Source organism: Scyliorhinus canicula, chromosome 2 (genome assembly GCF_902713615.1).
Source record: "Scyliorhinus canicula chromosome 2, sScyCan1.1, whole genome shotgun sequence".
Taxonomy (NCBI): Eukaryota; Metazoa; Chordata; class Chondrichthyes; order Carcharhiniformes; family Scyliorhinidae; genus Scyliorhinus; species Scyliorhinus canicula.
The window spans coordinates 108,083,729-108,220,505 of NC_052147.1; the positions used below are offsets into that span (position 1 = coordinate 108,083,729).

The 136,777-nt window shown below is 48.3% G+C and overlaps 2 protein-coding genes across 3 annotated transcripts in view; one reads left to right on the forward strand and one right to left on the reverse strand.

Annotated features, from left to right (window-relative positions):
- Positions 1-8,061: 8,061 nt before the first annotated feature.
- LOC119956986 (peroxisomal N(1)-acetyl-spermine/spermidine oxidase-like) lies at positions 8,062-61,902 on the reverse strand. 2 transcript variants are annotated; one of them, XM_038784566.1, is made up of 8 exons: positions 61,733-61,902; positions 58,591-58,757; positions 44,701-45,157; positions 20,190-20,383; positions 17,633-17,882; positions 16,021-16,133; positions 11,941-12,104; positions 8,062-8,413 (listed from the first exon to the last, which is right to left on the reverse strand). In XM_038784566.1, the coding sequence occupies exons 1-8, from the start codon at positions 61,813-61,815 to the stop codon at positions 8,243-8,245; spliced, it is 1,599 nt and encodes a 532-aa protein (XP_038640494.1). In that variant the 5' UTR covers positions 61,816-61,902; the 3' UTR covers positions 8,062-8,242. The 2 variants fall into 2 exon arrangements, with proteins under 2 accessions (XP_038640494.1, XP_038640503.1); XM_038784575.1 differs by lacking the exon at positions 61,733-61,902 and having other exon boundaries at positions 44,701-45,155; positions 58,590-58,757.
- Positions 61,903-136,342: 74,440 nt separating this feature from the next.
- Positions 136,343-136,777, forward strand: part of LOC119956999 (synaptojanin 2 binding protein) — a 41,344-nt gene continuing 40,909 nt past the window's right edge. Inside the window, exon 1 of the mRNA XM_038784585.1 lies at positions 136,343-136,527. Coding sequence (XP_038640513.1) covers positions 136,467-136,527 — 61 coding nt within the window. The 5' untranslated portion in view covers positions 136,343-136,466. The remainder of the gene's footprint in view (positions 136,528-136,777) is intronic.

Genomic DNA, 136,777 nt, shown 5'->3' on the forward strand with positions numbered 1-136,777 from the left:
CCCTGAAGTTAAGTATATTTTAGGTTATTGTAGCTGATAGGTATTATTTAACCCGTAGTAGATATTGTGTTTGCATGTCGAGGTAACTCCTGTGTATGTAAATAAACCATCTTTTCAACTAACTAACTGGTTGTGTGGTCATTTGATCGATATAAGGGAAGGCTTGTGGTTCACCAACATTATTAATAGAGCAACACAAGGTGAACAATGGATTTTGACCAGAGACATAGAAACGTATTGTTAACCAGAAACTGACTCACCAATGGGCAACACCGCATGACCTAAGTTCCTTTGGTCTTTGAAAAGTTTTAATGTTAGGTTCCTGGACTCCCAGAGCAGTCTGCTGTTAACATCCAGCCTGTCAAAATCAAAGCAGTACTCAGGCTGACAACAAAGCCTGCCTCAAGTCTAAACCTCCCCGAACCTCCCTGGTTCTCCAGAAGAATCCTGTCCTCACCTGTAGGGCAGACCAGATCTCTTCATCACCAACCTCATCTTGCTCCATCATTGCCAACTTTGAAGAAATTCAACAACTCCTGCTTTTAGCTAATTGGACCTGTTTGAACTTTAACTCATATGCAAAGGAACTCCCTCTGGATTTTGACATTCTGTCACTAATATTCAGGTGAATTCATATCCGTATGTACGGTTCTTTTTCTGTTTTAAGGTATTCATTGCAGTTTTAATGTAAGCCTATTTGTGACACGAATAAAGATTATGGGCGAGATTCTCCGCAAATGCAAATGCGGAGAATCGTAAAGGCTGCCGTGGCACAGGCCGTGACCCACGGCAGCCTTCATGCCCACTTTCAGGGCCGATTCTCCCCTGCGGGCGGGGCTAGGAGCGCGGCCCCGTGCGTCACGGCCGCACGTCAAGCGTCACGCCGGCTGACGCAGCCGATGACGTCGGCCACATATGCGCAGGTTGGACAACGCCAACCCACGCATGCGCAGTTGGCGTCTTTTCCCTCAGCCGCCCCATCCCAGTGCTAACCACTGCGCCACATGATGCCCTGTCACTTTAAAATTCACTACACAAACAGTGGGTTTGGGTGAACACACCACAATGCATTTCAAAAATTAAAACACTTCTGCTTATGGACAGATGGTGAGAAAAATGACAGAGTTCAATTTGCCTCTTTCCCCTATCTGTAAAAACTCTATTCAAAGGTCTTCATGCGTCAGAGTCACATCAGAGCGTCCTGAGGAACCATGGCATCCTGTAGATCAACATCAAGATGCAGCCTCAGAATTAATCAGATATGACAGCTGGCATTTGGAGAGATGCTTCTGTGCAGATTTAACTGTCTTTAGATGCACATGTAGTAACTATTAACTGATAACTGAATTCCTACATCTGCCAAATTAAGCTTCTATCATATTTCCATGGGTGCAGAGATATTTGCTTTCATGTTTTTGCCCATGAAGGCTACCTTGACCAGTAATATTGTTGCATCATGGTAGAAAAGACTGTACAAAGTTTTTTTATTTATAAATGTTTTTTATTGGATTTTTTAACAGAGTATATTTTGCCGTTATTTACACAGGATATGATATATCTGTATATATATATATATATATAAGTAGGCAACCATTTGTGCCGGCGAGGCACTTCCGGAGGGCAATTCTCGAGTGGGTCTGGTGCCAGTGTTGCACCTCGCTTCTTCTGGCCGGATTTCGCCGCCGTTGTCTTGTCTTCTCGTGCCGCTGCAGCTTCAGCCGGCCCTCCCGTCCTCCGCCTGTATTCTCCTTTTTCTCGGTTCCTGTAGATGTCAAGTTGGTTAACGTTTCCCTGCCTCCCCCCCCCCCCCCCCCCCCCCCACCCCGCCTACCTCCCTGGCACTTCTCTAGTGTTTCCTGTATTTTCCCTCCTCCCCCCCCCCAGCGGTTCGCCTTTCCTCCCCCCCCCCCCCCCACCCCGTGGTTCACCTTTCCTTCTTCTTAGACTGAGATATGTCCCCCCCACCCCCTCCTGGTCTACCTCCCCCTCTCATGCTTTAGCTGCTTTCCCCTGGTTCCTGGCTACCTGGCTATTCTTCTGCTTGTTCGTTGGCCACAAACAGGTCCCGGAACAATTGCATGAATGGCTCCCACGTTCTGTGGAAGCCGTCGTCTGACCCTCGGATTGTGAATTTAATTTTCTCCATTTGGAGAGATTCCGAGAGGTCGGACAGCCAGTCTGCAGCTTTGGGTGGTGCCGCTGACCTCCAGCCGAACAGGATTCTACGTCGGGCGATCAGGGCGGCGAAGGCAAGGGCGTCCGCCCTCCTCTCCAGGAATAGATCTGGCTGGTCTGAAACCCCGAAGTCCGCCATTTTCAGGCACGGCTCCACCCTCACCCCCACCACTTTGGACATTGCCTCGAAGAAGGCAGTCCAGTTCTCCATAAGTCTGGGGCAAGACCAGAACATGTGGACGTGGTTGGCCGGGCCTCGTTGGCACTGCTCACATCTATCCTCTACCTCCGGGAAGAACCTACTCATACGGGTTCTTGTTAAGTGGGCTCTATGTACCACTTTTAGTTGCGTCAGGCTGAGCCTTGCGCAGGTGGAGGTGGAGTTGACCCTATGCAGTGCTTCGCTCCAGAGTCCCCACCCTATCTCGATCCCCAGGTCCTCATCCCATTTCATTCTTGTTGCATCCAGTACCGTGTCGGCCCCTTCTACCAGTCAGTCATACATGTCGCTACAGTTTCCTCTCTCTAATATGCTTGCGCCCAGTAACTCTTCCAGTAATGTCAGTCGTGGCGATTGTGGGTAAGTCCTTGTCTCCTTTCGTAGGAAGTTTCTGAGTTGCAGGTACCTTAGCTAAGTCTGTACAAAGTTTAGTTTCTTCAGAAAGAGTGCTGGTGGAGTGCTTATCCCATAGAACAATGGCTACATGCTCTCTAGGATGTTTAACCTTCCAACAAGGAGTCAGTCATTAGCCTTGAAGGTTTCTATTCATTGGGAGATTCATGACCTTGACTGAGCTGTTTATGATGGCACAAAAAGGTCTTGATGCCTTCCTTGCCTCTAAGGAACAGGTGAGCTGCACTCGTACCGGCTTGTCTTCACCTTACTCCTCCTAAAACCTTGTCGCTATGAGGGCTTAATGTCTTCTGCGTCATGCCCATGAAATGCCAACCTCAAGTGGTGGCGTATCTACATCCTCGCCCTCTTCAGGCTCATCCTGCTCCACACTCTGTGGAGAGCACTGGAGAGCTCCACCTGATCGGTCCAAACATCTGTTGTGCAGCTTCACGATGCCAATAGTCTGCTCTATTAAAGACTTGATAGCTAAGTGTGCTGCATTTTATCTCTAATCTGATGCAATTTGTAGAGGAGCAACTTTGGTAAAAACTAACCTCACTGTCAATTTAGCTAAGTGTGAGTATGACAAGTAACATACTTTGGGAACATTAAAAAAAAATTAAATTAAGGGCCAATCCTCCCTTACACATCTTTGGGTTGTGCACGTGAGACACAGGCAGAATGTGTAAACTCCACACGGACAGTGACCCGGGGCTGGGACCGAACCCAGGTCCTCAGTGTTGTGAGGCAGCAGTGCTAACCACTGCGCCACCATGCCACCCGTACCTTGGAAACATTGTGGATCAAGGCAAGGTTCACTGTACGTGAGCTAAAGTAGAAGTTACTGATCAGTTTCCTGTTCCGCAGTTGGAACTGTTTGAAGAATTTCCTTGGAATGGCCAGATATTACAGGAGTATCTGTCAGAACCTTTCCAATGTGGTTGCACCATTGAGAGACTTGGTTCTGAGGTTGAACAAGTTAAAGCAATTCTTAGCAGTGCCCCTGTGCTCTCTGCCCCTAAGTTTGACCAGCTCTTTAAATGCCAGTAATATGGGTGCTGGTATGATTCCTATACAGGAGGATGGGAAGAAGTTCGATAAGCACCAGCGAAACTACTCAACTATTGAAAAAACAAACCTTGCATTTGTTCTTGCCTTACAACATTTAGAGGTGTACATAGTTTTTGCTGCTCATCACATGGTAGTTTTTACTGACCACAATCCACGTATGTTCTTCCACGGGAAGAGATATGAACCAGAGTTAAATACATTGGAGATATTTCTCCAAGTATGTGATCTGCAGATCAAGCATATCTGGGATAAGGTTAATGTTATAGTGGGTGTCCTGACGTGAAGTTAAGAGTAGAGAGACTGGAGGTTGCCAATAAATAGGTTTTGTGTTTTCCTTATTTATTATCTTCAGGGAGAGGGTGTTGTGACAAACATGTGATCACCGCTGGCTCTGTTCCTCCCCAGGCAACCATTGGCTCAATTACTCAACTACACTCGTTTGTTTCTTCCCTGCTCCTTGCAGCCCGCATTGTGCATGCTCCATTCACAGCCAAAAGCTCCCGCAGTTTGGATAGGATGCTTCCTATCCCATGGTGAATGCTGGGTAAGGTCCCCCCCGCACTGAAAGTTGGCATCATTGAACAGAAAATTATGATTTGCAATTCGATTAACGTGATGTAAACATGACTGGGAAGCGGAAAAGTGGTCATTATAAAGCTGCCTAGAGTGTGGGGGTAGGAGAGAGGACGAGGAAGTGGTACAAGTGTAGAAAAAGCAGCAGGTGTGCTGCCCAGCCTATTGCCACTGACCACCATTGGCATGTCTGTCCTCTCAACCTGCGTGTTTTCATCCACTCATTTATGTTTATATTCTGTTGTTGGAGAACCCTCATCACTATTGAGGCAGGGGCACAAATTTTCCGGATTATTTTTGCTTTGTTGTTGTTTTGCCAGGTGTACCCAAATCTGACGGCATCGTAGAAGTTGGTTTGATGCACCCGGGGATTTTTCTTTGTTTTTTGCAACCTGTCCCTGTTTGATTGTTTTCTAAACTTTACCAAGGTTTTGCCTCCATAAGTTCCTCAATCTCTCTCTGGCTTCCTGTCCTATCGTTTTCCTCTCTCGACTTTCTTGACCAGCAAAACTTTGATCAACTGACAGACTGGCTTCCTTTAACTATTCACTGGGCGTAGATGCTGTGCAAAAGCAGCGGATGTTGCTGCATGGGAGTCTCTCTATAAAATAACGTGGGTACATCTGTTTTGTTTCCTTTTGTTATGGTTGCGGATGGTAATAGCTTCAGGATTGTCTGTTTCTGCCTGTGGCAAGTTGCTGAAAGTTTAGGGGCCGTAACACAGGATTGTCTGAACTTTCAACTTCACTTGAACTGTTGATTCCCTTAACAACTTTCAGACTGTTCGAGACACAGAGAAATGTTTAGGCAAACCAATGTTTTGTTGGCACGTTACTGTTGGTGTTTGAGTTTATTCCATGGCTTGCATCGACCTCAGATTCTGCAGACCATTTTTGTCTGGTTCGAATATGTGATCCATGGAGCGAAATATAAGAGAAGACAATCTATCTCAATGGTTTAAATTATTCCAAGGAGAATAATGATCTTGTGGTAATGCTCAAAACATTTGACAAGCATTAGTTTTAATGCAAAAATCATTTTTCTTCAGGCCCAATGATTAAAGGTTGGGCCAAACCGAGTGGTTCTTCTGGTGGAAAACTGTCCAAAATTAAAATGGAAGTGATGAATAGTTAACTTAATTTGCTACATTAATGAATGAAATAACTAATGTTTCGGCATATTATTACATGGATACATTTAAGCCATGATGCACATCAAGTACCACGAAGATGAGAGTAGTGGAATAATCGAGGCTTTATTGAGCAAAGATGTTGGGCGCGATTCTCCGATGCCGCCCAGCATCGGGAAAGCCGTTGTGAACTCGGCCGAGTTCCACGACGGCGCGAAATGGCCCCGGTCACGAACGATTCTGCCCCCAGAAATGGGCTAGGAGCGGGGCCGCGGGAAACACGGGGAGGGGTGACGTCTGAAGGCCACGACGCCCGAATGACGCCCGATTGACGGCCGAATGACGCCGCTCCGCGTCGTAAAATGGCACGAGCGACGGCAACAAGGGAGGGGGTGAAAATGACGGAGCCACGGAAGGCCGCCCCGAGGTTCGGAGAGACTGACGGCGAGACCCTCCTCGATGAGGTGGAGCAGCGGAGGGGCATCATCTGCCCAAGACGAGGGCATCACCACCCTTCCAGCGTTGTGCGATGGGCCTGGCGTGAGGTGGGCACGGCAGTCAGTGCTGTGGGGCAGATCCCTCGGTCTGGGGAGCAGTGCTGCAAGAAGCTCCACGACCTCACCAGGGCTGCCAGGGTAAGTGCCACAAGTGTCAACAGACTCACCTGACGGAGAACCAGACATGGCACGCGTGCGCCCTGCGCTGGGATATGACTGGGACGAGGACACTGCTGATTTTATGACAGACGAGGACCTAGAGCTTGCGGCACTGCTGTCTCCCACACCATCCACCATCCCAGAGACACTCACCTCGGTTGGCCAATTAAGTGATGAGGCTCCTGGGTCACGGTCTGGTGTGCATCACACAGCTGAGCCGGTACAGCAGGTGGAGGTCGGAGCAGCCGAGGGGCTGGACGGTCGGAGGGCAGCCCAGGCCCAGCATTCAGCTGGCTCCCAGGCGTTTCCCGGGTTCCTGGATTTACTCGACCCACCTAGACAGCCGATGCATTTTGAAACCCAGGGACACAATGGCGGGGATGAGGGCCATCTTCCAGCAGCTGCAGACGCAGTTAGAGGAGTCAAACCGCGTCCAGGAGCAGGGAGTGGTGCTGCTCATGGCAGCCACCCAGGCCGACACCGCACGGGTGGCGTCCGCAGTCGAGGCAATGGGTGAAACGGTATCGGCCATGGGTCAGATTCTGCAAGGCGTTGGGCTTAATGTGCACGCGTCATCCATGGCCCTGGAGAGGGTTGCCCTCTCACAGACAGCAATGCGCCAGAGCCAACATGACATTGCCGGCGCGCTATGGGCCCTGGCCGAGTCTCATCAGGTCATGGCCCAGTCCCAGCAGTCAGTCGCAGAGAGCATCGACCGCTTGACGCACGTGCTGGATGGCGTCGCGCACTCACAGGTTGAGGTCGCACAGTCCCTGGCGGGAATGTCTCACTCCCTGGACTCCGTCTCAGCGAACCTGTGGACCTGGTCGATACAGTTGCAGGCCTCCAGGACTTCCAGGCGAGCAGGGGTCCTGAGGCGCTGTCCAAAATGACGCCAAAGATGGCGGCACCCACGGGGCGCACATGGCGGGTGGCATCAAAGTGGCTTGCGAAGGGGAAAATGGCGGCGCCCCTGGGTCGCACGTGGGGGGTGTAGGAACGCTGGGCCTGGAAACAGCGGCGACCGACCGGGCCTGACAAACGGAAATAAAGTGTCCTTTCTTGCCACACCCGTTGCAGTTCGCACTCCGTGCCGGGAAGCGCTGTCTGGGGTGGTTGTTTTGCCCACAAAAATAACATTTGGGCCTCCCAGAGTTGGCTGGCTGTCGCGCGGCGCAGGCTTGTGGTGAGCTGGAGTCGACATCTGGTGGGGCCCACGGTGCCCACAAGGGTGCCGCACAGTCGGGGGCGTAGGACTGAACGTTACGGGAGGCCACTTCTAACGAATTAGCAAGCTGCCTAGTTCCCGCAAGGTCAAGCGTACCCCCTTGCAGTATCCGCTGGTGGACGTATGCAGACTTCATGCCCGTGACGTGAGCGTCTCTAATTAAAGGTTCTGTGTGCTGTTCTGCCGAAACTGCCTGACAGTTACAGTTCCTACCTCGGATGTGCAGGGCACGCCAGAAATCGTCCAGAGACTCCCCAGGGAGTTGCTGTCTCGTGGCCAGGAGGTGCCTGGCGTCTACTTGATTGATTGGTCGAACGTAATGTCCCTTCAGGAGCTCCATCGCTTCGGAGTAGGTGAGCGCATCCTGGATGAGAGGAAAAATGTCAGGGCTCACCTGTGAATAGAGGACTTGGAGCTTCTGCGAGTCCCAGGGTACTTCATTGGCTGTTCTGAGGTAGCTTTCGAAGCAGGTTAGCCAGTGGTCAAAGGTGGATGTAGCATTGGCTGCTTGAGGGCTCAGCTGCAGGCGATCAGGCTTGCTGCAGAGATCCATCCTTTTAAAAAAATCTTGCTCAATAAATTGATGCACCGTCAATTACCACAAAGACGAGAGTAGTGGAATAATCGAGGCTTTATTGAGCAAAGATGTTGTGCCTCCTGTAGCTGGAACCAGAATGGCTGCAGCACAGGAGAGCACACATATTTACATGCTGCCTACGGGGTGGAACCGCAGGCAGGGATTTACCTATGTACCTCTAATATACGGGCAGTGCCGTAGTACATGTAATATACTACTAGTGGTGACTACCACAAGCCACTTGTTTGGTTTGAAGCTGTTGTCCCTCAAAGATGGAGTAATGATTAATCAATCGATCTGCTTCTCTCCACCCGGACAGCAGTGCTCCATGGGTGGTGCTGTGGTAGCGCCGCTGTGTTGCTTCCCCAGCAAATAAAACCTGCAACTTCTGGAATCAGGGAAATGATTATAGTAATCTGCAGGTAACTGCACAGACTAAACAGTTCTTAAAAGTGTGTAATGATCGTGCGCCAAATCATGGGAGACTATGGGCGTGATCTATCGTCCACATCGGGCCGGGTGAGAGAACAAGTGGGACGGTTAGATAGTGGAAGAGGCTGAAATCGGGAACCATGTCAATCATTGATCGGATTCCGATCTAACAGTCCGCTCCTGTTGGCAAGATGCTGATCCCACCGTGGGGTGGCAAGAAACCAATCACCAATTAAGACCAATCTCAATTAATGGGAAGGAACTCCGATCGAATGGCCTCCCACCGTCCAACCGTCTCCCCAGTGAGCAGTCACACAGGCGCCATTTAGTACACCTATTTAATGGGTGGCATGGTGGCGCAGTGGTTAGCACTGCAGCCTCACGACATCGACAGCCCGGGTTCGGTCTCGGTCCCCGGTCACTGTCCGTGTGGAGTTTGCACATTCTCCCTGTGGCTGCGTAGGTCTCACACCCAGAACCCGAAGATGTGCAGGTTAGGTGGATTGGTCACACTAAATTGCCCCTTAATTGGAAAAGAAATAATTGGGTACTCTAAATTTATTATAAGAAAGTACACTTGTGTAAAAAATGTGAAGCTAGCGAGCTGGCTGCTTTGGGGATTTGAGGAGGTGAGTTGTCATCTTCAAAATTGGGCAGTGAGTCGGGGGCACTAGGGCCGCTGCCTCAGTTCATGGGGGCTGGGGGGGGGGGGGGGGGCCTCGGGGAGGGGTGGGGTGGTAACAGGCTCGGCTGGCAGGTGGGCCGCCATCATTTGGGGTGGTTACCCCTGGGCTGGGGTGGGGGGGCACTGCGTCCCCGTGTCCGGCATGCCACCCCAGATCATTTATACCCATGATGGGGGCAGCTCCAGCTGCTGCCTGTCCGTCCCATCGAACACATCCTGGGCAGAGCCCTACCCTATCCGCTGTAATATAGTGATGGTCACTTTAATTGTCAATGATGATGGTGGCTGCTGTCCAGACAGCTGAAGGCTATTGTTAGTGAGGAATTGGGCGGCAAGGTAGCGCAGTGGTCAGCACTGCTGAGGACCCAGTTTTGATACCGGCCCCGGGTAACTGTCCGTGTGGAATTTGCACATTCCCCCCGTGTCTGCATGGGTCTCTCCCCCAATAACTCAAAGATATGGGGGTTAGGTGGATTGGCCACTTTAAAATTGCCCTTTAATTGGAAAGAAAATTAATTGGGTACCCTAAATTTGAAAAAAAAGGTTAATGAGGATTTGGCAGTTCAAGTAATGCAAGCACCTCACAGCTCCCAAGTGGATCCCTGTGGGTAAACGTGCCATGTTGCGGGCGGTTGTTACTGCCCAGCATCCCAATCCAACTGAGAGTTCTGGACACTTCACCTGAACTCTGAAAGCATCAACACCACAGCAGCAGCAGACAGCATTCCAACACCCAGGAGCTGGGTGTCAGCACTGGGGACATCCCCATGACCAGAAGGTGGGTATGTGGACCGGGGAATGAACCATTGCCTGGTCCAAATAACCTTCCGAGTGGGTGCATGGGTCCGGCGTCTGTGGTCCGGTGCCCAGAGAACTCTGCTGCAGCCTGGGGTATGTGTTCAGGGTGGGTTGGTCTCTTGTTCAAAGATGTGCGGGTTAGGTGGGGTTAGGGCGCACGGTGGCGCAGTGGGAGCACTGCAGTCTCACAACGCCGAGGTCCCAGGTTCGATCCTGGCTCTGGGTCACTGTCCATGTGGAGTTTGCACATTCTCCCCATGTTTGCGTGGGTTTCGCCCCCACAACCCAAAGATGTGCAAGGAAGGTGGATTAGCCTGCTAAATTGTGCCTTAATTGGAAAAAATGAATTGGGTACTCTAAATTTATAAAACATAAAGGTTAGGTGGGGTTGCGGAGGTGAGGCGGGGCAGTGGGCCTGGGTGGGGTGCTCTTTCAGAGGGTTGGTACAGACTCGTTGGGCGGAATGGCCTCCTTCGGCACTGTAGGAATTCTGTGCTTCTGTCCAATGTCCTGTTGATTGTCCACCAAAGTCACATAACTGATTGTGAAAATCCCAGAGGTCATTCCCAGTGAGAGAAACTAATTATTTTGGCTCCAACATGCAGAAGCCAACTTCTGAATCACACTTAACTTATTTATCTAAAACCATAGATAATCTAATACCAACATTTTCTTTATTCGATGAACAATGAATAATTAGCTTTCATGAAAACCTACTCATTAAATTCCTATCTGCTGCATTTTGGTGAGTTATTAACCTGTTTATTTAAATAAATTAACAACAGTATGAAATCCGCAGAATGTGAATTTAATGTAATTTAATTAACCAATTCATGAGGTGAAATGTTTTGAGTTCATTAAGTCGTAACCATACGATTTCATTCGATTTTTCCATTGTCGGCCTCTCGCCCGTGTCGTTTTTGCAGCGGGCGGGGTGGAAGAATCCAGCCCAATGTTTTGCCACAGGAAACTTTGCTACTATTCTGTTGCTTTCAAACTGCCCAAGGGCCTAAGAGTTGCAGCATTAACTGAACATTGCAAAATATGCACTCAACCCTAAACCAGCTTTTCTGTTGTTTAAACCTTGTCATTTTAATATTGGTTGGTCTAGTTAAAGGCATCACTAGTGTACAAAAAACACTAGAACCATTCACCTTGTCAAATGACCTCCCAAGTACAGTTCCTGTCCTGATGGTGGCATTAAAATATATAATTGAATGTGACTACCCCGCTCCGGTTACAAAATGGGAATAAAATCCATGGAATCCTTACAGTGCAGAAGGGGCCGTTCGGCCCACTGAGTCTGCACCAACATTCCGAGAAAGCACTCTACCAAGACCCACTCGCTCCCCCACCTCCTCCCCCCCCCCCCCCCCCCACTCCCCAGTCACCCCCTCGTAACCCCACATGTTAATCATGGCAGCACGGTAGCATGGTGGTTAGCATAAATGCTTCACAGCTCCAGGGTCCCAGGTTCGATTCCCAGCTGGGTCACTGTCTGTGCGGAGTCTGCACATCCTCCCCGTGTGTGCGTGGGTTTCATCCGGGTGCTCCGGTTTCCTTCCACAGTCCAAAGATGTGCGGGTTAGGTGGATTGGCCATGCTAAATTGCCCTTAGTGTCCTAAAAAGTAAGGTTAAGGGGGGGGGGGGGGTTGTTGGGTTACGGGTATAGGGTGGATACGTGGGTTTGGGTAGGGTGATCATTGCTCGGCACAACATCGAGGGCCGAAGGGCCTGTTCTGTGCTGTACTGTTCTATGTTCTATGGCCAATCCACCTAATCTGCATATCTTTGAACTGTGGGAGGAAACCGGAGCACCCGGAGGAAACCCAGGCACACACGGGACAGATGTGAAAACTTCACTCAGACAGTTACCCAAGGCCATAATTGAACCAGCTCCATGGCAATGTGAGGCAGCAGTTGTAATCACTGTGCCACCGTATGACATGGAGCCTGTCCTTTGATACTGCATGTTATAATACTGGTTGCCTTCACTTACCTCGCTAAGATGTCCATCCCCTTTTTCCTGTGGTAAGGGTTCAGCCAGTGTGTCAAACATATCTCCAGTTGAATTGATGGACACATGAGAGTAAGAGCCCCTTATGTAAGGGTTACTGAACCATTTTGACATAAAGACATGTTTAGGCCGTGGCACAGGTCTCCCTAGAAACAAAACCAGGAGTCCAATCGGAATGGGAGGCTATACAACTGTTAATTGTTTTACAATAAAAGTTGATAAAAGTATAGAATTATATTGTATACAGTTCTGAACACTGCACCAGAGGAAGGATGTGAACACATTGGAGATAGTGCAGAAGAGATTTACAAAAATGGCTGCCTGGATGAGAAACTTCAGTCATGAGGATTGGAGGGATTAGATTGTTCTCCTTGGAGAGAAGAAGGCTAAGAGGAGACTTGATAGAGATGTTCAAAATCATGAGGGCATTGGGCAGAGCAGATCGAGGGAAACATAAAAGGATCAAGAACGAGAGGGCACAGATGTAAGGTGATTTGCAAAAGAAGCAAATGTGATGCGAAAACAAAACGGGCGGGATTCTCCCAACGGGAGTCTAAGTGCCGACGCCGGAGTTAAAACCGGAATGTTTTACTCTGGCGTTAGCGCCGTTCCCAGACCCCTATTCTCCGCCCTCCGTGGGGCTAGCAGGGGCGTTGGGTGATTTACAGGGGCGGGGTCTCAGCGTGATGTCAGAGACCCGGCGCAACGTAAAAGATAGAGATAGAGAAATACAGCACAGAACAGGCCCTTCGGCCCACGATGTTGCGCCAAACTTTTGTCCTAGGTTAATCATAGCATTTTGGACAATTTTTCATGGCCAATCCACCGCCGCCTTGGGTCCCGCGCATGCACTAGTTGGGCTGGCGCCAACTAGCGCATGCGCAGTGGCGCCGGTGCCAACCAACGTATGCGTGGTAACCTAGCGGAGTGCTCCGGCCCCTCACCAACATGGCGCCGGTGTTCTGGTGCCGGCCGCACAAGGAAGTAGGCCGGGGGGGGGGGGGCCCGGCCCGCCGATCGGTGAGCCCCGATCACGGGCCAGACCCCATCGGAGGCCCCCCCCGGGAATGGAGCCCCCCTTCCCACCCCCCCACATGCCGCCCCCCCCCCCAAGCCTTTGCGATGAGTACCCGCCGGCAGCGACCAGGTGTGGACGGCACCGGCGGGACTAGGCTGTTTGCGCGTGGTCACGCGGCCAATCCGGCCGGAGAATCACCGCTCGCCATTTGCAGCGATTCTCCGAGCGGTCCGCCGCGTTTCACATGGCGCTGGTTTTGGGGGGGGGGGGGGTGGGAGAATCGTGTGCGGGTGTCGAGGCGGCGTGGCGCTATTTGCACGTTACTCCCACCCGGCGGGGGGGGGGGGGGTTGGGGGGGGGGGTGGGGGGGGGTGGGGGGGGGGGAGAATCCCGCACAACATTTTCACACATCTTGTGGTTTGGGTCTGGAATTCACGGCCTGGAAGTGTGATGGAGGAAGCTTCAATCGCAGAATTCAAGAGGGAATTAGATGATTACTTGAATAGAAACATAGATGACTGCTTGAATAGAAACAATGGGCAGGCGGGGATACGGGGAATGGCACCACGTCATGATGCTCATTTGGAGAGCTAGTGCAAACACAATGGGCCGAATGGTCTCTTTCTGCACTGTAACAATTCTGTAATTCTGTGAGACATTTATCATTTTCAGTCTTGCCATATGTTTTGATCTTGTCCATAACTGGAGAGGTATTGGAGGGAGGTTTTCAGTATCATCTCCGGAGTACTACACGTGTACTTGGTACCAGGGCCCCTACAAGCCATTTCTGGGGTGTCGGACCACCCCGAGCTGTAGCTGGGTGCGGGGGCAGATGTTTTCATCTTCGCCTTACTGATTACCCAGAGGCAGGTCCTGTTGGGGTGGAGATCAGCTTCTCTATCCTGTGCCTCGACTTGGCTGGGCGACCTACTTGGATTTCTGACTCTCGAGAAGGTGAAATTTGAGCTGAGGGGGATAAAGGAAGGGTTCTACAATTCATGGGGACTGTTTATTATGCACTTTTGAGAATTGGTTGCCATTAAACATTGTGGGTGGGTAAGTGGGGGCTTGGGGTTATTGTTGTTTTTGATTACACTGTTTACTGATTGGCTGTAAATCATTTACCTGGAACACATGAACGGATGCTTTGGTCGGTATATTGAGGGATTGATATTGTATTTGTTTTTGTTTGTTTTTTCTTTTGTTGTTAATTTGATAAAAATGTTGAAAATGAGGTGAATAAAAAGATTTTTAAAAACTAATATATATTTAAAAAAAGAAAGTCTCGGGAAGTATTTGATATTCAATGCACTTTAATTTTCAGGTCGAATCCGATAAAAAAATATTTTTTGATCTATTAGAGAAGATGTTTTCCATTGCAGCATATCTTCTTTAAAGATGCTGGTGGTAATTGGACGCTCTTCATTATAATGACGAATAGATTATACATACGGCATACAAAGGGATGCATTTTGATCAGCTCTCATTTTACAGCATTCCACGTGCGGAATAAAGTCTCAAAGCATTTTAGTTTGGAGAACAAAATAAATTACCTTGAGCAGGTTGGAAAAATGGAAAAGGCAGAGATGGTGCCTGGGCAGGGATTGGTGGAAATAGCTTCGAAGACTTTCTAAAGCCAGAGAATTTTTTAGGAGGGCTGATGATGGTGGATTTGCAGAGGAGAGGATAGAGACACGTTAATAATGCTGGTGAGCTTATGGCTAAAAGGTTGAAGACAATCAGGAGCTGAGATGGGATTGTTGCTAGGATGAAATTGTGGAACTCCCTTCATAACAACATTTTGGGTTTAACTTCGCCAACTGCAATGGTTCAAGAAGGTGGCTCATTACCATCTTTTCAAGGTCAATTGGGGATTGGAAATAGTTACTGGCCTTGCCAGTGACATTCACATCATCTGAACAAATGAAAACAAATGGTGCTGTGATTCATGAATAAAATGAACGTAACCAGAGCAGGACGAGACAGGGAAGAAGCTGATAAGCATGAAAATAGATGAAGGGCTATAACAAGGTCAGTATGAGGGACTGTAAGTTGGGCTAAGTGGAAAGGGAGATAGAAGCAACTCTGTGGATAATTGAATCAGATTATGATTTTCTCACACTTTGTTTCTGAAATGAATACGGTGTGAAGAAATTGATGCACGATCAATTGCACAAAGACGAGAGTTGAATACAACTGAGGCTTTATTACACTAAGATGTGTGGCCTCTGACAGCAGCTGGCGAAATGGATGCTGTACGGGAAGCACACATATTTATACTCCGCCTACTGGGCGGAGCCAGCAGGCAGGGACTATCCCTGTACCTGTAGTACAGGGCCTTACCATACATACCCTAATATATACAGCAGTGGTTACTACCACATAAATAAGGTGAGAAGAGAAGTCTGGAGTTACTTCTGCTCCTCTGGGTGTTACAGGACGAAGAATAAGATATGGCAGTGGAAAAGAAGTGACAGCAAAGCTTGAGGTGCTTCAGCTGATCTGGTCATGGACAGTTATTTCCAGTTGCTCAACATGTTTAACATTAAGCTAAGGATGTAGAGGGAGTGAACAAAGATATTAACAGTGGGCATAAGACAGTTGTCCAGCAGATCAACTAAGGTAGAATTGTTGTGTGGCTGCAGGGAGAGGGAGTTGATGGTAATATTGTCCATGGTGAAAATTGCAGAATGTAGATTTCATATTTGGAGCAGACAGAGGGCATGTAAGAGAGATAAGAAATTATTGGAAATAGCTCAGTCACAGATAAAGACCGTGACAATATCGAGACCATGTTTGATATTGAGATCAAGAGAGTGCTTGTGTGTGTGTGACTGTACAACATATACATCCCATAATATCATTGCAAGACAAAGGAAGGGAGATTCACCAATCTTATGCTTCTGGTAAGTAGATGTGGTCAAAATGGACAATGGGCAAAGAATTAATGTTCAGTGTTGTAATGTTATTCCTCACCCTAATTATCTTCACACCCAGTACAGCGGTGAGCACAGAATCAGTAGGCTTAACCTAAGAATCCTTACCCATGAATTGCCTTAGAAGGCTGGTGATGTTTGATGCTATTTCCTCTTCACTGAGTGTCTCCATAAACTCTGCTTCTCTCCCTGAGCTCCAGGTCAAAAGCATGTGCCCAAATCTACCAAACAGATCAAACCTTCAGTCACTACCCTTTCAAAGCAAATAAATAATAAACGTCGGACATCTGCCATACTTGCCAAAGATAGGCTAATAATAGTTATGGTTCAAGATCTAACTTAGAGATATTGATCTAATTTTATCACCTCAGTAGTTCTTCACTGTGCACCATGTTTAACAGGCAGGAATCATACTTTCTGCTGTGATTCAGTATAATTTGCCAGGAGGGGTAAAATTTGATTGTGAACTGGACTCTCCGGTCTCCCAGTCGTGTGTTTCTCGGCAGCGCGCCGTCCGCTGGCAGCGGGATTCTCTACTCTCGCCGCTTGTCAATGGGGTTTCCCATCGAAGCCACCCTACGCCACCAGGAAACCCACGGGTGGGCGTGCGCTGCCAGTGGGAACATAGAATTCCCAATGGTCAGATCGTTCTAGCCGGTGTTTCTATTGTGGAGTTCCAATCTACGCTTCCTCATTTTCCTTACATTCACATCTTCTTTAGAGTTCTGAAGAAGAGTCAGAATGGACTCAAAATGTTAACTCAGATTTTGTCTTTACAAATGTTACCAGAGGTTTTTCAGCACTTTCTGTTTTAATTCACATCTATTTGCTCAACTGCAGTCCTTCGACCATCATCTTCACTCCCAGAGGAAAACAAAATTACCTCTTCAATTTTTTACTGAAAAGCCCCTCTACTTTCCAACTTCCAATGTTTTGGCCCTCAATTCTTACAAAGTTATCAAATGGGTCAGGAGCACTAGCTGCACCCTTGCTTTTAAATTAAAAACTTGTCCCATCCAAGCCCCTCGGTCCACAGCCTCGTCCCACCCTCACTACTATTTTGCCCACAACAGTGAGAGGCCCAGGCCAGGCCAACAGGTGGCCAAGCACGCAAGTTGGTATTGGGTCAGAAGTAGGGAGAGGGAGTACCTTCTTTGTTGTGGAGGTATCCCTGGGTCCATCCAAGGGGAAACCCCCTCTCAAGGTTACCTCTCTTCAGTCCTCCCCATTGGACTCTCAACCTTACTCCCCGCCTTGACCATATTTAAGAAACCGAATACACAACAACAATAACTCATTTATATGATGCGCTTGCACCATACACAAAGATACAATTCCTACTTCTGAATCCTTAAATCTGTGACCTGCAAACTTGACTGCATGATCCGGCTTATGACTGGACTGGTTATTCCCCGCCAGCTTTGGCCTGGATCACTTTAAACAATAACTCCATCTGTGAGAAGGTAAGGATAATTCCAAAGTCCTCAGAGATAAACCCAACTCCTCTCACCCTTCTCTCTGCTCTTCCTATCCTTATTTTGGTATCTTGTGTGAGGACCTGGTGGATTACGTCTTCTCAATGGTTGAGACTATTTTTCATCTGTGTTAGCCTCCACCTCCTTTGCAGGCTTACTCTGTCACTATCACCAGATAAATAGAGAGAACCAACATTTATATAGATGCTTATTATATTTTCAATTGGTTCCTTACTATCCAATACCTTGCTTGGTTGAGCATATAAAATGAATAAATGCGTTGCCACCACTCAGCGATGTTCGGTTTCAGACCAGAAAATGGAGTTTCGTTTTCCCAAAGTAATCCAATCCAATCTTGTGAATTCTCCCAAAATGGCACCTCATACTCCAGGAAAACCTTATTTACCGTACCAAAGCCAAGGCTTTTGATTGCATTCAACTTCTCCGCTGGGAGTGTCGGATGAAACATTGTCTCTGCTTCTCCTTTCAGATACCCTTGTGAACAGATTTAAAGTTTAATGCACTCTTTGTAACTTAAGAAGCTAGCGTTTTTAAAAAAAAGAATCAGAATTCTTTCAGATCTTCTACCAATAATAATTCTCTTCCCTTCAATCGAATGCAAAAATTAGAACTGTAAATTAAGGGGCCTTACCTTATTTATAGCCTGCATTTCAGACAACAGCAAACTGCACTTTGTCTCAAATAGTTATGGCATAAACATGTTTCCACACTTCACCATTCTTTAATGAGCAAAAACTTTAAAAATTATATATTTTGTCGATCATATTTAAGAAACATATGAAATTAAATGAATGAAAATGGCTTATTGTCACGAGTAGGCTTATTGTGGAAAGACCCTAGTCGCCACATTCCGGCGCCTGTTCGGGGAGACTGGTACGGGAATTGAACCATGGCTGGCCTGCCTTGGTAGCCAGCAATTTAGCCCAGTGTGCTAAACCAGCCCCTGCACTACGACAACAATTTGCATTTATCTTAGGCCTTAAAAGAAGAAAAACGCTCCAAGGTACTTTGCAGAAGCGTGATTGGAACAGGAAACTGGACACCAATCAAAGAAGATGTTAGAAGAGGTGGCTATAAGCTTGGTAAAAGGGAGGGACTTTAAGTATCATTTTAAAGTGGGACAACACTGGTGGTGGTTACAGAACGAGGAAGGAATTTAAGCGTGAAGATGGGAATTGAAAATTCGATGCACTGGGGCCTCGAAGCCTATGAAGGCCAATGAGCACAAAGGTGATGGTGGATATGATTGGTGCAGGATAAGTCACATGCAGCAGAGTCTGAGGTCAGCAGAACTCTATGCAGGATGGAAGGTGACAGCCCCGTCTTGAAGAGCTGCCAGTCAATCTGATTGGTCAGCGGCTTGGTAGTCCCAGGATGGCATGGTGGCACAGTGGTTAGCGCTGCTGCCTATCGTGCTGAGGACCTGGTTTCAATCCGGGTCACTGTCCGTGTGGTGTTTGCACATCCTCCCCGTGTCTGCGTGGGTTTCACCCCCATAACCCAATGATGTGCAGGTTAGGTGGATTGGCCACATTAAATTGCCCCTCAATTGGCAAAAAAATAAAAATTGGATACTCTAAAATTATATTTTTTTAAAAAGCTTGGTAGTCCCAGCAGTGCAGGGTTGAAGCCGTGGGAACTACTGGGTCTCTGGACAGAATCGGAAGAGGAGGTTATGAAATCGGACTCAAGGTAGGTCCATGGCATCGACAGGTGGCTGGGTATCAGGCCTCAGTGAGGGGGGGGGGAGGGGGGTGAGGGACTTGGAGAGTGAGGTTTGAGGGGCCCATGGGTAGGATTAAAGAAGGGTTATGACCGTGTGAGGGGTTTGCCTTCACATGGGCACACCAAAGAAGGAACTCACCTAGTTCGCCCTGTAAAACCTGCTGTGTCACACACTTGGTCTGGGATTTCCCCTCCTGCGAGTAAAATAGTACTTAAATTACCTGAGGGCCTCAATAGGGGCGAGAGTGAGCAAGCTACCTAAAGTCTTGACTGTCCCCTGTAATGTCGGGAACAAATCAGGGTTGGCAGGAAAGCAGTGGGCAGACCATGTGCTGTATCTTACGAGTCACAAACTGTGGTGAACACCGCTAGTGGTTCATTATATGTATTACGGCACTGCCCCTATATTAGAGGTACAATGATATATCCCTGCCTGCTGGCTCTGCCCAGCAGGCGGCATATAAATGTGTGTGCTCTCCTTTGCTGCAGCCATTCTGGTTCCAGCTACAGGAGGCACAACATCTTGTTCAATAAAGCCTCGATTGTTCCACCATTCTCGTCTCGTGGTAATTGACAGTACATCACAAACATAAAATCCAACTCCTGGAGTTTCTAATTAAGCTACTGCACTCTAGGGGCTGGTTTAGTTCACTGGGCTATATCGCTGGCTTTTGAAGCAAACCAAGCAGGCCAGCAGCACGGTTCAATTCCCGTACCAGCCTCCCCGAACAGGCGCTGGAATGTGGTGACTAGGGGCTTTTCACAGTAACTTCATTGAAGCCTACTCGTGACAATAAGCGATTTTCATTCATTTCATTTTTCATTTTCTAAGTGATGTTTATCATAAAGCATTCAATACTTCCCAACTCAAAAATGATCTGTTTTCAAACTCCTTTAATTTCAAAGTTAGCGATGTGATAAGGATAGGAACTAATCCTGCTATCACATCTGTTTCATTTTAAGAATATCATGACATACGGTAATTAGATTGCCTTTTCAATATTTAGAAACGTCTCACTTAAAGCAATTACTGAAAGGAAGTGTTTCTATTCCTACCCAATGAAACTGTCACAATGACATGGTCGGCTAGAAAGGAATCTCCATCTTCACACACCACTCGGATTGGGTGCGTTGAGCCGTCATATGATTCAAAATTTCCATTCCACTGGATTTGTTTAACAGGTTTCTCCAGCAGCAATTTCTCCCTTGGGATATCTTCCTTCAGACTTGAGATTAATTTGGGGAAAAATCTGGAATAGCACAAGTTTCACTTGTTAACAAAGCCTTAACTAAGATCATGCCATGTGATTGACCCTGAATCAGTTCAATGTGATTCGAACTATTCACGAATACCTTTGTCAAGTATAATGTGCCAATTTAAATACCAGTCAGTAAATATGAAGATTACTTACTGAGTATCATAAAATGCATTCAACACTATCCATTACCTTTCCTAAAAAATAATGAATGTTGTCTAACGAATATTACCTACTGCAGGTTTTCTCAAACTTTTCTGGTCATGGAACCTTTTTGACCCTCCAAGATTACTGAAGGAATGCCTGAGAAACACTCTTATTGCGTTGAAGCCCCAAACCAGAAAAAAAAAGTTACAAATACACAAAAACCTAAGGCGGGATTCGCCGTTTCTGAGACTAAGTGTTGACGCGAATGGAGAATTCGTGGACTTGCATGACAGAAAAACTAGCGCTGCATCTGGACCGATTCCACTGCCGTCGAGGGCCTCAAACCAGTGTTACGTTTAATACAATCGATTCTAATGAGAAACGGTGCTGGATTTGCCAGTTTTGCGATTGACAATCAGGAGGCTGACAGACTGCAGTTGCATATAAACACTGCACTCCCCACACACACCATCCCAGCCAACAAGATGGCAGTGAGGAGAGCAGCCTTGAGATTTACAAATACCGAGCTGGAGACACTCTTGGACGCAGTGGAGGAGAAGTGGATGACCCTGTACCCCAGCCCTGAAAGGAGGCAGCCAGCTGCCGCCATTTGCCGTGCTTTAGCGCAGGTGGCAGAGGCGATCAGCGCCACCAGCAACACCGTCCGAACCGGCCAGTAGAGCCGGAAGAAACTGCATGACCTCCTCAGATTGGCCAGGGTGAGTAGGCAGCACCGTCCTGCTGGCAATAACCGTCCCACACATCCGTAACCCTACCCCGCCCAACCCGGTGTTTGACCAAACCCCTACCCTGCACCACATGCTGGCACCCATACCGGCCATCATGGCCGGGTGCCACTGAGCCCACCAGCGACCCAACCCCTTGGCTCCATAAGTCGGATTGTCTAACACTGTTGTATTCTGTCTCCCCCCCCCCCCCCCCCCCCCCCCCCCCCAGGAGAAGGCTGTACATAACTGCCGGGGGTGAGAGAAGACAGGAGGGGGACCTCCGGACCAATCAGAGGGGCCTGGACGTGGTCGGTGGGCCAGAGGAAACGGAGGTCGCCAAAGTGGAGCTCGGCTGCGGGGGAGGAAGTGAGACCCTGTTGAGTTGCACTTCTACGTGACACGTGTGCCAATGCTCCAACCTCCCCACCACCCTCACTCGCATACCTCCCTCACCCAAACACACACACACACACACACAATGAAGAGGCTCCTGGGACATTCTCTGATGTGTACCACACATCTGGTGCGGACCACGCATACTCACTCTCATCTTTCACACACACACACTCACCCCCAACTCTCACACACACACACTCATCCCCATCTCTCCACACTCACCCTCATCTCTCTCTCACACACACACACACACACACTCACCCTCACACACATTCACCCACATCTCTCACACACACACATACTCACCCTCATCTCTCTCTCACACACACACACCCTCATCTCTTACACAGACACTCACCCTCATCTCTCACACACACACACCCTCATCTCTCACACACACACACACCCTCATCTCTCACACACACCCTCATCTCTCACACACACACACTCATCCTTATTTCTCACACACACACACACCCTCATCTCTCACACACACACACTCATCCTCATCTCTCACACACACACACCCTCATCTCTCACAAACACACACCCTCATCTCTCACACACACACACACTCACCCTCGTCTCTCACACAGACTGATGTGCCATCAATTGTACGAGAGACGAGTTGCTTTACAAAAGTCAGGCTTTAATAAACTAGAACATAGCTATGCGATCGTCTGCAATGAAATGGACGACCGCCGGGCGTTTGTCGATTTATACCTCGGCAATGGAGGCATGGTTAACTCAGCCTCTCGGCCAATCGGTCGAGAGGCACATGACCGACCAGGGCCAATGGTAAGCCGGTGTTCTGCCCCAATGGCAGACAGGTATGCAAATCATATCACCACATTCACCCCTTGCGGAGAAGGAAGCCGGGGGGGGGGGGGGGTATGAACGAGAGCCGGGGTGGGGGCGGGGGAGTGAGGGGGGGGGGAGAACTGGTGATATGAGTAGCAGCCGGGAGGATAACATTTTCTCTCCTTTCTTGTATCGAATTTGGGGGCTTCCCACTGGCCCAGACAAGAAGCGATATGGACACAAAAGTCCATGGAGCTGTCGAAATTTAGAACGATTCGATCAGTCTTTTTGTGGCCCGTGACATTCTGGCAGACCGCCGCAGTGGAGGAGTTGACGTCGGGTCGGCCGATGGTGGTGGTTCCGCTGACGTCCTGGAGTCCGGGAGCGATGGTCCTTGAACAGTCTCCGTCACCCGAGCTGGCTGTGGAGACGCCATGGATGGGGAAGGGGGAACCTGAGTGGGGTGCTGGGGGGAACAAAACAGAGGGGGGGTCGGGGGGAGGGGAAGGCCGCACGCCGGCGGGTGCCAGGTCCCGGAGGGAGACCGTGTCCTGTCGACCGTCGGGGTACTCCACATACGCATACTGCGGGTTAGCGTGGAGTAACTGGACTTGTTTCACTAACGGGTCGGACTTGTGCACCCGCACATGCTACCGGAACAAGATGGGTCCGGGGGTGACCAGCCACGTCAGGAGAGGGGATCCGGAGGACGACTTCCTGGGGAAAACAAGAAGACGTTCATGGGGTGTCTGATTAGTTGCGGGACAGAGGAGTGAGCGGATAGAATGTAGGGCATCGGGGATAACCTCTTGCCATCGGGAAATAGGGAGATCTCTGGACTGGAGGGCCAGTAGTATGGTCTTCCCGATGGTACCATTCTCCCGCTCGACCTGTCCATTACCCCGGGGGTTATAGCTGGTCGTCCTGCTAGAGGCAATGCCCCTGTCGAGCAGGAATTGACGCAACTCGTCGCTCATAAATGAGGACCCCCGATCGCTATTTATGTACGTGGGGTAGCCGAACAGGGAGAAGATGGAGAGGAGGGCCTTAATGACAGTCAATGTGGTCATGTCAGGGCAGGGAATGGCGAAGGGAAAGCGGGAGAATTCGTCAATTACCGCCAGGAAGTAAATGTTGCGGTTGTTAGAGGGAAGGGGCCCCTTGAAGTCAATGCTGAGACGTTCGAAGGGGCGGGATGCTTTGATCAGGTGTGAGTGCTCGGGGCGGTAGAAGTGCGGTTTGCACTCAGTGCAGATGTGGCAGTCACGGGTTACTGACCTGACTTCCGCGATGGAGAAAGGCAGGTTGTGGGCCTTAATGAAATGGTAGAGGCGGGTCACCCCTGGATGGCAGAGGTCCGCGTGGAGGGAGCGGAGGCGGTCTATCTGTGCGCTGGCGCAGGTACCGCGGGACAGGGCATCAGGAGGCTCATTGAGCTTCCCAGGACGATACAAGATCTCATAGTTGTACGTGGACAACTCGATCCGCCACCGTAAGATCTTGTCATTCTTGATCTTGCCCCTGTGTGCATTATCAAACATGAAGGCTACTGACCATTGGTCTGTGAGGAGGGTAAACCTCCTGCCGGCCAAATAGTGCCTCCAATGTCGCACCGCTTCGACTATGGCCTGGGCTTCCTTTTCCACAGAGGGGTGGCAGAGTTCGGAAGCCTGGAGGGTTCTGGAGAAGAAGGCCACGTGTCTGCCCGCTTGGTTCAGGGTGGCCGCCAGAGCAACTTCTGATGCGTCACTCTCGACCTGGAAGGGGAGGGACTCGTCGATGGCGCGCATCGTGGCCTTTGCGATGTCCGCTTTGATGCGGCTAAAGGCCTGGCAGGCCTCTGTCGACGGCGGGAAGGTCGTGGTTTGAATGAGGGGACGGGCCTTGTCAGCGTAGTTGGGAACCCATTGGGCGTAGTATGCGAAGAACCCCAGGCAGCGTTTAAGGGATTTGAGGGTATTGGGGAGAGGGAGTTCCATCAGGGGGCACATGCGTTCGGGGTCGGGGCCTATCACTCCTTTCCGCACTACGTAGCCGAGGATGGCTAGACGGTCAGTGCTAAATACGCACTTATCCTTATTGTATGTGTGGTTAAGGAGTGTAGCGGTCCGAAGGAATTGCTGGAGGTTGGCGTCATGGTCCTGCTGGTCGTGGCCGCAGATGGTGACATTATCAAGATATGGGAAGGTAGCCTGCAATCCGTACTTGTCGCCCATTCGGTCCATCTCCCGTTGGAAGACCGAGACCCCATTTGTGACACCAAATGGAACCCGAAGGAAGTGGTAGAGGCGCCCATCAGCCTCGAACGCGGTGTACATGCGGTCACTCGCGCGGAGGGGAAGCTGGTGGTAAGCGGACTTAAGGTCCACAGTGGAGAAGACCTTGTATTTTGCGATATCGTTTACCACGGTGGAAATACGGGGGAGAGGATACGCGTCCAGTTGCGTAACCCGGTTGATGGTCTGGCTATAGTCGATGACCATCCGGTTTTTCTTCCCAGTCCGGACCACCAACACTTGGGCTCGCCAGGGACTGTTGCTGGCCTCGATGACCCCTTCCGTCAGCAGCCTCAGGACCTCAGACCTGATGAAGGACCGGTCCTGGGCGCTGTACCGTCTGCTCCGTGTCGCGACGGGTTTGCAATCGGGGGTGAGATTAGCAAACAAGGAGGGGGGGGTCCATTTTGAGGGACGCGAGGCTGCATACAGTGAGGGGGGGTATAGGGCCACCGAATTGGAAGGTCAAGCTCTGCAGGTTGCACTGGAAGTCCAGTCCTAGGAGTGCCGGTGCGCAAAGGTCAGGGAGGACAAGGAATTTATAAGTGAGGTCCGCAATGCAGCACCCGGTGATGTGGATGGAGTGCGAACCTGAGGCTAACCCGATTTTGTGTGTAACCGGATGGACAGGGAGCGCGCAGCGTCTTACCGTGTCAGGGTGAATGAAGCTTTCCGTGCTCCCGGACTCCAGCAGGCAGCCCGTCTCGTGGCCGTTGAGGTGGATCAGCGTTATCATTTTGGCGATCGTGCGTGGACGTGACTGGTCGAGCTGAATGGCCGCGAGCCGTGGAGAAAATCCGTGTCCGTCGTCGCCGTCCGAGTCGATGCTGGAAGAACTTTGCGTGCCAGTCCCGGAAGGTGGTGCCCAGGATCCGCACGTGGAGTCGGGATCCCAAGATGGCGGCGCCCAGGACCCGCACGTGGAGTCGGGGCCCCAAGATGGCAGCGCCCAGGACCCGCACGTGGAGTCGGCGCCCCAAGATGGCAGCGCCCAGGACCCGCACGTGGAGGCGGCGCCCCAAGATTGCGGTGCCCAGGACCCGCACGTGGAGTCGGCGCCCCAAGATGGCGGCGCCCGTGGGGCCCTCGTGGTCGCTGGGGGCGGGGCTAGCGGTGCCGGCGAGCCGAGTGGAGCGGCTGTGAGCGGGGGAGGTGAGGCGCGCAGGCCAGGCAGGCGCGGGGGCGGGGGGGCGGGGGGGAAGACTCGCGCGGCGGGCAGGCAGGAACCGGGAGGGCCCGGAGAGGCGCGCTGGTCGGGTGCCGGGGGCGGGGGGGAAGACTCGCGCGGCGGGCAGGTAGGGACCGGGAGGGCCCGGAGAGGCCCGCTGGTCGGGTGCCGGGGCGTGAGCTGGGAGGAGCTCGGTGCGCTGGAGCGGCCCCGGAGGAGAGAGAGAGGCGAGCAGGCCAGGCACGGGGGCCTCCGGGGGGGGGGGGGGGGGGGGGGGGGGGAGAGAGTGTTGCGCGGTGGCTAGGAGGGGACCAGGAGGGCCCGGAGGAGAGAGAGAGGCGCACCGGCCGGTCACAGGGGCATGGGGGCCGGGGGAGAGTGTTGCGTGGCGTCCAGAAGCGCCGCAGCCACCGTTTTGGCCTGGCAGACCGTGGATTAGTGACCCTTCTTCCCGCAGCTCTTACAGAGGGCGGAGCGGGCTGGGCAGCGCACGCGAGGGTGTTTCGCGAACCCGCAAAAGTAGCAGCGGGGCCCCGTGGACTTGTCGGGGCGTCCCACGGCGCAGGCCTGAGGGAGGTGGGAGCGGCGGATGGCGGTTGGGAAGCATGCCAGGAGGCCTGGCTGGGGTCATAGAAGCGGGCGTTTTGATCGGCGACCTCCAGAGAGGAGGAGAGAGTCAGTGTCTCAGTTAAGCTGAGGTCATCTCTCTCCAGCATCCGCTGGCGGATAGTGGGGGACTGCATCCCAGCCACATAAGCGTCTCTGATCAGTAGCTCCATGTGCTCCGTAGCTGAGACTGCGATGCAGGAGCAATTCCTCCCCAGGGTATGGAGGGCCCGGTAAAATTGGTTTAGTGACTCACCAGGGAGCTGCCGTCTGGTGGCCAGCAGATGTCGGGCGAATACCCTGTTGACTGGTTTGATGAATTGTCCCTTTAGCTTTAGTATTGCTTCATCAAAAGTCGTTTCGTCTTTGATTATTGCGTAAACGTTGATACCCACGCTGGAGTGGAGGACGTGCAGCTTCTGTACCCCGGTGGGGGGGGGGGGGGGGGGGGGGGTGGTTGTTGATGCCAGGAACCCTTCGAGGCATGTCAGCCAGAGTTGGAAAAGTTCTGCAGAGTTCGGAGTTTGCGGGCTGATGCGGAGGCATTCGGGCTTGATCCGGAACTCCATCTTCAAAGTCGTAGTTTATTAAATTGATGTGCCATCAATTGTACGAGAGACGAGTGCTTTACAAAAGTCAGGCTTTAATAAACTAGAACATAGCCCTGCGATCGTCTACAATGAAATGGACGACCGCCGGGCGTTTGTCGATTTATACCTCGGCAATGGAGGCATGGTTAACTCAGCCTCTCGGCCAATCGGTCGAGAGGCAAATGGCCGACCAGGGCCAATGGGAAGCCGGTGTTCTGCCCGAACGGCAGACAGGTATGCAAATCATATCACCACACAGAAACTCACCCTCATCTCTCTCACAAAAACTCATCTCTCACACACACACTCACACTCACCCTCATCTCTCACACAGACACTCACCCTCATCTCTCTCACAAAAACTCATCTCTCACACACACACTCACACTCACCCTCATCTCTCACACAGACACTCACCCTCATCTCTCACACACACACCCTCATCTCTCACACAGACACTCACCCTCATCTCTCACACACACACTCATCTCTCACACACTCATCTCACACACACACACACTCACCCTCATCTCTCACACACACCCTCATCTCTTACACAGACACTCACCCTCATCTCTCACACACACACTCACCCTCATCTCTCACACACACACTCACCCTCATCTCTCACACACACTCACCCTCATCTCTCACACACTCACCCTCATCTCTCACACACACACTCACCCTCATCTCTCACACACACACTCACCCTCATCTCTCACACACACACTCACCCTCATCTCTCACACACACACACTCACCCTCATCTCTCACACACACACTCACCCTCATCTCTCTCTCACACACACACTCACCCTCATCTCTCACACACACTCACCCTCATCTCTCTCTCTCACACACACTCACCCTCATCTCTCACACACACTCACCCTCATCTCTCACACACACACTCACCCTCATCTCTCACACACACACACACTCACCCTCATCTCTCACACACACACCCTCATCTCTCACACACACACACCCTCATCTCTCACACACACACTCACCATCATCTCTCACACACACACACTCACCCTCATCTCTCACACAGACACTCACCCTCATCTCTCACACACACACCCTCATCTCTCACACACACACACCCTCATCTCTCACACACACACTCACCCTCATCTCTCTCACACACACACTCACCCTCATCTCTCACACACACTCACCCACATCTCTCTCTCACACACACACTCACCCTCATCTCTCACACACTCACCCTCATCTCTCTCTCACACACACACTCACCCTCATCTCTCACACACTCACCCTCATCTCTCTCTCACACACACTCACCCTCATCTCTCTCACATACACTCACCCTCATCTCTCTCTCTCACACACACACTCACCCTCATCTCTCTCTCTCACACACACTCACCCTCATCTCTCTCACATACACTCACCCTCATCTCTCTCTCTCACACACACACTCACCCTCATCTCTCACACACTCACCCTCATCTCTCTCTCACACACACACTCACCCTCATCTCTCACACACTCACCCTCATCTCTCTCTCACACACACACTCACCCTCATCTCTCATATACACACTCACCCTCATCTCTCACACACACACTCACCCTCATCTCTCATATACACACTCACCCTCATCTCTCACACACTCACACCCTCATCTCTCACACACACACTCACACTCACCCTCATCTCTCACACACACACACTCATCTCTCACACACACACACACTCATCTCTCACACACACACTCACCCTCATCTCTCACACACACACTCATCCTCATCTCTCACACAGACACTCACCCTCATCTCTCATATACACACACCCTCATCTCTCTCTCACACACACACACTCACCCTCATCTCTCACACAGACACTCACCCTCATCTCTCACACACACACACTCATCCTCATCTCTCACACACACACACTCATCTCTCACACACACACTCACCCTCATCTCTCACACACACACACTCATCTCTCACACACACACTCATCTCTCACACACACACTCACCCTCATCTCTCACACAGTCCCTCACCCTCATCTCTCACACACACAAACTCACCCTCATCTCTCACACACACACTCATCCTCATCTCTCACACACACACCCTCATCTCTCATACACACTCACCCTCATCTCTCACACATACACCCCCCCATCTCTCACACACACACACCCTGATCTCTCACACACACACACCCTGATCTCTCACACACACACACCCTGATCTCTCACACACACAAACTCACCCTCATCTCTCACACACACACTCATCCTCATCTCTCACACACACACCCTCATCTCTCATACACACACACCCTTATCTCTCTCTCTCACACACACACTCACCCTCATCTCTCACACACTCACCCTCACCTCTCAAATACACACACATGCACCCCCATCTCTCTCACACACACACACTCACCCTCATCTCTCACACACACTCATCCTCATCTCTCACGCACACACACACTCATCTCTCACACAGACACTCACCCTCATCTCTCATATACACACACCCTCTTCTCTCTCTCACACACACACACACTCACCCTCATCTCTCACACACTCACCCTCATCTCTCACATACACACTCACCCTCATCTCTCACACAGTCCCTCACCCTCATCTCTCACACACACAAACTCACCCTCATCTCTCACACACACACACTCATCCTCATCTCTCACACAGACACTCACCCTGATCTCTCACACACACAAACTCACCCTCATCTCTCACACACACACTCATCCTCATCTCTCACACATACACACCCCCATCTCTCACACACACACACCCTCATCTCTCACACACACACACACACCCTGATCTCTCACACACACAAACTCACCCTCATCTCTCACACACACACTCATCCTCATCTCTCACACACACACCCTCATCTCTCACACACACACTCATCCTCATCTCTCACACACTCACCCTCATCTCTCAAACACACACACATGCACCCCCATCTCTCACACACACTCACCCCCATCTCTCACACACACACTCACTCTCATCTCTGATCTTTCTCCATTCTTTCTCATCTCTTGCACTCATCTCTCACACACGCGCTCGCTCACTCTCATCACACACACACATACTCAATTTTATCTCTCACTCACTCACTCTCACCTCTCTCACAAACACGTACATTCACTCACACATACACAATTACTCACTCGCTCACTCTCATTTCTCACACACGCACTCATCTCCCTCTCGGGGCCTCACTCACCCCATTGCAGATGCTGTTCCTCCCAGTTTCATCATTGCTCCCTTTTGCAGACTCCGCCCCCCCCACTACTTCCCCCAGGCCGCATTCTCACCATCGCTCCGCTGTCCATGCTCACCCTAATCTTGAAATTTGAGTTTTGAGCTGTATCCAGCTCATCTAATCAGAGGCTGGATTCTGGAGAAGCCAGCATCTATTGGACAAGCTGGAAAGAGCATGAACCACAAATTGTATAGATCAAACTAATCTGCTGCGGAAACCCTGGAAGGCTCTCCACGCCATCCAGATTGGGTTCCCTGGTCGCCCGAATACATAGGACATATTAACGGCTATCGCAACAAGGTTATATCATGAAAGTGAATCTATTACCAGTGACACCAGAATCACCTTCTCATGGACAATTGGAGACGAACAATGAATGTTGGCCGAGCCACAGCTACCCACAGCCCATGAACGAATAATGAAAGAAAAAAACTGGTGAGATACTGTACATGCCATAAAAATGACATTTGTCTGGCTACATTGGCTCTACCAAAGTATCTCCGAATGAACATTATCGTAAAAATAACGACATACCTAAAATAATGTCAATTTTCATGTCGTATATTTATCATGCAAAAATCATCTCTATCACATCATCTCTAAGGGGCTGGTTTAGCTCACTGGGCTAAATCGCTGGCTTTTAAAGCAGACCAAGCAGGCCAGCAGCACGGTTCGATTCCCGTACCAGCCTCCCCGGACAAGCGCCGGAATGTGGCGACTAGGGGCTTTTCACAGTAACTTCATTGAAGCCTACTCGTGACAATAAGCGATTTTCATTTCATTTCATTTCACATACATATCTTTTACCCAAAATGTTGGAATGATTGTGTTGCATTATGTAGTATTATCTATCAGTTTCTGTGAGGTGCAGTTTCACAACTCAGCACCTCACAGCATCCATACAGTGCAGAAGGAGGCCATTCAGCCCATAAGGTCTGCACCAACACTCTGAAGGAGCACCCTGTTTAGGCACACTCTTCCACTCTGACCCGTAACCCCACATAAACTGCACATCCCTGGGCAATATGGCGCAATTTAGCATGGTCAATCCATCTAGCCCGCACATCTTTGGACTGTGGGAGGAAACTGGAGCACCCGGAGGAAACCCACGCAGACACAGGGAGAATGTGCAGACGCCTCACAGACAATGACCCAAGCTGGTAATCGAACCTGGGACCCTGGCACTCTGATTTGATTTGATTTGATTTATTGTCACGTGGACGTAGGTGAAAAGTATTGTTCTACGAACAGTGAGGCAACAGTGCTAACCATTGTGCCACTGTGTCACCCCAACCGATAGAAATAAATATTACAGACAAAATGTTTCTAAGTGTGGTAGCGAGCAGGAACTGCCACAGGCTTTCCGGTACTCAGCCTTGTGTGACTGTCAAAGCAATACAACGCTAATTGGTCCATTTAAGGAGGCCCCACACGCTTCACGCCACAAATGAAGCCGATTCACCAGGAGAGCACTCGCCAGCCCACTGCCAACAAGGTCAATTAGCACTTAAACTGCACTTGCACAGTCAACACCATACAGCTCGCAGCCACGGTGCCGAGACAACCGGCCCCATGATTCAGAGATTCGGAGCTGCGGAAGCTCTTAGAGGCAGTCGAGGACAGGAGGGATATCCTGTTCGCCCGAGGTTCCCTGAGGGTGAGCCACATGGCAGCCAGTGCTGTCTGGAATGAAGTGGCAGCAGCTGTCAGTTCGAGAAGCAAGACCAGGAGCACCAGCACCTAGTGCCGTACGAACGTCAACAACTTACACTGGGCTGTATGGGTGAGTTGGCACCGGCTGTCTCTCTCTTACCCCCCTCCATGAGCATGCGCCTGGAACCCACCCCCGCCCAGGACCACGCCTTGCCCTGGTCTGACTATCCTGCCCCATCTCCAAATCCCTCCCCGAAACTAGGCCAACACTCCTCAGACGGGGACGGCAGTGGAAAGCCTGGTGCATGACATCAGGAGCATTAGTGGAGGTGTCCAAGGCATGGTGCAGTCAGTGACCACCATGGCTTAGAGCCTCGGTAGACTGTCGGACTCAATGGGGGTCGTGACCCACGACCAGGCTGACCTTGACATGTGCCGGGCTCAGGTGGGAATGGTCAAGGCATTGTGGAGCTTGTCCCTGTTGCAGGCGGGCATTGCCAAGGCGCTGCAGAGCATGTCCCAATCACTGAGGAGCATCGCCGAAGGCTTCAACACAATAGTGCAGACATTGGGGTACCGCCAGGATGGAGAGAGTCAGATAACCTGGGGTAGCCAGGCTGAACCAGCTGCACCTGCGTCCCGAAGTGAACCCCAGGGCCCTATGGGCACTAATCAGAAAGAAGGGGTGCTGGGCGCCACCCTAGACCCATCCCATGGAGTGTGGATGGTAGCCATCAGCTCCCCAAAGTTCCACCCCTCTGAGGATGTACGTCTCGCAGTCAGCGCCCAGAACAGGTGTGGAACCTGGGGAAGCCGCTGGCAAGTGCGCCAGAGCCCTCTGCCCCGGAGCCCCCAGGGGATGCCTGCCAGGGGCATCGAAGGCCATGGAATATGGTAAGCTGCTGACTGCCTCCACCTCTGATGTGCATCCTGGGGGGACACCGAGATGTAGCGGTAGAGCAAGGAAGGCTAAGCAGGTCAAGGATCACTGAGGACGCTGGGGGAGATAGATAGAGGGGGTAGGTAGGGGGTTGGGGGGTGAGAGGCTGGTGGGGACAGTGGGGTGGCACCATTGGGAGAGTAGTACAGTGTTGTACACTTGTGTAACATTAAAAACCCTTCACCAGAACCAGCAGGATACATCTGTCACGTTCTTCGGCAATATGAAACTTTGCCCATCACCCCACCTTGGACAGACCATGTGCAGGCAATGGGTGTGAGCGAGCACTCAGCAGACAGGCAGGGGTCAGAATATGGCATGGATTGAGGAGCACCAGCGCTCAGCTCTCTGCAGGTTATCATCTCCCTCCCTGCCCTCAACAGTGACCTGCGGACAGTGCCGACACAGTCCCAGTTCCCTGGAGTGGTGTAACAAGACCCTGGGAGGTGTCCAAATGGTCAAATCACTTCATTGTCTGAGGTGGACCCTTTTTTTTCTGCTTGTGGTAGCAATTCTTGATGACATCTTTCCTGAAAGCCGGTCTGCTTGTCCGTAGTGTAGCAAACATGAATTGGTAAGATGCATTGACATGCCATGGTACGTTTGCAGTCTCACCATTGTTCAGAGCTGAGCAGTAACATTGTCCTTCATGGGCAGAGTTATACCATGTCGTACCAGTTGTTCTGTTGTTGTTGTCATTGTTGTTGTTGTGTTTGTTGTGCTCAATGACCACACCGAGTGGAGAATTCGGGTCCTTTACAAAGTTACTTGTGTCAGTGTCCTTTGTAGCAACTGCTGTTTCATTGAGCGTGCCGCCTCTGATTCCTCGGCGCTCCCCGTCTGGAGTCATGTCCGGTTCACTTGAAAAGATACTCCAGACTTTGAAGTAAGTTCAATGTGATTTATTGAACCATTAGCACAGTTCTCTATGAGTTCGACTCTCCTGCTAATCTTGCTATAGTAACTCAGCCTAACTAACCAGTCTGCTCTAAGCCAGTGGCTGTGATGTTCCTGATCTGTCCCTGCCCTACTCTCGCTTGTGGAAAGAAACAGACCATGTGTGCCCTATCCTTATATATGGGTTGTGTAATGCCCCCTTGTGGTAGTGTCACCTCTGGGTGTCTTGACTGCCCATTGGTCGTGTTCTATTCTATCTGTTCATCAGCTGTATGTCTACATGTCATGGCATCTCTGGTGCTCCCTCTAGTGTTTACTTAGTAGTAGTGTATTTACATTAACCCCTTGTGTATTTACAGTGATGCATATCACTACAGTGACCAAGCATCAGGTTTTGATTGGGATGCTGGGCAATAATTCCCACATGCAACATGGCGCCGCCCCCCTTCCCCCCTCCCACCCCCACTGCCGAACAGGAGTCCACTTGGGATGTGTGACATGCTCACTTACTATGATTGCCAATTCCCTATTAGTAAGGGCCTCAGCTGCATGGCCAGAGGCCTCCGCGGTAAATGGCAGTTATGGGTGGTTGGTGGGGCAGGCAGGCAGGGACAAAGGTTGCGCCCAGAACGTGTGCACATGGTCCAGGGGTTGGCATGGAGGAGCGGTGCGTGGTTGGCCCCCAGCGGGGTACTCTCTCCCAACCCCCAACTCCGACCCCCTCCCATGGCAAACCACCCAACTAAGGGAGCTCCCATCCCGAGTTACCCCCCTCCCCACCACCACCACTCCGTGTACAGGGCTGGCAAGCCCAGTACCCCCGGTCTCACTGTCTGTGAGCGAAGATGGTTATTCACCTCATTCGAGCGAAACAAGGCCACTGAATCGCGGCAACATAATTTGACTTTTCTTGTTCATAATAGTTCAAGTTGCTTGTATCACCAATTGATAAATTATTTCAATAGATAATAAATGATAGGAACAAATACATGTGATGGAACCTACTGATTCTGAAAGGACCAATTAAACATCATATGCTTCACAAAATGGTGTCAACTGAATATAATAGAAATGATGAATTTGATACATTGAATTTATCATTAGAATAAATCTGATGGCACCAAAAATCTGATTTCTGATCAGTTACATTCTATTCTCATATTTTATGCAGTGTGGAATATCGCAGAACAAATTCATCTCCCGAGCTTCTGAACGGTTGGATATTTATTGTTGCCTTCTCCAGGGGAGTCCACAGTTCACAAGAACATAATAACACTTGAGTCAGACTGTTCCGTAATTCAGCACAATTATGGCTGATCTTGGGCTTCAGTACCACATTCCCGCCCACTCACAATATCTAATCCTCTGCTTCCCCGAGAGCCCAAAGACCTGTCTGTTCCTGCCTTAAATATGTTCAGTGGAGCATTCGTAACCCTCTGGGATACAAAATTCTAAAGATTCACAACCCTTTGGAGTGAAGAAATTTCTCCTCATCTCAGTCCTAAATGCTCAACCTGTATCCTGAGACTGTGCCACCTTGTTTCAGTTTTCAGCAGGGGGGAGCAGCCACTCAGTGTCTATCCTGTCAAGTCCCTTCTGAATCCTGAACGTTTCAATGAGATCGCTTCTCATTCTTCTCAACTACAGAAAATATAGACCCAACTTACTCAGCCTCTCATCATGGGATGCCATTCTCTTCCCAAGGACTAATCAATCTTCACTGTATTTCCTGTAATGAAATAATATCCTTCCAATACTGCACACAGTATTCCAAATATGATCTTATTAAAGCCCTGTACCATTGTGGCAAGACTGTATACAAGTCGCCTTGCAGTAAAGGCCAACATGCCATTTGCCTCCCTAATCGCTTGCTGCGCCTGCTTGTTAACTTTCTGTGTTCCTTGCACGGGCACACCCAAATCTCTCTGGATACCAACATTAACACATTTCCTGCTTTTTAAAAAATATTCAGCTTTTCTGTTCTTACAGCCGAAGTGAATAAACTCACCCATATTATATTGCATCTGCTATCCTGTTGCCCACTCATTCAGCGGCTAAGTAGATGTGGGCTTTCCAGGATTTTGACTCAGCGACAGTGAAGGACGTACTGATCTGCACATTTGATGTATAAGGGATTAATGTAAATACACTACAACTAAGTGATCACCAGAGGCAGCACTAGAGAGGTATAAAATAGACGGACGGGAACGGCAGCTAGTGAGCAGGACACAGACAGACAGCTCAGATGTAACACCTAGTATAAGCTCTGGAGAGAGAACAAACTTACTCAATAAAGCACTTACTTCAACAGGAAGACTACGAGCTTTATTCAGATTTAAGAAATAATATAAAGGAATGGCTTGCTAAGACAGTATGTGGCTTGGAGAGGAACCTGCAGGTGATGATGTCTGCACACATCGACTGCCCTTGTCCCTCTAGGTGAGAGAGGTCAAGGTTTAAAGGTGCTGCCGCAGAGCATTGGTCCATATCTGGCTTTCTTAGTTCCTTAGAACCCATAGAACCCCTACAATGCAGAAGGAGGCCATTTGGCCCATTGATTCTGCACAGACCCTCCAGAAGAGCACTCTACCTAGGCCCACTCAACACTCTAGACCCTCTCCTAACCTGCACATATTTGGACAGTGGGAGGAAACCAGAGCAACCAGAGGAACCTCAGGCAGACATAGGGATAACATGCAAATTCAACGCAGTCACCCAAGGCTGGAATCAAACCTAGGTCCCCGGCACTCTGAAGCAGCAGTGCTAACCACTGTGCCAGCGTTAACTTTAATTCGACTACATTCTCACTTCTCAGTGTCACATTTAATTTGTTGCTTGCATTTCTTAAAAAGTGTTTTATTGATTTTCTTATTTTGTGCTGCATAGTTCCGTCATTGCTGACAAAGTCAAAGTTTGTACATTTACATAGTTCTTTTTGGGGAGGGGGTGGTCGAGAGCCCCCTGAATGGAATGAGATGGATGTACATTTATATATGTTCTGACCTGGAACACTGACTGTCTACCTTTTCTTTCCCCCCCCCCTCTCCTGTGGCTGTGGGCCTTATCTGTCAATCCGTCCTGTTTGAGCACTTTGTATTGGCCCTGGCGCGTGTCATCTAACTTGCTGTTCTTGACTTTGCTCCCTCCCTCTTGTTTTCAGGCCCCTCCAACCCAGCTCTGCGCCTGCGTTCTGTGGTCTGCCCTGCGGGTTTCTTGCCACCCCTTCCGTCCCCCCCTCCTCCTCCCTCCTTTCCGTTACGTTTTAGTGGCGTGCCTGTGCCTACTCTTCGCTCCCACCCCCGCCCCCCCATCCCTGCTGCTTACCCTGTGTAGTGCTTCGATCCAGAGCCAGAGTCACCCCCACTACTTCTATCCCTAATTCCCATTTTTATCTTGTCTCGGTTAGGGGGGAACGTACCTCCTCCATCAGTCGCCCACACAGATCCCCACAGTTCTATTTCCCTAGGTCGCCCATGCACAACAGTTCCTCTACCAGTCAGTGTCTTGGCATCCATGGGTATGTCGTTGTTTCCCTACGGAGGAAGTTGTTAAATTGTATATTTCTTAATTAATTTCCTTTTGGCCGTTGAAACCTCTCCATAAGTTCTTCTAGTGTCGCTGGTCCATCATTTGTGTATAAGTCGCTACCTGTCAACGTTCCCCCGACCTGTCTCTACCTTTTAAAGGTGGCATCCATTGTTGCGAGCATGAACCTGTGGCTGTTGCAAGTGGGGGCCATGGTGGACATTTTGGTCAGGCTGAAGTGTTGCCTCAATACAATGTCTGGAGCGTGGCTACCACCACTGGGCCTTTTGAGTGTTTGGTTGGGGGGAATGAGAGTGCTGTCATAACTAGGGCCGGAGGGATGTCCCCGTGCAGCAACTCTCCTCCATCTTTACGCACTCTGCTTCCAGCTCCAACACCCATCCCCTCACTCTTACTTCTTGGCCGCACAGTGGTAGAATTGTCGGTTTGGGAGGGCCAGGCCTCCCATGCTTCTTTTCCTTTGTAGGACCCTTTTTGGGATCCTTGGGTTCTTCTCCCCCACACAGAAGTGCCATGATTAGTTTGTCCACCCTATTGAAGAAGACCTTGGGAATGCAGACCGGTAGGGATCTGAACAGAAAGAGGAACGTGGTCAGTAGGTCGGAATTTGTGCCATTCGTGTCCCTCAATGGGATCTGTCAGTTGAGGACCGACGTATACCGCCCAGCTTTGAATGGTTTGCTGAGCAAGCAGTGCAAACATTTAAGCTCGGAATGAAAAAAGTAAACATCGGGTTCCTGGGAGTCCCATTTAGTCAGGTTCTTGATCTGTTACCGCATGCCACGAAGAGATAGTCGTACCAGCCGAGCTGTTGATGGGTCGTCGCCTCCGCACTTGTTTCCCGGATATTGACGGGAATGTCCAATTTTCTCAGGACTGAACCAAGGCGGACACAGGCGGCCACAGTCCACTGCGTAGGTTCACCCCAGGAGACGTGGTACACATCTGGAACTTTGGGGATGGGGCCACTTGGATACCATGCGTCATGTTGGCAAAAATGCATCTGGTTTCCTACCAAATATGGACACAGGACCGCGATCTAAGCAGCACGTGGACCATCTGCGAAGCCACGTGTTGGATACTCCAGCCGTAACGGCCATTGATTTGGGCTTTCCAGCTCCAGTTTTCACAGCATCCCCGCCGCCCCTTTTCCCTCCGCCACCCCTGGCCCTGCCGGTTGTCGAGGATCCAGAGGTCATTTTTGAGGACGCCGAGATGCTGGAAGAAGAACCGCCTAAGCTCCCACTCAGAAACTGAGATGGACGTTCTGCCATCACCGGAGGCGCCCATGCTTGATCTTATTGTGGCACCAGCAATGGCGGCACCAGCAATGCCGCCACCGCCCATGCAAATGACACTTCCCGGTCCGCTATACGCCTCCTGATGCCGCGAGATTTGCGTCTGAATGCTGCCCAGAGGCGAAATGGTTGAAAGGCCCAATGTACTTATCAATGGATGTGGACGTTGCTCCAGATTCAAGGGGGGAGGGGAGTGTTATAACCCCAATGGACGTACCGGGATCAGGACCATATGGTTTCCCATGACCTACCCGGATTATGAACTTCCCCTTTAAGGGGGCGGGAATTCCCCTTAACAAGCATTAACGCCCGGCCTGGTTGCATTCCCCTTAGGGGAGTGAAGGAGCATAAGGAATTGTATTGAAATAAACCTCGGTCGGTATTTTCTCCTATCGTCTATGCTTACCACAGATTCAACACATACCTTTGGGAGTATGCCCTGGAGTTCAAATCTGAGAAATCTTCCTTTTATTCGGCCATCAAGCAGCAGCTTTTGTGTATCATTCCATTGGGTTGGCAACAAACTTTGTTTTGGTCTTGCACTTTGAATCTACCTTCATTTCATTTTTGTTAGCTGTTACTTCATCTCGTACTCTCTTGGTTGAAAAGCTTTGGCTAGGGCTACTAAATATTAGAAGTACATTTTAAACATTTTAAATTCCCAGAAGGAAATTAACAGTAAAAATGGGGAAATGAGAATGCTGATCTGAACCGGCCAGTTCACCTTAGAACATAGAACATAGAACATAGAACACTACAGCGCAGTACGGGCCCTTCGGCCCTCGATGTTGCGCCGACCTGTGAAACCATCTGAAGCCTATCTGACCTAAACTATTCCATTTTCATCCATATGTCTATCCAGTGACCACTTAAATGCCCTTAAAGTTGGCGAGTCTACTACTGTTGCAGGCAGGGCGTTCCACACCCCGACTACTCTCTGAGTAAAGAAACTGCTTCTGATATCTGTCCTATATCTATCACCCCTCAATTTAAAGCTATGTCCCCTCGTGTTGGTCATCACCATCCGAGGAAAAAGACTCTCACTGTCCACCCTATCTAACCCTCTGACTATCTTATATGTCTCTATTAAGTCACCTCTCAGCCTTCTCCTCTCTAACGAAAACAACCTCAATTCCCTGAGCCTTTCCTCGTAAGACCTTCCCTCCATACCAGGCAACATCCTAGTAAATCTCCTCTGAACCCTTTCCAAAGCTTCCACATCCTTCCTATAATGTGGTGACCAGAACTGCACGCAGTACTCCAGGTGCGGCCGCACCAGAGTTATGTACAGCTGCAGCATGACCTTGTGGTTCCGAAACTCAATCCCCCTGCTTATAAAGGCTAGCACACCATATGCCTTCTTAACAGCCCTATTAACCTGGGTGGCAACTTTCAGGGATTTATGTACCTGGATGCCGAGATCTCTCTGTTCATCTACACTACCAAGAATCTTGCATTAGCCCAGTACTCTGCATTCCTGTTACTCCTTCCAAAGTGAACCACCTCACACTTTTCCGCATTAAACTCCATCTGCCACCTCTCAGCCCAGCTCTGCAGCTTATCTATGTCCCTCTGTATCCTATAACATCCTTCAGCACTATCCACAACTCCACCGACCTTCGTGTCATCTGCAAATTTACTAACCCATCCTTCTACACCCTCTTCCAGGTTATTTATAAAAATGACAAACAGCAGTGGCCCCAAAACAGATCCTTGCGGTACACCACTAGTAACTGAACTCCAGGATGAACATTTGCCATCAACCAACACCCTCTGTCTTCTTTCAGCTAGCCAATTACTGATCCAAACCGCTAAATCACCTTCAATTCCATACTTCCTTATTTTCTGCAATAGCCTACCGTGGGGAACCTTATCAAATGCCTTACTGAAATCCCTATACACCACATCAACAGCTTTACCCTGATCCACCTTAAAATGGGACACCAGTAAAAATTTGGAAATAAGAATATTGATCTGAACAGTTTTCTCCTTCTGGGTTTGTGGAATCTTAATAGAACATAGAACATACAGTGCAGAAGGAGGCCATTCAGTCCATTGAGTCTGCACCGACCCAGTTAAACTCTCAGTTCCACACTATCCCCGTAACCCAATAACCCCTCATTGATGGTGATGAGGTGATGATGCAGCTGTACAAAACCTTGGTCAGGCCACATTTGGAGTACTGTGTGCAGTTCTGGTCACTTCATTTTAGGAAGGATGTGGAAGCTTTGGAAAAGGTGCAAAGGAGATTTACCAGGATGTTGCCTGGAATGGAGAGTAGGTCTTACGAGGAAAGGTTGAGGGTCCTAGGCCTTTTCTCATTAGAACGGAGAAGGATGAGGGGCGACTTGATAGAGGTTTTTAAGATGATCTGGGGAATAGATAGAGTAGACAGTCAGAGACTTTTTCCCTGGGTGGAACAAACCATTACAAGGGGACATAAATTTAAGGTGAATGGTGGAAGATATAGGGGGAATGTCAGAGGTAGGTTCTTTACCCAGAGAGTAGCGGGGGCATGGAATGCACTGCCTGTGAAAGTAGTTGAGTCGGAAACGTTAGGGACCTTCAAGCGGCTATTGGATAGGTACATGGATTAGCGTATAATAATGGAGTGTAGATTAATTTCTTCTTAAGGGCAGCGCGGTAGCATTGTGGATAGCACAATTGCTTCACAGCTCCAGGGTGCCAGGTTCGATTTTGACTTGGGTCACTGTCTGTGTGGTGTCTGCACATCCTCCCCGTGTGTGAGTGGGTTTCCTCCGGGTGCTCCGGTTTCCTCCCACAGTCCAAAGATGTGCAGGTTGGGCGGATTGGCCATGATAAATTGCCCTTAGTGACCAAATTTCTATGATTAACCTAGGACAAAAGTTCGGCACAACATCATGGGCCGAAGGGCCTGTTCTGTGCTGTATTCTCTATCTCTATTCTCTATCTATCTAACTCTTTTTGGTCACTAAGGGCAATTTATAATGGCCAATCCACCTAACCTGCATATCTTTGGACTGTGGGAGGAATCCTGTTGAATCTAAGAGTGGGAGAGACTCTGGTCAGCTGCATTTCATGTGGAGTGGCGCCTCTCAGGCTATAATCATACATTCATAGAATTTACAGTGCAGAAGGAGGCCATTCAGCCCATCGAGTCTGCACCAGCCCCTGGAAAGAACACCCCGCCTAACTTTTTCTGGACAATAAGGGGCAATTTATCATGACCAATCCACCTAACCTGCACATCTTTGGACTGTGGGAGGAAACCAGAGCACCCGGATGAAACCCACCCAGACACGGGAGAACGTGTAGAATCCGCACGGACCCAAGCCAGGAACCTGGGACCCTGGAGCTGTGAAACAACTGTGCTAACCACTGTGTTACCATGCTGCTTCAGGCGACAGAATAGCGGTCTATTCTGGGAATGACTAGTTATGGAAACGGATAAAAGTCTGCCTCAGTGCACCACTAGGTGTGGGAAGAGAATTGGAATAGCGTAATTCAACCCTGTGGGGGTGGTGTGTTTCAGTTAACTCAGGGAGTTTTAGTTGTTATAGCAATGGGCACTATTACATGTAGTTTTTACATCTGCATCATGAAGGTAGAGGCTATAGTGCTTTTCTCCATAGAGTGCTGACCAGAAAACTCTTCCACTCTTACAGCCTGCTTTGATGAGTGTTGGAAGGGTTTGCAGGTCGCTAATCAACCTGTTTGGCTGGGCTATGAATGCACCTTCTGGAAGCGCTGCATAAGGTCAACTCCACCTCCACGTGCGTGAGATTCAATCTAAAGCAACTAAAGGTGGTACATAGAGCCCACTTGACCAGAACCCTAATAAGTAGGTTCTTCCCAGAGGTGGAGGACAGATATGAACGGTGCCAAGGAGGCCTGGCCAACCACGCCCACATGTTCCGGACTTGCCCCAGACTTGCAGGGTACTGGACAGCCTTCTTTGAGGCAATGTCCAAAGTGGTAGGGGTGAGGGTGGAGCCGTGCCCGAAAGTGGCGGTCTTTGGGGTATCAAACCAGCCAGATCTCTTCATGGAGCGGAGGAGGGCGGATGCCATTGCCTTTGCCTCCCTGATCGCCGACTGTAGAGTCCTACTTGGCTGGCGGTGAGCAGCATCACCTAAAACTGCAGACTGGCTGTCCGACCTATCAGAATCTCTCCAAATGGAGAAAATCAAATTCCCCATCCAAGGGTCGGATGATGGCTTCTTCAGAACATGGGAGCCATTCACCCAACTGTTCCGGGACCTGTTTGTGGCCAATGAATGAACAAGCTGATGAATAATCAAGTAGCCAAGAGCTAGGGGAAAGTCGCCAAAGCAGGAGAAAAGAGGAAAGAAGGAAAGACCTGGTGGGAATGGGGAACAGTGCAAGAGGGGATAGCCAAATACAATAGAAAAGAAAGGTGAACTGCAAGGAGGGAAGGGGGGGGAGAATGGCAGGGAGGGGGGAAGAAGGAAAGACAGGGGCAAAGAACAATAGAGGAAAACCGGGGGGTGGAGGGAGGGAAGACGAAGGAGCACAAACTGGGAGGCGAGCACAGGAAATGACAATGACCATGACGAACACTGCGACAAAGAGCAAAAAAGTGCAGGAGGAAGAAACGACAAATGGCCGAAGCAGAGGCGAACTGCTTCGGGAGAAGCAAGCAACATCGGGGCGCCACCCGACCCCCCCCCCCCCCCCCCCACACCCCCCCCCCCCCCCCCCCCCCCGCCCCCCCAACTCTGTTTAAAAAAAACATTAGAAAGGAAAGGGGGGGGCTTCTCCCCCCCCCCCTCAAGACATGAATACAGATATCATATAATTGTCTCTCCAGTACCTTGATGTGTACACACTTCCCCAGTTTTTACCTCCCCACACCCTGGTTTTTTACTGTTTATTTACGTGATCTTGCTAATTATATAGCATGTTGTTTTTACCTGCAAGGAGGGAAGGAGGGGAGGATAGCAGGGAGGGGGGAAGAAGGAAAGACAGGGGGCAAAGAACAATAGAGGAAAACCAGGGGTGGGGGGAGGGAAGGCGGAGGAGCACAAACTGTATTACGTTCACTCGTTTTTTCCACTCCCTCTGCTTTGTGTACACTTGTAAATATACCGGCCGGGATTCTCTGATCCTGAGGTTAAGTGTTGACGCCGTCGTAAATGCCATCATGTTTTATGACGGCGTCGACAGGCACCCAGGAGCAGTGATTCTAAGCCCTACAGGAGGCCAGCACGGCACTGGAGCGACCCACGCCCCTCCAGCTGCCGATACCGGCCTCAAATGAGTGCCGCGGGTCTGCGTATGTGTGCTACGACTGGCGCGAATGCATACATGTGCACTGCGACCGGCGCAATTGCGCACACGCGTGGTGGCTTCCTCTTCCGCACCGAATCCGACCCCGACCCCGACCCCGACGCAGCATGGCATAGGGCTACAGGGACCGGTGCGGAGCAAAAGAGGCCCCCAGCCCGAGAGGCTGGTCCGCCGATCGGTAGGCCCCAATTGCAGGCCAGGTGACAGCGGACGCCACCCCCTCCCCCCCCCCCCCCCCCCCCCCCCACCACCACCAGGCTACTCCAAAAGGATACACGCCGAGGTCCCGCCGCGTAAGACCACACGTGGACGGCGCCGGCAGGACTCGGTTTTCTTTCCAGCTACTTGGACCATCTCGGGCGGAGAATCGCCGGGGGGGAGGGGGGGGGGGGGATGGGCGCTCTACCAATGGCAGCGACATGCGATTCACACCCGCCGATTCTCCGACCCAGCGTGGGCTGAGAGAATCCACCCCCTATGTTTGAAAAACCCGATAAAAAACATTTATAAAATAAAATTAATGCACCTTCTGTGGTGATCAAGTCCTGGGGTGGGAGGCGAACCCAGGGCTTCTGACTCAGAGGCAGGGACGCTACGCACTGCGCCTCAAGGCTTGTTCAATCTTGTGCGATGGTTAATTGCAAGGCAAAGAACAGACTGATTAATCACTAACCCTGGAGAATAGCGATCACCACCTTCAAAGTATTCACGTTCGCTGATTTGCTGCAGAGACACATCATGGAGGCTTTGTACTGCAAAAACTGCAGATTCGTTCTTCATCACCAAATTAAGCCAACCCAGCTTTTGGCTCCTGACAGTAGGAGAGTCATCAGTCCAGTTTTTGATGAGCTCATTTATTCCCACCTCGCAGACATCCCAAATGCTTTTCAACTGTGTGTTGTTTTGAATTTGAAGGTCAGCTTGCATGTGCAGAAAAGTAGATAGACTCCTCAGTTTTTCAACAAAGTCAGGACCGAGCTGTTTCTGTGTGTTGGTGAACACTGACCAGTCAGTGCCTGAATTGTTCAATGCTTCCTGCAGAAGGCCATACTCCGTGGCGAGTCGAAAGATCGGGTTCTTCATGGTCGCCCCATGAATGAATTGGGGTCCATCATCTACCTCTGATTTTCCTGAATGTAAAACAAAAGAAGAAGAATCGGCAGAGCCTGATTCACTTTGGTGTGGGAAATTTTGCTTTTTAAAATGTATACCGGATAATTAACTATGTTGCAAAATAGAAAGAAGGTTTTTAGACAAATGATATTCATTGGCTTAGATGTCTGTATAAGAGGCAATTTGTAGGAATAGATAGTGTACACACAATGCTTGTTTTTCTGTAACCTAATAATTGTTAATATCAGAAAGGACACAAAATGGCTGTTAGCTAAGTGAGCAATACTAAAGATACAAAATGGCTTTTAGCTGAACTAGCCACATTCCTGAACAATCATTAGCTGGGTTAAGTTACAAATTGTGTAAACTACCTCAGGAGAACTAGACGTGGATATTTCTAGGGAGTATATTAACAGCCGCTGATAACAGCTTCACACAATAGCTCAAGGTCTCCAGATGCAGACAAGACATATCCTTATGTTAGTCTTGAGTGACTTTAGCATGAAATTAGGGGCTGGTGGGACAACACACTTTAACAATAAATGTGATAATTGTGATGCTAAGAAAATTGATTGACTACATGTAATGAATTGTGACGCATAGAGAGTTGATTGATTGTATGTAAATGAGAATGCAACTAATTCCGCCCCTTGAATCTGTATGTTAACTCAATGTGAGCCTTAGCTCAAGTGAGAAAGAGTGCTGTCCAAAGGCTGAGGAACCACAGGTCTTTCTCCCAGAGCTCCGATATAATAAACTGATTTTTTTTACTCATTCAAAGGCCTGCGTGTGAATATTTTCACCTAACAACTCTAACAATAATTAGTGAGATTCTTTTCCTACTGGGAAATTCAAAATGACCAGGGGAAAGGTTTTATTGGTCTCTCGTTAACTGCCACGGGGATTATTTTTATTCTTGCCTCATGAACGTACTGGACTCCTTAATCAATCGCTGATTTACCTATCTATATTGAGAGAATTCTTTAATTCTGATGTAATTACTGCAACAAATGATCCTTCAGAAAAAAATCAGTGATGGGGTTATCGAATATCAAATTTGCATTTCTTGAGGCTTATTTTCGAATAGCAACAAAGAGTAATGGGAAAGATCATGGGCAAAATTTTCAAGGCCAGTTCGCAGCAGGCGCAAATCCATTTATGGCCACCAACTCTCATAAGAGGGGTCAGAATGGGATTTGCAGTGGCGAGATCGAACTTTGATATCCTCCCCACCCTCTGCCAGTCTTGTGATCAGGTTCACGCCCAGCAAGAAGCCAGTCGTGATGACCATGCTAGGGGGTATAGGTGCCAGGTGGTGAGGGACATGAACGGGCAATGCCCTGGCACAGTCCCTGGCCGTGTCCAGTGCCAGGTTGGAAGTGATAAGTTGGCAGTATCAAGGTTGGGCCAGGCTGGCAGTGCCAGGAGGAGGGCCAGGGGATCGGCCTTCAGGGAATCCGATGGGGGGGTAGATAGGTGATAGATGGGTGATAGAGGGGGGAGGGGCAATGATAGAGGGGGTTGTGCTTGCATTACGGTTGGGGGAGGGGTGGGGAAGAAACTTAGAATAGAGAAATGCCCCGATGCCAGTAAGGATTGTGGGGGAGGGGGTGCCTGCTCACCCTATGCCTGCATGATGTAGGGGGTGACCTGACCATTTGTGGTTGAGGGTAGTTTGGCCCTCTGTGTTGGAGGGTCGGGGCGTTCCATTTCTCTTTTGGGGGGTTCCTATGTCCGGGGGTGGTGTGGAGAGGGGGTGCCTTTAACTTCACTTTGTGATTGGACACCCTTTGAAAAGGGGGTTCTGCTTTGCCGGCAAGTTCAGGATGTAACCCCCCACCTCCTCCAGCTGGCTGTGTCATCCTCACCAGCATGTTGATTTTGCACAAAGCACCATTTGATCGGGCGAGATAAGGCAGCGCTGAAACCAACAAGTTTCACACTGCTTTTTCCACCTGATCCAGCACTTTGCAATGTTTGGAAAATTCCGCCCCATAAATAGATATTCAGTCATTGTATTTACTTTCTACAACATTAAAGTTTAACAGAGGGAAAATTATATACATGGACAATTGAAAATGCAAACTTCGGGTGGCTTCAAAGTGGAGTTGAAATCTTTGGCTTTTAGTTTCCTTGAACTCAACAGTGGAAGTATTAGAGCTAGACTCCTGAATTCCATTGGAGTAGGTTGGAGACTTGGCTGGAATTCTCCAGCTGTTGGGATTTCCTTTTCCTGCCGACAGTACACCCCATGTAGTGTGGAGTGGCTTCAGTGGGAAATCCCATTGACAAGCAGTGGGAGTAGAGAATCCCGGTGCCAGCGAACGCCGTGTCGCTGAGAAACAGGTGACTAGGGGACCGGAGAATCCCGCCCCTTATATCTCACTACATAGGTGAGGTACGTTGGCAAGGACAACCAGTGGCTGCAAGAATAATTCAGTATTGTCTGTCTCTATCCACCATTGTAAGGTGGAGAGATCCACAGTCCGGCCATTTGAAGTGCCCTGAGGCCATTCTGGGCTACATAGCTGCAAAGTCTTTGAGCTCTAAGGACAGTCAAATAGTCCCCAGCCAAAAGCAATTGATCCTCTATAATGGAGAGATAAACAGCAGAATCAGCTTAGCACAGAGATAAACAATTCCACAGCCAACGGGTCAGATCAAAGCTCTGTGGTTCTTCCACATCCAGTGGTAAAGCGCAAGTAAGCAAGGATTTGGAGGAGAAGGTTTCATCAACATTTCCATCCTCAAATTATTGCAAGTTGCAGCAGAGTGGTAATGTTCCTGGGCCAATAATCCAGAAGCCTGGACACATGGGGCTGGATCTTATGGGGTGCCATTGTTCCCATAAACCTCCCCAACTAAAAGTCAGGGAGAACCCGCCACATTCCTGCCAGTTTCCCCACAGCAGTTTTAACACTGGGAATTGCTTTAAGGCAAGACTTACACCTATCATGGCCTTAGAGAGCAGCCAACCAATCTGATTCGCCAAGAGCTTTGTGGTCTCATCAGTGTTAGTCTTGCTTTTATTCACTTACAAGATGTGGGTGTCACTGGCTGGTGGTGCTGAGTTGCCTTCTTGAACCGCTACAGTCCATATAGTGTATACACACCCACAGTGCTGTTAGACATGGAATTCCAGGATTTTGACCCTGTGATAGGGAAGGATGATGACATAATTCCATGTCAGAATGGTGAATGGCTTGCAGGGGAATTTCCAGGTGGTGGTGTTCCCATGTAACTGCTACCCTTGTCCTTCTAGATGGTAGGATTTGTGATTTTGGAAGGTGCTGTCTAATAAGCCTTGGTGAGTTTCTACATCGCACCTTGTAGATGCTACATACTGCTGCCACTGTTGTTCAGTGGTGGAGGGATTTATTGTTTGTGGTGGAAGAGGTGCCAATCAAGCAAGCTGCTTTGTCCTGGACAGTATCGAGTCTCTTGAGTGTGCAGGAACTGCACTCATCCAGGCAAGAGGAGAGGCATCCAGGCATGCTTCTGACATGTGCTTTGTTGTTGGTGGACAGTTTTGGGGGGTCAGGAGGTGAACTATTCTTTGTAGGAATCCCAACCTCTGATCTGCTCTTGTTCCACAGTATTTATATGGCTAGAATAGTTCAGTTTCTGGTCAATGGTAACCATTAGGATGTCGATGGGCGATAGTTAGATTGCCTTTTGTTGAAGGTGGTCATTGCCTGGCATTTGTGCAGTGCAAATCTTCCTTACCATTGTCGGCTCAAGCCTGAATATTATCTAATGGATGCTTGAATAGCCTGAGACACCTTTCCCAATTTTGTCACAAGCTCCAGATGTTAGTAAGGAGGACTTTGCAGGTTGGCAGGGCTGGGTTTGCCATTGTTGTTTTTGGTGACAGGTGGTCCGTCCAGTTTCATTCCTTCTTTTTAATGTTTAGTGGTTTTATACAACTGAGTAGTAGGCCACTTTAGAGAACATTTAAGAATCAACCACATTTCTGCGGATCTGGAGTCAAATGTAGGTCAGACCAGGTAAGGGTGGCAGATTTCCTTCGCTAAAGGACATTAGTGAACCGGATGTTTTTTTTTAACCACAATCGACAATGGTGTTTCCCATTGTGTCCATCCCATGCCATCGGGAAACCCGCGAGCATGGGTGCACTGCCAGTGAAGCGGAGGATCCTGCTACCAGAGAATCTCGCAGCAGTTCTTTCACTTCAGCAAGCAGGAGAGAGATTTCCTTTCACTTCCAAAGTCTAAAAACTTCTGTTAAATTTGTTCAGAAAGCATCAAGCAGGAACCAATCACTGACCATTATCGGGCAGAACACTGTCCCTGGCCAACCTACCAGTTGCCAGTTAACCAATCGAACTGACTCCCTCCAAATCCAGTTTCTAAGATCCACTCGGTGCCGAAGAGTCTGGCTTCTCCTCTCCCAAACACAAAACCTAGGAACATAGTGTCCTGGCAAGCAGGCTGTTTCAACTTTAAGTCTACTGTTTAAAGGCTTATCCCGATTATGGGTTAATGGACCAAAAAAATAAAATAAATAAATGGGAAAAAAGGCTATAAGCAGGAAGGACTCTTACACCACGTAGACTAAGGCTTATTATTTGTAACCTGGACTCCTATTGGTCGCACACCCAACTAAACCGACCAATGAGACAGCCCCACTCATCCACCCCACTACGCGCGTTTTTATGCGGCCCGCCAATGAGGTGCCCGGAAGCACAACCGGCATTTTTGAAAAGCCGCCGGGGAAAAGCCGCTGAAGTAAATGCGCTTATTGAATAAGTGCATTTACTTCAGTGGCTTTTCCCCGGTGGCTTTTCAAAACTGCCGGTTATGATTCCGGCACCTCATTGGCGGGCCGCATAAAAACCTTTGTCGGGCCACATGCGGCCTGCGGGCCGTAGTTTGCCCACCCCTGCCCTAGCAACATGTCAATGAGCAAGCATCCCTTTCTCCTGAAATAAGGTCCAATAGCCGAAAGTAGCATAATTACTCTTTTAGTCCTTGAAGAATTTCTGGACTAAATGTTGATAAGAAAGATGGTGAACTCTTGATGAAGTGTCCCAGGTAGTTTCCCCAAAAGACCCATTTGAACTTCTAGCAGGAAATAAACACTGAAAGGTAAACATACCTTTGAGTTGCGCTCAAACTTCACCCCACAACTTCCTTATTCCCAATTAGCTGGTCACTGTTAGGAGAGGGCACGAGATCAAACTCCATCCACCAAAATGCCATGCAGCCTCCAGAAGAGTACGAGCAGCCAATTCAAGTGGCAATCAGCCCCTTAATAACTCTCTGGGCAGCTGTTCCTTGCATTACTCCTTTACCAAGGCATTTTTTATGCTGAACACAGGCTAAAACCCATCTCAGATGTATTTAAAGCATCTGGAGAAAATTGTCCCCTCCTTGTTCACATCCAGCAGGACCTGGAAAATATTCATCCTTGAGTTGTTCAGTTGGAAGTAACAGTTGTGATGCACAACTGTTAGGTATTTTCTCTTTCTAACAAGAAGGCAAGCTAAACAAATACATGGGCCAGAATTCTCCGAGCCCGAGCCAAGTTGGAGAATCTCCGGGGACGCGGGAAATTCCCGCCACGCCGCTCCGACGCTGGGACGTGATTCTCCGGCGACCGGAGAATCAGCGCCAATCGTGCTCGCATGGTTGCTGCAGCGGCAGTCGGGGCCCGCTAAAAGAGACCCCTCCCGGCAATTCTCTGCGGTCGACCGGCCGAATTCCCGCTGAGTTCTGCCGAGACCCGCTAGTGTGGTTCCAACCTGGTACCACCCGGCGGGAGCTCGGACCCGCGGCTGCTGTGGCCATCATGGTGGGGGGGGGGGGGATCAGACTCTGGGGGGGGGCTTCACGTGTCCAGGCACACGATCGGGGACTTCCGATCAGTGGGCGCCTGCGATCTGGAGGGGACGTACCTCCTTCCGTGCGGGCCCGCTGCAGGTTTTCGCCATGTTGCCTGACGCCGGCAACCAGGCCCATGCATTGGTGCGGAGACGGCTGACGCGCACCGGCATTGCTGGGCCATGTATCGGCGCCGGAGCTGCGTGGTGTACTCTGGCACCGTGCTGGCCCCCTGAAGACCGCTGAATTGCTGGGCCAGGTGGCCCGTTGGCGCCAGCGTACACCACTCTGGTGTTTACGCCGGCGTCAACAAATCCCGGCCTTTGAAGAAATGAATAGATATGTTGAAAGTGTGAGAAGTAGTAAATAAAGTGAAATCTTGTTTTATAGAATCACCACAATGCAGAAGGAGGCCATTTGGTCCATTGAGTCTGCACCAAACCTCCAATTCACCTCGCCTGCACATCCTTGGACTGTGGGAGGAAATGGGCACTTGGAGGAAACCCATGCAGACATGGGGAGAACGGTCAACCTCCATAAAGTCACCCAAGGCTGTAATCGAACCCAGCTCCCCGGCGCTGTGAGGCAGCAGTACTAACCACTGTGTCACATGACTTTCAACATGTGAATTATAATTGATTGTGCTGAACTTAAACAAAACACTAGTCAGGCCTTCAGTTCTGGGCACCACGCTATAGGAAGGATGTCAACACGTTGGAGAGAGTGCAGAAGAGGTTTTCAAGAATGGTTCCGAGGATAAGAGACTTCAGTTATGAGGATGGATTGGGGAGGTTGGAACTGTTCCCCTTGGAGAGAAGGCGAAGAAGAGATTTGACAGAGACGTTCAAGATCATGAGGGGGCTGGACAGCGTAGACAGGAAGTAACAGTTCCTGTTTGCCAAATGACCCAGAATGAGAGAGCAAAGATATTAAGGTGATTTGCAAAAGAAGCAAATGCAATGGGAGAAACATCGTTTTCACAAAACTCATGGTTACGTTCAAGACTGCTCAGCCTGGAAGTGTGGTTGAGGCATCCAAGAGGTCATTAGAGATTACTTGAATAGAAACAATATGTAGGGGTATGGGGAAAAGGCAGAGGAAATGGCACTGAGCAATGATGTATATTTGGAGATCTGGTACAGACATGATGGGCCGAATGGCCTCCTTCTGCACCGTAACAATTCAGTGAATCTGTAATGATTCAAGAGGAAGTCTCACCGCCATCTTCACAAGGATAATGAAGAATGAGAAACCTTGCTAGTGAAGTCCACACCTTGGAATGAATTTTTAGAATTCTAGATATAGGGCTGGATTCTCCGTTTTTGGGACTATGTCCCCACGCTGTCATGAAAACTGTGGTCTTGTACGCCAGGAAAACTGGCATCAAAAGGCCACTGATTCACAGCCTTGCAGGGGGCTAGCAGGCAGCTGTCGTGGAGTTCGCAGCTCCAGCTGCCGATACGGCCCCCCCGCACTTCCGTGTCAGAGGTCGTGCATGCACACGGTGGCGGCCTCCAGCGGCTGCGCCATGCTCCATGGCAGACTCAGCCCGCGGGCCTGGACTGCCGAAATAGTGCCCCGCATTGGCCGCCCGCACGACCCGGACCGCCCACACGTAGCCCCCAGTCCTGAATAAAGCACCCCCTCACCCTTCGATCGGCCCTCCCCAGACTGTGGTGGCCCTGGATTGAGTCTGTAGCCCCCACGCGAGGTTCCCGAATGGCAGAACCAGATTAGAAACAGGCTGTCGGGAATTCGGCCAGTCGGGGACAGAGAATAGTGGATAGAGCTGTGAAGAAGGCTTATAGTGTGTTAGCGTTTATCAACAGGAGGCTTGAGTTTAAGAGTCGTGGGGTTATGCTGCAACTATACATGACCCTGGTGAGACCACGTTTGGAGTATTGTGTGCAGTTCTGGTCACCTCATTATAGGAAGGATGTGGAAGCATTGGAAAGGGTGCAAAGGAGATTTACCAGGATGCTGCCTGGATTGGAGGGTATGTCTTATGAGGAAAGGTTGAGGGAGCTAGGGCTTTTCTCATTGGAGCGAAGGAGGATGAGAAGCGACTTAATAGAGATTTATAAGATGATGAGGTTTGATTCCGGCTTGGGTCACTGTCTTTGCGGAGTCTGCACATCCTCCCCGTGTGTGCATGGGTTTCCTCCGGGTGCTCCGGTTTCCTCCCACAGTCCAAAGATGTGCAGGTTAGGTGGATTGGCCATGATAAATTGCCCTCCCTTAGTGTCCAAAATTGCACTTAGAGTTGCGTGGGTTTACTGCGTTATGGGGAAAGGGTGGAGTTGTTGACCTTGGGTAGAGTGCTCTTTCCAAGAGCCGGTGCAGACTCGATGGGCTGAATGGCCTCCTTCTGCACTGTAAATTCTATGATCTATGAGGGGGATAGATAGAGTGGACGTTCAGAGACTATTTCCTCGTGTGGATGTAGCTGTTACAAGCGGGCATAACTATAAAGTTCAGGGTGGGAGATATAGGAGGGATGTCCGAGGTAGGTTCTTTACTCAGAGAGTGGTTAGGGCAGGGGTGGGCAAACTTTTCCGTGCAAGGGCCGCATTCAGAAATTCACAATTCACAGAGGGCCGCATAGTATATTAAGTAAAATAATTACTTCACCCGGTTATGATTCTGGGCGCCTCATATAGAACATAGAACAGTACAGCACAGAACAGGCCCTTCGGCCCTCGACGTTGTGCCAAGCAATGATCACCCTACTCAAGTCAACGTATCCACCCTATACCAGTAAGTAACCCAACAGCCCCCCCACCCATTAACCTTAAAAAAAAAAAATTTTATTTTTAAAAAAAAAAATGTCATTTTTTTTTTAATGACTTGGTGGGCCGCAGAAATACCTTTGGCGGGCCGCATGTGGCCCACGGGCCGTAGTTTGCCCACCCCTGGGTTAGGGTGTGGAATGGACTGCCTGCTGTGATAGTGGAGTCGGACACTTTAAGAACTTTCAAGCGGTTATTGGATAGGCACATGGAGCACACCAGAATGACAGGGAGTGGGATAGCTTGATCTTGTTTTCGGATAAAGCTTGGCACAACATCGAGGGCTGAAGGGCCTGTTCTGTGCAGTACTGTTCTATGTACTATGTTTAACCAGCGCAGGTCCCGATTTCGTGCGGGAAAACGGATTCTCTGTCCCATCGCCGAACGCGATTTCAGCGTCGAGGTGCGGAGAATGCAGCCCATCGTCTTTTTCTGAAAGCTTAACCTTGCCTGGACCTTCTTGACTCCAGATTTGCAAATTATTCTCGAGCTCTGGCATTGTGTGTATATATCTAGCACTGGGGGGAACCCGATCCACTTCTACTTCAGCCATGAATCATTTCTCTTTTGAAGTGTTACATTTCATGTGGAATATGTGAAAGTGGGTACATAGTGATCCAATCCTACATTAGTTTAATTTGAGCCCATAATTAAGCTAATTCGCTTATCACACTCACTGTAGAGTAGCTTCTTACACATTGAGCCAAAACAGAAAGGTGCTTAGAACTGCATAAACACATTTTATTCACTTACATTTTTGTGTAGGCTGAACAGGACATTAGCCTTTACTGATTCTGACATATAGCAATGATTAACAAGGTTGTTTCTTTGTTGCAACTGCAGCTCTTTATGCGTTCTCTCACCAGCAGTGTTCCAACCCAACCTGAATTGAGATTGCTCTCAATAATTCTGGGATCTACATTCCATTGGTGTAATTTAGTGCCCTGTCCAAGGTGAGTTTGGTTTTTGAGGGGTTGGGAGGTGCATTTAAATGAGTGGGAGGGTGCCAGGTGGGGACCAAGGTGCCTTCCTGCCTGTGCCCATATTGAAGCTATGACAGGGAAGGTTCATGGATGGTATTTCTGTCCTGCCACCAATTCACCAATGCCCACTTAAGGATCTCAATTAGCCGCCACTGGTATTCATGGCAGCTTGGCAGGAGGTGTCCCCCACTGTCAGGCATTCAGTACCTTGTTGAGGGATTGGGCATTAGGAAGGGGAGGTCCTGTTGAGAGCTACCCCTTGGTGGGCAGCAAGGCTGCACAAGTGGATAGCACTGTGGCTTCACAATGCCAGGGACCCAGGTTCGATTCCCCACTGGGTCACTCTCTGTGCAGAGTCTGCATTTTCTCCCCGTGTCTGCGTGGGTTTCCTCCGGGTGCTCCGGTTTCATCCCACAGTCCAAAGATGTGCGGGTTAGGTGGATTGGCCATGATAAATTGCCCTTTGTGACCAAAAAGGTTAGGAGGGGTTATTGGGTTACGGGGATAGGGCAGAAGTGAGGGCTTAAGTGGGTCGGTGCAGACTCGATGGGCCGAATGGCCTCTTTCTGCACTGTATGTTCTATGTTCTATGTTGTTCTATGCTCACCTTGCATCCACTCCCTCAACATCCTCCTCACGACTCCCATCCTGCCTTCCTTGGTCTGGGCCCCTAACTGAGTACTTGGGCATGATGAAATAGGACTGAGTCAGCACGATTTCGTCAAGGGGAGGTCATGTCTGACAAATCTGTTAACAGTTCTTTGAGGAGGTAACAAGGAAGTTAAACAAAGGAGAACCAGTGGACCTGATTTATTTAGATTTCCAGAATGCCTTTGACAAGGTACCGCATAGGAGACTGTTCAATAAGTTAAGAACCCATGGTGTTAAGGGTAAGATCCTGGCACGGATAAAGGATTGGCTGACTGGCAGAAGGCAGACAGTGGGGATAAAGCGATCTTTTTCAGGATGTCAGCCGGTGACCAGTGGTGTGTCTCAGGGGTCGGTGCTGGGGCCACAACCATTCACAATATACATTAACAATCTGGAAGAAGGAACTGAAGGCACGGTTGCTAAGTTTGCAAATGGTACAAAGATCTGTAGAGCAACAGGTAGTGTTGAGGAAGCAGGGGGGCTGCAGAAGGAGTTGGACAGGCTAGGAGAGTGGGCAAAGAGGTGGCAGATGGAATACAATGTGGAAAAGTGTGAGGTTATGCACTTTGGAAGGAGGAATGGAGGCATAGACTATTTTCTAAATGGGCAATGCTTAGGAAATCAGAAGTACAAAGTCCTTGCTCACGGTTCACTTAAGGTTAATGTGCAGGTTCAGTTGGGAGTTAAGAAGGGAAATGCAATGTTAGCATTAATGTAGAGAGGGCCTAGAATACAAGATCAGGGATGTACTTCTGAGGCTGTATAAGGCTCTGGTCAGACCCCATTTGAAGCATTGTGAGTAGTTTTGGGCCTGACATCTCAGGAAGGATGAGCTGACCTTGCAAAGGGTCCGGAGGAGGTTCACAAGAATGATCCCGGGAATGAACAAATTGTCGTATGTGGGGCGGTTAAGGACTCTGGGTCTGAACTTGTTGGAGTTGAGAAGGATGAGGGGGCTCTTATTGTAACTTATCGGATACTATGAGGCCTTGATGGAGTGGACGTGGAAAGGATGTTTCCACTTGAAGGGAAAAATAGAACCAGAGGACACAATCTGAGACTAAAGGGACGATCCTTCAAAACAGAGATGAGGAGGAAGTTCTTCAGCCAGAGGGTGGTGAATCTGTGGAACTCTGCTGCAGAAGGCTGTGGAGGCCAAATCAGTGAGTGTCTTTAAGACAGAGATAGATATGTTCGTGATGTCATGATATGCAAACATGTAGCTAATGAACACATAGAATAGGACACGACCAATGAGCAGTCAGGACACTCAGGGGTGGTATCTCACTATAAAAGAGCTGAGGCACTCACACCCTACCTCTTTCCACAGACCAACATCTACAGAGTGAGCCAGGGTGTATCCTCACCATCACACCCCAGCACGTGGCTTAGAGCAAGGCTGGTTCAGTTAGACCGAGTTACTACATTTATATTAGCTGAGAGTCAAACTCATTGAGAACTGTGCTAATAGTTCAATAAAACACATTGAAGTCACTTCAAAGTCAGGAGCATCTTTTACTCAAAACTGCATCAAGTGGCAGCTTGTGTTATTCCAAATTATATAACCCAACACTTGATTAATAAGGGGATCAGGGGTTATGGGGAGGAGGCAGGAGAATGGGGATGAGAAAAATATCAGCCATGATTGAATGGCGGAGCAGACTCGCAGCGCCGGCCCTAGGGTTGCTGGCGCCCCGGGCAATCTGAACTTCGGCGTTCTTCGGGGGGGGGGTGAGGGGGCGGGGCCGAGGGGGCGGGGCCGAGCCCGGGGCCGAGGGGGGTGGGGCCGAGGGGGGGGGCGGGCCCGAGGCCAAGGGGGGGGCGGGCCCGAGGCCGAGGGGGGGCGGGCCGGAGGCCGAGGGGGGGGGGCGGGCCGAGGGGGGGGGCGGGCCCGAGGCCGAGGGGGGGTGGGCCGGAGGCCGAGGGGGGGCAGGCCAGAGGCCGAGGGGGGGGCGGGCCGAGGGGGGGGCGGGCCCGAGGCCGAGGGGGGGTGCGGGCCCGAGGCCGAGTGGGGGGGCGAGGCCGAGGGTGGGGCGGGCACGAGGCCGGGGGGGGGCGGGCCGAGGGGGGGGCGGGCCGAGGGGGGGCGGGGCCGAGGGGGCCGGGGACGGGGCCGGCGGACGGAGGGGCGACGGGGGGCGGCGGACGGAGGTCGGAGGGGGGGGCGGATGGGCCGCCCTGGGGGAGGGCGGCCACCGCGCATGTGCTGGTTGGCACCGGTCCAACTGCGCATGCGCGGGACCCGAGTCTCTGGCGCCCCCTAGCACATGGCGCCCCGGGCGACTGCCCGAGTTGCCGGTACCTTGGGCCGGCCCTGCAGACTCGACGGGCTGAGTGGCCTAATTCTGCTCCTATGTCTTATGGTCTTAGCCTGGTTCTCTGGTAGGTACATTGCTGGCAAATCCCACTGCTCTCCCAGTAGTTCTGCTTATGAAGCAGGCTGACAGCTCTTGGGGGCAGGATTCTCTGGGGTCCTTGATCCTGAAGAAGGCACACTGCTGGCCACTGACTGCCAATAAATGCATCAAATCCTCCCCAGAGGATGGGATATGCGGCTCTCGCTGGCTCTCCACTGACAGGTCATTGGATTCTGCCCTTTTTGACTATCATAGATCATAGAATTATCATAGAATTTACAGTGCAGAAGGAGGCCATTCGGCCCATCGAGTCTGCACTAGCTCTTTGAACGAGCACCCTACCCAAGCCCACACCTCCAACCTATCCCCACAACCCAGTAACCCCACCCAACACTAAGGGCAATTTTTTGGACACTAAGGGCAATTTAGCATGCCCAATCCACCTAACCTGCACATATTTGGACTGTGGGAGGAAACCGGAGCACCCGGAGGAAACCCACGGACACACAGGGAGAACGTGCAGACTCCGCACAGACAATGAATCAAGCCGGGAATCGAACCTGAGACCCTAGAGCTGTGAAGCAATTGTGCTAACCACCATGCTACCGTGCTGATTGCCAGTGGACAGAGGCAACTAACATTGCCATTAATACAACAGAACAGAATAAGTGTTTACATTTTTGTATCTCTTTGTTGAGAGATTCAGACTAAATCAGACTAAATCACATACATTTTGCTTGCAAATTGCTATTTATTTTACAAGACCTCTGGTGTTTGTCCAATTTGCTTTTGATACTTCCGTGGCTTTTTCATCATATTGCTCTTACCAAACAGGGAGCTTTTGATCCGTCCTCCAGGTTGACTCGATGCCTCAAGAATCTGTACGTCAGTGAATCCTTGCTTCAGCAGTTTTCTAGCAGCTCCGATTCCAGCTATCCCAGCTCCCACAATGACAATCTTTGGAGTTTTGCAGTTGGATCGGTTACAGCCCGCACTTTGGAACAAATAAATCACATGGTGACTTGCAATGTTGTGGTACAATGCAGCTTATGAATGGCTATCAGTTGAGGGCAGTGCAGTGGCACAGTGGTTAGCATTGCTGCCTACAGCGCTGAGGACCTGGGTTCGAATCCTGGCTCAGGATCACTGTCCATGTGGAGTTTGCACCCCTAAACCCAAAGATGTGCAGGGTAGGTGGATTGGCCACGCTAAATTGCCCCTTAATTGGAAAAATAATTGGGTACTCTAAATTTAAAAAAAGAAGAAAAAAATGAATGGCTATCAGTCACAGAGCAGTGTTAAATGATTGGAATGAACATCAAATCAGACAGAGCCGGTGCAAGGTTATTTGATGCCCCTCCAAATATAGTTAGTAGAAGTGACGCCATGGAAAGCCGGAGGACGTGATATCATCAATGTCAAGGAAAGCCAGCGATGTGATGTCATGAAAAACCAGCAATGTGATGTCATGGAAAGTCAGCGGATGTGATGTCATGGAAAGCAGTGGATCTGATGTCATGGAAGGCCAGCGGATGTAATGTCTTGGAAAGCCAACAATGTGATGTCATGGAAAGCCAGCAAAAGTGATATTATGGAAAACTAGTGGAAGTTATGTGATGGGAAACTGGGGACAAAGTGTGAGCAGGTCCTAAGGAGAAGAAAATCCCAAGAACCTTGGGGCAGCCTTGTGGAACAGATTAACATGCAAATTCACTGCCTCCACATTGGCAACTCAGTTGACCGTGCTGTGTGAACAAACCAGAGCAATGAAGGGATGTGTGTTAAAGCCCTACTGTTTAAGTTCCAGCCACTGTCATTAATAGAAATAATATGAGAATGCTTACAGTAAACATAAAAACAAATCAGAAATTAATCTGAATACCTGCTTGCACCCATGGCAGTCGGACGAACACTTATTGATCACGTCTGAATGCTCAATGATACTGCTCAAGAATCTTATTTTACAAATGTGACATAAGAAACCTCTACATACTATTAAAATAATATATGTTTTAATCAAATCGATTACACCAATCCAATTGATTGCAGCCGGCCAAAATCGCAGCCAAGTAGACGCCTTCTTGGAAGCATGGATTATTTTGATCAGAAGATGTTAGTGGCCTGGACTTTGAGGGAAGAGCGGTGAAGCAATTGCACTTTCTGCTGGCCTCCAAGAAAGCAGCCCACAAAAATAAATGGCCTCTGTGGAGAGGACTTCCTCATTCCTGAGGGCAGTTTAAATCTGGCACAAAATAAGGTGGATCTCTAGGCTTCTAACCACAGGAATGTCAGCCAATCACATAGGAATATCCTCACAGACAGCAAACCAGGCGATTAAAAGCACTTTATCCTTCAGTTTTAATTTAAATTGTCAAATGGTGAAATCATTGATTATGATTGAATTAAGAAAGATATAAAGATCAACTTTAAAACATATATTATTTTAATAGTGTGCAGAGGTTTCTTATGTCACATTTGTAAAATAAGCTTCTCGGGCAGTAAGGGTGTTTAGCTGCAATTATGAAGAGAGTCTAGCCCGCTAAAAACTCAGTAAAACTTCACTCAAAGAGATGTAACTTTTTACAAGACTAAGAGTATGAGCATGGAACTTCTCATCAAGCAATAGTTTTCATTGATTGCAGCCTGGCGAGACCTCAACAGCATAGACTCTGGAAGAGTGTGGAATCACAGACAACTTTTGACTTTGTGTGTTATTCTTCGCATCTACAAATTCCTGAAGTTGCCATCAATTTCAATGGGATACTGCCAGCAAACATTTACTGTTCTTTCCATTCATCCCACAGCAAGATGCGTTCGCATACATCAAGACAGTGATAGCATTGAACATGTGGCTGAAGAGCATGTATTAAATGACGTGACCAAAGAAAAGATCAGCAATTAAACAGAGGTGGCCCCAGGTAAACAATGAATGGAAGAGGGAATTACTGGTTCAGACCTCCTTAGAGGAGAGAAAGTCGAGACAAGATTGATGGAGGTATTCCAGGTCACAAGGAGTCTCGACAGCGTCTTTGGAGAAAACCTGTTCCCATTGGTAACATAATGGAGAACCAGAGGACGTCAGTTTAATTGTCAAAAGAACCACTGGCGATATGAGGGAAAGCATTAAAGGCAGTGAGTGATTAGGATTCTGAAATATACTGCTCAAGCACATGTATGAGGTGTTTCAATTGTGGCTTTACAGGAGGAAACTAGAGAAAGAGGTTATGCGGGGCTACAGTGACAAGGGCGGAATTGGCCAAGATGCTCTTGCAGAAAATCGAGGTAGACATGCGACAGGCTGAAAGACTTCTTTCTGTGCTGTAACCATTCTATCATTGTGCTGTAAGGAGGTTAATCATTTACTTTGAAAGCTTGCTTTGGCTAGTAACATGATAAGGTGACAGCACAGCAGTGGGAGAGGGAGGGTTGAGGATGTGGTGAGGTTTGAGGAGGTGGTGAAGGGTGGAGGAGGTGGTGGAGGGTTGAGGAGGTGGTGGAGGGTCGAAGAGGTGGTGGAGGGTTGAGGAGGTGATAGAGGGTTGTGGAGGTGGTGGAGGGTGGAGGAGGTGGTGGGGGGTTGAGGAGGTAGTGGAGGGTTAAGAAGGTGGTGGAGGGTTGAGGAGGTAGTAGAGGGTTGAGGAGGCGGTGGAGGGCTACGGAGGTGATGGAGGGTTGTTGCGGTTCTCCTGATCCGGTCTCAAAAATCTGGCAGGAATTCGACATAAACTGTTTTTTTAAACAGGGTTTCCACCCCAAGTTATACCTCCTCTTTGGGAAAACCTTGAGGTAATTTGGAGCAAAATGGAGAAAACTGTGAGGTGATTTAGAGCAAAATAGCTTTTAACCATACCTCTCTTGCTTTGCTTACACAGCACAGATGGTGCATAAGGTTGACTTTCCTAAAGTAAACAAGATACAAAGAAGAAAACTAAATATAAGGAAGCTAATCCACAGCAAAGACATACTTACGGCACAGCTACAGAATACTCTCCCAGGAAGAGTGTTGTCAGTACCAAGGCTCTGCAAAAACTGATGTCAGATATGCTCCTCATGACTGAAAGATGGATGAGCTGCTGAAGATCCTTTCGTATTGATGACTTCTCCAGTGTGCTTTGATTTTCGTTTCATGCAAGGATATAGGAGAAGGGTTTCTGCTGAATTGATCTTTGGTACTTTGGTTGAATTTAGTGTTATTCAATAACCTATGTGTAAACATGGAGGGTATGCTCTGAACTTTAAAATGTTTGAACTTTTTAGCAATAGGTCGGGTTTACATGAGATGGAGGTATCTGATACAAAGCTTGTTTTACATGCGCTCCCATCGGAGACCCCCCACCCCCGCTCACACACCTCCTGTTCCAGGACAGTTTGAATGGAGAGGGCTGAGGCCATGCTGCCCAGAATATATTTCATGTTTTATATTAAAAGTCCTTGGGCGGGATTCTGGGGTAGCAGATTCCGAAACCGCGTTCGGCGATCAGCTGGAGAATCCCGTTTGTGAAGAAATTTCTCGATTCATCTAAATCATTAATATATATTGTGAATAGCCAAGGTCCCAGCACTGAATTCCTGGAATACTCTACTAGTCACCACTTGCCAATTTGAAAAAGACCCATTCATGCCTCCCCTTTCTTCCTTTCCGCCAACCAGTTTTCTATTCATCTCAATACACTACCCTCGATCCCATGCGCTTTAATTTTACACGCTAATCTTTTATATGGAGCTTTGTCAAAAGCCTTCTGAAAGTCCAAATACACCCCATTCATCAATTCTACTAGTCAACCACATTGCTGTGGGGTCTGGAGACACATGTAGGCCATATCAGGTAAGGATGGCAGATTTCCTTCCCGAAAGGACATTAGTGAACCAGATTGGCATTTACAACAATGGTTTCATGGTCATCATTAGATTTTTAATTCCAAATTTTTTAAATTGAATTCAAATTTCACCATCTCCCGTGGTGGGATTCGAACCGGGGTCCCCAGAGCATTACCCTGGGTTTCCGGATTACCAGTCCAGCAACAATACCACTAGACCAGAGAGAAAGAGCATAGAAAGCTGAGAGAAGATTTGAAAAAGATAAAAGTTAAGGTCTTTAAAACATGAAAATTCAGTTGGAGTAAATTAAGATGAATCGTTTCCATTATCTGAAAGGTCATTGACCAGAGGTCAAGGACAACGGGCAGAACAAACAGTGACACAAGACAGAACTGGTATTCCGAGATGGAGGTGTCTTTGTAGGCAGATGTGCAGGCGATTTATCACTACAAGCTTTTATGCCCACCCGTCAGCAGGTTCCTGCCTCCAGCCCATTTTTAGGGAGGTGGTGTCTGCGGGATAGCAGCCTCCCATCTGCTGGTGGTGCATACCAATGAGGCCAATTAAGGTGCCAATTTGAAAGCACTTTTAACAGGCCTTTTGGTCCATCAGACAGGGTTCCTGGGTGATTGGAGCTGTAAATGGAATGGTGATGGGCGACAACACCTTCCAAACCCATCACCACTACCATCTAGAAGGACAAGAGCAGCAGATACCTGGGAACCCCACCAGCTGGAGGATCCCCTCCAAGTCACTCACCACCCTGGCTTGGAAATATATTGCCATTCCTTCACTGCCGCTGGGACAGCATCCTGGAACTCCCTCCCTGACAGCACAGTGGGTGCACCTATACCTCAAGGACTGCAGCAGTTCAAGAAGGCAGCTCACCACCACCAATTCTGAAGGGCAACTAGGAATGGGTAATAAATGTTGGGCTAACCAGCGACACCCACATCCCGTAAATGAATACAAAAAAAGGTTGGGAGTGCATGGGGTACATCCTGCAAAAGCAGCCCAGCTGAAATCTGCCGCGCTGTATATGAGCCCAGAGCTGCAACCAGTGGGCCATCCTGTGGATAGGGTTGCCCTTGCCTGGCCATGCCATATCGTCCATGTGCTCACCATCTGACATTCGTTTCCAGTTGAGCAGCCATTTTTTAATCCATCCATGGCCTCATCCCTCCCTATCTGTGGAACCTATTCCAGCCGGACCTCGACTTCTGTGCTCTTCTAGCCCCCGTTGTGGCGTCACCAATTTTAATTGATCCTTCAGCAGATAAGGCCCTAAGTTCTGAAATTTCCTCCCTAAATCTCTCCACTCCGCTACCTCTCCTTCCTCTTTTAAGATACTCCTCAAAATCTACGCTTTGACCATGCTTTTTGCTCACTGGTCCATGCACCTCCTTAAGTGGCTCAGCGTCAAATTTTGCTTCTGTGAAGCGCCAAGGTAAACCTCACTGAGTTGTGTCAATTCAAGTTGCTGTTTTCATTAAATTATAAGTCGTCTATTCTTTATCATCCTTGAAGGATAGGGTGGCCGGATATTCAAAACTGAGACAAATTGGAAAGCCTTGGGAAGGCGGGGCTCTCTGATGATGCACATGTTGGGTGGCCAATGAGAGGGGTCTGGGAGAGAGGCAGTCAAAGGTAGGCAGTCGTGTGATGATATCTCCCAGAGTATTGGTTGGTAACCCTGTGAAGGCACCCAATTAGCATTAACGAACCACAGACATTTGTTTCAATGACATTTCTGTCGTATTATGATAAAAATCCTGAACCAAGGCTTTGCTTGTCACAAGATCCTAGAATCTGGGTGGCACCATGGCACAGTGGTTAGGACTGCTTCCTCACAACGCCAGAGAGCCAGGTACAATTCCAACCTTGGGTCACTGAGTGGAGTTTGCACAGAGGGGCTGGTTCAGCACACGGCTAAATCGCTGGCTTTGAAAGCAGACCAGGGCAGGCCAGCAGCACGGTTCAATTCCCGTACCAGCCTCCCCGAACAGGCGCCGGAATGTGGCGACTAGGGGCTTTTCACAGTAATTTCATTTGAAGCCTACTTGTGACAATAAGCGATTTTCATTTAATTCATTCTCCCTATATCTATGTGGGTTTCCTCTGGGTGCTCTGGTTTCCTCCCACAGTCCAAAGATGGATTTGATAGATTGGCCATGCTAAATTTCCCATTAGTGTCCAAAGATGGGCAGCTTAGGTGGATTAGCTATGCTAAATTGCCCCTTGGTGTCCGAACAAAAAAGGTTAGGTGGGGTTCTGGGTTTCAGGGATAGGGCATGGGAATGGACCGAGGAAGGGTGCTTCATCAGAGGGTCGGTGCGGACTTGATGGGCAATGGCCTCCTGCATGTAGTGATCTCTGTATATGTTAATACATGATTAGTTAATGTGCAGTCAGTACAGTCAGTTAATCACTAGATGGCAACACTAACAGGAAATATAGGAGTTTCCCGCTCTTTCTGTAGGTTCGTGTGTGTGCATTGCAGCTAGAGTATAGACATGACCAGCTCAGAGTGTCATGTATTATCTTAATTGTTATTTTAATCTAATCTTAGTTAATTCTATTACTAGTCAAAGTATTAAAATGAAAGAACTCACAAGTATATTATTTTGTTACTCAATAAATAATTTGCCATCAACTGGAAAACTTTGACTGTTTATCATCAAGTTAAATACAATTTGGCAAGACAAATGAGTAATATATATATTACTAATTCTAATCCTCCATTTTCCTCTAACTTTATTGTGCATTGGCACAATGATACCACCAATCTCATTTAAAATCCTTGTTTATTTTCATTTTCGCCCTAATTTCTAACAACCAACATTTTTAGCCAGAAGCTGGACTCTGAATTAGCATGCCTACCTCAAGTGTGGTCGATTTTGTTTGCACCTAGAGTTGTAAGCAGGAAAGCTTGTGTAATCTTTCAATGAGAAGTTTGATTGAACGTGCCATGGAGCAAGCTCTGAAGCGTTAAGTCTGTTTCCCTCACCATAGATGCTGCCAGACCTGCTGAGTTTCTGCAGCATTTTTTATTTCTATTCCCGATTTCTGGCATCTGCAGTATTTAGCTTTTATAATGTGCCTGCAGCTTCCTCAGCGCTGGTTGGTGGTTCATTGCTGCGTGCCGTCAGACTACCTCTTTCGGTGTGGTTTGTGGTTGGCAGACACTGCTGTTAATTTGTGGCTGTCACCCAGAGGCTGATTCATTTCTGGCCCCCAGGTCATGGGGCTAAATTACCCCCTGTGTCTCCTCTAAATTTCCCCCAGTACTATTGCCCCAATTATTTCAAATTCTATTGATAGCTATCTACGGAGTAATTTTTTCCCCAAGAGTTGACTAGTCCTCCAAACAGTGGGATTAATTTTCATACAATTCACTAAAGGAAAAATTCTTCCAAATCTCCCTACCTCTGGATCTCAATACTCTCACTAATCAGTGAATGGGGTAACTGCAATTTCAGAGGAAGTTCTGAAGGACAGATGGTGTCTGCTAGTTTTCAAGGTACAGGTGCACAGGTTATTGTCCCTGTCTCCCACCACGCCAGCACCACCCCTCCCCCACTCACTGTTCTTGAACTTGAGACGTAACAAGCCCTAAATCCGGTGACACTCAGTCCGGCGTCCCAGCATCCCAAAGGAGCAGGCTTTGTTCATCGATTGGCCGGAAAATCCGTTTTTACATTTATTTTCAAGTTGCTCTCATCGTCGTTGCTCAGCTCACAGGAGGCTCCAGTTGTGGAACTAGCTGGGGGCGGGGGTCACCACATGGCCTGCTGATTCTCCAGCAGGCCCTGTGATGGAACCATCAATTCTACGGACACGTGCTTGTAGGATTAGAATAGCGGGATTAATATACTTACAACAGAGCCAGCCTGTTAGCCGTTGAACTTTCGGTGAACTGGCTGGCTGACTCTGTGGCACGGATCTTTATACAGCAGCTCCAGGGGAGGAGTTCTGGGCGGAGCCAAGGGGGGAACCCAGTACAAACTCTCGAGTACTCCCAGAGCTACTCCCCCTGGTGGTCAGATAGTGCAACTGCACTTACAATATTGATACATATTTATACTTGGAACAGAGTGACATTGGTAATTTATAATACCGTGTGAATCTCATTCACCACACCCTGCAAGACACAAGACAAGACGCGGGCCAGGGAAGAATGGGGGTGAGCATGTTGGTGGGGGGGAGGGTGTGGTGAGGTTGGTGGTAAGGGTGGTGTGGGGGTGAGGCTAGTGTGGGAGTGGGTTGACACATGTGTCATGGGGAGCCACAACTCAGCAGGGTCTCACTTCCTGCAGAACGGGCAGCACGCTAGCATAGTGGTTAGCATTAGGCTTCACAGCGCCAAGGTGACAGGTTCGATTCCAGCTTGGGTCACTGTCTGTGCAGAGTCTGCATGTTCTCCACGTGAGTGCGTGTGTTTCCTCCGGGTGCTCCGGTTTCCTCCCACAGTCCAAAGATGTGCAGGTTAGGTGGATTAGCCATGCTAAATTGCCCTCAGGTTAGATGGAGTTGCTCGGTTACAGGAATAGGGTGGAGGTGTGGGCTTAAGAAGAGTGCTCCTTCCAAGAGTCGGTGCAAACTCGATGGGCCGAATGGCCTCCTTCGGCACTGCAAATTCTATGATTCTATGATTCCTCATGGCCGATCTCCAGCCCAGTGACCTCCCTTTCCTCCAACCACCTCCAGGGCCCTCTGCTCTGCCATGGTGAAGGGCCATAAGTCCAGCGGCTCCCCTCAGTCTTCTCCCGCTCATGCCGCTTATCGGTGGCCTTCTCCTAAAGTGCAGGGGGGGCAAACAGAAAACGAAAGTTTTAAGACAGTCCAACACATGAAGCGCTGGGGGTGGGAAGCTGGTGGTCTCAGAGACCAGGGTACCAGCCCATGGCTTCCGGTATGGGTACCGGCATGTGGTGGAGGGTGGGTGTTCAGCCACGCTCCGAGTTGGGAGGGGTCGGGTTACGGGTATGTGCGACAGTGGTCTGTGCCGGGCGCACAATGCTGCCTATTCATCCATGTAGTTTTTTCCAGCACTGCTGGTTGGTCTAGACAGTGTTAACCATAGAGCTGACCGCCTCTGCCACCTACGCCCAGGCATGACAAACAGCAGCGGCCTCCTTCCCAGACTTCTCCTCCATGGCATCCAGGAGGGTCTCCAGCTCGGTGTCGGTGAAGTGTGGAGCTTCTGTCCTTGCTGTCATCATGTTAGCTGGGATGGTGTGTGTGGGGAGTGCAGTGTGTACATGCAACTACGGCTTGTCAGCCTCCTGAGTGTCAATCGCGGAACCGGAAAATCCCGCACTGTTTCTCATTGGAATCGATTGTGTTCCACGTGGCACCGGTGCTAACCCCTCAACAGTTGTGGAATCGGTCCTGGCGCGGTGCCAGTTTTCATGTCGTGGAACTCAACGAATTCTGGGCCGGCGTCAACACTTAAGGCGGGATTCTCCAATTGGCAGCGGTTTGGTCGTGGGGGTTATGGCAGAGGGTGGGGTGTGGGAATGGCACTCTGCAGAACCAGGGGTCAAGGTTAGTGGTCAGTGGGGTGGGCAACAAGGTGGCTGACTTGCAGGCCGCAGCAATGGCTATCCATGCATGGACACCGCACCAGTTCCGTGGGGGGGGGGGGGGAGGGGGGGTCACCCCGGCCACTTGCCCCATTCCCCCATCACCCCCCTCCCCCAGCCATTGAAGGCCCCCACCCACCACCACCACCCCTGCCAGCCTGTCCAGTGTCTGGCCCACAACCACACCTCCCTGTGTCCTACCTCGTCCAATCGAAGGTGGAAAATCGCGGAGCCCGCGGAGAATACCGCCTTGGTCCCGCCAAAGATATGCAAACGGTGTTTACTGTACGTGCGTTCCGGACTGCATTGGTGCCACTGTCGAGGTGAAGGAGAATTGCGATTTGACATCAAATCAGCGCCTGCCGAGATTTTGGCGTCGGAATCTACTCTCCCCAATCGCGTTTTGCAATTTCGGCGTCAGCTAATGGAGAATCCAGCCTATTGTATTCCAAACACAGTCAAACACAACAACGTTAAAACCTTTTAGTGTTTATTGTTGAGGAAGCTATGATGGCCAGGACATCAGAATGACTCCATGATAGTCTCTGAAGTAAACCATGAAAATCTTGGTGTCGATCTGAATGACATGTAGTCAAGTTCTTGGTTAATACCTAATTTGATTTGATTTGATTTATTGTCACATGTACCGAAGTACAGTGAAAAGTATTTTTCTGCAGCCAAGGAATGTACACAGTACGTGCAAAGTAGACAAAAACAGAACAATCAACAGAGTGCATTGACAAATAGTACTTCGACAAACAGTGATCGGTTACAGTGTGGAACAAGGGGCCAAACAAGGCAAATAAATGAGCAAGAGCAGCATAGGGCATCATGATAATGATGTCTGCCTTCCTGAGGCAGCCGGAGGTGTATACAGAATCAATGTGGGGGTGGCAAGCTTGTGTGATGTGTTGGGCTGAGTTCACCACAGTCTGCAGTTTCATCCTAAATGCGACACCTCAGACAGACATAAAAAACACTGCATTGGTACCACAGAAGAGAACTTTCAAACTATCACAGAAAAATAGGGGTTCATGTTGTCCTCAGAAATGATTGGGCACACCAACTGTAGTGCAGTCATTCAAGGGCTATCTTGAACATTCTGTTTGATTCCTCGTTATTTATTTATTAAGAACTTTAATAGAAGTGCATAGGCTTAATAATGAAAAGACATTTGAGAGCTGCCATCTATCTTATTAGGCCAGCTAGGGGAGGAGGGAAACCGTCATAGATTTCTTGTTTGTATGCAATATGCTCTGTGATTTATAAAAGAGCTTGATTCCTGGTGACCAGCAAGCTGGGGCTTTCAATCCAGAAGCACTATGATATGTCATATAACTTAGCTCTGACTAGTAGTAAAAATATTACAATGATCCAACACCTGATGCTGTGACAAGGTTGAATTTTGGGTCGGGAAACATCCAATCTGTACTTTATTTGTGATCTTTAGACTCTATTTCATTCTGTGGTGTGAAGTTTGGGAAGTACCAACAACATTCTTCACCCTGAAGTACCAACAACGTCCTTCACCCTGAAGTACCCACAACGTCCTTCACCCTGAAATACCAACAACATCCTTCACCCTGAAGGACCGTCATGTGAGAGTACCTTTAAGAAATGGGTGTTTATAAATGGGTGTGGATATAAATATCTGTAGTGAGACTACCTTTAAGAAATGGTTGTTCACTCCTGCAGTGATGTCAGAGAATGGGTGAAGCTGGGCTGTCTGTCAGCTTTTTACTTTTGATTTAGGCTGTTTGCTGCAGGGTGTGTTTTAGTTTCATTTTCAGTGTTGGAGCTCAAGCCAGACCAAGCAGGTTTACTGTTGATCTCTCTGCCATGAAAAGACTATCTCTTGGTCATTTGGTGAATTCAGAATTATAAATGTTCTCAGTAGTGAATGTAAACCGAATGTGTAAAAGGTGTTTTAAGTCTTATGGATGTTAAAACGAAAGCTTAAAGGATTACTTAATGTTGTATTCTTTGGGGGTTGTATTTGAATTAATGGTTGCTAAGATGCTCACGGTATGTTTTAAAAATGGTAACTTGAGTTCATAGAATAAACATTGTTTTGCTTTAAAAAATACTTCACCATTTCTGCTGCACAGTGGGCCGTGTGCTCCCCATACCACAATCTATTAAAAGTTGTGGTCAGGGGAACTCCATGATACACTTTGGGGTTCTCTAAACCCCAGCCCTTAACAAATTGGGGGCTCGAGGGGGATAAAAGTCTATCTATGGATTGGTTTAGTGAACTTAAAGACAGTGAGGGGTGAGCATATTGTGGGTACTTTTCAGGTGTGGTATTCTAGTTTAAGTGGGGAGTGTGTTGTGTACAATGTCTCTTTCAGAGGCTCTGACGTTTTTGGGGGTGGAGACGGTCACACGCAGTACTTTACGGACAGAGACTAAAAGCAGACTGTTAGATTTGGCAAAAACATTGCAGTTAACATTACCTGACAAAATATGAAAAGGTGAGTTAATTATGGTAATGGCAAAGCATTTAAAGTTGCCCGAGATATCGTTTGACATTGGAAATGGGAAAAAGTCAGTTGCAAATTAAACAAATGGAACATGAGAATGAATTAAAGCAGCTTGAATACGAAAGAGAGAGAGCGGAACAAGAAAGAGAAAGGGAGATATTGGTCAGGGAAAAGATAAAGAGAGAGAGTGTTTGAACTTCAGAAAATGGCCATGAAACATGACAGTCAGTTAAAATTGGCAGACATAAAGGGAAACGTACAATTGGATGATAGTAATGAGGATAGTGAGAAAGAGCGTCAAAGGCTTGATGGGGATCTATTTGAATATGTCGAAGCACTGCCAAGGTTTGACGAGAAGGAGTTGGAAGCATTTTTCATTTCATTTGAGAAGGTGGCTAAACAAATGAAATAGCCACAGGACATGTGGGTATTACTGATTCAAACAAAGATGGTAGGTAGGGCCAGTGAAGTGTTTGCATCAGTAACAGAGGATGTATCTGGGACGTATGAGGAGGTGAAAAAAATCCATCTTGGGTGCATGTGAACTAGTGCCTGAAGCTTACAGACAAAGGTTTAGAAATTTAAGGAAAGAATTTGGTCAAACATAAATGGAGTTTGAAAGGATCAAAAAGAGTAATTTTGATAGGTAGATAAGGGCTTTGAAAATAGACAAAAGGTATGAAGCTCTCAGAGAAAGTATGCTTTTGGAGGAGTTTAAAAATTCAATTCCTGATGTAGTGAGAACTCATGTGGAAATACAGAGGTTTAAAACTGCAAGATTGACACAGAAATGGCAGATGATTATGAATTAGTTCATAAATCAAAGCTTGGTTTCCGACATCAGTTTCAGCCTGTGAGGGCTAGAATGGGGACATGAGAAATAACCAAGTGGTAAAATTAAAGGTGATCTGATGGGAGATAATAAGGAGAGTGCACCTCAGACTAAAAAATAAATCCAGGAGGATGGAAAATAAATGAAAAATTTCAAATGTTCTCACTGTAATAAACTCGGCCACATGAAGTCACAGTGTTGGTGGTTGAAGAAAAGCACTGGGAAGGCTGATGTGGTAAAACAGGATAAGACAGTGGGGTTTGTTAAAATGGTGAAGATTAGCCCAAGTGAAGTGAAGGAGCAGCAAAATATTGTACAGCCTGATCAAGAGGTGATTGATAAGAAGGTGCCAGGTCTCTTTAAAGTATTTACTTGTGTGGATGAAGTTTATTCATGTGTATCAGGAGCAGGTAAAGAACTCACAATTTTAAGAGATACAGGAGCTGGTCAATCTTTAATGGTAAGAGATGAGGAGTTATGTAGTTTGGGGACAATGTTGCCAGAAAGGTGAATGACGCGGCCGGCGGTGCCTAAGTGACGTCAGCCACGCATGCGCAGGTTGGCCGGCGCCAACCCGCACATGAGCGGTTGCCGTCTTCCCCTCCTCTGCCCCGCAAGATATGGTGGCTCGATCTTGTGGAGGGAAAAGAGTGCGTCTTGTAGAGATGCCGGCCCGATGATCGGTGGATACCGATCGCGGGCCAGACATCTCCTGAGCACGCCCGTGGTGCTCGATCCTCCCTCCGCTCCCGACAGGCCCCACAAACACTGGTTCACGCTGGCAGCGACCAAGTGTGGTTGGCGCCGGCATGAACCGGTCGGGTTCGGCACGCCGCTCGGCCCATCCAGGCTGGAGAATTGCCGGTCGCCGTGAGAAATGGCGAGCAGTGATTCTCCGAGCGGCTTGTCGAAAAACGCGATATGCCATTTTGGGGGGGTGAGTGGGAGAATCGCGGGGGGTGCCAGGGCCGCGTGTCGTGATTTGCCCGGCCCTCCCGCGATTCTCCACCCTGGCGTGGGGTGCGGAGAATCGCGTCCACAGTTTATCTTGGGGAATTATGTAGCTGGATCGCAGTTGGGAGTGAAGTATTGAAGGACGAATACCCTGACATTTTTCCAGATTGTATCGTAACAAGATTGCAAAGTCACAACCTGAGACAAAAGGAGAAATCAAAGAGTGAAGATGAAGTTGAAGTGCAATTATCAGAAACGATTTTTGATCAGGTGGTTGAAAAAGAACAAGAACACGTGGAGGATGAGGTGGATATTTTTAGTTCAGGAAAATTGGCGGAGTTACAACAAAAAGATATAGAAATAAAACGGATGTATCAGAAACCAAAAACGGAAGAGGAATCTGAATGTATACCAGAGTGTTATTACCGTAAAAGTGATGCCTTGATGAGAAATTGGAGACCTTTACATATGCAAGCGTATGAAAAGTGGGCAGTAGTTCATCAAGTAGTATTGCCGGTAGGATATAGAAAGGAGGTGTTGTGAGTTGCGCATGAAGTACCCAGTAGGAGGTCATTTGGGAATACCGAAAACTCAAGCTAAAATCCAGAAACATTTTTATTGGCCTAGACTACATAAAGATGTAGTAAAATTTTGTCAATCATGTCACACACATCAAGTGATAGGGAAACCTCAAGTAGTGTAAAACCAACCCCTTTAATACCCATTCCAGCATTTGAGGAACCTTTTACACGGGTCCTAATTGACTGCATAGAACTGCTTCCTAAAACAAAAAGTGGTACTCTGTGGGCCTCGGGGCCCGTTCCCCGCACCTAACCCACCCAGGGAGCTAGGAGCGGGCCTCCGTCTTTCCCGGCCGCGGTCAAGACGCGCCGGAAATGTCACGGAAAAGGCCCTTTTCTGATGTCATCCGCGCATGTGCGGGTTGCCGGTTCCAACCCGCGCATGTGCGGATGTCTTCATCGCGCAGACACCGCGAACCGCCCATACGCAGTGCCCGTCTTTCTCCTCAGCCGCCCGGCAAGACGTAGCAGCTTGATCTTGCCGGGCGGTGGAGGGGAAAGAGTGAGGGCGGCATTCTCTGCTCCCGATAAAAATCGGGATGGCCGTCGTGAAATCGGCTGAGGTTCACGATGGCCTCGAGGTCCGTTCCGCGCACCTAATTCACCCCCACCCGGGGGGGCTAGGAGTGGGCTCCCGTCGTTCCTGGCCGCGACCTTGTCGCGCCGGATATGACGTGGAAACGGCGCTTTTCTGATGTCATCCGCACATGCACGGGTTGCCGGTTCCAACCCGCGCATGCGAGGGTGACATCAGCGCGCAGACGGCACGAACCCGCGCATGCGCGGTGCCGTCTTTCTCCACCGCCGCCCGGCAAGATGTGGCGGCTTGATCTTGCCAGGCGGCGGAGGGTAAAGAGTGCATCCGTTTTGGACACTGACCCGACGATCGGTGGGTTCCGATCACGGGCCTGTCCCCTCCCGAGCACAGTCGCGGTATTCCCGTCCAAATCGGGCCCCTAGATTCCCCAAACGGGCATCTGGTGCCCGTTTCACGAATGCAGCGACCAGGTGTGGTTGCTGCCGTGGTGAAATGGGTGTGGAGGGCCAGCCGCTCGGCCCATCGGGCTCGGAGAATCGGCGTTCGCCGTGAAAAACGGCGAGCAGCGATTATTCCGAGCCGGGGGGAGAGAATCGCTGGGGGCGGCAGGGGGGGCTTAAAAAATGTCGGGAGGCCCTCCCACAATTCTCCCACGCCACATGGGGAGCAGAAAATTCCACCCCGCGTCTGTTTTGGATGCTGGCCCGAGCGGCGATTTTTCCGAGCCGGGGGGGGTGGGGAGAATCACTGGGGGCGCCAGGGGGGGTGTAAAAAATGTCAGGAGGCCCTCCCACGATTCTCCCACGCCATGTGGGGAACGGAGAATTCCACCGTGTATCTTTTGACTATAATGGATGTGTCTACTAGGTTTACAGAGGCCATTCCAGTATGTAATATTATAGCTAAAAAGATTGTGGAGATAAATTGGGAAGTACTAAAATGGCTATACATGATGTAGATGTGGGCAATGCTGTTCCAATCAAACAACATTCATACAGGTTTAACCTTTTAGAATTGGCACAGGTTAACAAAGAGATTGAGAGTATGCTTAAAAATGGCATAATTGAAGTGGGTTGCAGCCAATGGAGCTCACCCATAGTACCAAAACCAGATGGTACCCAACAGTTGTGTGTGGACTATAGAAAGGTTAATGCAGTTTCAAGAACGGACTCTTATCCTATCCCACATTTGGAGGATTGCACTGAGAAAGTGGGACAATCAGCTTTTATTTCCAAACTGGATTTACTTAAAGGTTACTGGCAGGGACCTTTATCCAAAAGGGCGAAGGAGATTTCAGCTTTTGTGATGCCAGATGGTATGCACCAATTCAAAGTTGTGCCATTTGGCATGAAAAACGCACCAGCCACATTTCTACGGTTAACTATCAAAGTTGTTTCAGAATTACCCAATTGTGTGGTATACATCGACTATCTGGTAATTTTCAGCCAGACATGGAAAGAACATTTAAAACATCTGATGGAGTTATTTGATCGACTTCAGGGTTTGGTGATAAACCTAGCCAAAAGTGAATTTGGAAAAGCCCAAGCCACTTTCCTTGGCCATACAATCGGACAGGGTCGAATGGTCACACGGGATGTGAAACCAACAGTTATTGAGGAGTTTCCGTTACCCTCGAGACGAAGGGAAAAAATGTGATTTCTTGGCATGAGAGGATTTGATCGAATATTTGTGCAAAGGTTTTGTACCGTGATTGCTCCACTTACGGACTTGCTGAAGAAACATCAAAAATTTCAGTGGGCAGCGAACGTTCAACAGGCATTTGACTGCCTGAAACCTTTGATAACCAATGCTTCTATGTTGGAGAATTGCAAGGGACTCTGCAATCAGGTTGAACTAAAGTATCTGACATTAAAGTGAAATGCCGAGGCATAGAGAAATGGATGGATCGTGCAGAGACCTTCTTGTTCAAAGAGACTGTCAATCAGGAAGGATTTCAGTTGAAGAATGAAAAATGGATGATAATATTGTACCTGTTTGCCTGTGTTGTTTTTTGAAACGATAAAGTATATTTACTGTGTGCATTTCTTAAACGATAGTGAAAAGGTGAAAAATGAAAACATCTTGAAGTTGATGTTTTAATTTATTTTCTTGGGGGCAGGTGTCATGTGAGAGTATCTTTATGAAATTAGTGTGTACAAATGGGTGAATATATAAATATCTGTAGTGAGAGTACCTTTAAGAAATGGGTGTTTACCACTGCAGTGATGTCAGAGAGTGGGTGGAGCTGGGCTGTCTGTCAGCTTTTTACTTTTGATTTTACGCTGTTTGCAGCAGGGTGTGTTTTAGTATCGTTTTCAGTGTTGGAGCTGAAGCCAGACCAAGCAGGTATACTTCTGTTCTCTCTGCCATCAAAAGACTATCTCTTAATCTCCGTAGTGAATGTAAATCTAATGTGCTTCTGGTAAAATGTGCTTTAAGTCTTATGGATGTTAAAAGGAAAGTTTAAAGGATTACTTAGCGTTGTATTCTTTGGGGGTTGTATTTGAACTAATGGTTGCTAAGATGTTCACTGTATGTTTTAAAAAGGTTAACTTGAGTTCATAGAATAAACATTGTTTTGCTTTAAAAGATACTTTTCCATTTCTGCTGTACCACACCTGTAGAGTGGGCCATGTGCTCCCCATACCACAATCTATTTAAAGTTGTGGGTCAGGGGAACTACATGATGCACTTTGGGGTTCTCTAAACCCTGGCCCATAACAGGACCAACATCGTCCTTCAACCTGAAGTACCAGAAATGTCCGACACCTTGACGGACAAGAATTTCCTACCATCAAGGACAGTTTGCTTGTATACTTTCCAGTAAGTGTTTCACCTTGAATTCTGGATCTTTCCAGCATTATTTGCTGACAGCACTACCCATGTTTGGATCGAGCAAGAATGTTCGATCGTTTCTCTAGCAGTGAGGAACAATGGGCGGAATTCTCCGACTCCCCGGCGTCAATCCTGCCTCCGCCGTGTCCCAAAGTCTCCGCCCCCGAGATTCGGCGGGGTCGGGAATCACGCTGCACCGGTCGGCGGGACTCCCCCCCCCCGGGCGATTCTCCGGCCCGTGATGGGCCGAAGTCCCGCCACTGACAGGCCTCTCCCGCCGGCGGGAATCAAAACACCTACCTGACCGGTGGGATTGGTGGCGCGGGCGGGCTCCAGGATCCTGGGGGGGGGGGGGGGCACGAGCCGATCTGACCCCGGGGGATGCCCCCACGGTGGCCTGGCCCGCGATAGGGGCCCACCGATCGAAGGGCGGGCCCGCGCCGTGGGGAGCACTCTTTTTCTTCTGCCCTGCCACGGCATTCACCATGGCAGGGACGGAGGAGACCCCCTCCCCTGCGCATGTGCCGGTATGACGTCAGCAGCTGCTGACGCACCGGCGCATGCGCGGACTTCCGCCGGCTGGCGGAGCGGGAGCCACTCCGACGGGGGCCTAGCTCCTCAATGTGAGGGCTTGGCCCCTAAACGTGTGGAGAATTCCGCACCTTTGGGGAGGCCCGATGCTGGAGTGGTTCACGTTACTCCATCCCGCCAGGTCCCCCCGCCCCGCCAGGGAGGGGGGAATCCCGGCCAAGGTCTTCAGACTGAAAGGGGATCTTAATACAAGGTTAATTGTTATTCAACAAATGAACCAAGTTCATTGGGGAGATCGTGGTATTGTGGTATTTTCAGTGATCTCGGGACCCATGGTAATGCTCTGGGATCTGGGGTTCAATTCCCATCACGGCTGATGGTGAAATTTGAATTCAATAAAAGAAATCTGGAATTGAAAGTTTATTGATGACCATGAAACCATTGTCGATTGTCGTAAAACCCACCTGGTTCACTCATGCCCTTCAGTGAAAGAAACCTGGTCTGGCCTACATGTGATTTCAGATCTACATCTACATCCACATCCAATGAATAAAATCAGTCAGGTTCCACCATTCCAGAATGAAATGGAACAGCCAAACAAGCTATTAGCACCTGCAACAATCACATCAAACTTATTTTGATACTGAACATTGTCATGATATGCAGACATGCAGAAAATGATATACAGATAGGCATAGACAGGCAGCTAATGAACACAGAGAACAGGACATGACCAATGAGCAGGCAGGACACTCAGGGGTGGTAAACACTATAAAAGGCAGGAGGTGCTCACACTCCACCTCTTTCCACTGATGAACATCTATAGAGTGAGTCAGGGTGTATTTACAGTATCACACCTCCAGCTAAGAGCTAGTCTGGTTCAGTCAGACAGAGTAACCACACTTGGGTTAGCAGAAAGTCAAACTCATATAGAACTGTGCTACTGGTTCAATAAATCAGATTGATCTAACTTCAAGGTCTGGAGTATCTTTTGGTTAAAGTTGCATCCAGTTGCAGCCTGTGTTATCCCAGAGTACATAACACAATGTGCTACCAGGAGACTGCTTAATCTAGGTGGTTTACCTCAGTCCGTTCCATGACGACCAGCAAATGTATCCTGGCACCATGGAGAAGATTCAGGCTCCTCACCAGCTCAGGACCTCCAGCAATCTCAGTGCCAACTGACGGACATTCAAGCAAATGTTTTTGCTGTACATCGAAGGTTCAGACCTTGTGGTTGCGTCTGATGCAAGGAAGATTGTGCTTCTCCTCTCAACTGCGGGTGATGGCCACAGCCCTGCAAGATGATCTGCGTTTGCGTGAGAGGGGGCCGCTCGGAGAGGAAGGGGCAGCTGCATCAGAGGACTAAGCTGCAGAGGAACGGGCTGCCGAGCGGCAGGTGGCGGCCACACAGGATGGACAGCCGGACGCCCAACAGGCCAAAGAGGAGGAGGAGGTGCTATGGAGACTCTGCATGAGGCCCAGCGTGTACCAGCCGCCACATGTCGTTCGAGGACCCGCAGACCCGGCATGCCATCGAAGACTCTGGCTGAGCAGGGAGAAAGTGCGACACATCTGCCAAATAATGGCACACCTGGCACCGCGGGATATGGGGGAGGACACCCACTCCCGGTGACTGTCAAATTGACGGTTGCCCTGAACGTCTATGTCAAATGGTCCCTCCAGTCGCCGAGTGGGGACCTGTCTGGGATCTCACAGACCTCGGTGCACAGGTTCAGCCGCACCGTCACGGACACCCTATATGGATCTGGAATCGCATTCCAGACCAGACCAGGTAAGAATAAGGGCATTAGTGAATGTTGTGGGAAGACAAATGATTAGGATTTATTAACATTAATCTATTCGGGGCGCCGAGGTCCCAGCTACGATCCCGGCTCTGGGTCACTGATCATGTGGAGTTTGCACATTCTCCCCGTGTTTGCTTGGGTTTCGCACCCACAACCCAAAGATGTGCAGGATAGATGGATTGGCCACGCTAAATTGCCCCTTCATTGGAAAAAAAATAATAGGGTACTCTAAATTTTAAAAAAATAAATAAAAAGAAAAAACATTAATCTATTCGGTCAGTCAGTACTTATTCTGAATGATTTTGAATCTATATTGTGTAGTACAGTATACTAAAGCAATTTTCATAAAGCTGTTAGCTAAAAGCGCTACCTGCAGCAGTCAGTATAAAAGTCAAGAATATTCAGGTCCCAATGACCTGAACAGCTTGTTCCAAAACCCAACTGAAGAGTAAATAAGGATAAATAACACTCTGCTTGGGTGCACGCAACTTGTTAAATGTAAAATTTGAAACTGACATGATCGAATGTAAGTAATATCTTTATGTACATAACCTGTACTACCCTATCTGTATAAGAGTCAACTGATTCTGTACGCAGGCACAAGATAAAGTGAACGAGATGGTTTTTTTTTTACAATTGTTTGATGGCCAGCATGAGTGGTTTAATTCCAGATTTTTATTGAACTCAAATTTCAACATCTGCCAAGGTGGGATTCGAAACCAGAGCATTACCCCAGGTCTCTGAATTACTAGTCCAGTGACAAAACCATCGCATCACCACCTCCCATCACAAAATCATCAATACTTTTACAGCCCCGTGGCATTCACGTAGATGAATCCAAATCGAACCACTGGATAGATTTCACTAGGTTTCACAGACTATTGCAACTTTCAGACTATTACATGTTGTTTGAACTATTATTCAAATAAACTCTTAAATGTTGCTAATGTGCCTGCTTCCACCACGTCCTCTGGCAGCGCGGACCAGGAACTCACCACTTTCTGCATGAAAAACTTACTCCGCACATCTCCCTTAAACTTTCCCCCTTTCACCTTGAACCTGTTCCCCCTTGCAATTGACACTTCCATCCATGGAAAAGGCCCTGACTATTCACCCTGTCTATGTCTCTCATAATTTTGTAAATCTCTATCAGGTCTCCCCTCAGCCTCATCTTTCCAGTGAAAACAATCATAGCTTCTTTAACGTCGCCTCGTAGCCAACACCCTCGAGACCAGCCAACATCCTGGTGAACCTTCTTGGCACTCTCTCCAAAGCTTCCACATCCTTCTGATAATGTGGTGACCAGAACTGCACGCAAGACTCCAAAAGCAGCCGAAGCAAGGTTTTACATAGCTGCAACATGATTTCCCAATTCCTGTACTCAATGCCCCGGCTGATGAAGGCAAGCGTGCCATATGCCTTCACAATCACCTTGACCACCTGTGTTGCCACTTCTAGGGAACTGTGGAGCTGCATGCCCAGATCCCTCTGAATGTTAATGTTGCTAAGGGTTCTGCCATTTACAGTATAAGTCATTTAATCCTCCACAATGCATCACCTCACACAGTGGCAGACTGAGTCTAAAAATATCGGTTGCCAGGAGACAAAGGGGGCCCACCCACAACTACAATGCTATCATTTAATTTTCATAACGGATAAATAAAATTTTCAAAAAATACATATGGAAAAAAGGGTACAATTAAATTTTTTGTGGAAAAAATGTGTATTTCTTAGTAATTACAGTGTACATGTACTGTACATATTACTGGCAGTAGATACCAAATGTAAATACAGAATGTTATAATTGAATTTTTAATTTTTTTAAAATTTTAAGTAATTGGTTGATATTTTTAAATAGTTTACTGCACAATTTACACATTAACAGATAGTTCAAAAGCACAATAGAGCATTGCATGCAGTCCACTATATTAAGAGCAATCGTTTGTGTTCACTAGATGATTGTGCGAATCTGCCAATAATTGCTTCTGCATCCAATTCATCTAACAATTCCTTTTCAATGGATAGCAACATGTATGATTCCAAATTCTCCTCAGTCAGCGAATTTCTTAACCTTGCCTTTATGATCTTTAGCTTTGAAAATGTCCTCTCACATTGGACTTGAGTAACTGATAGTGTGCAGATTACTTTATAAAGTTCATAAAGGTTATCATATGCCTTGTCATGAAGTCTGTTGGATGCCAGAATTTTTAGTACACACGATGGGCAACTGCTGCAAATTTTACAATTGTTGCAACTGGAATCGATATTCTCACCATCATTAAGCAATAGCTTTAATACATCAAAGTTTGAAGCAAAAGAAAACAATTCCAATATTACTTGATCTTTGCTGATTTGTGGAAACAGCTTAATAATACCTTCCAATGTTTCATCTTCAAGGCCCTTCTCTGCAATAGTTTTAAACGTTGCTGGGTCCAAGCAGGACAAATCTTTATACAACTGTTTGTGTTGTACAAAGCGTGATTCTAGTGACTGGACAATGCGATCCATTATTAGGTTAAGCACATTTACTCAAAAATCAGCTAGAGAATCTGAGGAATTTCTTTCATCATCAATAAACTCATCTGCCATTCTTTTCTTCTTCCTCTGCCTCTTAACTGGCAATGCTGTTTCCAACGCATCCATATTCATCTGTGAAATCCTGTCATTACATTTATTTACAAATTCCAAAGCCTTGCTGTGAACGTTATCAAATGTTCTTGTCTGTTCCTTCAACTTTGTTGTAGCTGAATCTACCAAACTCCATGCAGTAAACATATCTAAACCACTTGTCTGTAGATAACTTGATAACGGGGTTGTAGTTTCAAATATATACAAGTAAATAAATGCTGTCAATATGGTTTCAAACTTTAGAAGACTTTGAAGTAAAACATTTGCTTCATGTTTTGTTTTTGCATCAAACTTTTCTGAATCTTGTATCATTGATAAGCATGTCAATAGATTTACGAAAGTACTGGCAGCGGCATCATCAAAACGTCCAAATATAGTTGTTGCTGCATTGGATTTTCCTGACCATCTGGTCTCACCAATTAGCTTTAATTGTTTCATTTTTTCTTGTCCTAGATGTTTTCCAACAACTTCTATCCATACAGCCATTCTCTTGTATGATGCTTTCACAAAAGTTGCTATATTCTGGAGCAAATTGAAAAAAGAAACTGCAGGCACACAACATTTTGTTGTTTCAGTTATCACCAAATTCAAGACATGGGCAGAGCACCATATATGAACATGTTGATCAGCCACATCAGCAATTTTACTTTGTAAACCGTTATACTGGCCATGGTAGCTTGCAGCACCATCTGTGCTATCAGATAAACATTTTTGGGGGTCAATTTTAAGATGCTGTAATGTTTCAATCAATAGATCAAAAAGTCCCTGTCCTGTACCATCATTACTTGGCACAACTGAAAGTAGTCGCTCACAGATAATACCTTTAAGCACATACCGAATAATAATGCTAAACTGATCGATGGATGAATTATCTTGTGTTGAATCAACCTGAATAGAATAATATTTTGCTTGAGAAACTTCATGACTAATTCTTTCTTCTATCATATTCTTCATAATTTTGATTAACATGTTTATAGTTGTTTTACTCAGGTATGTAACAAGTCCACCACGGCCTTTACTTTGAGCCTTTCCTTGTTGCTCTAATCGTTTGATTCTTTGTTTAGACTTGTTTTGCACTGCAGGAACGTGAGCTGCCATAATGGGGTCATGTTTTGCCATCAACTGCACTGTAGCTAAAAAATTGCCATGATTCAGAACCTCATTATCTAGAGTGTAGGCCGATTCATTTCTGTGACCTCGAAAAGGAAGTGCTTGCTTGCCTAACATCTTTATGTTGACTATAATCCTCATGACAATACTTCTCTGCTTCAATACTTATGCTTTCCTTTTAACTAGTGATGCTGCAAAAAATGTATCTAAGGTGCCATCATTAACCACACTGATATATTGCTGAGCATTTCTGACATGTGTTATTGTTGATTCATGTAAAGTCAAGCTCTGGCTAATACGCCTGTAGTCACTAAAGCCACGTACAAAGGGTGATGGATTACAAGTGTTGGGAAACTCAAAGGCTAAGCAGTATGAACAATATAAGCATCTATTTTCTTTGTTATATGTTAGCCATTTTCTTGGGACTGAGTCATTCATAATGTTCAGCAAAAAACTGTTTCAGCTTTGCTCATGATGGATTTTGGAAGATTCCAGTAATTGATCTTTCATTTTCTTGCGTAGGTTCATTTACAGGATGTGCTTCAGAAACCAAGTCATTTATGCTGAAGGAATATCTGATTCCCTGTCACTAGTTGAAGACTAGTGTTCAGATGTTGCAACTACGGGCAGTACAGATACCGGAACAAGGAAGCCAGAAGAAATATTGGGCCTGGGTTGATTAGTAATGGATGCACTTGTATTTGTCTCTACATTCAAAGTAGCTCTTCTCTGTTCTTGTAACTCGCATGTCATTGAAAATGAAATGAAATGAAAATCGCTTGTTGTCACGAGCAGGCTTCAAATTAAGTTACTGTGAAAAGCCCCTAGTTGCCACATTCCGGCGCCTGTACGGGAAGGCTGTTACGGGAATCGAACCGTGCTACTGGCCTGCTTGGTCTGCTTTCAAAGCCAGCGATTTAGCCCAGTGAGCTAAACAGCCCATCATCATTGCATGTCATTGCATCATCACCATGAGCATTGTTTCTTGATTATTTGTTGCAGAACTGGATATTGATGTGGATTGTGTTTGTGGTATTATAAACTCTGTAATAGGCCTGCATCGCTTGGCTGATTCCTTCCTTTCTGCTTCTTTTTGTTCTTTGCGTTTTAGTGACCCAGATTTATGCTTTTTCTTTTCCATGCTGGTAGGGGTAATATTCCTGAAATAAAAACTTAATTAAAAATAGCCCACACTGGGAAAAATGAATATTGATGATTGCAAGAATAACTTGAAGGAGCGCCAGATAAACCCCTACTTGATAAAAAATATAAAATAACTTACTTACACTTCAATAGGCTATGTTCATTAGTCAATACTACTGTGGCCTATGCAGCTTCAGAAGAGGAGACAATCCACTGTCCAGTGTTCACACCAGCAAGCAACTGAGACAACTGTTGAAACTTAGAAGTTTAGCCCGACTATAGTAAGACATTAAGAATAGTCCCACGACCAAAGTTAACATGTCCAGTTTGATACCAGTGTAGTGTTACAAGTCGCAACCCTTTGAGTTTACCGATCATGGCTTATCACTTCAATATCTTTGACCTCATGATTCACGGTCAAAAGTACCGCTTCTCCTTTTCGGTGACCTCACGACCCTATGTACTGCTTGATATCCTTTCAAGTTGCCGACCATCTCAAATCACGAACTGTAACTTTATCTTTAAATTCACACACTCTTGCTGAAAATGTGGATTTCCAACTATGTCCGACCCGGGTGAACCCCCCCCCCCCCTCCACTCCTTTTCACATCCGTTTAACACTGCTTCGTTTCTTCATACACTGAGTGATTATTTGTTTGTTTCTTTATTGCATTTTTATTTGGTATTGCTCTTTTTAAAAACAATTATATTTTATTAAGTTAGAATACAAATCTCAGGAAAGAAGTTGGAGATTTATTTATCTAATTAATTATAACTTTTAAGGGCCCTTCAGAGGTTCACGGGCCCCTTCTTGGCTCTCCGGGCCCCGGACCGATGTACCGGCTGAACCAAGACTACTGCTTGATATCCTTTGAAGTTGCCGACCATCTCAAATCATGAATTGTAACTTTATCTTTAAATTCACACACTCTTGCTGAAAACATGGAATTTCCTTAATTATGCCCGACCCGGGCCCCCCTATTCCACGTCCTTCCACTACCTCCCCTGCTTCGTTCCTTTTCATGCACTGCTTATTTGTGTCCTGTTCTCTTTTTTTCTTATTCCTTTTTATTACTAAAACAGTTGTCTGTGTTTGTTTCTTTATTGCATTTTTATTTGATATAGGGGGCCCACTTCATCAGGGGCCCACTTGCCATCGGGCAAGCTGACACCCTGGCCAGTCCGCCACTGACCTCACATTTGTCCAAATCAAACTCCATCTGCCATCTCTGTGCCCAAGTCTCCAATCTATCCATATCCTGTTGTATCCTCTGACAATCCTTGGCACTATCAGCAACTCCGCCAATTTTTGTGTTATCCGCAAACTTACTAATCAAATCACCTATATTTTCCTCTAGATCATTTATATATACTGCAAACGACAGAGGTCCCAGCACTGATCTCTGTGGAACATCACTAGCTACAGATCTCCATTCTGAAAATGCCCTTCCACTGCTACTCTCTGTCTTCTATAATCAAGCCATTTCTGCATCCATCTAGCCAGCCCACCTCAAATCCCATGTGAGTTTAGTTTTTGTACTAGTCTGCCACGTGGGACCTTGTCAATACCTTACTAAAGTCCATATAAACTACATTCACAGCCCTTCCCTCATCAATTTTCTTTGTCACCTCTTCAAAAAACTCAATCAAGTTGGTGAGACATAACATTCCCCATACAAAAACATCTGCCTCTCATTAACTAATCCACTTTCCTCCACATATGCAGATATCCTGTCCCTCACTATCTTTTCCAAAGCTTCCCCACCACTGATGTCAGGCTTACCGGCCTGTAATTTACTGGATTATCCCTGCTCCCTTTCTTAAAAAGCAAAAAACATTGGCTATTCTCCAGTCATCTGGAACCTCATTTGTGGTCAAAGAGGATGTGAAGATGTTTATTAAGGCCAGCTATTTCTGCCTTTGCCTCCCGCAGTAACCTGGGATAGATCCCAATCGGTCCAGGGAACTTGTCCACCTTAATGTAATATAGGATACTCAACACTTTCTCCTTTGATATATTGATGTTCTCAAAAGCGTTCACATACCTATCGCTGACATCAGCATCCGTCATATCCTTCTCCCTGGTAAATACCGATACAAGGTAGTCATTGACGATTTCTCACAGTTACTGCGGTTCCACGCATAATGTTCCTCCCTTGTCCTTGAGTGAGCCGACACATCCTCTTGCTACCTTCTTGCTCCTAATATATGCTCCTAATATTAAAAGCCGTAGGATTTTCCTTGGCTATGTTTGCTAAAGACATTTCATGGCCTCTTTTAGCCCTCCTAATTCACGTTTAAGTTCCTTCCTACTTTCACTCAAGGACTTCATCAGTTTTTAGATGCCTAAATCTGTTGTATGCTTTCTTCTTCTTTTTGACTAAGCTTGTAATTTCCCTTGTCATCCGTGGTTCCCGAATCCTGCCATTTCTATCCTTAATTTTTGCGGGGACATGCCTGTCCTGCACTTCAATCAACTGGCCTTTAAAAGCCTCCCACATGTCTGACATGGATATGCCCCCAAATAGTCGCACCCAATCCACATTCTCCAATTCCTATATAATTTGGCCAATTAAGCACCCTCACCTGCGGACCACTCTTGTCCTTATCCATGACTACCTGAAATATAATGTATTATGGTTGCTAAGTCCAAAATGCTCCCCCACTGAAACATCAATGACATGGCCTGGCTCATTTCCCAATGACTGCAGACTGCTGGCCTGGGGGACACCAGCCAGGGCCAGGGGAAGGGAGGGGGAGGGGGGCAAGGGCCATGCCGCCACATGCACCCCCCCTCCCCCATGAGTCTGGGGCAGTGCACTAACCGCCATCTTGCTGAACGCCCGCTGACCACCCACCCTGGCCCCTGGCTCTACAAGTGGGACCGGCCATACGGGTACGCCCATCCCTGCACCCCAGCCCCCCGCCACTGCTCAGCCCCCCCCTGGCCCCGAACCTAACCACCAACCAGCAACCACCCAGGGCCACACCCAATTCAGCCCCCCAAGGGAGGGCAGTGCCACCAACGGTGCCCATTGCAGCAGGTTCGGATGCCAGGGCCTGGGGCACTGACGGGGCCGGATACCGATGAGGCAGGGGTGCGGGGGTGCAGAGTGTGTGGACGGGGCCCGCATTGCCAACCAGGACCACCATGTAGCTCATGGTACCAGGATGGGAGTATGCGCCATGCGAACATCTTGGCCTTCCACTGCCTGCAGATAGTGGCATTCGGACACCAACCCGCAATGCTGACCGCTGTTGTGATGGCCGCAGCCCTGCTAGATGCTAAATGATTTTGAATCTATATCTTGTCGTATAGTATACTAAAGCAATTTTCATAAAGATGTCAGCTAAAAGCACCAGGTGCAGCAGTCAGTATAAGGGTCAAGAATGTTCCAGTTCCAGTGACCTGAACAGCTTGTTCTAAAATGAAATGAAAATGAATGAAAATCGCTTATTGTCACGAGTAGGCTTCAATGAAGTTACTGTGAAAAGCCCCTAGTCGCCACATTCCGGCGCCTGTTCGGCAACTGAAGAGTAAATAAGGATTGATAACACTCTGCCTGGCACTACAGAACGTGTTTAATGTAAAATTTAAAACAGGCATGATGTACTGTCAACAATATCTTTATGTGCATAAATTATGTAACCATATTCTGTATAAATGTCAACTGATTCTGTACGTTGGCAGAGTCAGTTCTGAAGGTTTATATCTGAAGCTGAGCTCTCCCAACGCGTTGGTCAATAAAAGATCATTCTGAACCTGCGAGTTAGCACTGCTGCCTGACGCCGCTGAGGACCCGTCCAACCCCAGCCCCGGGACATTGTCCATGTGGGGTTTGCACATTCTCTCCGTGTCTGCGTGGGTGTCACCCCCACAACCCAAAGAAGAGCCGAGTAGGTGGATTTGACATGCTAAATTGCCCCTTATATTAGAAAAATAGGATTGGTTACGCTAAATTTATTTAAAAAAAGGTTCTGTACCTGAAACTCCCTTGATTATTTTGTGGAAAAGAGAAAAGCCACAACTGTAAATTATTGGTGACCGAGATGGTTTTTTAAGGACAATTGTCTGATGGCCAGCATTAGAGGTTTAATTTCAGATTTTTGTTGAACTCAAATTTCAACATCTGCCAAGGTGGGATTCGAAACCAGAGCATTACCTCAGGGCCGGGATTCTCCCCTACCCGGCGGGACGGGGGGGGTCCTAGCTTGTTGGAGTGGTGTGAACCACTCCGGCGTCGAGCCGCCCCAAAGGTGTGGACATCTCAGCACCTTTAGGGGCCAAGACCTCACATTGAGGGGCTAGGCCTGCGCCGGAGTGGTTCCCACTCCGCCGGCTGGTGTGAACGGCCTTTGGCGCCACGCCAGCCGGGGCCGAAAGGACTTCGCCGGCCGGTGTAAGTCCGCGCATGCACCGGAGCGTCAACGGCTGCTGATGTCATACCGGTGCATGCACAGCGGAGGGGGTCTCTAACACCTCCACCATGGTGAAGACCATGGCGAAGGCGGAAGAAAAAAAGTGCCCGCACGGCACAGTCCCGCCCGCCGATCAGTGGGCCCCGATCGTGGGCCAGGCCACCGTGTGGGCACCCCCCCGGCGTCATATAGCCCCCGCACCCCCCTCCCCCAGGATCCCGGCACCCGCCCGCACCGCCAATCCCGCCGGTCAGGTAGTTGGTTTAATCCACGCCGGGAGGAGAGGCCTGTCAGCGGCGGGACTTCAGCCCATCGAATTCTCTGCACCTTTAGGGGCTAGGCCCGCGCCGGAGTGGCTCCCGCACCGCCGACTGGCGCCAACGGCCTTTGGTGCCAAGGCAGGCGCCCAGCATTGGGGCTGGCCGAAAGGCCTTCGCCGATCAGCGTGAGTCCGTGCATGCACCGGAGCGTCAGCGGCCGCTGACGTCACCACCGGCGCATGCGCGGTGGAGGCCGTGGCGGCGGCGGAAGAAAATGAGTGCCCCCACGGCACTGGCCCGCTCACCGATCGGTGGGCCCTGATCGCGGGCAGACCACCGTGGGGGCACCCCCCCCCCCAGGGTCCGATCGCCCTGCGCCCCCTCCCCCCAGGACCCCGGGGTCCCGCTTGCGCCGCCAATCCCGCCGGCACAGAGGTGGTTTAAACCACGTCGGTGGGAGAGCCCTGACAGCGGCGGGACTTCGGGCCATCGCGGGCCGCAGAATCGCCGCGGGGGGCATGCCGATCGGCGGGGCACGATTCCCACTCCTGCCGATTCCTGGGTGGCGGAGAATTCCGGCCACGGCGGGGGCGGGATTTACGCCGGCCCCGGGCGATTCCCCGACCCGTCAGAGAATTCCGCCCCTGGTCGCTAAATCCAAAATGCTCCCCCACTGAAACATCAATCAGCTGGCCTGGCTCATTCCCCAATATCAAGTGTAGTATGGCCCTTTCCCTGGTTGGATTGTCAACATGCTGTATATCAAAAAGCCCTCCTGCACTCCATCTGAGCCACTGGCTGTAAGGGGTTCTCTGTCAATATGAGGAAGTTAAATTCAGCCATCATAACTACCCTGCTTTTCTCACTCCTTTTTAGTATCTGACTACACAACTGCTCCTCTGTCTCCTGCGGGCTAATGGGAGGTCTATAGTACACTCCCAACATTGTGATTTCACCCTTCTTATTCCTGAGCTCCACCCATAATACCTCGCTACAAGATTGTTCCAATGTGTCCTCCCACAACACAGTTGTGATCTATCCCCCAATCAGCAATGCAACTCCTTCAACTCTTTTGTTTCCCCTTCTGTCCTGTCTAAAACAACGATATTCAGGAATGTTAAGCTGCGAGTCCTGTCCCTCCTTTAACCATATCTCCGTAAATGCAAGGACATCATAGTTCCATGCAGTAACCCATGCTCTCAGTTCATCTGTCTTACCCGTTATACTTCTTGCATTGAAGCAAATGCACCCCAGACCCAGGCGGCAGAGTAGCACAGTGGTTAGCACTGTTGCTTCACAGCACCAGGGACCCGAATTCGATTCCTGGCGTTGGTCACTATCTGTGCGGAGCCTGAACATTCTCCCTGTGTCTGCGTGGCTTTCCTCTGGGCTCTCTGGTTTCCTCCCACAAGTCCCAAAAGACGTGCTTGTTAGGCAAATTGGAGACTCTGAATTCTCCCTCAGCGTACTCAAATAGATGCTGTGGCGACTAGGGGATTTTCACAGTAACCTCATTGCAGTGTTAATGTAAGCCTACTTGTGATACTGATAAAGATTATAAAGATTGGGGCAGCACGGCTCCCACTGTCCAAAGATGTGCGGGTTAGGTGGATTGGCCATGCTAAATTGCCCTTAGTGTCCAAAAAGGTTAAGTCGGGGGTGACTGGGTTTGGGGGATCGAGTAGATATTTGGCTTTGAGTAGGGTGCTCTTTGTAAGGGCTGGCGCAGACACGATGGACTGAATGGCCTCCTTCTGCATTGTAAATTTTATGATTATTATTACAGTTCCGCTGAGCCCTGCAGCTTTTCTCTGCCTGCTCTTACTCTGCACGATGTTTATCTCAGTCTCACTTTTATTCCCAGGCTCTAAACTAACTGGGCTGCTGTTCTGATTCTCATCCACTGACCACACTAGTTTAAACCTCCCAAACAGCACTAGCAAACCTCCCACCCAGGATATTGGTGCCCCAATGTATAAAAGTCTGAGGGGTATAGACTGAATCAACAGGAAAAAACCCTTCCCCTTGTTGGAGGAATCAATGACCACAGGGCATAGATTTAAGGTAAGGGGCAGGAGAGTTGGAGAGGATGTGAGGAAATCCTTTACACCCAGAGGGTGGTGGGAGTCTAGAACTCACTGCCTAAAAGGGTGGTGGAGGCAGAGGCCCTCATACCATTTGAGAAGTATTTAGATATGTACTTGAAATGCCAAGGCATACAAGGCTATGGGCCAAATGCTGGAAAAAGAGATAAGAATAGTTAAGGTGGTTGTTTTTGATCGGCGCAGATACGATCGGCCAAAGGGCCTTTTCTGTGCTGAATCTCTCTATGACTCTATGTTTAATATTGATCAAGTCACTTTTATAAATGTGGTAAACACAAGCGAACTCCAGAGGTTTCATGCTACTCTTCAGGTTGTTTAATTTTTTTTTGATTATGCTGCATTTTCATCAGCGTAAATTTCATTCAGCTTCTATGCACAAAAGCTTTTATTTTAACCCCCAGCACCTTGGAAACTGGCTGCGACCGGTGTGGTGACATGCCTGTCGGTAATATTACATGTACGCAGCAGTTTGACCTCCCACCAGCAGGTGGCATCAGATATAAGTCAGGTGACTTCTGGCTACCAGCAGAAGGCTTAAATTTTAAAAAAAATTAGAGTACCCAATTAAGTTAAGCGGCAATTTAGCATGGCTAATCCAACCTATCCTGAACATCTTTGCGTTGTGGGCTGAGACGCATTCAGACACGGGGAGAATGTGCAAACACCACACGGACAGTGACCCAGGGCCGGGAACGAACCCAGGTCCTCAGCGTCATGAGGCAGTAGTGCTAACCATTACACCACTGTGCCGTTCCTAGGTAATAAGGCGTACAGGAGGACAGTCGTACATAAGGGTAGTTCCCTGGAACTCTATGATAACTTGGTATGTAATGGATCGTTACCGTACCACGTCTGCATTAATAAACCTAGTTCTGACTAAGTCATCAGCAGTTCTGTAGATCAATTGCAAGACAAGATCACCAGAAAACAACATGGTACCAGAGTGCTGAAGATTTGTGGGTAACGTTGGAAAAGACAAAGTTAAATTGGCTGAAGAACCGACCTGGTGAACTGCGACCATTGGCGACTAAACACTGTAAACAAGAATGAAGTTAGAGATGAAAGGTTTAAAGGGACCCCACCAGCTTCAATTCACAGGGAACACAGAAAGAAATTGACGTGCTTTTGAGCAGCAATTCGGATTCTATATTATCGCTTTTGGCCTGCAATCAAAAAGCCTGACGAGAGGCTTATTGCATTGCTGCTCACATTTGCAGGTCCTCAAGCAACAGAACTATTTAATACCTTCGCCTGTGGCAGCAAATAAGAGAGCAAGAGCTATGATGAGACGTTAAAGTATTTTGATCGGTACTGCTTTCTGAAAAATAGCGAAGCATGTGAACATGACACATTTAGTACGCGTACCCAGAAAGAAAGCCTTCAATCAGAAAGCCACATTAAGATGTATCATGCAAGTGAGGTGGCTGCACCACAAAACAGTACACTCTCTCTGAAACATTTTGGCACCAATATGGAAGAAGATGCAAACGCCCTCAGCGCTGTGACGCAGATCAGAAAGAAACGTGGTCTCAGTGCCGGTGGCCATTTTAATCAGCCGTCCGGAGCCACCAATCTGTGCCAGAAATGTGGCGATTTACATGGTCCACTGCAATGTATGGCCTTTGGAAATGTCTGCTCCAGGTACTGCCATGTTGGCCATTGTGTGAAACAGTGTTTTTTGAATCGATCAAAGGAGTTAATGATGAATTATTTTTTGTCAATCTCATTTCAACCAATGACATGATGAGTCCGAAACCAAAAGAGGACAAATTTTGATGACCAATTGGAACAACAGTTCCAACCCAGCTGATACCGTCTAAAGCAGATGACCATTCCAGTGATGTTAAACATCACGCTGATAAAGTGAAAACTTAACATGGGAGCTGATAGAAATCAACTTTTGAGTCAGCTAATAAGTTAGATAAAAGGTTTAATGAAGAAATCCTGGTTGGAAAAATCCTTAACTCCTTAAGAGTAATTAACTAAATCAATATATATAAACTATGAAAGTGAAGAGAAAGCTGACTTGATGGGAATTAATCAGATAAGACTTAAAATGTTCAGATTTTGCAAGTCGAGCAAACTGTTAGAGTCTACAAGGTCAAATAGCAGAGAGACCTCTTTGTGTTAAAGAGCTGGGCTGAATCCCAGTTCTGTGTCCATGGTAACAACAAGTCAGCCCACAGTGATAAGCCATGGTGGGAAATGTGTTTCAGCTGAGATGATGTTATGGAAAAATACAAATCACACCCAAACATTTATCTTTAAAAATTGACAGACAGGCAGTTTAGTTGAATTGAGTGAATTATAAATTAGTTAAAACTAATCACAACTGTAAAGAAGGCAAAACTTTAAGATAGTAATCTCCTTAAACATCTGGTGTCAGGATGAGAAATCACCCTTTTTCTTTTCTATTATACACCTATGGATAAATCCAAACTATTTTCTGAAACCTATGTCTTGCTGCTACCTTTGCTATCGTCATTTTCTTTTGTTTATAATCTTTTGTACTGTGCATCTTGATTCAGAAATGAATTACCACGAGCTGTTATTGTATTTTGAATTCAACCATCTGTATTTGCTAAGGACAATCAATCTGACTAGCTTACTGCAGGGCTAGTTGGAAATTCCTAAATTTTGTACTGAAATTGACTTTATCAGTAGACACTAAAAGCTGATATATAAAGTTTCAAATAACTTTGCCAAAATTGCAGTCTGGAATCTCTGTTATTTGGGAACTAAGAAGGGATAACACATATCCAGGGTTCCGAATAGATACAGAGATCCATCAGGAGTGAAGGCAAACCTCCTCAGTTTGTGTGATCTGCACGGCCTTCGAGTGTCACCAAAAGTCATAAGCTGGCCAGGAATGCTGGTCGACTAGTGGTAATGTGTTTGAGATATTGGGGAATGTGTCCTAGAAGCTTGGATATACGATAGAAGACAAGTCGTACCATTCTCCATTGTGGACACGAAACGTAAATGCATCTTAGGAGAGGATGCATGTGAGACCCTGAATCTTCTGGAGTGGCAAAATGTTACAGCGCTTCGCAACCCATACAGTGGCGAAATTATCTGATGAGATACGAGCGATAGTGAAAGTGGAGGAATATCAGCCAGAAACGGAAAATGAGAACCCGAAGGACATTTCAGTGTTCTGCTTATTGGTCTTTGAGAATGAGGACAAGTTCAGTCAGATGATACAGAAGCATGATGAGCCCATATTAAAGTATCTACAGGACATTGCAATAAACATTTAGGACCCCGGTCAGCCAAAGAGCTTCACTCTGGAATTCAAGTTTGAATCGAATGAGTACTTCACGAATGAAGTGCTCATAAAAGTATACCAGATGGAGTCGCGGCCTAATGGAGCAGGCTTCTTCGTTTTCACAATTACAGGGTGCACAGGCTGCCACATTGACAGGAAGGATGAAAGAAATGTCACAATGAAAACCATTAGACTGAATCAGTCGTGTGAGGGTCGGCCTACTCATAAAGCAGTCATGGAAACTGTGCTAAATTACTCTTTATTAAAGTTCTTTACTCCACTGAGTTTCCAAAACAAGGAGAATTAGATGGAGGCTCTGCTGCAAGACTCGCTACTGATTTAAAAATAGGTCAATCCTGCATGAGCATATACTTCCACGTGCAGTGTTATACTTCACGGAAGATGATGATGATGAAAACGAGGATATTGATGATGAATACGAAGATTGTGATGATGAGTACGCAGATATCAATGATCAATATGATGAAATGAAAATGACAACTCCGAGAGTGCGCTAGCGGTGAGTAATGAGAAAATGCTGGTAAGGTGGTTTCGAGGACGTGATGGTATGATAGCTCTGGAGACAAAACTAACGGTGGTGCCACTGGCTCCAGAGGCACATGGTGAATCGTCTCAGGCATCTGAAATGGTTCCGGCAATTGACTCCCTGTTGTTCGAGGTTACTTCACTGGAAGATGAGTTTGAGGAGCTGATGACCATATCGCTATGCAGCTCATCGGATCACACATATATACTAGAGCAAGACCAGGATGATCCATCGCCTGGATTGTCAGGACCAGAGAGCATTTGTATCGTCATTTCCAGTGATGAGGAGATATTAATCGTTGTTTGAACAAGCCAAGAAGGGACAGCATCTGATGTCATCGACGTGTCTTACACCCAGGCACCAGAGAGCGAGGCTCTCCAACCTCCAGGTGAGGTCACAGAATTGGGCACGGCTACACAATCCCTTCCAGACACACCGGCACCACAGGTCCCAACTGAGGATCCATGCACTTCTGTGCATAGGGTGCAGACCAGCACCAAAACAGGTGTTGCCCAATCGAAACATAAAAAGAAAAGAATTCATCAGATGATCATTAAAACAAAAAAGAGGAAGAGGAGAAGAGTGGGAGAGCTAGCACATTCCACTGACTAAACCAAAAGAGAAGATGTTAATGTTGTGTTTGACAAGCCAGAGACAGAAGAGACCGAGAACATACAATGAAGCAACAAATAGTGTAGTGGGAAGAAATGGAAGAATAAGAAGCTGGTTACGCAAGTGTGGCAATTAAGAAGACTTGCCTCAAAAGGCACAGTGTTCAAAGGATATGAAGCAAGAGATTGGCATGCAAACCAGTCTTCGAAAAGGCTGGCAACAGCCCGTGATCACAGGTGCGATCCCATGAAGGAGGCACAATGAGCTGTGCAAAAGAGACAGACACTGAACAGGCATATCATGTCTATGGTTAAATCTGTTAAATCTGTTTATATAGTTTATGCTTATCTCAAATGTGTAAAGGTAGTAATCATGTCTGTACACAAACATCAATATCTCTTAAGGAAGGGGGATGTGGTGATATGCCTGTAGATAACATTACATGTACTCAGCAGGGTGACCTCCCATCAGCAGGTGGCCATATACTCAGCAGGGTGATCTCTCATCAGTAGGTGGCATCAGATATGTCAGGTGACATCCGGCTACCAGCAGAAGGTTGTAAGGCATACATGAGGAGAGTCGTACATAAGGGTAGTTTCAGGAGAGTCTAAAGTAACTCTATGATAACGTGGTCTGTATCTGATTGTTACCTTACCAAGTGTACATGAATAAATTCTAGTTCTGGCTAAGTCACCAGCAGTTCTGTAGATTCACTGCAAGACAGGATCATGGAACACAAAACAACAAGATAAACTTAGCGCTTGTTTCCCACCCCTGTTTATTTGGCCCCATTTTCTTAGATAGCTGAGGCCACTGCCTGACCTAGGAACTTTTTGAATGCACGCAAAGCAGGATCCTATTACTTGGATAATATCTCGGTGTTATTTTAACTGTTTAGTGGGCAGGGTGTCCTCTGCAGACAGCCAGCTCAGTAAAACCTGGAATATACCCAACAGAGAACTTGTAAGGCTCTGTAAGGGTTAAAATCCATCTCTGTGGGGCCTGGAATCGCAAACACAGATTAACATGCAATATAGTAACTTAATTTGTGCATGTAGTCAGAGATTAACTGTGATGCTTGCAGATTATGAGAGAACATGGTGTAGGTTTCACACACTTCAATTTTAACCAATCTTTTGGGCACGGCCTGACATGATGTACTCACTGCAAGATTCCAAAAAAAAATGAAAAAAGAAAAAAAAAGAAGAAAAAAAAGAAAGAAAAAAGGTTCCACAGTGTGTGCAGCAATTCAAAGATTTTTTTGAGGGTGGGGGTGGGCAGCAGAGTGGGAAAAGCAAGATATCCAGTATTTCTGCAGCAATTTAAGGGGCTGGTATCTAATTAGCATTCCAACTCTCCTAGGCAAATTTTGGATGAAGATTAACAGATTTACATATTATTTTCTGATTTGCTCTATTCCCAATCAGCCTTGCACATTCATATTAAACTATTCCTTTTTTAATACAGATGTTAGTTAATTCAAAATACATGTTCACGTGGAAAGTAGCATTTGGTGGAAAAATCTACTCATTAGTTTATACTTTGCATTCTCCAGACTTACAATGGAGCCAACAGAGTCTCCCCAAATTCCTGAAGCCGTTATACTAAAGAATCCCAACAGTGCATAAGGAGGCTTTTGGCCCACTGAGTCTGCACCAACCTTATGAAAGAGCATCTGACCTCAGTCCACTCCCTCGCCCTATCCCCATAACCTCGTAAACCCACTTACCTGCACACCTTTTGGACACCAAGGGGCAATTTTAGCATGGCTAATCCACTTAACACGCACATATTTGGGCTGTGGGAGGAATCTGAAGACCCGGAGGAAATCCCCACAGGCACGGGGAGAAATTGTGAATTTCACACAGATATAGAGGAAAGGACAGTTAACCTTTTTTGTCATTCTTGGATACCCTTCCTACAGGAAGTTAGTACAGATTGTTTGACAAGAGGTGGTACAAGTGATCAACATGGTCCTTGTGGTGATATGTGCTGCATGCATTATAATGCAAACATGGGTTAACAAAGGAATGGAGAGCTGCACCACCTATCATGTGATGTATGCAGTCACTTGGTAATAGACTCTGAGAAAACAGTCCTGAAGTAACACTATGTAAGTAAGCAGCTAGCCTGCATGATGGAGCACTCCCAAATACTCTACCCAGAAGGTCTCCTGAATCACCGTGGTTTGCTGCACGTTACACAACGTGGTGTTACAAAGTGGGGAGGGGGGGGGGGCAAGGTTCAAACAAGAGCCAATGAGGTAACATGAGGTGGATGAGTCTGAGACGCCTCGCCATGATATAAATCATACCCCACGTTTTTGGATACATAATGAGATAAAAAGCGAATAATTTGACCTACGGGTGCCACGCCGTTTTTTTGCTCTCCACCGCAATTAGTCTCTGGAACTGAAAATTGCGGTCCTTAATTCAGAAGTGAGAGAGCAACCAATCAACCAAGGCCGTTATGAACAAAATTAATAACCCCTCCGTCCCAAACAAATTGATATGTGGAAGTTATTATAATTGAGAAAATTAGGAGCGAGCGGATTTCCACAAGTGGCAGCGATGCATACAACTCAAAACTTGAGTAGGCTTTCAAAATGACTACAAACCTGTATGATGACACCTACTGATTATAAACGGTACTCCAACTTCAAATGCTATATACTGCTTAAGATTTGAAAAAGTCAAAATTGAGTAGAATTTGAGCCAGTGATGTGTTATTATATGCAAGCATGGATGCACATTGGACTGGGGAACTCTTTAATTAATGCTGAGGCCAGAAGTATGGCACCTCTTAATCACTAGCACCTGCGATGCCAAGTGCCTGCTCAACAGGTACGCTCTTTTGGAACAAAACAAACAACCAAGTAAACTAAATCTAATCAACTAAGGGACAAATTAAAGTAGCATCCCTTCAAAGGGGTACTGCATCAAATAAAAAACAAACCCACAAAGGAAATTTAAAACATCAAACCAAATTGTGGCAAGAAGGGGTGTTAAAACACCCCAGTCCCTGTGGTGCCCACTAGACATGGAAGGCCTCGATAGTTCCATTGGACACTGCATGCTCCTTCTCCGAATGTAGCCACAGTATAGCCACAGACAATTGGGCTGGATTTCCTTTCAGGAGCTGGTTTAGCACAGTGGGCTAAACAGCTGGCTTGCAATGCAGAACAATGCCAGCAGCATGGGCACAATTCCCGTACCAGCCTTCCCGTACCAGCCTCCCCGAACAGGTGCCGGAATGTGGTGACTAGGGGCTTTTCACAGTAACTTCATTGAAGCCTACTTGTGACAATAAGCGATTATTATATTATTGTTATTATTATTGCACTAGAAAGGGTGCAGAGAAGATTCACCAGGATGTAGCTTGGGCTGGAGAGTTTCAGTGATGGAGAGCAGCTTGTTCGGCTGGGGTTGTTCTGCTCAGAGCAGAGAAGGCTGAGGAACCTGATCGATCTGTACAAAATTATGTGGGACGTAGATAGGGTAGATAGGAAGACATTTTTCCCCTCAGCAGTAAAGTTAAGAATCAACAGGCATAGATTTAAGGTAGATTTAGATTGGATTTGAGAAATCCATTTTCAGCCAGTAGGTGGTAGGAATCTAGAACTCACTCCCAGAAAGGTAGGACCCCTCACAATATTTAAGCAGCATTTAGATGAGCACTTGAAATGCCATAGCCTTCAAGGCAATGGACTAAGTGCTGGAAAATGGAATTAGAATAGACAGCTGCTTGATGGCTGAGAAAGACATGATGGGCCAAAGGGGTTCTGTGCTGAAAACTCTATGGACCGTAACTTCTTGTTGGCCTAGTAACTTAAGTCGCTGATCCACCACACATATGCAGCATGGTGACTTGGAAGTGCCGGTGTACGGGCATGCATGCTGGAAGCATGCAGTGTTCAAACCCCCAGCCGTTTTATTTTCTCTGCTCGAAGCCCTCTGCTGGAACTGCTGAATGAACAGGGACAGCGCTAACTTGGGCCACTTGCCCTGATGTTAGGTGAGTTTTTACACCTTTTTATTTGGACTTTTATTTTTCAATCTCGGATAATCGAACAGAGGCAGGAGGCATCGGGGAAACATTTTTTTTTGTAAGTTAATGTTTTATATTATTAGTGTTTAGCGTTTGTAAATACGATTAAAACTCAAATAAGATGAAAGGAAGAGATATTTTTTTTTAAACTTTGATTTGTCATGGGGGTGTTAATACCATTAAAAGGTCCTTTACTATATAAAGTGAGTATAAAGTGAAAGTGAAAGAAAGATTTTTTTAAAATTTGGTTTGTCATGAGGATGTTTTTCCATTAAAGGAACTATAATGGGTAGAATGTGGTGATCATTCGCTAACGAGTATGATTGTCTACGTAAAATATTCTGTCTAACTGGGTTCTGTGGGTCCTTGTGTGACTGATGAGCCCGATCCTAGAGCCACATCTTCAATCACTCATTTGACAGGAGTTTCCAAAGGTGGTTCAGTCCTTGGATGCTAGGTGGTGGGTATTCCTTTCTCAGGCTCCTTTTCTGGGCCTCCTCTTGCCACCGGGTGTTCGCAGAGAATTGTGACCCTTCAATCAGGAGGCCCTCCAAATAGTTCTCTTCTGAGCAAAGGATTCCAGGCACTGATGTCTATGTTCCATTCTTTGAGATAAGCCTTCAACGTGTTTTGAAGAGCTTCCTTTGTCCTCCTTTTGTTCAGGATCTTTCCTTAAGTTGGGTGAAGAAGATTTGTTTTGGCATTCGGCACTCTGACATCATAAGCATATGGGCGGCCCAGCGGAAGTGATTTCAGATGATCATGGGCGCAGTAGAGGCACTATTGACTCCTTCAAGGACATTAATGTTAGCATGCTTGTGGTCCCAGCTGACTCAGAGCTAAAGTTCATTTGGATGTTGCAATGTATTTTAAGCTGTGTTGTTTAAGAGTCTCCCTGGTATAATGTTCATCCTTACAAACCTCGGTGATTACTTCAAATGCTTTAACAAAGTTTAATGCAGTAGTTGACAAATGTAAGCTAATGTGAACTATCTCTCTGACAGGTATTGCAACAAATCAATTGTCCACCATTTAGTGTGTACTGCCAAAGGATATTCCGAAATAATATCAGAGGAGATGTGTGCCAGGCCACTGCACTTCAACAGCTGCTGCTTTCAGGCTTTGAGCTTGTAACATTAACAATTGATATGTCAAAACCCACCCCTTTCCCCCTTCCATCCTACCCCGTTCCCTCCTCCCTCCTTCCCTCCCTTATTCCCCTGCTTCTCTCTTCCCTCCCTCCCCACTTTCCTCCCTCCTCTTTACGAATAGACAGAACCATTGTGTTTATGTGGGGAAATATATTTTGTTGACCGTTGTGTTAAGTTAGGCAATATATTTAATTGCAAGAAATTTGTAACGGTTTAGGTAATTTAATGTCATTGTTCAACTGATAAAGTTAAATGTTAAGTTAAATGTTAACTGGTTTCAAAGTTTTGTATTTATAACATGATTTTTGTTAACAAATGTTTCACATTAAACATTACAAGCTTCGACAAATGTCTTACTGAAACATCAAAACATAACATTTAATTGTGAGATAGTTATAAATGAATAAGATAATTGAAGTAAACAAGGCAGAAATATAATAACTCAGGTAACACAATGGCACACTTGTTAGCACTGTTGCCTCATAACACCAGGAGCCCATGTTACATTTGAGTCTTGGATGACTGCGTGGTGTTTGCACATTCTCCCTGTGTCTGCATAGGCTTCCTAGAACCATGGAATAGAATCATAGAATTCCACAGTGCAGAAGGAGGTTATTCAGCACATCAAGGCTGCACCAACCCTCTGAAAGAGTACCATACCTAGACCCATTCATTCGCCCTATCTACTGAAGCTAACCTGTACAACCCTGTGTGGTGATATGCCTGTGCATAGTTCTGCATATAGTTATTAATGCGACCTCCAACCAGCTGGTGGTGATAGAGATCCATTATGTGACTCAACACACCTGGCAGTTGGTAGTAAGACGTACAAAAAGATAGCTCCAGGAGAATTCACTGAATTCATTTAATAGTCATTGTTTAACTGTAGTCATTTTTTTCCATGCTTATTAATAAATCATCTTTATAGTTAACAACTATATGTTCTGTGTCCATCATTACAATGGTTATATCACAGAACACAACACCCTGGATACTAAGGGGCAGCTTAGCATGGCCAATGAACCTAACCTGCACATTTTTGGACTGTGGGAGGAAACCAGAGCACCTGGAGGAAACCCACACAATTACATGCAGAACATACATAATCCAGACAGACAGTCAGCCAAGGCTGGAATTGAACCTGTATCCCTCGCGCTGTGAGGCAGCAGTGCTAACCACCGTGCCACCGCCGTTTCCTCCAGACACTTTGGGTTCCTCCCGCATTCCAAAGATGTGCAGGTTCGGTGGATTGGGCTTTCTCTGTACAAAGGTTGGGTGGGGTTACAGGGAAAGGGCAGGGGGCGGGAGCCTGGGTAAGGTGCTCTTTCAGAGTGTCGGTGCAAGTTCGATGGGCCGAATGGTTTTCTCCTACACTGCAGTAAATCTATGATTCCATAAACACAAATCAAAAAAATATCAGATGTTACAAGGACAGTGAAAGCAAAAAGCCCTGGTGCGCTTTTAAAATCTTATGACCATAATCTAGATTAAAACATGCAAACACTTTTAAGCATGCCACACGTAAAGTAATATAATAATACAGTGCAGATTTAAACAGTTTCACAGATTTGAAACAAATAACCAAACCTATGTTCACTTATAAATAATCACCTTTAATCATAAAGATTTTTTACAAATTACTTTAAAAAGAATCAATAAGAACAGCAATGCCTGTATAAAATAGAGAGCAAAAAAACTATTAAAGACCTTTAAGACACATGTAAACATGTTGCCTGTTGTCTTCAATCTAAATGTTCTGTTTAATGCCTGCCCTCGATAGGTGTTCCTGTAGCATCCTGTGCCACGCTGTAGCCTGTGCTGACCTAGGCGGCTCGAGGCTGCCACTCCGAGAGGGAGGTTCATCGAATAATACAAGTGCAGGTAAGCATGCAGTTTACCCTTTTGAAATCGGTGGTAAGTGGCTTCCCACCGTTAGCCAGGTATTACAGGCCTATGGTTCTCTCACTCTCTCGACGCATGCTGCCTGGACCAGGAGCAGGTTCACGAGGAGGACCTCTTCCTTTACCTGCACCGGATACCCATTGATGAGGAGCATGTTACTCTTTGCAAACAGAAATGTAAAGCTTTTTCAAATAACTGGAAAATTGGGTGCTGCCTATAACAAGATATATATATATATATATAGTCCACTCAGCATGCATACCATCAGTTCTTTTTAAAGCAGCATTACTGGTAATATATTTTCAGCAACTGCACAGCAATGCATCTTTTCAGCACCCATCTAAACTGTCTGCTGAACGGTCATCTCATTTAGCCATGTTGGATCTCCTATCTTAGAGAGAAGTCATAGAATCATAGATTTTACAGGGCAGAAGGAGGCCATTCGGCCCAGCGAGTCTGCACCGGGCCACGGAAAGAGCACCATACTTAAGCCCACACTTCCACCCTAACCCAGTAATAATAATAGCTTATTGCCACAAGTAGGCTTCAATTAAGTTACTGTGAAAAGCCCCTAGTCACCACGTTCCGGCACCTGTTCGGGGAGGCCGGTACGGGAATTGATTCCGTGCTGCTGCCTTGTTCTGCATTGCAAGCCAGCTGTTTAACCCACTGTGCTAAACCAGCCCCTCAACCCCACCTAACCTTTTTTTTTGGACACTAAGGATAATTTTGGCAAGTAGTTATATCTGGCCTGGAGACGTGACAGTTTGCTTGCAAACAGCTCCATCCTAATCCCTAGCTGCGGCTGTTTTCTGTTGCGACACCCTGGGTTAGTGCCCAATTAGGGCAGCATGGTGGCACAGTGGGATAGCCCTGCTACGTCACGGCGCCGGGTCCCAGGTTCGATTCCGGCTCTGGGTCACTGTCCGTGTGGAGTTTGTACATTCTTCCCGTGTCGGCATGGGTTTCGCCCCCCACAACCCAAAAAATGTGCCAGCTAGGTGGATTGGCCGCTCTATATTGTCCCTTAATTGGAAACTCTAAAAGAGTTAGTGCCCAGTAAACTTCAGTCCCACTTGATATAGAATCAGAAGGCATAGAATCTCTGTGGGCAGAGTTGAGGAATCGCAAAGGTAAAGAGACCTTGATGGGAGTTATGTACTGGCACATTCTAGCAGTAGTCAGGATGTGGGGCAGAAAATAAATCAGGAGATAGAGAAAGCATGTAAAAAAGGCAATATCACAATAATCATGAGCGACTTCAATATGCACGTGAAATGGGAAAATCAGGTTTTAGGGAATCCCAAGAAAAGGAATTTATGGAATGTTTAAGATATGGGGAGTGATGCGTGATTCGCCGACCCCCCGCCGGGTCGGAGAATCGCCGGGGACCGGCGTCAATCCCGCCCCCGCCGTGTCCCGAAGTCACCGGCACCAGGGATTCGCCGGGTGCCGGAATCGTGCGACGCCTGTCAGCGGGCCCTCCCCGGCGATTCTCCGGCCCGTAATGGGCTGAAGTCCCGCCACTGTCATGCCTCTCCCGCCGGCGTGGATCAAACCACCGACCCTACCGACGGGACCAGGCGGCGCGGGCGGGCTCCAGGGCCCCAGGGGGTGCCCCCACGGTGGCCTGGCCCGCGATCGGGCCCCAACGATCGGCGGGCGGGCCTGTGCCATGGCACTCTTTTCCTTCCGCCTTCGCCATAGTCTTCACCATGGCGGAGGCAGAAGTGACCCCCTCCCCTGTGCATGCACGGGGATGACGTCAGCATGCGTGGACTTCCGCCGGCTGGCGAAATCCCTTCGGCCCCGGCTGGCGTGGCGCCAATGGCCATTCCCGCCGGCCGGCAGAGCGCCAACCACTCCGGCGCGGGCCTAGCCCCTCAATGTTAGGGCTTGGCCCGTAATGGTTCGGAGACGTCTGCACCTTCGGGGCGGCCCAACGCCGGAGTGGTTCACGCCACTCCATCACGCCGGAACCCCCCGCCCCACCGGGTAGGGGAGCATCCCGCCCATGGTTCTTCGGAGCAGCTTCTGGTCGAGCCCATTAGGAAACAGGCAATTCTGGATTTGGTGATGTGTAATGAGGCAGACTTGATGAGGGATCTTAAGGTGAAGGAACCCTTCAGGAGAAGGGGCCACACTATGATAAAATTTATCCTGCAGTTTGAGAGGAAGAAGCTGGAGTCAGATGTGATGGTAATACAATTAAATAAGGCAAGCTACAAAGACATGAGGGAGGATTGGTCAGAGTTGATTGGAAAAGGAGACTAGCAGCGATGACAGTGGAACTGTAATGGCAGGAGTTTTTGGGGGTTATTTGGAGGCACAGCAAAAATTCATCGCAAGGAGGAGGAAACATATTAAGGGCAGTACAAGGCATCCATGGTTGACGGGGGAAGTCAAGGACAGCATAAAAGCAAAAGAAAAAGCATACAAAGTGGTGAGGATTAGCGGGAAGCCAGAGGATTGGGAATCCTTTAAAAGCGAGCAGAGAACAACTAAAAAAGCAATAAGGGGAGAGAAGATGAAATATGAGTGCAAGTTAGCTAGTAATATAAAAGAAGATCAGAAGAGTTTCTTTCAATATATAAAAGGTAGCCTATTAAAAGCAGCACGGCAGCCTTGTGGATAGCACAATGTGGATAGCACAATCTTCTGGCGATAGAAATCGTACAATCGCTTCACAGCTCCAGGGTCCCAGGTTCGATTCCGGCTTGGGTCACTGTCTGTGCGGAGTCTGCACATCCTCCCCGTGTGTGCGTGGGTTTCCTCCGGGTGCTCCGGTTTCCTCCCACAGTCCAAAGATGTGCGGGTTAGGTGGATTGGCCATGATAAATTGCCCTTAGTGTACAAAATTGCCCTTAGTGTTGGGTGGGGTTACTGGGTAATGGGGATAGGGTGGAGGTGTTGACCTTGGATAGGGGGTAGGGTGCTCTTTCCAAGAGCCGGTGCAGACTCGATGGGCCGAATGGCCTCCTTCTGCACTGTAAATTCTATGTAATCTATGTAAGAGAGATGCAAAAATAGACATTGGACCACTGGAAAACGTGGCTGGAGAAGTAATAATAGGAAACAAAGAAATGGTAGATGAACTCAATAGTTACCTTGCATTCGTTTTCACAGTGGAAGACACCAGTGGGATGCCAGAGCTCCAGGATGTGGTGGTCTTGGAAAGGGTCCAGAGGAGGTTCACAAGAATGATCCCTGGAATGAAGAACTTCCCGTATGAGGAACGGTTGAGGACTCTTGGGCTGTACTCAATGGAGTTTAGAAGGATGAGGGCGGATCTTATTGAAATTTACAGGATACTGAGAGGTCTGGGTTGAGTGGACGTGGAGAGGATATTTCCACTTGTCGGAAAAACTAGAACCAGAGGACACCATCTCAGACTAAAGGGATGATCCTTTAAAACAGAGATGAGGAGGAATTTCTTCAGCCAGAGGGTGGTGAATCTGTGTAACTCTTTGCCGCAGAAGATTGTGGAGGCCAAATCACTGAGTGTCTTTAAGACAGAGATAGATAGTTTCTTGATTAATAAGGCAATCAGGGGTTATGGGGAGAAGGCAGAAGAATGGGGATTAGAAAATATCAGCCATGATTGAATAGCTGAGCAGACTCGATGGGCCGAGTGGCTTAATTCTGTTCCTATGTCTTACGGTCTTATGGTCTTATGGACCCACAGTTGCAATATCAGTGAAATTAGATTTATTTAAATTCCCACGGTCTTTGATTGAGTCCAAGAAACTGCAGTCATCCGGTTTGTAACTTTAAAACACAAGTAACCTTTTATTATGAACAAAAGCTTTAATTTAACAGAGAGAAAAGGTAGCTGGCTATCTACTACCCATTCCCAACACCCTCCCCCCTTTTCTAACTCACCCCACTCTTTACACACACACACACACACACACACAGACAAACCACATAGAGGGAAATGGGTGGTCAAAAGTGAAAGAAAATATTAATAAAATAAAAGGATAGGGATATTTCCTTCACAGGGATGACTTATGATCAATGTCATTCTGAAGTTCAGGCTTCTGGTTTGGTACTTCCTTTCTTCCAGGATTGATATGATCTTATCAGGCAAGGTTGTCTACCTTCCCTGCAGGCTCCACATCTTTTCAGGTTCACAGCAAAGGATATGCTATCCACTCACTGCTTTCAAACCAATAGATCAGTTCTTTTACTTCAGTTCCTGAAGAGCACAAGCTGCTGGTTTTGATGCACTGAAAAGATGTTCAGCTTCCACCTGCAGATAGCAGAGGGAGAAAAACAGCTCCCTTCACTTCTGAGGTCAGGTCACTCCTGGAAGATTCTCTCAAAAACATCACCCAGCAGGAAGCAATCACTGATTTTTTGCCAAGCAGAACACTGTCCCTGACCAACCCGTAGTTGGATAGTTTTGGCTATTCTACCATCTGATGGCGCTATGCCTTCAATCTCTGGTGGTGAACTTTGTTTAGCCATTATCCTGGTTACCACACATGATGGAAAAATATTGGGAAACTGTTCCTGTAACTTTTCTGTCTCCTTATTTCCCCTCGGACTCTCTGTAATCATGGATGAAGACACAATCTTCACTCATGCCAAATCATTCCCCAAATATATGTCTACTCCGTCCATTGGTAAGTTCTTAACTCTGACTAATACTGGACCTTATAATAAATCACACACCAATTGTACTTTATACAAGGGAACTGGGATATAACCTCCACTTAACGCATTCACTAACACCTTGGGCAGAATTCTTTGTCCTGCCACACTAGTTTTCTGGTGTGGCGCACCCCCACTGGCAGAGGAATTCTTCATCCCTCCAGGCGGTCAATGGTGTTTCCCATTGTGGGCAGCCCCGCACCATCTGGAAATCCCCAGGTGTGACGGAGAATCCCGACAGCGGAGAATCCAGCCCCTTAGCTTTCATTGAACTCTCCAGAGGAAAACCAAATCTCTCCCCCATAAGAGAGTTTGAGTAGCACCTGTGCCCCTTAAGATAGTTTTGTGTTTGGCTACATCATTGGATGAAAATAGGGTGATCTTCTCCTTAGATGAAAACTCTGCATATCTCTAATTTACCTCATTCACCACACCTGCTCCCACAGCAGTGTTTACCTCAGATCTCCTAGTTATCGCCAGAGCTACAGTCTGCCTCATGTTATTCTCCACTTGCGTCCCCTTTTCAGAATCCTTCTTAGGAACCTCAACAAGTCCCATGAACTTTCCTTGCAACTTCCAACATTCTGAACAAACGTGTGCCACTTTATTGCATTTGTAACACTGAGGCCTTTGAGTCTCATCTTCACCCTCAGTACCTTCCTTCCTGGTCTAAGGAGGAGATCTCAGAGCATCACAGCTATCCATTCCTTACATTGGCTACCTGCCTTCCTTTCACCCCTCCACTTCCGACCCTTTTCAAACCTACCCTTTTCAAAATTACAGGGTGACAAAACAAAGGTTTAAATTGATGGATCAGCTTATAATTATCAGTTATGATTGCTGCTTGCCTCACAGTTGTAACCCTTTGATCTTCAACATGGGTTCTTATCTTAGAAGGAAATGAATTCTTAAATTCTTCCAAGAGAATGATTTCTTTACATAAGAACATAAGAACTAGGAGCAGGGGCAGGTCATCTGGCCCCTCGAGCCTGCTCCACCATTCAATAAGATCATGGCTGATCTTTTTATGGACTTAACTCCACTTACCCGCCCGCTCACCGTACCCTTTTATTCCTTTATTCTTCAAAAATCTACCTATCTTTGCCTTAAAAACATTTAACGAGTTAGCCTCAACTGCTCCACTGGGGAGGAAATTCCACAGATACACGACGCTTTGGGTAAAGAAATTCCTCCTCAACTCAGTCCGAAATCTACTCCCACTTATTTTGAGGCTATGCCCCTTAGTTCTAGTTTCACCCACCAGTGGAAACAACCTCCCTGCTTCCATCCTATCCATTCCCTTCATAATTTAATGTTTCTATAAGATTCCTCCCTCATTCTTCTAAATTCCCATGAGTATAGTCGCAGTACTTAATCTCTCCTCATAAACTAATCCTCTCATCTTCGGAATCAACCTAGTGAATCTCCTCATGTGGCCTCACCAACAGCCTGTACAGCTGCAACATAACCTCCCTGTTTTTAAACTCCATCCCTTTAGCAATGAAGGACAACATTCTATTTGCCTTCCTAATTACCTGCTGCACCTGCAAACCACTATTTTGCGATTCAGGTACAAGGACACCCAAATCCCTCTGCACAACAGCATGCTGCAATTTTTTACCATTTAAATAAGTCAATTTTGCTGTTATTCCTACCAAAACGGATGACCTCACATTTATCACCATTGAACTCCATCTGCCAGACCCTTGACTACTCACTTAAACTATCTATATCCCTCTGCAAACTTTCAGTGTCCTCTGAACACTTGGCTCTACCACTCATCTTAGTATCATCTGCGAACTTTGACACATTACATTTGGTCCCCAACTCCAAATCATTGATGTAAATTGTGAACAATTGTGGACCCAACACTGATTCCTGAGGCACACCACTAGCCACTGATCTCCAACCAGAAAAACACCCATTTATCCCCCCTCTTTGCTTCTTGTCAGTTAACCAATCCTCTATCCATGCTAATACATTACCCGCAATGCCATGCACCTTTATCTTATGCAGCAGCTTTTTGTGCGGCACGTTGGCGAATGCCTTCTGGAAATCCAGATACACCACATCCACCAGTTCCCTGTTGTCCACCATGCTTGTAATGTCCTCAAGAGTTCAGTAAATTAGTCAAACATGACCTGCCTTTCATGAACCCATGCTGCGCCTGCCCAATGGAGCAATTTCTATCCAGATGTCTCGCTATTATGCTCTCCTATAATTTCCAGTGCTTTAAGCTAGAGTTCCCTCTCTAATTGAAACTTCCTCATTTTAAATGCTATTTTCCCAGTAATTTCAACTCTCTTTCTAGCATGTCCATTTAAAAAAAATCTTTCTTCTGTTTGAACTGCAACTCAATTCTCTCCAGATTGGTTTCTACACCAGAAAATGCTTCTGACATTATACCACCTGGACTACTTGCTTGTGGGCTCTCCTGTGTTGTAACAGACACAAGCACTCAATTAATACAGCATATATCTCAGCATTCTTAGCTTCAACCAGCACCTCGACCTTTGATTCACTTGCCAATTCAATTAACTTGTCCCTTTGAAGTCCTCAACCTGAAGAAAGGCTTCAGCAGTTCCCAAAGTCATCCTGTTATTCTATTACAAACCTGGTGCATCTTTCAGATATAATGTATGTCAAATTGTCACAGTCTTCCATTCCAAAGATCCTAGATGAGCACCCAAACTATGTTGCGACATCATGGACTAATACGTGGCCAATTCTAGCCCCACTTGACCCAGAGTTGCAATGCCAGTGAAATTATTATTTAAATACCCGAGGTCATTTGTTGAGTCCAGTACACTACAGACACCATGGGGCGCGATTCTCCGCCCCCCACAACGGGTCGGAGAATAGCGGGAGGGCCTTCCCGACATTTTTCCCGACCTCCCGCTATTCCCCCCCCCCCCCCCCACGGCCTCCCCATGACACGAATCGCTGCTCGATTCTCCCCTATCCGATGGGCCAATTTCCCAGGCCTTTACGGCCGTTTTCACGAACTCCAACACACCTGCTCTCACAGTTCGTGAAAACGGCCGCAAAGTGCCGTTCTCGAGAACCATGGCACCGATTGGCACGGCCGCACCACGGCCATGCCAAGGGTGGCATGGGCCCGCGATCGGTGCCCACCGATCGCGGGCAGCGGGTCTGAACCCTGCACACTCTTTGTTCCTCCGCCGCCCCACTGGATCAGTCCGTGGGGCGGCTGAGGGACATAACGGCCCGCGCATGCGTGGGTTTGACGCATATGCGTGATGACGTCATCCGCGCATGTGCGGGTTGGAGCCGTCCAATCCGCGCATGCGCGGCTGACGTCATCGTGCGCATCAGCCGCCGTTACCCTTGGCGCGCGGGCTAAGCCTGCGATGCCGAGGTTCACGGGGCCCCGCTGCTAGCCCCGACCGGGGAGCAAAATCGGGTCCCGGGGGGGGGGGGGGGGGGCATGGAGGCTGCCGTGAAACACGGCCAGTTTCACGGCAGCCTTCACGACTCTCCGCATTTGCGGAGAATCGCGCCCCAAGTTTGTATATTTAAAACACAAGTAACCTTTTATTATGAACAATATATTTAAATAAACAGACAGAAAAAGTAGCTGGCTATCTACTACCCATTTTCCAGTCCCCTCCCCCGTTTTCTAACTCCCCACACTCTTTACAGACAAACCATATAAAGGGGAAAGGGAGATGGAAAGGGGAAGACAATATCAATAAAATAAAAGGACAGGGATCTTTGATTCACAGGGATGACTTCCAGTCAATGTCTTTCGGAAGTCCAGGCTATCGGTTTTTTTTCCTCCCTTTCTTCCAGGCTTGATATGATCTTCCCAGGTAAGGTTGTCTACCTTCCCTCCAGACTTAGCATCATTTCAGGATTACTGTAAAGGACATGCTGGACACTCACTACTTTCAAAACAACAGCAATTATTTTACTTCAGTCCCTGAAGAACAACAAGCTGCTGGTTTTGATACATTTAAAAGATCATCAGCTTCCATCTACAGACAGCAGACAGCAGAGAGATATTGTCAACCAGCAGGAACCAATTACTGACTGGTGCCAGGCAGAACACCATCCCTGGTCAATCCATTGATTGCCAGTTAACCAATCAAACTGATTCCCTCCAAAACTGTTTCCTCCCATCTACTTCACATTGAAGTGTCTGGCTTTTCCTTCTCCCAAACACCAAGCCTGAGAATATAGCATCCTGGCAAGCAGGCTGATTTAAACTTTAAGTCTTCTGCTTTCCCCTCTTGACTTAAAGGCACATCCCAAACATTGATCCATGAACCAAAACAGTTAAGTAAAAGGAATGGCAAAAAAGGAAATAGACTGAAGGACTCTTATATTGCCAAGAACTCAGTAATTGTGTGCAGCTTAAATAGGACGTCTGATTGATATCTTGTCAGTCATCATTATTTATCTGCTGATTGGAAGACGAAAAGGATCAGAGGAGATAGGCAAGATGGATGTAGCTACGCGTTAGACGTTCAAAGCATTCCTGAAGAGGTCAAACACCCCATACATGGGAATCTCTGTCTTATGACCAACCAACATGAAGGAGATTCATTTGGGATGGCACTAAACACATTGAGAGACTTTACTGGAAGCACGCATCAGCCAGGTCAAGGCATCTGAGAGAGTGCACAAATGTCCAAGCAACTCACCTATCTGACCCCCCCCAAGCGTCACCTGCCCGACATGTGATAAAGTCTGCAGATCATGATTGAACATATTGACCATCTCATAACCCATTGAACTGGAGTGGAAGCAATCATCCTCGATCCTGAGGTACTGCCTAAGAAATAGAAGGATGTCAGGGAGGAGTTGCTTTCTATCTTGCCAACTGAAAGGCACCGTATCTGGCTACATCCAAGGACATCTACTTATGGAAGCTGTGGTTCCCTGAGGAAATCATAACAAAATTGTGTAGCTTCAGGAAGCTAGCTCTAGAAACTACTTTCTTGTCTATCTATGTCGAGTCTCTGAAATTTCCGTGAACTTTTTAAGTACCATAACATTTAAAAAAAAAAAAATTTAGATTACCCAATTCATTTCTTTCAATTAAGGGGCAATTTAGCATGGCCGATCCACCTACCCTGCATATCTTTGGGTTCTGGGGGTAAAACCCACGCAAACACAGGGAGTATGTGCAAACTCCACACAAGCAGTGACCCAGAGCCAGGATCGAACCTGGGACCTTGGTACCGTGAGGCAGCAATGCTAACCACTGAGCCACCATGCTGCCCTAAGTACCATACCCTTTTAAGATCAGCAGGAGATGTGTTAAATCTCAGTACGTAGTTGCATAATGCAGATGGCAGATACACTGTAGCCCACAATAGTGATTTCATAAATCTCATGCTAAACAGGCGGCTTGAAAAGCCTTGCACTATTACGGTTGATTCCTCAAAGTCAGGGCATTCTTGATGGCTCCAGTGTGACAATGCCAACCTCTTAATGGATAAAAAATAAATCTCATCCCATTGAATGTGCTGTGACCATAAATACAGAATCATGCACATTAAGATTCACTAATTGTCATGATTCCTTTATTTTTACAGAATCATAAAACGTCACAGTCCAAAAAAACACTTGATCCATCAAGTCTGTGTCAGTTCTTGCATGGGCCACCTAGTTTATACTCATTCTCCAGTTCTATCTCCATACCGTTTAACATTATTCTTTGTCGAACATCTACTTTGTCCATGTGTGAGGAATTAATCAGACTATCTTAAAGTCTACAGATGCTATAGATTTTCTTCTCACTTTGTAGTAACAGTAATTCTGAGCATTTGCCTGAGAAACTACAAGCCAATTTGGATGCTGTGTCACTGAATTGGGAAGTCTTGTGGTGCAGTGGGTGGCCTCTGAGCAAGAAGCCACAGTTTTAGCCTCATTCCAGGACTTGATGACCACAGAAGGTGCATCATGTGGCCAAACAGGTTTATTATCAACCTATAACCCCTTCTTTTACAAGAGTGCTAGAATCTCCTCGTCAACCATTTCTGATGAGGATGGTGCCCCTCAAGCTATAGTCTCTGGTGACACACGAGCGACCTGTTCCAGGAAACAAACTAAACAGACATAAGCATGTGCACTTTGTCTGCCTCATGTGGAGTCTCTCAGTCTAAATTGTTGAATTAAGATTGACCACAAAGCTATAATCAGGTTAGACAGTTAATTTAAGTAAAAGCATTTCCAGTGCCTACTGCAAAGTTCTTTAATTAGTTGATAACAAGGTTTAGGGCAGGAACTGTTCTGATTAGACTCTAGACTTTAAAGTTGTACGGGGGTATGGGGAGAGTACAGGAGCATGGTATTGAGGTAGAGGATCAGTCATGATTATATTGAATGGTGGAGCAGGCTCAAAGAGCCGAATGATCTACTCCTGCTCCTATTTTCTGTGTTTCTATGATTACATTATCCTTTTCCAAAGCCAGATGTTGGTATTCAAAAATGCTGATTTATAATGCGATCTTTCACTTACTTAGTAGAATGGCAACAAGAGTGAAACTACCACTGTGTTAACAATATAGGGTAGCATGATTGTTTATTTGTAAAATCCTAAAATGGTTATATTATGTCTCCTGGTTCCATAAATTAGAAACAATCACACTTTAGACTCAAAATGCGGAGCTTCATCGAGTGTATTCCTTGCACCTCGATGTACTGATAGATTAATACATTGTTACTTTGCAGATGACTGCAGTGCAGCAGTGAAATGTGGCACCCTGGGACAGATATTCACATTACAATTAGTTCTTCGCTTTTTACGAATAATATAACAATATAACATCCCTCTTTCTTTAAAATTATATATAGAATGCCTCTATAGCAATAACCCTATTCCAATTTTTTCTGAAATAAAGAAGATTAGCAATCAACTTTTCTGAATAAATTGAACACGGTTATAGGGCGTGATTCTCCGCACCAGGGAAAAATCGCGAAGTTGACGTAAAAAACGGGCGCGTTTTACGACGGTCGGGAAGGGTCCATTTCCCGACGTCTTCACGTCCGCGAAATGGGCTAGGAACGCGGCCGCGTCAATCACGTGCGCGATGACAATGGAACGCGGTGACGACACGATCACGCCCACATGACGCCGCCCGACGCCGTAAAAAGGCGCGAGCGAGCACAGAATCTGTAGGCCATGATGTCGGAGCCCAGGAGAGCTGCACCTCGTTTTGTGGAGGCTGATGTGGATATGCTGCTCGATGCTGTTGAGCAGAGGAGGGGCATCATCTGCCCGCGGAGAGGGCATCGCCAACCTGCCAGCACGGTACGCCAGGCCTGGCGTGAGGTGGGTGCTGCCGTCAGTGCTGTGGGGCAGAGCCCTCGCTCAGCAGAGCAGTGCCGAAAAAAGCTTCACGACCTCACCAGGGCTGGCAGGGTAAGTGCCAAGAAGGTGCCCCCTGGTCACAACCATCCCTCCCCTCCCCTTTACTTAATCACTCACCTCCCCCCCTGGCACGGGGGGGTGGAGGGGGATTGGGGCAGAATTATTTGAGGGTGGTTCACAAAGTTGTCACAGACCCAGCGCTCTGGCCCCCGTGGAGAGATGCAATCGTCCAATGACAACTTGACCCCCAAACTGTGCCAGTATCTGAACGGACTGCTGATACCTGCCGTATTGTAATGATCTACCTATGTATCCTCCCTCAACAGGCCAAGTTTGCTCACAACACCCATGAGCGGCACCAGATTGGAGGGGGTTCGCCCAACCTGCACCCCCTCACCACCTTTGAGCAGAGGGCACTGGACCTTGTTGGGAGGTCTGCCACCCGGGATGTCGCGCTATGCGAGGTTGGCGGAGCTGCAACAAGTGAGACAACCCTCCTTGACAAACATCTACCCCTCCCCCATCCTCTGTCCCTTCACACACCCTGCCCACTGGGATACCTCCCCCATCCTCTGTCCCATCACACACCCTGCCCACTGGGATACCTCCCCCATCCTCTGTCCCTTCACAAGCTGCCCACTGGGACCGTCCAGCGGCCTGCCGAGCAAATCTAAATAACCCATCTCATTCTCTTCCCGAGGACGTGATGCCGAACGACCAGGGCCGTCTGGCTGCAGACGGACACAGGCATCTGCCCCCACCTCACCCGGGGCCGCATGACAGAGGGTGCTCGATCAGCGGGGAGTCCCATCCTCCCCAACGCAATCTGCGGAGCAGGACGCCCAGAGGGTGGCGAGACCACAAGCCACGGAAATTGCCAGCGATAACCCTCCGGACTCTGAGCGGCGGAACACCCTTGAGGAGGCGCTAAATTGCGACAACATCGGCTTGCGGCACTGCTATCTCCCACAACATCCATCATCCCAGAGACACTCACCCCGGCGGGCCTATTTAGTCAAGAGTCTCCTGGGTCACAGTCTGGTTCGCACATCACAGCTGAGCAGGTACAGCAGGTGGAGGTCGGAGCAACCGAGGGCCCGGACTCGCGGAGGCCAGACCAGGCCCAGCATGCAGCTGGCTCCCAGACGTTTTCGGAGTTCCTGGAGTTTCTCAACCCACCCGCACAGCCGATGCCTCAAGAAACCCAGGGAGACAATGACGGGATGAGGGCTGTCTTCCAGACTCTGCAGACGCTGTTAGAGGAGTCGAACAGCCGCAAACCACGAGCAGGGAGTGGTGCCGCTCTTGGCAGAGACCCAGGCCGACACCGCACGGATGGCATCCGAGGTGGAGGCAATGGGTCAGGTTATCCAAGGCATTGGGGTTAATGTGCACGCGTCATCCTCGGCCCTGGACAGGGTTGCCCTCTCACAGGCAGCAATGTGCCAGAGGCAAAATGACATTGCCGGTGCCCTGCAGGCCTTGGCCCAGCCTCACCAGGTCATGGCCCAGTCGCAGCAGTCAGTCGCCGAGAGCATCAACCACCTGACACATGTGCTGGATGGCGTCGTGCACACACAGGTTGAGGTCGCACAGTCCCTGGCGGGAATGTCTAACTCCCTGGACTCCGTGTCTGCAAACCTTCAGATCCTGGTCGATACCGTTGCAGGCCTCCAGGACTGGCAGCGCCAGGTGTCGGTGGTGCGACGGGGCACCTCCCCGCTCGCACCTCTGTCCCAAAGTGAGGCCCGGGGGCCACCGGGCTCCCCAAGGGAGGAGGAGGTTTCAGGGCCCGTCCCATTAACTCCATCACGGGATGTCCCGGAATTCTCGGCCTCCCCCCGTCCCATCCCTGGTGCATCGGGTGGGCAGCAGGCAGAGCAGGGTGGCACAACGTCACCCGAGACGCCCGCAGAGCAGCCTGGCCCATCAAGGCCGGGTCGCCCCAGGAAACGCTTGGCCAAGGAGAAACGAGTCGAGGGGGGCGATTCGCAGCAGTCCTCCTCCACTCCTGCTGTATCATCTGGGGAATCACTTAGACGTAGTGGTAGGGCCCGTAAGGCAACTAAGATAGACACTGAGTAAGTTGGCATGGGTGAAGGGCACAGTTTAGTTGTAGGGGCTAGGGCACCTGTAAATAATTGTTAACATTAAACGCACTGTTCCACCTTACTTGTAATACCGTGTGATTGTTCCACAGCCACAGGAATCGTGATGGTGACCGAGTGTTGCTGGAGTTGACAAGCGGTGAAACTTCGGTGCCGGGTGTGCAGTCCCTGCCCCTCCCCCCTCCCACAATTAGCCCACGCGGGCACGTGATAGAGTGTCCGTGACGATCTCAGCGGCCACCAAGGTGGATGGTTCAGCTATGGCCATGGGTCAGACTCTCTCTAACGATTCTGAGCTCACAGCTTTTCGCAGAGCGGGCTGTCATCATTCCACATGGCACTGATCACACCCGCTGACACAGCCATCAATGTTGTGCCATACCGTCTGGACCCAGTGGTGAGGGTGATGTCTAAGTGGAGCAGTGTACACTGAGAGGGGGTTTGGGGGGGGGTTGTGGTGGTGGAAGTTGTGTGTTGACCCTCTGCACGACTAGCGATGCAGGTGGTGGTTTGGTGTTCAGCGGGGACGTCACATGCGACGCGAGAACCGTGCTGCCACCAAGGCGTCGCGTGCCCGCCGTCCTCGCCGGGTCTGTTGTGCCGCCTCCTGGACATCACCAGCACCTGGGTCGTGTCTGCGTGCTGCGCCTGCCACTCCGCCAGCCTCCTCCTCCTCCTCCTCCCTCTCCTCCTCCCTCTCCTCCTCCTCCTCCTCCCTCTCCTCCTCCTCCTCCTCCTCCTCCTCCTCCTCTGTGCTGGCACCACTGCCACTGGCTTCTCCCTCCGCCTCCTGCAGCAGGTCATCTCCTCTCTGCATCGCGATATTGTGCAGCGCACAGCAGACCACAACAATGCGAGCGACCCTTTCGGCCTGGTACTGCAGGGCCCCTCCGGAGCGGTCCAGGCACCTGAATCTCATCTTCAGGAGGCCAAGGCAGCGCTCCACCACACCCCTGGTTGCTGCATGGGCCTCGTTGTATCGTGTTTCCGCATTGGTCTGAGGCCTCCGTATAGGCGTCATCAGCCAAGACCTCAGCGGATAACCCCTGTCGCCTAGCAACCAGCCCCTCAGCCGGGGGGGACGTCCCTCAAACATCGCAGGGATGAACGACTGCGCCAGTATGTAGGAGTCATGCACACTCCCTGGGAACTTGCATAGACATTAATGATCCTCATGTGGGGGTCGCATACCACCTGGATATTCATGGAGTATGTCCCCTTCTGTTTCTGAACACCTCCGTGTCCCCTGCAGGCGGGCGCATGGGGACGTGAACACAATCGATTGCCCCCTGCACCCTCGGTATCCCGGCCACGCTGGCAAATCCACGAGCTTGTGAGTCTTGACTTGCTTGGTCCTCGGGAAAGGTGATGTAGCGGTCCGCTATGGCATAGAGGGCGTCGGTCACATCCCGGATGCACCTGTGCACCGATGACTGGGAGATTCCGGAGACGTCCCCGCTCGGAGACTAGAAGGAGCCGTTAGCATAGAAGTTAAGAGCGACCGTCACCTTGATGGCAACCGGGATCGCGTGTCCTCCCCCCGTTCCACGTGGGGCGAGGTGTGCCACGAGGTGACAGATATGTATCACGGTCCGCCTACGCAGCTGGAGTCTCCTCCCGCAGGTGATGTCCGTCATTGTTAGGAAAGAGACCCGGACACGGTACACCCTCGGCCTTGGTCGTCACCTCTGGCGCCGTGGCTGCACCCTCACTCTCTCCTGTTCCTCTTCCTCCTCCCCCCCCCCCATGCTGCTCGACGACTGGCAACTCCTCGGCCCTTCCCTCTGCTGCTGCAGCTGGCCCTGCATCCACTGCGGGTTGTGGGTGTGGATGCTGCTGCATCACCAAATGCAGTACAGCGGCCCCAACCACTGCGCAGAACATACCCGTTCTGTTCACAGACATTGTGCTAACCTACAGAAGGGTGGTGGGGGCAGAGAAACGGGACATGTTAGACGAAGGTTAGTCGACAACTCGGCAGCCGCCAGCCACGGGATACTTGTGTGTCCCGGTGGCCTGGTCGTGCTGCTGACACGCGGGCAGCCTAACCCCTGGTCACTTTCTGCATCCAACGGGCAGTTAACTACATCCTCTTCACCAGTGCGTCAGTGGCCTGTGGCCGTAAGCCACAGGGGAAACAGCGGCCTTGTCCTTGTGACCGGCACGCCATGGCATGGTGGCAGACATTTTGTTACGAGGTTGGACGGCTCACTCGCTCACTCTCTACCTAACCCCCCCCACTCCCACTCCCACTCCCCCCCTCCATCTCCCCCACTGCCCTCTCCATCTCCCCCACTCCCCCCCCCCCGTCTCCCCCACTGCCCTCTCCGTCTCCCCCACTCCCCCCTCCATCTTCCCCACTGCCCTCTCCATCTCCCCCACTCCCCCCCCCCTCCGTCTCCCCCACTCCCACCCTCCGTCTCCCCCACTGCCCTCTCCATCTCCCCCACTCCCCCCCGCTCTGGGCCCCCCTCCCGTTCTCAGGGATGCCTTCCCCGTTGCGGCCAGACTCGAGCGGTGCGCTGAGCGGTGCGCTAACCTCCTGGAAGCAGTTGTCAGCCAGCACGACTGGTTGACGAACTTAAAAAGCAGGTGTGTTTCACGCCGTGTAAACAGTGCGCGATTAAGTCGGGACTTCGGCCCATCTGGGCCGGTGAATAGCGGAGGGGGCAATTTGTAGCGATTCTGGTCGTGTCGGGGGCGTAATAGAGGCGTTTGGCGGGAATGGCGACTCGGAGTTTGTGCGGGGTTCGGAGAATAGCGGGAGGGCGTCGGACCAGCGCGCCGTAAAAATTTGCGCCGCCCACTATTCTCCGCCCCATCGTGAGTGCGGAGAATCGCGCCCATAGTCTTTTATAGCTTGTTTATTCTAAAAATTTTGTTCACGGTATCACCTAGGTGATAGGATGTTCTGCTGGTGACATTGTTGATTTTGCACTACTTGTTGGTGATTCTGTTGATGTTGTCTCACTGGGTGGTAATGTTGTTGGCGATGCTGTTGATATTCTCTGCTTTCTGAGGTCAAATATTAACTCTTTCCCTTCTCATTTGCTTACTGGTTTCGGTCTGAATGATGTATGGCCTTGGAGTCTCAGCTTCAACAACAACTTTTGTTGGTTTACAGGTTTTCATGATTGTATCCTGTACATGTACAGTTTGCCCTTTCAATAACGGAGGCAGGATTTTGGCATGCTTATTGCAGTGTTGACTATTTTCTATCTTTTTCTATCTTGCAAATCAGTGTTGTGGTATTATGATAAATGTAAGAACTTCAAAGGTTAATAATGTCTAGATCAGCCACTAGATCTAGCTAGAGGTACAAGTATATAAGACATTGATGCTAAACCTTGTGGGGATGAAAGTGAAGGAGTTAGCTAGAGACAGACTGAAGGAAAGATAGTGTGAGTAAGAGCAGATCATAGTTTATAATAGTGTAGGGATTAGTTGTAGGTGAGTGTAGATTAGATGTTAATTATTAACTGTGTATTATTTAGGAGTATGTGTCAAATCCAAATTAGTAGTGTTAATAAATGTATAGCTTTGTTCAAGTTAAAGCTATTTTGTGGTCTTTGTGAACACTACGCCAACCATCCTGAATTTAGCAACACAAAGCACAGCACCTGGCACCGGGGGTTTGTACACGTAAGAAGCAGTTAGATTAGAAAAGTTAGCATAAGAAAATTGAAGAAAACAATCAAGCCGCTACAATGATCAGGAGATAAATCATAAGATGGAGAGTCTCAAGAAGCCTGACTACTTTAGGGCAAACAGTAAACTATGTCAAAACTGGGCATTCTTTAAACAGCAGTTTGAAGTTTTCCTATCTGCCTACACGCTAGAAAATGCTACCGATCAGAGAAAAATAGCACTCCTACTAATTTTGGCTAGAACACAAGCATTAGAGCTTTCTAACTCCTTTGATTTTACTGCTGATGAGGATAAAACTAAATATAACATAGTGCTACAAAGTTCGATGCACACTGCAAGAAACAGCTGAATGAGACCTAAGAGCGCTACATGTTCAGAAAAAGGCTGCAGTTAAAAGGGGAGTCGGTAGATTATTTCATAACAGCTTTAAAGTTATGAGCGCAGTCCTGTAACTTTTCCGCCGCTGATGATTTAAAACTGAGTGATCAAGTTGTATTTGGGATAAATGACGAACATTTGCGTGAAACAATGCTAAGATGACTGATTCTACCACTATAAGATGCGATTAATGTGTGCAAAGTCAGTGAACAGGCATCCTCTGAATATGCGGAGTTCATGGCAAACGAAAAGAGCGTAAAATCGGGAAACGTGGCTGACGCCTTTAATGCCGTGCCGCAGCAAAGAAAGCTATGTACAATGACTGGTGGCCATTTTGAGAATGACATCATGAGTGTAATGACATGCACACACTGGCCGCACCCATAATAAAAAAAATGTCCAGCAAAAGGCAAACAGGGGACTGGTTTAGCTCAGTGGACTGGACAGCTAGTTTGGGCAGCACGGTAGCATGGTGGTTAGCATAAATGCTTCACAGCGCCAGGGTCCCAGGTTCGGTTCCCGGCTGGGTCACTGCCTGTGCGGAGTCTGCATGTCCTCCCCGTGTGTGCGTGTGTTTCCTCCGGGTGCTGCGGTTTCCTCCCACAGTCCAAAGATATGCGGGTTAGGTGCATTGGCCATGCTAAATTGCCCGTAGTGTCCTAAAAAGTAAGGTTAAGGGGGGGGGGGGTTGTTGGGTTACGGGTATAGGGTGGATACGTGGGTTTGAGTAGGGTGATCATGGCTCGGCACAACATCGAGGGCCGAAGGGCCTGTTCTGTGTTGTACTGTTCTATGTTCTATGATGCAGAATAAGACCAGCAGCGTGGGTTCAATTCCCATACCAGTTGAGAATTCTGAATTCTCCCTCCTTGTACCCGAGCAGGCGCTGGAGTGTGGTGACCAGGGGCTTTCCACAGTAACTTTGTTGCAGTGTTAATGTAAGCCTACTTGTGACAATAAACATTATTTATTTATTTTTTATTTTATTACAACAGCTCTCAAAGATAACTAAAGAGTGGACTGTATTATTAGAAATTAATGGCACAGATTTACTATTTAAAAATGATACAGGAGCACACGCAAATATTATCACAGGAAAGAATTTAAGAGAAGCTTATAGGACACAGCTAATAAAGAAATCTACTTGTCGGCAGACCGATTGCAATGGTAACAACATAGTCACAAGAGGATCCTGCCATCTCATTGTTAGAAATGACGACATTGAAATGCCAATCGACTTTGAGATAGTGGAAAATAAGTCATCGCTAATAGGGGTGCTGCTTGCGAAAAGTTAAACCTAGTTGAAAGGGTTCACACAACCAAGACTACGACTGACCAATGTGAAGAGCCAGGGGAAGACTTAGTTGTTGCGGATACCTTATCCAGAGCTACCTATAATACTGACACATCAAATACAGGTATTGTATACATAGCGGAAGCACAAGCCTCGTTCATTGCCAAGATGCTTCCAGTGTCTGACCAAAAAGTACAAATCATCAAATGAAGAAATAGAGAAGGATTTGACGCTCCAGAGGGTAATGAAATATCTTAATGAAGGATGGCCCAGTGGATGTCACTCTGTCTTTTGGAATATCAAAGATGACCTCACAGTAATAGATGGTTTCCTAATCAAAAGGGATAGGAGAGTGATTCCTGCAAGCCTCCGACAAGGAATTCTGCAACAGATTCATGAGGGTCATCAGGGTATAGAAATATGTCATAGACGGGCAAGACAATCCTAATGGTGGATGGTAACACATAGCAAAAGTTCTAAGATAAGTCGCACTAAGATCGTACTTAGTTCAGACTGAAGAAGGTTTTGTGTTCAGACGCAACAGAAGAGCAAAGTTGCGCATCAAACATCATGTTATATTTTGACCTCAACATGTTATTAATCAAGATATCATTTTCAAAGACACTGACTTTTCCAATATTTACTTGACACCAATACAGCAAGAAGATATAGAAGATCAATTTGTCATGGGACTGTCACTTTAAGAAATGTTTGTCTGCTCAAGTAGCTGCAGTGATGTCAGGGTGTAGGTGGAGCTGAGCTCTGGTTCTGCTTTTTAGTTTCGTTTTGAGGAAAAGCTTGGGTGTGTCTGTGTTTTTTGGTTTCATTTTAGTGTTGGAGCTGAAGCCAGCCAAAGAAGGTGTAATTTTAATCTCTCTGCCATCTAAAGACTAACTCTAGATCATTTGGTGAATTCAGAGTGGTAAATGCTCTCAGTAGAGAATTTAAACCTGATGTGCTTCTGTAAAAAGGATTTTTGTCTAATAATTTTAAAAGGAAAGTTTAAGGATTACTTAGAGTGTTGTATCCTTTGGGGGTATATTTGAATTGATGGGTGCTAAGCTGTTCACTGTATGTTTTAAAAAGGTTAACTGAATTCATAGAATAAACATTATTTTGCTTTAAAAATGACTTTTAAATTTCTGCTGCACCACACCTGTAGAGTGGGCCATGTGCTCCCCATACCACAATCTATTAAAAGTCGTGGGTCAGGTGAACTCCATGATACACTTTGGGATTCTCTAAACCCTGGCCCATAACAAATTGCATACTTTGATGTCACCACTGAGATTAACTAGAAAGAGGAGATCACCAAACAGATTAAACTTGTAATGACTGTAATAATTATACATTCATCATCAACAAAGTGATGTAACAGTTATTTGCAAATCAATGTTATAAAGTGATAACTAGTTTATGATCAATACTAGCTCGTGTAAATTTCAAAGAAATATATCATAAATGAAGTTTATAATTTTTCTTTTCCAAATAAAGGGGGATGTGGTATTATCATAAAGTAAGAACTGCACGGGTTAATGAAATTTCTGGATCCGTCATTTGATGGAGCTATTTAAAAAAAAAAATTTAGAGCACCCAATTCATATTTTCCAATTAAAGGACAATTTAGCATGTTTAATCCACCTACCTTGCACATCTTTTAGGGTTGTGGTGGCGAAACCCATGAAAACACGGGGAGAATGTGCAAACTCCACACAGACAGTGACCCAAAGCCAGGATCGAACCTGGGACCTCGGCACCATGAGACTGCAATGCTACTCACTGTGCCACCATGCTGCCCGGATGGAGCTATTGTTACAAGTATATAAGACATTGATGCTCCTCCTTGTGGGGGACAGTAGTAGAAGGAGTTAGCTGGAGACAGACTGAAGGAAAGATAGTGTGAGTAAGAGCAGATCATAGTTTATAATAGTGTAGAGATTAGTTGTAGGTGAGTGTAGATTATATGTTAATTATCAACTGTATATAATTTAGGAGTATGTGTTAAATGCAATTTAGTTATGTTAATAAATTTATAGCTCAGTTTAAGTTAAAGCTATTTGTGGTCTTTGTGAACACTCCGCCAACCATCCTGAACTTAGCAACACAACAACCACCACAAGTGTGTCATTGTCTTTTGCCTCCTGGTCACTGGGAGGGAGTACCTTGCTTATACTTTCTTATACATAAACTTGTCTTATATTTTCTTCCAATAAACCGCTTTGCAGGGATTTCATGTCAAGAGATACATAGATTGGAGTGACAATAAGGCTAAATCTTTGTCACTTAGCATTGCCTCCTGGCAGTCTGGACTTGTCTTCCTATAAACCCACTTCCCCTTGAGTAATGTGGTGATGCTGTTGAACTCATAACATTCAACAAATTTCTGAAAAACTCTGGAGGCTAATTGGGTTACATTGCCACATATGGTCCATTCAGTAATCCGTTGCACAGTGAACAGAATTTATACTCTTGAAATGATTGTTGCAGCTCTCAAATATTTCATCTTTCGAATGAAAGGGAACTTTGATTAGTCGTCTGCAACTGTGAGATACCATTCTTGATTGCCAATAAATTGGCTGCCACAGTATGGTCTGGGTGGTACTTCGGTCGCTATCATCTCCTCTTTCTGCTGTGTATCTCTGTACTTCTGGCATACATTGCTTGTAACGCCCATTGTTTCGATGGGCGGAATTCTCCCAAAAAATGATTAAGTGTCATTTCGGGTGAGTAAACAAGTGCAAACCGTGCCACCTGCTCTGGTGCAATTCCCATCGCAATTCCCCCACACTTAAGTCTATTTATTTGGAGTTGGGTGAAACACACCGAAAAAGTGATGTGTGGGACTCGAGGACTCTGACAGCTGGCCTGACAGAGATCTGGGTGCCATTTTTAAAGGGCACCCCAATCTCAAAGGGAGAGTGCAGCACCCCGTCCCCATCCCCCCAGGATCACAGGCATTGGAGCATTGGAGTCCTCCCAAAGGGCTCCCTTCAAGCCTGGTCCCTTTCTAGCCGGCATCACCTCCACCCTCCCACCAACCATCGGTACAAATGCTCCCGTCCCCAGTAGACTGACAGCTCACTATGGGATCAGCAAATTGCTCCCTTCATGTCCCCCCTACTGTTCTGCCCCCGCCCCCCCCCCCCCCCCCCCCACCGCTGCTTCATAGCCTTGTACTCTTTCCTGGGACACTGACAGTGCTTCCTGACACTGGCAGTGTTCTCACTTCCTTTTTCTATGCAGAAAGCACTTAACTGTCTTTGATGTTATCCAGCCGCTTTTAATCAAGCTAGATGTTTATGAACATTGCGGTTAGTTTCATTACTGACTGCTTGAAAGTCACCCAAGCGTGAAGGGAGGTAAATTAAACAATGCAGACAGCAGGATGTGTGTGGAATGTGTCAATCACAGCCTCGTAAAATCAACTTCAATAGATATGAATGAAAGCTTTGTAGATCAAAGATCTGAGGGGGTTTAAGCTCAGCTGGCTGGTTATCTGTTTCAAAGAATTGAGAGATGCTGCTTCCTCTGGCTGAGAAATAGCTTTAACTATTGTGCAGGTGAGTTTAAAATTTTTCACTGTCTTTGTCTGGACTGCGCTCTAGCTTCCAGACAGGATTCTCTCTTATGTGCGGTTTCCAGGCAGGGGTCTCTCTAATGGGGGCATCCAGGCTGGGGTCTCTCTAAAGGGGGGGGGGGGGGGGTCTGTGGTGAGGTCTCTCTTATAAGGGCCTCTGGTGGGCATCCCTGTAATTGGGAGGTATCTGGTGTGGGTCTCTCTTATGGGGGATCGGTGGGGGAAAAGTCAGGTCACCTTCATACTGTGTGGGTGGAGGGCTGACCCAGAAATTCCTATGATTGGGGGGGAGGGGGCAGAATGGTGCTGCGGAGGCTGGGGACAGCCACTAGACCTCTCTGGCAGGTCACTATTTTTAGCGGGCTGCCCAATAGCAGGATTGCGAGGGAATACCTCGCAACAGCTGCCATGCATAAATTTGCATGGCAAGGGATTGTGACTCCCTTCTGGATTTGCGCTCCCAGTGCGAGCGCCAGTTAGTTGCCATTCATCTCCGGAGGGACAACAAAGTCTCCCAAACGGAGAATCCTGCCCAATATTAAAATCAGGCAACATTGTTTTGTGAAACGAAAATTATGTTTGACTAATTTATTAATTTTAGTCCTTAGATGAAGGTTCAGAAAGGGAAACCCACTCTGGGATTTCCAAGAAGCATTCTTCGATAAGGTGCAATTACTGCACAAAAATGCATTGGGTAGGGCAGCAGTTCCCAAGCTTTTCAGTCACATTGCACACCTCAATGAGCCAAACAGCTCCATGGCAGACCCACCTTTTTCAGCTGAATCGATTGCTCATAAACACCCCACAATGTAGTGACCCAGGAATGGCTAATCAATTACAAGGGGTGGGGCCACCTGGCACTCTGTCTCCACGGAGATGGAACGGGGACGCCTGCTACATTTTTGGCATGTTCCATGTGGATACTTGCCATTTCAGGCCATTCCAAAGGAGCGATTTGGAAAGGCGATATCACTACTAGCAACAAATCTCAAATCATATTGACATATATTTTTTAATGCCCCTCTTAAATTAAGAATAACTCAATTTAACAAGGCCGAGGTTGAGAGGAAAGAGGAAATATTACAAACCATATCTCTCACATTTAATCGACAATATGTGTAGCATTCAAAAGTAAGAGAGAGAGAAAAAGATTCTCATCGATCCGGAAATTGAAGTGTTCAGTTCGATTTGTTAATTTTTTTTCTTAAATTGCCGAAATCCTCATTGGCATCAAGAGGGGGAGCAAACAGCAAGCAATTTCCAGAAAACATGCTCACTGCAAACTATATATAATTATCAGTAGAATTTGGAGGCACACTATGGCTGCGATTCTCCGCTCCCCACGCCGGGTGGGAGAATTGCGGGAGGGCCGGGCGAATCATGCCACGCTGCCCTGGCACCCCCCGCATTTCTCCCATCCGCCCCAAAATGGTGTGTTGTGTTTTGCGACACGCCGCTCAGAGAATCGCCGCTCGCCATTTTTCCCGGAGACCGGCGATTCTCCGGCCCGGATGGGCTGAACGGCCTGACGACCCCGACCGGTTCACGCCGATGGCAACCACACCTGGTCGCTGCCGGTGTGAACATCACACAACAGGTAAGTGTGGGGCCTGTGGGGGCGGAGAGAGGATCGAGTACCACGGGCGTGCTCATCAGATGTCTGGCCTGCGTTCGGTGCCCACCAATCGTTAGGCCGGCGTCTCTAAGAGAACACTCTTTTCCTTCCGCCGCCCCGCAAGATCAAGCCGCCATGTCTTGCGGGGCAGCGGAGGGGAAGACGGCAACCGCGCATGCGTGAGTTGGAGCTGGCCAACCTGCGCATGTGCGGCTGACGTCACTTAGGCGCCGCAGGCCGCGTCATTCTCGGTGCGCCGCTTTGACGCAAGCGTCAAGGCCCGGCGCCCAAGATTCGCGCAACACCGCCCCTAGCCCCCCCGGTGGGGGGAGAATAGGGGGCGAGGAGCGGCCTCCAACGCCGGAGTGAAACACTCTGGGTTTCACTCCGGCGTCGGCTGTTTCACTCCGTTTCGGAGAATCGCGCCTTATGCCTTTCAGCTAAAATCTTACACGATTGCAATTAAATTTTTAATTACAAACAGTGGCCAGCTTAAATCTAAAAATAGACGGAAATGTCTCCAATACCACACACCAAACATTTTCTCTCTCTCTCATTCACCCGGAACCAGCTAGCCAGAAGAGACACAAGGGACAGAATTCTCCATTCCTGAGGCTAAGAGTGGTGCCGGGGCAAGATTCGTGGACATCTATGACAGCAAAATTGGCATTGCACATGTACCAATTCAATGACCGCTTAGGGGCTAGCACCAGTACCACTTGGAACACAATTGATTCCAATGAGAAACGGTGCCAGATTGGCCGGGTTCAGGGTTAACACTCAGGGGGCTGACAAGCTGCAGCCGCATACACACTTCACTCCCCCACACACATTATCCCAGCCAACAAGATGGCCGTGAGGAGAGCTTCACCAAGAGTTAGAGATGCTGAACTGAAGACCCTGGTGGGCATGTGGAAGAAAGGCGGACGACCCTGTACTCTGGAGTGGGAAGGAGGCTGCCAGCCTACCGTTTGCCGGGCTTCGGCGCAGGTGGCCGAGGTTGTCAGCATGAGGACCAGACAGCAGTGCTGAAAGAAATTGCACGACCTCCTCAGGGAGAATGAGTAGACAGCACTGTACCCCTAGCACCCACCCCTGTCGCACAGAACCCCCTTCCCCCCAAACACCTCCATCACTCCTAGTCGGCGAACCTGGAGGGGATCAAAGCGTCCCATGCGCGTCATAGATTTTACAGTGGGGAAGGAGGCTATTCGGCCCATTGGGTCTGCACTGTCCCTTGGAAAGAGCAGCCTACCAAAGCCCACTTAGCCCAGGCGCTCATGTGATGCAGCCTCCTGCGCCTGCCCGGACACCATGTCCTGCCCATCTTCGCCCTCCCCCGCAACCTCCTCGTTGGACAAGGCCTGACATTCATCCTATACTGGAGGGCCCCTCCAGAGCAGTCCAGGCACCTCACCCGCTTCAGGATGCCGAAGCACTGCTCTATCACAATTCTGGTTGCTTCATGGGCATCGTTGTAGCAGGTCTCTGCGCCTGTATGTTGCCTCCAGATAGGTATCATCAGCCATGACCGCAGTGGGTAACCCCTGTCGCACAGGAGCTAACTCCCCAGCCGTCAGGACATGTCAGGAATCGTCCAGTGTGCACACTGCCCAGATATCAGGCACAGGTGTGCATGATGCGCATCTGATGGTCACACACCAGGTGCATGTTCATCGAGTAGAACCCTTTTTGGTTTGTGAAGACCGGCCTATCATCTGCAGGTGCTTTTAGGGCAACATGCATCTCATTGATCACCATTTGGACCCAGGGCATCTCAGCGATGACAGCGAACTCTGCTGCCTGGGCATCCTGTTGGGCTTGTTCCGCATTGAAATGGATGTATTGAGCTGTCTGGGCATACAGGGCCTCCATAACGGCATGGATGCACCTGTGCACCGAGATCCGTGAGATCCCAGACAGGTCCCCACTTAGCACCTGGAAGAATTCCGTGGCGTAAACGTTCAGGACGACCATCACCTTGACGGCCACCGGGAGCGGGTGTCCTCCCCCATATCCCCGCAGTGCCAGGTATGCCATGATCCGGCAAATCGTGCTGTCCTCCCGCTCAACCAGATTCTTCGACGGCATGCCCGGTCAGGCAGATCCTTGAATGACAGGTACTGTCGGGATTGCACCTCCTCCCCCTTGGCCTGTTGGGTGGCCGGCTCTCCAACCTCATCGGCTGCCTCCTGTTCCTCTAGGGCAGGCGCTGCTGATGCATGGTCCTCCTCCTCGAGCAGCTCCAGCTTGTATAGCCTCAGGCATGCCCCAGGGCTCAACCAGCAGAAAGACCACCATTGCTGGTTGTATTCCAATACCCATTGTCTGCAGGGGTGAAAGGGCGACATGTTAGCATGGTGTGTATCCCCATGCCAAACCAGGTCCAATGGGCTACATGGTGATCCCAGCTGGCACTGCGAACCCTGTTCTCACATGCCCCCCCCCCCCCCCCCCCCCGCCATCTCCACACCCCTGGCGCCATCGTTGCCCAGCATGGTGGGGCCTTTTGGCACTGTCGACAATCCCTGCTGCCAGGGATATGTTTGGCTGGTGCTGCCCATGGCAACTGAACGCTCCACGGACCCCCTCTGGCAGCCTCCTGTAGGGGCTACTGTGGGACACGTGATGCCCCGTCATTGAGTGGCAGCTTTTGCGGGAGGTGATGGCATGACGGAGGCTGGGGTGTGGGGCTGGTGGAGTGCGGGCACCCATATGGCCAGTGGCAATCTGCACGACCAGGGGCAAAAGAGGGTGGTCAGTGGGGTGCACGCAAGATGGCTACCTCGCAGGCCGCGGCAATGGCGGTCCATACCTGGACACCCCGGACACATGGGGGGTCAACCAGGTCCCACGGCCCATCCTCTGGTCACTGCCCATCACCCACCATCCCCCTCCACCCAGCCTGCTGTATAATGAATGCTCCTTCGTGTAGCATAATCTGCTTCCTTGATGTATGCTTTGACAAAGGAAGGTCCAGACTTTGTAATGAGTTCAATATGTTTATTGAACTATTAACACTGTTTTTAAATTAGTTTGACTCTCCTGCTAATTTAACTGTAGTAACTCAGTCTAACTAACCAGTCTACTCTCAGCCACGTATTCGGTGTGATGCCTCTGATCAATTTTGATGTAATTTCCAGATGTCTGTCTGTGGAAAGAGGCAGAGCATGTGTGCCCTGTCCTTTTGTATGGGTTGTGAAGTGCCCCCTTGTGGTAATGCCACCTCTGGGTGTCCTGATTACCCATTGGTTGTACCCTGTTGTAATGACCCATTGGCTGTATGTCTGCATGTCATGACATATCTGGTGCTCCCTCTAGTTGTTACTTAGTTGTAGTGTATTTACATTAACCCCTGTGTATATACAGTGATGTATATCACCACACAGCCAGCCCGTCAAGTGTAAGGACCGGCAGCCCACAGAAGCGCCTCTCCATTTGCTACCTCCTGTATCTCACTCATCAGCCACGGTGCCTGCTTCCCAATTTTTAAAAGTCCAAGTAAACTTGCTGTCGGGAATTCCCCCCGATGGAGGCAAAGGATCACGGAGGCCCTGGAGAGTATCAGATCAGGCCCTCTAATGATATGCCAATGGTGTTTACTGTCTATAATTGACGATACTGTCGAGGCACGGGATGATTGCGATTTGGCGTGAATCTGGTGCCCACCACGATTTTGGTGGCAAGAGATTTTCTGGTGTTGTCCGATGGAGAATCCTGCCCAAGATATCCTTGCAATCAGCGTTTAGTCACGTTATATATGACTTTAACCAAGGGAAAACATTTACGCAAATACATGAAATGATAGGGGCTGGTTTAGCACACTGGGTTAAATAGCTGGCTTGTAATACAGATCAAGGCAGCAGCATGGGTTCAATTCCCACACTGGCCGCCCTGAACAGGTGCCGGAATGTGTCGACTAGGGGTTTTTCACAGTAACTTCATTGAAGCCTACTTTTGACAATAAGCGATTGTTATTATGGCCGGGGGATACAAATTACATGTACTCATAAATAAAGGATTCACAAGAATAACACCAATAAGGGCCAACTAATGTGAATGAGGCTGGGATGATGTGAACTGAGCAAGGATCTGAGCATACAGAAACAGGTGGACAATAATCCCGATGTGAAGTAGCTTTGCTGAGAGAGGTCTCAGGGATTAGCTCAACCGAACAAGCAATAAGCCACTGTGACTTCAGCTTTGGAAATCTCCAACTTCTATTTCTTCAGTGGACCAAAATAGAACCAACTATGTCACCTTTTGTGGGTGTGTGTGGGTGTGCGTATATGCACATGCCCATGCATGTGTGTGTGTGTGTGTGCATCATCAGAACAGATGCCATGGAGACAGAGAAGCTGGGAGAATGGAATGGAGTGCTTGTAGGGTGTCAGCAAGTGTGGTCGAGGTAGCTGTGGGAGTCAGTGAGCTTATAAAGAATATGAGTTGATAGCCTGTCAACAGAAATTGATACAGAGAAGCCAGGAAAGGGAAGAGAAGAGTTGGAGTTGCACTAGGTGACGAGAAGTGCAGAAATTGGAAGCAAAGTTGGCAAAGCTTTCCGATTCAGAGGGACAGCAGGCAATGGCACCCATTCAATCACCAGTGTATAGGAAAAATAATTCAGAGATGAGGCCTGAGTAGGACTGGAACAAGACATAGAACATAGAACATAGAACAGTACAGCACAGAACAGGCCCTTCGACCCTCAATGTTGTGCCGAGCCATGATCACCCTATTCAAACCCACGTATCCACCCTATACCCGTAACCCAACAACCGCCCCTTAACCTTACTTTTATTAGGACACTACGGGCAATTTAGCATGGCCAATCCACCTAACCCGCACATCTTTGGACTGTGGGAGGAAACCGGAGCACCCGGAGGAAACCCACGCACACAGGGGGAGGACGTGCAGACTCCACACAGACAGTGACCCAGCCGGGAATCGAACCTGGGACCCTGGAGCTGTGAAGCATTTATGCTAACCACCATGCTACCCTGCTGCCCCAAAGCTGTTCCACATACTCCCAAATAAGGGAACCACCACCCTCTCACCCTCTGTCTTCTATGTGATAGCCAGTTACTTATCCAATTGGCCAAATTTCCCTCTATCCACACCTCCTTACTTTCTTCATGAGCCGACCATGGGGAATCTTATCAAATGCCTTACTAAAATCCACATATACAACATCAACTGCTCTACCTTCATCTGCACACTTAGTTACCTCCTCAAAGAATTTAATCAAATTTGTGAGGCAAGACTTACCCTTCACGAATCCTTGTTGACTATCCCGGATTAAGCTGCATCTTTCTAAATGGTCATAAATCCTATCCTTCAGGACCTTTTTCATTAATTTACCGACCACCGAAGTAAGACTAACTGGCCTATAATTACCAGGGTCAGACCCCAGTCCCCATCTGGGGAGAGAATACCAGAGGTGATTGTCTCCCTCGACGCAGAAAAGGCCTTCGACAGGGTCGAATGGAAATACCTCATAGAGGTACTGGAGCGGTTCGGGCTTGGAACAGGGTTCACCTCCTGTGTAAAACTCCTATATAACGCTCCCCTGGCGAGCGTACGGACCAACAACACCAACTCCCGATACTTCCAGCCGCACGGGGCACCAGACAAGGATGCCCACTGTCCCCACTGCTGTTCTCTCTAGCGATCGAGCCATTAGCAATTGCACTCAGAGCAGCAAAAAGCTGGAGGGGGATCCGAAGGGGCGGCAGAGAGCACAGAGTATCACTCTATGCAGATGACCTGCTCCTCTAGATTTTGGACACACAAAGCAGCATGGATGGAATCATCGCGCTCCTGAAAGAGTTTGGCACCTTCTCGGGCTACAAACTCAACATGAGCAAAAGCGAGATCTTCCCGGTACACCCACAAGTAGGGGGGGGGGGGGGGGCAGCACTAACGGAACTGCCGTTTAAACAAGCCCAACACAAATTCCGCTACCTGGGGATCCAAATAGCCCATGACTGGAAAGGGATCCACAAATGGAACCTCACCAGTCTGACGGAGGAAGTAGAAAAAGACCTGCAAAGATGGAACACACTCCCGCTCTCCCTCGCGGGGAGAGTCCAGACGATCAAAATGAACGTACTGCCCAGGTTCCTCTTCCTGTTTAGATCCATCCCGATCTACATCCCCAAGGCCTTTTTCAAAGTACTAGACAAACTAATCATGGCGTTCGTATGGGGAGGGAAGAATGCTAGGATCCCAAAGAAGGTCCTACAAAAAACAAAATCCGGGGTGGGGTGGGGTGGGGGGGGGGGGGGGGGGGGGGGGAGGCTAGCCCTCCCAAACCAACAATTCTACCACTGGGCGGCAACGGCCGAGCGAATAAGGGGATGGATCAAGGAGCCAGGAGCCGAGTGTGTGCGCGCGGAAGAGGCCTCCTGCATGGGGACCTCCCTCCGGGCCCTCGCCACGGCAGCACTCCCATCCCCACCCAAAAAACACTCCAGCAGCCCGGTGGTGATAGCCACCCTCCAGTCCTGGAACCAACTACGCAGCAATTTGGCCTGACCAAAATGTCGGACAAAGCTCCCACCTGCCACAACCATAGATTCACACTAGCACTGACTGATGCCACCTTCAAAAAGTGGGGACAGGACTGAGGGACACTGACAGTCATGGACCTATACACGGACGGTTGGATCGCAACACTGGACGAACTAACAGAGAAATTCCAGCTAGCCAGGGGGAACGAACGAAGGTACCTGCAACTCAAAAACTTCTTACGAAAGGAGACAAGGACATACCCACAATCGCCACGACAGACATTACTGGGAGAGTTACTGCACGCAAGCATCCTAGATAAAGGAAACTATAGCGACATGTATCACCGACTGGTAGCAAGGGCCGACACCGTAATGGAAAGAACTGGGAGGACGACTTGGGGATTGAAATAGGGTGGGGACTCTGAGGCGAAGCACTGCATAGGGTCAACTCCACCTCCACGTACGCAAGGCTCATCCTGACACAACTAAAAGTGGTACATAGAGCCCACTTAACAGTAACCCGTATGAGTAGGTTCTTCCAGGAGGTGGAGGATAGATATGAACGGTGCCAAGGAGGCCTGGCCAACCACACCCACATGTTCTGGTCTTGCCCCAGACTTGCGGGGTACTGGACAGTGTTGCTCGTTCTGGTGAGTGCTTTACACTCAATTGGCTCTGTTTTATTACGTAGCTCTAGAGTCGCCAGGTATCTTTCTGATACCGCCACGAGGTTCAAGTTCAAGTTCAGATCAATGACTCAATACACCAGTTAGTAAGGTTCAATCAAACACATTTATTATTACACAGTAAATCGATACTCATGCAACTAATACTAACGGACTAAACTATTCCTACCACTATAAGCCAATACTTATCTTCGATAAGGGAACACACTGGATCAGGGAACAATGGCTTCTTGTTCTGTCCTGAGACTGCAGGCTTCCCAGTTGGTACGGGCTAAGGGGTCAGGAGTGTCTACTCTCATAGCGAGTGTTGGTTGGACACTTATTTGCCGGTGTGGCTGTTGGCCAGGCCTCTCCTTCTCACGTTCAAGTTCTTAGAGAGCTGCTGCAAAGGTGTTCTGCTGGGAGGGCCGGCTAAGAGAGCGAACTGGACTTGGGATCTGTCCTTTATAGGTCCAAGGGGCTTCGCGCCCATCTGGGCGGCCCCTATACCTGCTTGCAATCGATTGGACCTCATACCAATCAATTGGTTTGAATTCCCCAATACTGGGGCTGTTTCCCGATCGCTGGGCGGTTCTTGGGGCTGTTTGTAACTTATTGTCCGGGACTCCTGCTGGCGCCGAAGAGTCTGGCTTGACCTTTGTTATTCGCGATTGTGTCCATTGTGCCCGGGAATCACCGGGAATCGCTCAATTAATATGCGCAACTGTTAGTTTCAGTGCTGTCTGGTTTCTTTGCAGACAGAATACACAGGGAGATTCTGCAGCCTGCCTGTTTTCCTTACATTGTCCTGTTTTCCCTGCATGCATTTCAATTCTCCATTTTGTGTCGGGCAGTGGCCAACTTCGGTGGCTACAACAGCCTTCTTCGAGGCAATGTCCAAAGTGGTGGGGATGAGGGTGGAGCCATGCCTGAAAGTGGTGGTCTTCAGGGTATCAGACCAGCCAGATCTATTCCTGGCGAGGAGGCAGATGTCCTTGCCTTTGCCTCCCTGATCGTCCGCCGTAGAATCCTGTTCGGCTGGTGGTCAGCAGCACCACCCAAAGCTGCAGACTGGCTGTCTGACCTCTCAGAATCTCTCCAAATGGAGAAAATCAAATTTGCCATCCCAGGGTCAGATGACAGCTTCCACAGAACATGGGAGCCATTCACCCAATTGTTCTGGGACCTGTTTGTGGCGAACGAACAAGCAGCAGAATAGCCAGGTAGCCAAGAATCAGGGGAAAGTAGCCAAGGCATGAGAGGGTGGGATAGACTGGGGGAGGGGGGACGACAGCTAAACCTAAGAGGAAAGAAAGGCGAACCACAGGAGAGGGGCAGGGAGGGGAAAAGGTGGTAGAGGGGGTGGGAAGGGGGGGAAGAGTGAAGAGACAGGGAATAATAGAAGAGACCCAGAGAGGTGGGGGGGGGGGGGGGGGGGGGGGGGGGGGAGGGGGGAGAGACAGGGGAATGATCGCCGGAAGGAAGGCACAGGAAATGAAAACAAACTTGGCAGCTACAGGAACAGAGAGCAAGGAAAATCCAGGCGAAATAGGGGATGAACGACTGAAGCGGAGGTGAACGCGAGACAACAGCAGCAAAATCCGTCTGGGAGAAGCAAGTGACACCAACACCAGACCCATTTGCGTATTGCCCTCTGTAATTGTTTCTCTGGCACCCAAATGTATATCTACCTCCCCAGTTTCCTCCCCCCGCCCACAGATGACGTACAGAGTTGCTGCTGTTGAGCTGGTGCATAATACCCTACCAGTTATTTTATTTTACTTTTTATTTTTTGTTATGTTTGTGTGTGCTCTTCTCTTCTATATATATGTATCTTATTCTGTGAACATGGTGGTAAATATACTTTGTTCAAAAACCCAATAAAAAACATTTATAAAAAAAGAGAGCAGAGTGAAGCCAGTCCAAAAAGATTAAGAGTGAGTAAAGGGAGCATAGAAATTGAGATGGCTGCTGTCACCCAACAGTCCTCAATGAAAAGGCTGAGATAGGGTAAGAGATCAAAGGATGGTGTCTTAATAGGGACCAACTGAGCCATAATCAGACCTTTGGTCCTGTTTCCCAGGCGGTGCCTGCCTAGGGTGCATTTTGTCCTGGAATTGGTCTAAGTCCACTAGTCTTTGTCCAAGCATGCTTTTACCTAACTTTAGGGCTGTGCATAGACAGCGGTGACTTATCCTCAGGGGTTCTGGGTGCACGTCCTGGGATGGTCAACTGAGTCTGCCATCCCATGCTCATAAAAATCAGCAACACCCCACGCCGCCCTGTTCACCACGCTGTTCTTGCAGGTTTGGCAGCAACCAAAAGCCGCCACCCTGAACACCATTCTTTAATCTCTTCCCGGAAGGTTGGTCGCCTTGGAAGAGAGAACATTGGAGACACGGGAAAGGGGCCATTGAGAAGGGGAAGGATTCCTGGCTGAAACAGCAGGTTTGGAGGTGGGAGCAACAGGAGAGGAGTTCAGTGTTAAGGTGGGGATTGGGGTGTGAGGGTGGAAAGCAGAGCCCTTGGACATGTGCTGCTCAGTGCATGGCTGCAACGTGCTACACCGCCACAGCCCACAGAGGGAGCAGGGACTGCGCCTGCGCCTCAGTCAGACCCCCGCGCATGCGCGGAGAGGCAGGCCGCTGGCGGGCTCAGCTCCCGGATTGCCGAGTGTTGAGGGCCCGGCGGCTCCAGCAGTGGCCGCGGGGTGGACCCGAAACCCCAGTGGCCGCTCCCCTTCCACTAAGCATGAGCTGCACGTCATTCGAAATTCTGACCCAGGAGATCCGCCTCAAGCGAGGCGCTTCAGGTAATGATCAACCGAGTGGGTGGGGGAGGGGCAGGTAGACATGAGGAAGTGGGGGGCAGGAGGCGGTGAGGGGGGGTGAGGAGCGGGCAGAAGGGGGTCAGGAGGGGGGGCAGGAGGGGGGGAGGAGGAGTTGAGGGGGGTCAGGAGGTGGGGAGGAGGAGGTGAGGAGGGGGGGCAGGACGGGGGGAGGAGAGGAGGGGGGTCAGGAGGTGAGGAGGGGGGTCAGGAGGTGAGGAGGGGGGTCAGGAGG

What these genes read in the sequence shown, in the direction of transcription:
- LOC119956986 (XM_038784566.1), bottom strand. Translation starts at nt 61,815, where the DNA reads ATGAGGAGCATATCTGACATCAGTTTTTGCAGAGCCTTGGTACTGACA. An exon ending in GAGTATTCTGTAGCTGTGCC is followed by an intron (nt 58,758 to 61,732) that starts GTAAGTATGTCT and finishes TTTGTTCCAAAG; the next exon opens with TGCGGGCTGTAACCGATCCA. An exon ending in CCTTCTAAGGCAATTCATGG is followed by an intron (nt 12,105 to 16,020) that starts GTAAGGATTCTT and finishes TTTTGTTTCTAG; the next exon opens with GGAGACCTGTGCCACGGCCT.